We start from the raw sequence: 141,088 nt of genomic DNA, 5'->3' as shown, positions 1-141,088 counted from the left end.
CTCACCCTGGGAAAAAACATGTCAAACCTAGATCCTCCAGGTAACATACATCTGAAGACCTCATCGAGGTCAACAAGCTTTCCCCTCAAAACTGTTGAACTCTATTCCACGTCATTACTAAAGTTTAAAACACTCACACAAAAATCTATTCTCAACTGTCAGCAATGTCTCTTTTTCAGAGAATTTAACCACATACCTCATTATTTATTTAGGGACCAGGGCTGATACAGAGTCTTTAAAGATGAGCTTATTTTGCTATCTATTCTAATGTTGCTTTTGTGTTTTTGAAAGAAAATATATTGAGCTGTAAATACAAGGCTGGCCCCAATAAAAATTGATGATATGGCAGTATGGTAAACAGCTATGCAAAAAGGGATATTCATTATTAAAAGACCTGGTGTTTTTTTTCTCAACTACATTGGTTCATAAAACCTGAAAAACAGTATATAAAAAAGTTGTATTTTACAATCAGCAAACAACCACTTCTTTATATTTATTGTTGTTTTGCTTTAGAACTATTCTTTCATTTCAGATCTAAGTGAATTTAATCCTGTCATATTTCCAGATCTTATTTATTCATCAAAGTTGACCCAAGTTAGGGCGACGTCTAAAGGTTTGTCATAAACTGTAAGATAAACAATATAGTTGTGCCTCTTTGTAGGTTTCGAGGCCGGCTATATTAAATGCAGGGACCGCTGTCCCACTGACTGTCTGGTATAAGAAAAGTGTCAGTCTCAGAACAAGACTTGAAATGGCTGCATACACTAAACACCTCCTACAGAATGAAAACGGGGCTTTTCCTTCTACAAACACGTCCTAGCCGTTTGCCCCGATACTGGCCTCTAAGACAGAGCATAGAGGAGGGCATGCGAGATGTACTCATTCCCCTGGACTTAGCCTAACATGGGCCCTCCCTCTTGTTCTCCCTTTCCACATTCTCTCCTGGCGATGGAAAAATGCCCAGAATATTGCAGAGGAGGGAGCGAGGGGAGAGAAAAGTGGCAAAGTGGACGTAGAGAAAAAGAGAGCGAAAGGATTTAGCAAAATTTTGTCAGCAGAGAATGAAAGACAGACGTGTGGACGAGAGGATTTTTATGGATAAAGGATTGTGGGTCAGGTGGTGGGGACTGGGGACACTTTAGTCACAGCAACGTGTCCACAGAGGGGAGGGGACGCCTAGGGTGTTGCTGTGTTTGTAACATTTTATGTCCTCTGGTGACATTTTAACTGCGAGCAGATGTGACTCTGCCCAGACCATGATGTATTTCCTCCCTTTCTTTACACTCTCTTACTTTCTCTTTGTTTTTTCCTCTTGTTTTTTCCTCTCCCTTCCTTTCCTTTCCGTCAAACTTATTTTTCTATGTTTTATCCTCTTCTGAATTTCCTCAGTGTTTAGTTTTTATCTCAGCTCTTAAAAACCAACACAGCTTGTGGATGTAAAAGAAGAGGCAGCAGACGAGGGTGACATCATCCGGTCCGTTGGTACATTCCTTTCGCGCTGAATAAGAAGCAGGGATTGAAAAAGCAGCATAAACTGGTTGAGTGCTAGGGTCCCTTTGTTTCTCCAAGTTAAAACTTAAACATGTCCACCCCCCCCACACCCCCCAGGAGATTGTTTGAGACCACCCATCCACCCATAGAGGCCGTTCAAAGAGCTCATATCTTTAGCACTGGCTCAAATTAGTCTTACTTTGGCCTCATTATTCCAAGGACACATCCTGCCGACTCAACTATCAGCTCATTCGCGCAGAAATCCATGAAAAACTTAGCAGGCATCTCAATAGGAAGCATGTCAATAGATGGTGTCATTCTGAGGTTGAATATGTGTTTCACAGGCTTTTTGCCTGTCTGATCTCAAGAGGCTGTCAGGCTAAGAAGAAATGAGTCTGAACCTGATTTGATGAGTATGCACATTGAGTTGAACAGATTCTGAAAGCAGGAAAATGTGTAAATTATTGAGGGCAAATGCTACAGCTTTCTGTAATGATTCATAAAAGAAAGTCTGTTATGTTCCTCCCATGTGAACAGTTCCTTAAAGACGGAAACTAGTTCATCGTTTGCGTAGAGTCGAATAAGAGTGTTTCTTGTTCGTCTTTGGCTGTGCTCCACTTCTTCACGTCTCGCAAGGCCTGCTCAGAGCACGAGAGCAGCGAGAAGGAGATCTTTATGACTGAGGAGACAAGCTGTTCAGTTGGAGCCTTCTTCGGCGTCTCTTTTTTTCCGCGGCTGGCATGAGCTTACAACTCGAGAAACTTGGTGTTGGACAATCCAGAGCTGGAGAGACAACACAGGAAAGGGAAGCGGGAAGAGATGGAGAGGGGGAGAGCATGGGGCACCTCTCTGACCTAGATACAGACGAGATTTTGGCTCAAGGCGAACTTTGTCGGACCCCAGCTGAGGCACAACATAGCTCAGGAATGCACCCACCCCAACTCCTTAATTCCTTCACTTCTTTTCCTCACTTCATTATTCCATCACTATTTAATCTGAAACATGCTAGTAAATCACTGGAACACATTTTAGGGTTGATGCCTTTCTTGCTATACATGCAGTTGTCAGTTTAATACTGTGAGTTGCAATGGTGAAGTAAAAATTGAACTTAAAAACACGTCCATGTAGCCTGAGAACAAGAACAAAAGCTTTTGGCTTCAGTAAAGTGAAGTTAAACACATTTACTTACTCCAAAAATCAGAATGCAGTATGTTTTGTCCTACTTTGGACAAACTGAAGAACACTTTTAAGAGTTTTTTGAGGACTGCCTCCTAAACATTGATGTATCAATTAATCATTCATGGAGACTCTTAATCAGCTCACATGAATTAGCTCTCATGAATCAGAAATATCTGATTTCTTTTTAGCTGTGAAATAGTACCTTTTTCTGAGGTTTTAACTGTAGCTCAAGTATCCACAGAGGTCTATCTCACTCCAAAACAAACTAACCTGGTAATTGGTATAACCTGGTAAATAAAGTAGTTGAACATTAAAAAAAAACAAAAAAAAAACTCTTTATCGGGCAAGTGACTATTTTTGGTAATTTCCGTACACATTACATATGGCCACCCTTCTGCACCTCAGTAAGGTGGAGAAGCCTGTGATTCTAACTTAGCCAATCAGAAGAGATCACCCTATGTCACTGATCGTGCTATTGTGGCATTTGAACCAAATATGGTAACTTGACACAAGAATAAATAACTCTCTTATGAAACAACCAATTTTCAAATTCAAGATTCTGAGCTGTGCACATCCCTGAAATCATTCAATATGATCAGTGTATGTCACTTAATTGCAAACCCAGCTTCATTTGAACTATACGTACATGAGAGTGATGAGAACGAGTGCAACCCCAAAATGTCAAACATATGAAATAAAATATTCAGTAGAACAATTCTGCTGAAATTGGAAGTTTTTCTGATTTAATAATTCCAGTAAAAATCATCTGAGTGAGGAGACAGCCTGATGCCTGGAGGACACAGTCGGGAGCCTGAAAGCCGGCCTTGACTTTACAGCCTCATCTGTTCGTGTCAGCGTCATTGTTATAACGCTATAATGAGTTATGAAATATAATTTCTTTGATGAATAATTGTGAGTTCGGTAGGTTTAAGTTTTTCCAGTTATTCTTTTTTTTCTTTTTCTCATTTTGTTTTCCTTATATACAGTCAGTAATGTGGAATTGAAATAACTGATGCATGGAGATTGTTTGTCTTGTTGTTGTTTTTTTGTTTAGGAGAAAGCCTCTTGAGAGGCAAACACACTGACAACGCATATCAGAGTGTCCGAAATTGATTTAAACACCATTCCTTGTCCATCCTCTTGCACCCGTCTGGGACTTATTATTTTTAATAATTCAAGTTTCCATATAGCGTAATATTTAAGTTTTAGAAAACACTCGTCAGAGTTATTGTACCTCAGCGTCAGGTTTGTCTCTCTAAGGATTATCACTATACCACAACTTTAAACTTTGATAAGCTACAACTGCACAAATACATCAGCAACTTTAAGCTCACCTTAAGCCCTCTGTAATGTGTTACAACTGTATATTTCGAGACTATGACCTCAAAGAAGAGCATAGCTATGAATCAACATCTCAGTGACACAGTAAAAGAACAGCTCAATTTTAAAGGATTCAATGCTCGCTTGTTTTATTGGATTGTATACAATTAAACTGTGGGCCCAATAAACCCATTAAGCTGATTTGAATGGATCCTGATCACTACAGAAAGACGTAGCATTGCATATTTCATTCACAGGAATAAACTTGGTATTTAAGACTTTTATTTTTTTAATACCTCTGCACTGTTTATCACTGTAGGCGTATTCGTGGAAGGGGGTTTCTAATCAGTAAGTCAATGTTGTTTATGCTAATGAGGGGCAGGGTGCATTGTGGGTATGGATTCATGGTGGTCGTGAAATGACACCCAGAGGAGAGATGCATTGATTGGCCTGCTAGATCAACGGGGCATCACAGATAGACACGCACACAAACACAAATGCATGTGCACAAAGCTGGAATACATGCAGTTAAAGGTGGATATGCTCCATTAGTCATATTGCTGCGTGTATGGAGAGAAAAGGAGAGAGATGCAGATGGATTTCTAATGGGAATTTAATGCGTTAGTGTGTTCAGATTTAGCAGTGCTGCTGGTTCGCTCTATGCGTATTGTCATTGTTGGAAAATGAGAGAGGCTTTTCAATTTTTTTCTCAACTTGAGCGTGACAGCATTGGCCTTTAATTCAAGTTAGCCACAGCATGGAGTCGTTCAGCATGTGGCAGGGGAGGCCATCTACCATCTACCTGTTTCTTAATCGTCAGATTCTCTGCACAGTGTCTTTCTTTCTTTCTTTCTTTCCTTCACTCACTTTTTTTTATCTCCCATTACTTTTGTCTAGCTCTGCTAAGCTCGTCTCGGCTCACCGGCACGTCTTCCGCTGCCGTAAAAGGCCATTGCACTGGGAATAAGACAAGGCAGAGAAATTAAGTCACAAGATTGGAAGACGAAAGCATACACAGAGGGTTTTGAGAAATATGCCTTTAATCGCTCCATCTTTTTCACATAATTTGAACTCTTGACTAAATAGATTGAAGTACGAATTGGGAAAAAAGACGGTAGGAGTTGAGGAAAATGGGCTGTGAAATGTGCATAAATACAGTCAGTTTTTTGTGCTGCAGGCACATATCTGTACAACGGGCCCTGCTTAATCTGTAATGATTACCTCGTCACTTGTTACAGCTCCAGCTACTGTGAAGGGTTTAGAATGGGAAAAATGAAAATAAGGATTTGTTTGTTGCTCTGAAAAATTGATGTGATTGAAGTAGGACACCCACTGTGGATGTGTTTGAGATTGTGCATTTGTTTACAATGTCTGCTGTGACTAGTGATTCAGCTAATAGCTGTGTTTACATCAGTCAAGTATCCATTACATACTGAGGTGTTGGGAGAAACCCCATTGTGCTCAAGCATCTATTTGAACTTGGTTTGTGAAACAGGGACAACTCTCCCTCTTGAGAAAAATGAATATGTTATTTTTGTGATGTTTAAACACCTTTTTAAAGATTTGTAATCTCTTTAAGCCTCGTTTCCAGGAGTGCTGTCAACTTCAGCTGCCCACTATTGAGTTAATATGACGGTTACCCAGCAGCTAGTTAGCTTTGCATGATAACTAAGAACAGGTAGTCTGGCACTGCCCAAAGAAAACATAGCTTGTCTATAAACACCTCTAAAAACTCTTACATTTCATTTCTTTGACTTTAATGTATAGTCACCATGGCAACCAGCAGAAGCTCCAGAAAATTGCTGCTAACACCGATATATGTTGTTTGCAAGCAAATTAAATGTAATAAGCTAGCTTTAGAGATGTTAGTACACTTTTTACCACCCATTTTTTTTAACCATTCAATTGTTGCCTTTGAGCTAAGCTAACTGAAATGAAAACTAAAATGTTTTGTTTGCAACTAGCAAACTCAAGCTGGTAGGTAATAATTAATAGATAGTATTGCTCATAAATTATATTTGACAATTGTCAATTTGACACTAGCATGCATGTAACTGTACTCAGTAGTGCGCATGCAGGCATGATTCAGGACCACAAAAGGCAGTTTCCTTTCCCAGCTCCATTGTTTTCAGTCCGTGTCAATCATAAAATCTGCACCACATGCTCTGCTGTGATCCTATTATGGGTCTTGGCTCAATTTGCCTCTTTTGATTGACACCTCTGTGATCTTGTCACTACAGGAGCCTGTACATGTTCTCACCATGGCAACAATCCACTTGAATCAGCTGGTGCCAGTTTAAAAAAAAAAAAAAAAGCCTGGTGCCTGTGTATTCATTAGCTAAATGTCAGGGATCCTCTGCTGGTTGTACTTGCAGAGAGACAGCCAGAGCGAGCTCTACGTTTAGACCAGATTCATCTGAGGAGCACATCCATTATTCATGCTCTCATCGGAGGTTTCTACAGGTTTCAACAGGCTTCTAGCACATCTGTGTCTAACAAACTGAATTGTCAAAGCCACGGGGATAGCTTTGAAGATTTTTCCATGACCTCAACTTTGGAGTGCAAGCGTGTGTGCAAGTGTGTGTGCTTGAGTGTGAGTGTGTTAAAATCATGCATAGAAATGAACCTACAATCCATCTGCTCTTACCGCTTTGGGGTTAAATCTGCTATGTTTCTTCACTTGCATGTGACTGCCCCCACCCTGCGTCCATCTCGTTATATTCTGTCATAAGTGAGCTAATGAGAGTTCGGTCACAAGTAACTGCCCTTATTTTAACCTACATACCAAAAATCTGGACTCAGAAACATACTCGGCCAGCTTTAGAGCCAGCTCACGTGCAGTCACACTCAGACAAGGCCAACTTTGTGTCTCGCTCTTACAGGAAACAGCAGCTTAAAGAGAGAGGAGGAGGAGGGGAAAAGATTTCACAGAGCATGGGAATGGGCCCAAAGGAAAACACAGCCCAGACTCCAGATGTGGAAACACCCTACACACACACACACACACACACACACATATATATACAAAAACACACAGATAGTGAAAGGAGAAGGTAATAAGGGTCATAAAGCTGCTCTTGGAGTTCTGCTTGGCGTCTCGTGATTGGTCGGTTTGTTGCTCCAGTGAACTCGTTTTTTTGGAAAGTCGACTGACAATCTTCTACGATAAACAAACAATGAAGAAACACTGAGGCGAGACGTTGTCACAAGAGTAATTGGACTGAACTAGAGGACAAGTTCAACACAAACACTTGAAACAAAAGAAGGATTTTTGAGATGACTGTCCCATCTGGATGTTTTTCATTCTGTCCTTTCAAGCGTTCACATGCAAAGATAATTCTGTCGTTTGAATCACAGAGGGTTTTCACCAGCAGTATTTCCCTTGTTTTCCTCTCTGTAGACAGAAGCTCCACAATTTCAATTATTCTTCTAAGTGGAGTATAGTCAGCTGTCACTACTTGAACAAAGTCTGGCATCGTTGACATGGCAACTACAAAAAAAACACAAGTGGGGCTCAACAGACTTCAATCGAAATGTAGAAGCTAAAAACATGAACTGAGTGCCGAGAAACAGAAACTGACCTATTTAACATCTCTGTCTTGATCCGGTGCTGAATCAGAGTACACAATTTCAATTGAATCCTGTCTATTAAAAAAAGAAAGTGCAGCTATACTTTACAGGGAATATCTGAGTCATTCTTCTTCATCTTCACACAAGGACAAAAATGTGCTCAACTTGATACGAGTCTGAGTCATGAGCACAAATTAAAACCATTCCAAATTACTATGTTGAAGAAGTGGCGCCATCTAAAGGAGCAGTGCAGTCAAACTTTGCAAGACGGCTCAGAATTGAAATGCAGGTCTAAGTAAACAAACACTATGTTGAAGAAGCAGTTTAGCCATACTTTCAGTCAGATAATGTGGGTTTTTTAAACCCAATTTTTGACCCAATTTGGTCATATTTGTATAAGTTTGTTAGAGGAGCAGAAAAGAAAATGTATGTCCCAAAAAAATGGTGAAAATGTAACAAGACAATGATGTTTCAAAGTTTAGGCGTAATAGTCTCCACTCAATGTCTTTCACATCTGTTCAGTATTCCTTTGTAAAATATATTGCTGGCTTACTAAATTAAAAACGAAGTCTTAAATCCAGTTATTTAGCATGCAACAAAGACCTTGTAGTCTCAGCAGGCCTTGGACGGAGAATACTGTTTTATTAAAAAGTTACGAAAGTTGTGGTTTTGATCCCAACACATGTCGATAGCATATCACAGGATGTTTAATACCCTCGCAGTGCTTTCTAATGGATGTGTTCTTAAGACAACAGCGCCGCCATGTGTGTGAAACATTTCTTAACTGTCAACTATGTGTTTCTTTTTTTTTTTCAGGAGATGCAGAGCAAGAGCAAAGTGTGTGCCAATGTGTTTTGTGGGGCTGGCAGAGAGTGTGCTGTAAACGAGAAGGGGGAGCCCAGTTGTCTGTGTATAGAGGTGAGTGTGGAGTCACTACCGTCTGTAGTATCCCACTAGTTTTCATTGATTATAATTCTCTCTTCTTCTTTCCAGAGCTGTAAGCCCCACAAGAGATCTGTGTGTGGCAGCAATGGGAAGACGTACAGAAACCACTGTGAGCTCCACAGGGACGCTTGTCTGACCGGCCTGAAGATCCAGGTGGCTCACGATGGACACTGCCAGGGTACGAGTGGTAGCAACCTCTGAACACAGCACAACGTGACAAACACCAGAAAAAACACAATAACCTGGAGAAATTGTTTGTTAATTAAAAAAATTAAAAATTAAAAAATATATATTAATGCAATATGAGACAAAGTACTGATGTGGCACAGAAAACTCTGGCGTGATGTGACTTCATTAATGTAACTGGTACTTAACACAAACAGGAAACTGGAGTCTAAGTTGGAGGGAGTTAGTCTGAGTTGGGGGGAAATGTAAGTGGAAGTGTAGGTGTGAAACTCATGCACACGCAATAGAAAAGTTGTGCTCGTTGTTGGTTGAAAATACACATATTCAACTACACTTATTAAATATGAAATTCTCACGAAACCAGAGGTTAAAAAAAATGACACACCAGTATTGGTTTTAGTGAACAGGCAGAAAGATGATAAATGGTGCGAGTGCTGATAACGGTGTGTGTAGTAAATTAAAGCACTGTTTAATGTTTAATCTCTGGACTTGCCCATATACATATAACTGATATTTGAGGTCAACGGGTTGATAGTCTACCATACAAGGCCATCCACGTGTCACTGCATAAAAACAGTGTGCTACACTGACACTCCTAGCCTAGACTTTATCCACGAATGGATCTAATAGTTTGGTCTTATCTGGAGTCACCCTTCCATTTCTCACTTTAGGAGATGTCACACTGTCTCTTTGTTGGGCTGAACATTGATCAGAGAAATACAGTTATTTCACAATATCACTTTTACAGACCTTTGGCCAAGGGCTCAATATCAGCAAAGTTTATCTCTGTGGTTCTGAATAAAGTCAACCCTGTTTCATATATATTATTTCACCTCAAATGTTGTAGAATTTGTCTCCTTTTTTAAAGTATTTCTCTCTTTTCTTTCATCACCACCAGAGAAGAAAACAGAACAGGTTGCCGCCAGCCCAGGTGAGTTTGTGTGCACTTGCATTAGTATATTTATTTGGATTTTAAGGACTTGTTTGTTCAAAAACACAAGTGAGATTAAAAAAAAAAAAATCTTGAAAATGTTGTTTTGGTATTCAGATCAAGATTTAAAAATGGATCAAGGTTCTGTCTGCTCTGCTTTTATTACTTTGCCATTATCTTCAGCCTAGTCAAAAGGAGATAATTAACTTTTGAACACGAAAGATGAAAGATATCATCAGGTGTACTGTTTATTTAAAAAAAAAGATGACTGATGGAAATGTTCTGGTCCCTGCAGTTGTTTGCTATGCTGCTGATCGCAACGAGCTGAGGGGTCGTGTGATCCAGTGGCTGCAGACTGAGGTCGTCCCGGACGGCTGGTTTGTCAAGGGATCCAACTTCTCTGACATCCTGCTCAAATACTTCAAGGTGGGAAGACAGAAAAAAGAAAGAAAGAATGGACAGTGGTCTCTAAAAATATGTAGAAATGTTCCTTTACTATTCTTGATTCAGAACACCCCTGTTCATTCATTCATGTGGGCCTCCTCTGACCATTCTGGTGCTTAAAGACAGCTCAGATTGTGTCTCATTATTCATGTGACAGACTTTTTAAAGGCGTCAGTTGATGGCTGTAATTCAGTTTAATGAGGGTCTCTGCAGAGGAGGACCCCTGCCACGCTGACATGAATGAGATTATAGCAGAAGACAAAGTGGTTTTTTGAACAGTTGTTTTAAAACGCAGGATATATGTGTCTGGTCTTTCTCATCATATTCTGCACATTTAAAGGGCTGACTCTTAAGCAGCTACATTTCTTGCACAAACACATTTATTCAGGTCTCATTAAATGTCTTTAATTATGTGAATGGTCTTTTGCTCTATCCATCAATAAAACAAACAGCTTTGGTATTAAATAAAGAGGAGCAATGATAATGTATTCACAATAAGATGTTGACCAAAACAAAACTCACCATGAGTAGAATGTTCATGCTTTTCTACCCATTTCTACTATAGTTTAGTTAAATTTCTTTATTAACAAAAAGAATATGTGATTTTAGTAGGTCTTACTCTTTAAATGCTGTTTTGTGCAAATTGAAAACTGTTCAAATCAAAGTAATAGATACCTGTTTGTTGAAATACCAACGGCAAGATTTTAATCTAAACATGAATATTATACAAGTTCAGAAAATATACTCAACAAAAATATAAACGCAACACTTTTGTTTTTGCTCCCATTTGTCATGAGATGGACTCAAAGATCTAAAATTCATTCCAGATACACAATATTACCATTTCTCTCAAACATTGTTCATAAATCTGTCTAAATGTGTGATAGTGAGCACTTTTGCTTTGCTGAGACAATCCATCCCACCTCACAGGTGTGCCACATCAAGATGCTCATCAGACACCATGATTAGTGCATAGGTGTACCTTAGACTGTCCACAATAAAAGGCCACCCTGAAATGTGCAGTTTTTGCTTTATTGAGGGTCTGGGGACTCAGAACCAGTCAGTATCTGGTGTGACCACCATTTGCCTCATGCAGTGCAACACATCTTCTTCGCATAGAGTTTATCAGATTGTCAATTGTGGCCTGTGGAATGTTGGTCCACTCCTCTTCAATGGCTGTGCGAAGTTGCTGGATATTAGTGGGAACTGGTACGCGCTGTCGTATACGCCGGTCAAGCACATCCCAAACATGCTCAATGGGTGACATGTCCGGTGAGTATGCTGGCCATGCAAGAACTGGGACATTTTCAGCTTCCAAGAATTGTGTACAGATCCTTGCAACATGGGGCCGTGCATTATCTTGCTGAAACATGAGGTGATGTTCATGGATGTATGGCACAACAATGGGCCTCAGGATCTCATCACGGTATCTCTGTGCATTCAAAATGCCATCAATAAAATGCACCTGTGTTCTTCGTCCATAACAGATGCCTGCCCATACCATAACCCCACCACCACCATGGGCCACTCGATCCACAACATTGACATCAGCAAAGCGCTCACCCACACGACGCCACACACGCTGTCTGCCATCTGCCCTGAACAATGTAAACCGAGATTCATCCGTGAAGAGAACACCTCTCCAACGTGCCAGACGCCATCGAATGTGAGCATTTGCCCACTCAAGTCTGTTACGGCGACGATCTGGAGTCAGGTTAAGACCCCGATGAGGACGACGAGCATGCAGTTGAGCTTCCCTGAGACGGTTTCTGACAGTTTGTGCAGAAATTCTTTGGTTATGCAAACCAATTGTTTCAGCAGCTGTCTGAGTAGCTGGTCTCAGACGATCTTGGAGGTGAACCTGCTGGATGTGGAGGTCCTGGGCTGGTGTGGTTACACGTGGTCTGCGGTTGTGAGGCCGGTTGGATGTACTGCCATATTCTCTGAAACGCCTTTGGAGACGGCTTATGGTGGAGAAATGAACATTCAATGCCCGAGCAACAGATCTGGTTGACATTCCTGCTGTCAGCATGCCAATTGCACGCTCCCTCAATGCTTGCGCCATCTGTGGCATTTTGCTGTGAGACAAAACTGCACATTTCAGAGTGGCCTTTTATTGTGGGCAGTATAAGGTACACCTGTGCACTAATCATGGTGTCTGATGAGCATCTTGATGTGGCACACCTGTGAGGTGGGATGGATTGTCTCAGCAAAGCAAAAGTGCTCACTATCACACATTTAGACAGATTTATGAACAATGTTTGAGAGAAATGGTAATATTGTGTATCTGGAATGAATTTTAGATCTTTGAGTCCATCTCATGACAAATGGGAGCAAAAACAAAAGTGTTGCGTTTATATTTTTGTTGAGTGTATATTGTTACCTTTCAAATCGGATGTTTTTGTCAGGTAGCTCCCAATGATAATTGCGCCGTGTTTATAATTCACTGTTAACTGTGCCCTCCTTATGTTCTTTTTTTCAGTCTTACGATAACGGTGACTCTCAGCTGGACTCCTCAGAGCTGCTCAAGTTCATCCAGCAGAACGACTCTGTGGTGGAGATGCAGTCGTACGCAGACCAGGAGAGCAACAAGCTGCTCAGGTCAGTGTGTTTGTTTGTCTGTGGGCTTTGCAGGAGTGCATATGAGGGCAGGATTGAGGGTAGAGGGGGGGGGAAAAAGCCTTCAGTTTGCATTCTTTTTTGCTCCCTAAGCTCTGGGAACATTTTCTTCTGTGGCAACACTTGCAAGCACAGATACATATCTGTGTGCTGCCAGGCTATTTTCAGATACGCAGTACATTCAATGAACCCTATCTCGCCACTGCAAACATTACTGAAGGCCGCCTATGGGAGCCGTCTCTGGCATAAACACACATAAAACATTCTGAACCAATTATCATTTCTTCAATGTGTTAATCTTTCTCTGGAGTTGGATTGTAACTCCACTGAGCAGCCACTAGAGGACTTGTTTACATGTTTATTTGTGTCCACCAGGAGCCTGTGTGTTGATGCCCTCATCGAACTCTCTGATGAGAACGCTGACTGGAAGCTGAGCTTTGATGAGTTCCTCAACTGCCTGAAGCCTGGCTTCAATCCACCAGAGAAGAGTGAGCTTGCAGAGATAGTTAATTCAACATAACGTGACAAAGATACACATGCACAAAGACTTTATGATTGATGCTTTGAATAAAGTTAGGTACCCAGAAAACATGGAAAAGTGACTAAAAGTGTTTCCCGTATAGTTTGAGACACAGTCAGAGTTTTGTGGTGTCACTTCAGCCTGAACGCTCAACACATGTTGAAATATTTAGGATAAAGTTCACTGAAAACAGAGTGGAAAATAACTTTCAGCAGAGAGCCCTGAACTCCACAGCTGCACAACACTCAAGGACACACAAACATTCAGCTGACTCATTGTGTTTACACATGAGCACATTAGCGAGGTCAGAGTTTTGTCATCAATCTTCTGAGGCAAAGAGAAACATCTTAAATGTTTGTCAAACGTCTTGAATTTCATTTCACTTTATTTCTTATTCTGAGACGTGTTTTCGTTCCACACAGTGTTGTTGGGCAGATTTGCTCACTTGACAACTTCAACTTTGCCAAAGACGATTGAGTTGAAAACTGACCTCGTGAATGAAGTATATATAGCATTTTGAAAAGCTGACCAATTTAAATTTCTTCATGGTAATAGATTGCAGTGCTTTGCAGTTCATTTTAGTTATCTGCAGCATTTTCTTTAGTTTTGTCTAAATTATGTGTCATTCCCCAGAGTGTGCCTTGGAAGATGAGACATATGAGGATGGAGCAGAGACCCAGGTTGAGTGTAACCGCTGTGTTTGTGCTTGTGGCAACTGGGTCTGCACTGCTATGACCTGCACTGGTGAGTTATCATACACAAACTGTATTTTATGGGATTTAATGTTATTTTAAACATTTTGGGCAACTCAAACGATCAATCATCCTCCATATAGCGCCTAATCACAACTCAAAAGAAAATGTGTCTAGACCTTACACTTTTGTTATATTAATCCAAGTCAAACATTTTGGATGCTTCCTTAATCTTTGCAGACAAAACAGCAGCTGTGGATGAGGCAGTAGATGCTGGGGCAGACATGACTGAGGAGGAGTGGAACCTCAGAGTGGCTGAGCTCAACAAGCACCAGGTCTGTGTTAGCAATCTAAAGGGAGAAAAAGCAGTGAACGAAAAATGTTATGACTCATACATCAAAGTTAATAAGAATAGGAGGTTTATGGTATCATTTATGTATTGTGCACTACAAGTTGTCTGGCTGTTGTCAGAAATTCTGAAGTGTATATCAGGGCCCCATTACTACCCATTGCTCATATGATCCCACTGGGTTATAAGGTCCATGAAATATAGTTGGCATGAGCCTTGAAGTGAGCGTCTGCTTTGAGATTCCTCCAGGATGTGGCTTTTCGTTTGTGGACAAAGAGCATTTCAAATCAAACTGCTCAGCCAGCACAAAACAATCCACAGAGGAAAAGCTAGGTGTACATTTTGAGGCGTGTACCGACCAATCATAGCTCAGTGACCCAGGGCATCGGCAGCTTTCTGCGCACTGGCCGGAAAAGTGAAATAATAAATCAGATGCTGCGAAATGTAGAAATGTGTTCTAAATGAGATCAATAAAACGTTGTGATGAATCAGGGTGATCTGGTTTTATCTGTAGTTATTCCTCAGAGTGAATATCAAGCAGTGTAGCCTACTGTATGTTGCTGAAAATGAAATTCATTTTACTTTCAAAGTTTATTGCCGGGTCTTGGATCTTTCTGCATCAAGCATTTGTGTGACTCCAAAGAGATCTGAGCAGAGATTGATTAAAAAACAGTAAAAAAAAAAAAAATAATAACAAGCCTACTGTGATGTCACTCGAGTCAGCAAAAGGTCGGGCTGAGGATTCGAGTCTGAAAATGTGTAAAAGCACACAGCTGGCAGTTGATTTGCTACGAGGGGTAGCAGACAGGTTTTAAGGAAGAGAAATCGACTTCAATTAGACCTCTGGATCTGTTGCATCAAGTTGATTTATTTTCCTATTACAGGTGAAAAAAGGTAACATGATCCTTTATCGGAGAATATTACACAATAACAGAGATAATGAGAGGAAGTCTTGGGTCATTTTGCCTTAACCAGAATGTCATGCTAACTTATATTAGTATATGAGAGAACAAGGCTTAAGATAGGAGTAGGGCTCTGGCATGAGGTCATCGCTGAGTCAGCATGATCTTGCACATCGTACCCCAGAATAGTGGCTCATAACGCCAGTGTAAACACATGTGGCTCTGTGGGAACAAGTGTGGTGTGACCAGATGTATGCTGAATTCACTGAAAACATTTGGCTCCCATAGATAAAGGCTTCAAGTGATGAGTTTACTTTCAAGCATGTTGCGACGAAAATTAAAAGCTGACAGATGAGATGCCTGGACAACTTTGTACTTTCATTGTTGTTGAACAGATCTGTTAAATCCTAAATCCTTTTTTTTTGGTCTATTATGTTTGTTAAATACAGGAAACCGTTGAGAAGATGAAGAGCAGCACAAAGGAGGCCTAAACAAGGATGCAATGAAGGAGAGGATGCACATCATCACCCTTTCTCCATACTTGATTTAACTTGCGGTCATGTGTTGTTTTTAAACAGACGTTGACGTGTTTCTCTGCTATGTTAATTATTACACGTTTTTTTTATTATGTTTTTGTGTTTGTGTTGTTGTTTGTTAGATTCAGGAGCAATCGAAGAGTATTATAGGATTCGCTCGTGTTCAGTACTGTCATATTTGATTGTATTACTGCGCCTCTACACTAGCCTTGGGGCTATTTTTACTACAATATTTTTACAGTTATTATAAAAAAAAAAGGCATTTTGCTGTTGTTTTGGGGGATTAGAAAGTCATTATTTGAGAGGGTTGTTTGGTAAGGAGAGTGGAGAAAACAACTGTATAAAATAAGGTGGCTGTAGGAGAACTACTTGACACCTGGAGCAGCGTGTCCACACGCTCATCGGTTTCACAGTCAACAGGTTGGTTAAGGACGCTTAGATGAGAGAGTAAGGCTACTACAGAGTTTGTTTTGCTGCCGTTCAGAACTGCCACAGTAGGCCACTACTTGATTACTGCACTTCTCTGCCTTCTCGCTTGCTTTCTTTTTTTAAATGTATCATAAGCCTGATTTTTTTTTTTTTTTGGAGTATTCATTTTGCTTTAAGAAATGTTTGCTTCTATGTACAGTACGTTATTGGCTTGAGTTGCAACTCATCTTGTTCACATGTTATGCTCAGGCAAGTCTCTGTGGTGCTTTTGAACATTTCTCTGTCGGTGTCTGACATTTTCTCAGACGGAGACATAGTGGTCCATGTTTCAGTGCAGAGCCGCACTGCTGCACCTAGGAGAGACCTGATCTGAATATAGCATGGTGAAAACTGAAACCAAAGTCTTATTGAAGTGTTTGAATGTTGTACTTAATTCTCCAGGTAAAACATTACTCTGGACCCAGCAACAACACTATACCTGTGCTTTCAAAATCATTCTAACAGAAGGACTAGCCTCACTGTCAGCTATAGTAGCTTAGACGCATCAATAACTGGGTGCATTTAAATCGTGTGCATGCGAGTGTGAACGCGTTTGTTTGTATGTGTGTGTGTGTGTGTGTGTGTGTGGTATTGATGCAAAGAGTAGTTGGGTTTGTTAAATGTGTTTATTTGATAAAAGCCTGTTCCTGAATTGGGAGGTTTGACAATACAAATTAGTGCCTTAGACCTGCAAACCGTGTGTCTCTACCTTTGCCTGCACCAATGCTATAATGCCCGAGTGCCAGAGCAAGAATGAGTGTGCTTTGCTGAAGTTTAGCAGTAAACCAGTGCTTTGTGACTCCATCCCTGATACATGTCTGTGTGAAAGTTGCATTACCAGGTTCAGGCTAAATCTTTATATTCCACTAAATGTGCAGAGACTGTAAGGAATACATGTGTATGCCAATAAAGCCCATAAACCACCACATTGCTTTGTTTTGTGCACGTGTCTTTTATCTACGAAATATCAGCTTCAAATATTGTAAGTGAAAGAAGATTTAATTCCCGTCCGACTTTGAAACTTGCCGGGGATAGAAAATATTACATCAAGTGCCGGATTCCGGTGGGATTTTCTCCTTTGGCTGGGAGCCTATAGGATTTTATTGAAATATTTACCATACTTACACTTTGAAGGCTCTGAGCCCCCTTTTTTTTTTACATATTTGCTATGCACGTCGTAACTTTTGGTTGCCCAGATCAGGTTATCAAAGTCTGCAGGATACTCCCAAACTCTGGTTGACAATTGCAGCTTGTTTTCTGCCATTGACCAGAAACTAAAGGACTATTGGTCAAGCTAATGAATAACTCATGTGCCATCTTTAATACAACATATCTGTAGTTGATTTGTAGTAGTTTATCATTTTGTAACCCAAAGTATTTTGGATGCTCTTTTATGCATCCCAGTTTCATGTGTTAAATTCCCTCAATTGTGATAACACACTTACCGGTAATACTCTTTTTTTAAATTATTATTCTATTAAAGCAATGTTGGTGTGAAGGCCATTGCCATATTGCATATACAGGCTTGATGATTCAGGAGGCACAAACTATTTCCTTATTCTGTTAAGTTGTTCAATCAGTTGAAGTCTGATTCTTTGACTGCACCTTATTCAGAAAACCTGTAGTGTTTAATTCTAAAATCTTTGTTTTAACTTTAGTTTGAACCTTGGCCTTAACGACTGATCATAAAGACTTTGGTAAATCGCATATCCCACATTTGGAACATGCTCGAGTTCCTCATAAAGTGATATGAATGTGAACCCAATTACCCCGTTCCTATTTCTCATTCTATGCACGGTTTAGTCAGCAGAGCATTGCATAATGTAACAAAAGAAGGGTGTTGCATAATAGCAGTGGCCGGACTGGACATATGACATGATGGAAACCCGACTGATTGTGTGTCGTTGATGCTACTTACACCACTTCTACACATAGCAATGCAACAACTCAGTCTAAAGATATAATGTTAATATCTCGTGCAAATAAAAAGCTCCAAACAAATCTCTCGTTCTTGTGTGAAATGATTGAAAAGAAAAGTAACCAATCAACGCTTACATGGGCGGAGCTTTTAGGGAGCAATAAACCAATCTCTGGACTTGGTTGAAAATGTTCCTCTGAAAAAAAGAACTGCTTTGTAGTACAGATACATTGAACCCACTCTCGTCACATTTAGCTACGATAACCAGCTGCCAGCTCTCAATTAGTGGCCTAGATTTTCATCAGAGATATGGTTAGCTGTTTCGGAAGGGAGTGTAGAAAGCTTTCAGTTCTCCAGGTCAAACCCAGACGTACAGTCCTGGAGTTAACTCGCTGTGGTCTACGGGGGCGTTCAGCCTACAGCACAACTTCAGCGAGGACTTTTTCCAGAGTTTAAATCCAACATATAATTGCTAAAATGGAGACTAACGAAGGGGCAGCGGCAGCAGGAGACAACGTGCTCGACTTTTCTCGTTTGAGCCTGGACTCTTTTAACGTGGACACACTCAGTGACGAGAGGAAAAGAGACACTAAACAGCTTTACCTGAACTACAACCGGCTCACCTCGCTGCCCTCGTCCTTTAGCCTTTTCTACAACCTGGAGTTTTTGGACATCAGCAACAACGGACTGTCGACCATCTGTGAGGGCATAACGCAGCTGACCAGCCTGAAGATACTGATAGCCAAGAACAACCGCCTGGACGAGTTCTCGCTGCCGAAAGACTTCGGCTCTCTGCAGCTTGAAGTGTTGAACTTTAGTGGGAACCGCTTTGAGGAGATCCCTCTGCAGTGTATGAAACTGCTGCGTCTGCAGTCGCTTTCAGTCGGCGGTAACAGACTGAAAAGTATACCTGCAGAGATAGAAAATCTAACCAGGTAGGTTATGAGCGCAAACAGTAACTCGCTTACCTCGCTCTACATGATAGTAAAAAGTTCAGTAGTAGCGTAATAAGTCCAGCTAGCTTTCTGAGCCAACGTCAGTTAGCGGTATGTGAAACTTTACTCTCCTTTTAGCTAAAGTTAGCTGACTCTTAAAACGACAATATTGATATCGCGACATGACGAAGACAAACTGTTTTCGTTTAAGCCCCCTCAAAGTATATTGAACTAGTTTGTAAGAAAGTTAGTTGCTTTTTACCTTGGTATAGTCCGTTTAGCCTGCTGTGGGGGTGATGTTAGTTAACTGGTACATGACATGGATTTCAAGGTACCGTTGCCATGGTTACCGGTTGTTTTATGACATGATTTTAACCCGTTGACTGGACTGAAACTTGTACGATAGACTTTTGTGTAAAACACACATTAAAGTAATAATAATAATAATAAACACGCTCACGTAAATTCTCATAAATTAATAATAAAGCTCGTGAAATTGTGGCTTTTTATTACCGTCATTACTACTGCTTCCTGCTTTAAAAATAGAGAAAAGTTAGATAAATGGATATGGATCATCATTTGCTCTTACAAAACCATTTAATAACTTGAGAGCTCTTTTTCCCCATTTTAGAGCAAAATTAGACATCAGCTCATTCACATTTTTTGAGTATTTGCTATTATTTATGTCTATATAAACTTAAATTGTATATTTGGGTTTCATTGACAACTTAAGCACTTTGGAGACATGGTTTTTGATTTTGTGGCTCTGTGATCACAGGTTAAAAAAAAGGATTGAGGATATAATGAACAGCTTGATAGCAGTATCACAACAAGTATGTCAATGACAAATTGTACATAATGACGTACAAAATGCCTTTTATAATCAATAACCAAAATCAATCATTAATTCCTCAACTATGTCAGCCAGTATAGCCATTTTTAATTTTTACTTTCAGAAATTAGTTTAAAGGCTTTGTGGCAATTGAAATGGCTTCTCCTGTCTTTGCTTGCATTTGAAGAACTCAGCTCTTATCCCTTTTGATCTGTATTTCACATGTGCTCCATTTGGGAATATTGCCCTTTTATCAGTTGTATTTTGATCTGTTGTCTCGTGAGTCAGAGTTGACCTACCTATCCAGCCTGGAGATCGTAAAGAATTAGAAAACTATTGTAAATCTTATAATGCTATTCAGATGTGCTAAGTAGTTCTCTCTCTGCTTTCGTTTTCTTCTGAGGTTTAATTGTATTTACCACTTTACCACTATGTTGACTGTTTTTAGTCATGCTCATTTCCAGTCAGTTTAGCCTGTAAACAACCTGCTTCATGCTGTGTGTGGGATAATTACAGACTGGAGCTGTTGAAATGACTTCCCTGGAATGTTTTCCGGGTTAGAACAGTTAATAAAAGATACAGATTAATCTACTGTAATGTTTTTAAATAAAGCTGACCTACATTTAGGATTTAAACTTAAGGTTTATTCAAAGTGATAAAACAGTACAGCACATAAATTATAAGGCAGTGCTATAATGTTGCAACAGAAAACATATAATAGTCTTTGTATATAAACAAATTTTTGTTATGAAAGAATTTTACAGTAAGTAAACAGACAACAAATGTTTTATTATAACCATTTAATGATGATGTGAATTGGACAGCAGTCAGCTTTAAACTTCCAAATATTTATGTCTGTAAGTGACCAAAAAGGAGGACAGCCAGGAGAACATTCTTATCATTTTATGAGTTAAATGTCACGATGACTCCTTTCATCAGATGCACGGGAGAGGAATACATTGGGCAATGTGCTTATCATGACACGTTGCCAGACCTAATTTTTTTTATGTTGACTCCCTACGTAGCTTGTTTGTTTTTTTCCACTTACTGGAACTGAACTGCTGTGCCCAAGTTTTTTATAACCTGCCCCTGCCTTTAACAGCAAGTATTTTTTTTTTTTTTTAAAGATTCATACAGGACATTTCAATTATTAATATAATCTACTCAGTGACAGATTTGAGTTTCCTGTAAAGTATTTTCTCCTTCAGTTCACGTTATAGAAAATAAATTCAAATAGCCTTAAGATTTGTTTTCTTGCCAAAAGGGACTGACAAATGATCAAGTGATGCTTTCTTGGATAGGACCGCGGAAGAGAGAGAGAGGGAATGCTGGGATGTGAGAGACGTGGGCTTTGATGTGCAGCAGTGGGTCCAGTTCTGATTTGAACCCACAGCTGCTGGGGCGAGGGCTATAACCTCCTCAGGGCTATAACATTTTTAAATTCTCTTGAGGTTTTTATTCAAATGGACACATATGGAGTCTTTTCTATTCTGATTGGACTTTTGTACTTCTTGAGTTTTCCCTTTGTGCTATTTAATCAGAAAACAATAAAAGAAACAATCTAAACTTTACAGAAGCTTTTATAACTGTGTAGAATCTGTATATTTTACAGGTGTCAAGATGAAACTCAACCTCGCATATTTTTCATAGGACAGTCCAGTAAAAAGGCTGAAATGTTGCCAACTCTTGAACATTTTGAGTGTTTTTTTTTTTTTTTTACTGTAGCTGATACAGGTCATAACTAACGGTTGTCTCCCTGTTGGGTGATCTGTGTCATTGTGTCAGCGAGGGCAGCTAGCAGACCCCGAATGTCTCAGTTCCTTTCACAGAGGGGGCTTGCTCAGTGCTCAGCCACCAAGGACAGTATAATGGCTTCCTGTCTCTCAGTCGCTGTGTCATCAGTTCCAGCAGGCAGATGGCCTGACAGCTTACTCTGCTGACCAGCCATCCATTGCTCTCTCCTCGTCTCTCTGTTTTACTCCCAATTACCCGCTCTCTCTAGTCCATACATCCATTACCCTACCAAGGTCCTTTGTTGTCTTCATACAGCAAAGTGTTGGTATCCATTTTGTTGTCTATTAAACTTTGGGACAGTGGTTATTGTGGTTTGTGCACATGAAGTAAATCTTTTAGAAAATTGATCTAAATGAATACCATGTTTTATCTTCACACACTGACACTTTGTCTGTGGCTGGACTGTGCATGAGACAGTTTCTGGTGCCTTTTCTTTTTTCTACTTGATTTGTAAGCAGGTCACACATACAAATTTAGACTCAGAAACACCGGCCATGAACTTCACGCCTGAACGTGAAACCATACGTCTTTAGCTCCCTCTTGTGGAATCATGTTTTCATGATGTCAGGTGACTTCACTTTGTAGGCCAAATAATTGTACCTTTTTTTTTTTTATAACATTTTTTCACTTCAAATATAACAGGGATTTATCATATTTGACAGTACTTTGAAAAGGTACATGCATGACAAAAATAGTAAAAAAAACAACAACTACGGGACATGAAGTCTTTCGATTTTGGAGATCTTTAGTTAGAATGTCTAGAAAAACCCAACTTTAAATATTTTGTAAATATTTGTTTTTGTTGCTTTCCTTTACTTTGTTACATTATCGGTGTATAATTTAAACAAAAAAAAAAGATTTTCTTTCCTTTTTTTTTTTCAGTCTGGAGCTGCTGTATCTGGGTGGAAACCTCATCACAGCTATTCCCCCAGAAGTGGCTAACCTGCCCTACCTCACCTACCTGGTCCTGTGTGACAATCGCATCCAAAGTGTACCTCCGCAACTTACCAGGTAACAGCAATTTTCACTTCCCTACTTACAACATCAACTTCGTCAACGGCAATGGCGGAGAAGACACTAGTCTGACTCTTCTTTTCGGGAGTACAATTTCCAGGTTTCATGACTCCTCTACATTGTTTTCTTATGGAAAGTTCATTGAGTTAAAGCAAATACTAATCACACTGTGCTATTTAAAACACCCTTACGGACAATACTGATGGAAGCACAAGTTAACATTTGTAACTTAGTAACAACGACCACTGGTGAGAAGCGTTCTGAAACGGAAGTTGTGACTTAGAGCACATTAAGCGCTGTCTGTAGACTCAAGCCCTTAAGGCTAGAAGTGTGCAATTCCCCTGCCTGGATCTTATAATCCCTTATTCCCATGGTGATCTTTTGTAGAAGACAACACATCAAAATAACTCTCTGTCTCATTCCAGGCTCCACTCGCTGAGATCTTTAAGCCTCCATAACAACCTGCTAACTTACCTGCCGAGGGAGATTCTCAGTCTGGTACATCTGCAAGAGCTCAGTCTCCGTGGCAACCCACTCGTGGTGCGCTTTGTCAAAGAGATGACCTACGACCCTCCGTCATTGCTGGAGCTGTCAGGACGCACCATAAAGAGTCGCAATATCCCTTACTACCCCCGCGACCTGCCTTCAAACCTGCTGCACTACCTGGACCTGGCTAGCAAGTGTCCAAACCCTAAGTGTGCAGGTAATAAAAGTGTTAGTGTTTAACATGCACACAACTTTTTTTTAAAATTTTTTATTTTATATCTTATGCTGGTTTTATCCTACAACATTTCACAATCTTTATTTAAACATTCAGTACTGTCATTTTTTCCCAGAAGGTGATAACTCATGGCATTTTGACCTTTTGGGGTTTTGGCTCCTTAATATTGGATTAGCCATATCCATCCCCTGGTCAGTGTTGTACTGTACATGTTTAACAGTTAGGACTAAAGTCAAATTTAAAACTTTTTGGCAAACAGAAGCAAAAGATGGCAAACAAGAGAGTCTTGGGTTCCCGAGGGAGAAAGTCAGACATGTCTTTTGTATTTTTTTTTTCCCTTTCCTGCTTTAATTAGAGCTGTGCCCATGTGTTGATTTGAATGTCTGATTATTGTTGTGGTGATAAATACATCATCACGCTGTAACGGTACTTGAACTAAACTCTCACATTGGCTTTCTTTCTCCTGTTTCACTTCTCTATCTCCAGGCGTCTACTTTGATTCCTGCGTGCGCCATATCAAATTTGTGGACTTCTGTGGGAAGTACCGGCTGCCCCTCATGCACTACCTGTGCTCCCCAGAATGCACCTCTCCCTGCAGCTCAAACCCGCAGAGCGATGCCGATTCGGAGGACGAGAGCAGTGTGCCAGCTTACCGCCTGCAGAGGGTTCTTTTGGGATAATGTCACGCAGAGGAGCCAGTGGCCATTCTAGCCTCGTCAGTTGGACACTAAGTAACATTTATACAAAGATGAACTTGGCTGAGTTACCTTTTCATGAAAAAACACAATCAATCGTACAAACGCTTTGACTGTTTTACAGACATCCTAAGTGGCAGTATCCAATGTACAAAATGTGAGACAGCTGTTCTTACTACTCCATTATTAGCACATTTTATAAGGAGTATGTTCAGTCTATCATCAAAACTCAATCTACGGACATGAAGTTAAAATGTTATTTTTTTCATGTGGATATGCAAATCAACGGTCTTTATTTGTGGCCTCTATGTGCAGGTTTCTCAGTCGAGTGATTCAGGACAGTTAAACTCAGTTAAGACTGACGGAGCCGCTTGATTCTTTTCCATTTCAGGGCAGAAAATGTTATCTTTCAAAAAAAAAAAAAGGTGCTTCTTAGTAGCTGCAGAACATAATTGTGCATTTTCTGGGACATATGATAGAGGAAAAAAAAAACGTTTTTTATCCAACTGCTGATGTCACACAGACTATTATAATAATATTTTTCTTAGTATCAAAGCTGCAATACAAACTGATAAGAAATGATGGATTTTTTGTCTGCAAAAGCTACAACATGACACAAGATTTACACTACAGTATTTTTAAAGGTCACATCTTCACAGTCTCGGAGCTCCCAAAAAACTGTCTCTAAAGTGTCTGGCTCAAAATTCACTCTGTTCCTTTTTTTTTATTATTATTTTAATCATACCTAAAACCTCTCTAGTCCAGGCCTGCTCAGATCAGCCTTTTTCTGTCTGTAGCTTTAAATGCAAATGAGCTTTGTCTGACCAAGCCTCAAGAACAACTTGGGTAGCTCTGGCTTTTTAGCACCATAGCCTGATGCTTAAGGTGAGGAGGCAGACTAAGAGGCCAGAACAAACGCCTAGCTGTGGGAGGGGTTACTGACCTTTGTGATGTCATGAAGGAAAAATCTCCAAATGGCCTGTTTGAGCACACATTTCCTTAAAAGTGGAGCAGACAAAAGATGGAGAGGATGGACTTTACTCATAATTGGTGGCCACATGGCCACAGAGGTAGTCTTCGTGTTCATGGTAAGGGCTGTTGATTTTCTCTGTGCAGAATAATTTAGATGTGTGAATTGAGCCCCCAGAACAGAAAACTTGATGTGTCTTCTGTCACATGGCTGCTCTGTCTCTTTGCTTATTTGAAAAGCAGGAGGGATTTTACAGCCTCCTGGATAGTTTGTCTTCATTGAGGAATGATAAATCCACTTAATTTTCTACTAATGTTATATGTAAAAAAAAAAGAATGCTCTATGTTACATTTACATCTTTATAATAACGTTTGCCTTACTAATGGTGACCTCTAACATAGTGAGGTGGATAATCTCTAAATGTGATAAACCCACCCTATAATGTGAGAAGAATAACACAATGAATGATAAAGCCTTGTTCGAGTGACTTTGTACTCTTCAGATAATGGTAAAAAACAAACAAGATAAGCTGCTTTTATAAAGATATTTAAAGTAATAAACATGCTTCATATTCTAATGACTTGCAGAATAGATGGCACTTAGACAGAAAAATGTAACAAGATATATTAATTTTATTTAATTATACTCTGATGTTAACTGTACAGTTTAAAATTACAATAAAGAGTCTGACTATAATATCTTTGAATGTTGGTTGTATTGTGGCTTTATTACAATGTACAACAATCTTCACTCAACACCTCCCTCTGACTTCATATGAAAATTTGACTTGAATGCTGATCTGGAACATTCCGGGTAAAGTCAGTAAAAAAAAAAAAGGGTGTTTGTGAATACACCATTTGAGAATTTTTTGTGACATTTTTAGTGTGCATGTGTTTATGTATTAATCCAATAATTTTCTTGCAAGTCCAGGTTTCATTTGCATTTTGAGGTGAGTTTTGTCTCTCTGTCTAATTACAGAAGAGACTGTTTCTGTTACTCAGAACCGAGAGATGCCAGTGTGAGTGTATTCTGCCTCTCACAACTGAAAATCCTTAAGCCTCCACAGCCAACAGCCGGTAACTACTTTCTTTCCTCTTCTTCCCTATCTTTTCACATTTTCTGCTTCTATAGCAGCTTCTCAATTAATTTCTTTTCGCCTCACTGTTTCCTTTAGCTGGGCTGGTGAGAATGATGCCTTAAGTTGCACATAGTTTGACGGTCTTTGACCAACTCACAGCTGGGTTCCAGTGTTGTTGCAGTGTTTCCTTTCTCCATCTTTTACAATGTCTTTCAAACACAAATACCCATAGGACCATGGATGGATAACGGCCCAGGGGCCCGAGGAGTCATGGGACTCTTATGCCAGATCTGCTTCTGCACACACAACACTTAATCTTTTCTTGTTGGTAAGTCAATGAAGTAACACAAATTCCCCACAGAGCAACACAATTCAGCAACAAAGAGATAAAAAAACAAAAATATTCACAAACACAAGGACACAAAGTAACTGCAAAGTGCAAAGAAGCTCCACTTAAGAGACGTCAAATGAATACAAAGACAGGAATTTATATATATATATATATATATATATAAAAAAAACTACTTAGAAATTAAAAACAGCATCTAAGAGACCCAAAAAAGCTGTGAAACATTTCAGCTACAAATGAGTTAGACTAAATTTAGTTACTAAACAACAACAGACGGGAGTTATCTAAACAACAAATAAAAGATGTAAAACCATTGTTAATAGACAAACCAATTTTAAAAGAAACACAACTTATACTAAGAGATGAAAAACAAACAGACAAAAAAACAAACAAAAAACATTAGAAACAAAATACATACAAAGAGAAAGAAAGCAACTTCAAAGAGATACAAATTAAGTTCAAAATGACAACTGCAAAAAGAAACAGACTTCAAGGTGATTCAAAACAATCATAAAGATATACATACTGAAACAACTACAAAGAGATGAGACCAAAATCACTAAGTCACATAATGACAACAAAGAGATGCAAAACGGCTGTTTAGAGCAACAAAAACATATCAAAGGGCTGCAAAACAACTACACAAAAAAAAAAAAAAAAAAAAAAAAAAAAAAAAATCATCATAGTGGTGCAAAAAAGACCACAAAGATGGAGGAGGTCTTGGGTGGCCTTTTACATGTCTGTGCCAAGGGTACCATTGTCAATAGTCCACCCCTGCACATGACCCATCTACCAACAGCAGGCACCTACAGGAAACGTTTTAGCACATTTTGTGGAGTTATATTTCACCCATGGCTTGTGTACATGTCATGCACTAACACTTAGCCTGCTCTGTATGTGAGACAAGAGGATGCTGTCACAAATGAAACCTGAGACCTAACTCTGACAGAGAGGAGTTGTGACTGGCACATGAGGAGAAGAGTCATCACCAACTCCGAGGTGTTAATTCGCTAAGGTCGACGTTGTGCTCAAAGTCGAGGAAAAAGTTCTTGAATATTGTCCTTGGAAAATAGGATCTAAAGGGAGCTGCGTCTTTGCAAGGTAAAGATCAGATTTTTTTGTTCAGAGATTTTTTGTTTCATTTGAATAATAAATGTGTGATACTCTAAGCCTCTTATGGCTCTCAGTCTGAGTCACATCAGCTCACAGTATACTCAATGCAGTTACATGCATGCCAGACCTCACACATGACATGTTTAAAGTGTACATTTAGCTAAGTCTTTGCACACGACTGCCACACACCCTCACAACAATAAATCGTGGTCTCCAGACTGCTAATCCTACAGGGAGAAAGTGTGGTGGGTGCCCATATAGTAGCAAGGAGGAGGAGATGGAGTAAAGAAAGAAAAGGAAACATGGAACATTAATTATCTGCAACCTGTCTGATTTGAATGAGGGAAAACTTAAAAGTTGCCCACTGCCTGTTGTTTTCCTCCTTTCTTCAAGACGTCAGTTACTCTTAATCCAATACTGTTACTTCAATTCATGCTGTTAGAGGAGGAAGATTCAGACTAGCTGGGCCTGAATCACATTTTAATGGCCACCGTCTGTTGTCTATGTTAAAGGCAATAGTTATCTGAGAAGCAGAACAACAAGTTACATTGGAATATTTTAAGTCTTAATGTCTCATTTTTGTGTCTTCAACTTGCAGTTCTGCCCTCTCGATGCCTAAAAGTTAATGCAATTAATGCATGTTTGAGTAAATTACTGGTATTAATAAATGTGTAAAATGCTAAACTCCATATCAGCATGTTTCTTCTATAATAGCACTGAATCTATTTTTAATGCATTCACACCTTTATATTTCTAATCCGGAAGTTATTGCATTATCACTTGCAATGCTGCTGTTCCACCACTTTCACTGGAAAATATTTGTGAAAGTCAAGTTGGTAGATGGATACTTTCTCCTCCACTTAACATAATCACTGCCTTTAGTAGAAACTTCATGACTACTGCCTGTTGGGTTACTTTGATCCAGCACTCCTAATCCGGATCCATAGCAACACGACAGGCGGAGCTGCAGCCGTTCCAGAGAGGGATTTGTCTCTGTGTCTGTTAGTGGGCAAACCTGGGCATGTAGCTGAGGAGCGTCCAGGCTCTGGCAGGACCAGTGTAAGCCTGGAAAAGGGTTTGGCAAAGCCTTACACCACAGAACAATACATGTCCACCCACATGGTCTTAAATGCTACAGAATAGTGGGACTCACTGGCACTGTGGTCACATGTTAAATCACAGCTACAGATGCTTCCATGTCAGGAAACACTGGTGCTGCCTGTTAGGAGGGGTCCAACAGGAAACAGTGTATCGAACTGAAAAGCTGTGCTTGTTATTTGTTTTGGTTGGTTGACGTCCAGTTTATACACAGTATGCTAGTCCACAAAAAGATGTTTCCTATTTGCAACACTTGTATTTGTTAATTAGAACATTTGAATGTCACGCTTGATCCCTGGTAACCTAAGTACAACGACGTGTCCCGTTTCATCCAGTTCATCGCAGCCTCTCCCCTTTGACTCCTGCTTTTTGAGCAACAGCCTTGTGTCCACAGATAAATTATTCAAGCTCTGGGTAATCTGAGCATCAGTGTTATCCACCTGTTATTGCTACAGTCCATCTTGAACCTGATCTCGAGGGGAAACCTGAGAGTGATTGCCACGCTTTGGGTGTAACGTAGCTGTGCAACTGTTACAATGCTCCAGTAGGGCGCAAATGTGGGGTCATTTGATCGGAACACACCTATGAACATGTCAAGTTTGAAGGCTGTTTTTTGCAATCAGCTGATAAGCTCAGTATTTTGTGTGTTGGTGGCAAGTCTCCACGATGCAGTACAGATTAAAAGTGTCAGTAACCTGAAAGTTTAGGTTTTCGTTTGACCCTATGGCAAGCTTTTTTATGCATTTCTTTCTAGCTTCTTACATGCTTCTAAGCATAAAATGCCAAACTGTTTTTTAGAGATCAATCTTTTGTGAAGCTGTGTTGTTTGATTCACATTTCTTTAAATCAAAGTGGGTTATATTTTTACATCTTCCTCGAGTTTTGCAACCACCATGACGTCTTTTATTACCAAAAACAAGATTTTTTAAGAAATCAATTTACCTTTTTTTTTTGTGGACTCAATTACAACATTATAGTTACACAACAATGTGAGCATGCATTGGAAAATATGAGTGTTTTAATGCATGGAGGTTTAAAGTGTTTCGGGTTATGTTCTAAAATTCAATTCACTCAAGACCTAAAAGAGGGGAAAGTGAAGTGAAGTAATGTATACATTTCAAACTTTAACAGAAAGTGTGTGTGACTGAATAGGAAGGTTCCTAGATGTGTGAGTGTTACATAACATATCTTCATCTTTGATGAGCTCTCTTTGTGTGTGTGTGTGAGTGTGTGTGCTCCCCACTTACAGCCGTCAGTAGTGGTGACACTCCCTCATCAGGAATGACCCTGAGTGTAGTCTCACATAAATCTTTGTGAAGTCTTAATAACGCCTCTGTGCCTTTTTTGGCTGGTGGAACAAATACAGAAATATTTCTGCTGGCTCACTGCACTCAGACAGATGCTCCTCTTTCTTTTTCGATGGAACAGTTTTTCCAATTCCTCTGCCATCATCACCATCGGACGCTTACTTTTTCAGACGATATGTTTGTCTTTCCACTCAAACAACTGCTGTTATTCAGTATATTTATTTGCATTTGACACCCTGTCACCTCTGCCACCCTTCCCCTGAGAGATCCGGCAACATGCTGCACCCACACTGTCACAACTCACCTGCATCACAGGGGGTCACATCATCACACTGGCTCAGCTCTCTCTCTCTCTCTCTCTCTCTCTCTCTCTCACACACACACACACACACACACACACTCACTCACACACACTCTCACTCACACACACACACACACACACACACACACACACACACACACACACACACACACACACACACACGAACAAACACACCTCCAGCCCCTGACACACGCGCCTCCCTCTCGTACTCAAAAGAGAACTCCGACAGTCTGCTGAACTTTTCCTGACTGACAGGATCCTCTCCGGTTGTGGACTGTCATTTTGACGGACAGATGATCACGGGGAATATATTACAGGTCTGCAGCTATGTAAACTTTTAAAATATGCTAGATTACAACGATTATACATTTTTACCTTTACGTTTCGAGTCTTGAGCGATGGAGTACGGAGCGGGGCGAGGCGATGGGATCCTCCATGCGTTTTTGGAGAACAAGGTTTGCTCCTTTGAATATACTTTATCTGTGGTTAATTTTCTTTCCCTCCTTTACTGGGAAATGTCACTGGTTCTGAAGCCTGAATGGCTGCAGAGTTTACCCTGCAAGGGCACAAATGCAGCCATGGTTACGCACGTTTTACGCATCTCTTCGTTGATGCGTTTGTGGATGTCACAGATTTATATAGATGAGATAACGTACAATTAAATGCTTTGTGACACTCAATATCTAAAATAATCGACATTGGGATCTTTTCTTAAAGAGAGTTTTGTTTCATTGTGTTATTCCCCGAAAAACTACATGATAGGCAAACTCATTAATATTGAAGTTGTACCCTTAACGTGATGCATTTAATGTCAGCTGTCGGGCTTAGATGTTTGGTCTAATCAATGCATTTGGGGGTGGGTGAGGGACTCATTTTGCCTTAAAATCTGGCTGTAAAATGCACCATGTGCCAAGAATCGTTTTGCGCCTGCTTTGAGTCGGGATCTCGTTGCCAGTAGTTGCATTCTGACTCAGCTTAAAGAATAAACGTATAAACGGATTATTTTCTGTGGAGGAATGTTTCAATATTGCCCCCTGAACCAGGCTTTATATGTGCCTGTGGTTACACAGATCTAATCTTGAAAGAGTATCAGAAAGATTGACAGCTGAATGGATGGGCTTTTCTTGAGGCGGCTCCATGTTTTATTAAAGGTCTGTGATAAAGAGTTCAGATGTGTGTCTATAAACTCAGAGGGTAGTAAGAATTGATTTAAATATTCCTGCTAGCTTAATAAATGAAATAAAAGTGTCATAAAGCAAGGTTCAGGAGCATTTAAAGCATTGAAAGCTCAGCTGGAAACATGTTATGGTCGCCCTACATTTAAGTAAGACATCATAAGTCGCAGGTAACTCAGCCTTGCGGTTTAGCCTGCAGGACTTCAAAAGACACTCCTCATGACTATTCTGAACTGTCAAAACATGTCCATAAAACCTCACTCAGTGAAGGAGGGACAGGATCTAACTGCTTTCACAGTGACCTCTATGGTTTCCTGGATGTTGGCTGACCTTTGTTGAGCCTGCAGGGTGCGGGGTTTTTTCTTCCAAACTGAAACCTACAGAAGCAGGATTTTGAAAAACTGGCGGAAATACCTTTCTCTGTCGGTGTTTCCTGCTGGAAACAGCAAAACTGTGATCTAAACTTGGAAAGTGACGAAACATCATGAACAGGAACTCCAGACATTTCCCAGATATGCTGCCTGGTGTGCTTCATTGTTCTGTTGACAACATTCATTTCTGGAATTAGGGCACTGTGGTCTCATTTAATAATTCACACTCTATCTCTATTTCCTTTTGGGTAGACTAGCAACTAAATTGATCTCCAATATATGTTAGATATATATGCAATAATATGTAATATTTTCCCTCAAATATCCCACAATCCAAATATCCCCACACTCTCGGGTATCGCTTTCATTCCGCAGACAATGACGAGACGTGTGTTGACTAATAACAGGCTACTCATGTAAACACTCACCTGTCTGCCCGTTTGTATCGATACAAGTGGTCTAACATGGTCCCGGCTACATGTTGCTGACTCACTGCAGCATTTATGGAGATCAGACTGTCAGTCTGTGCCGGTTACAGCTCAGAGCATCAGGTGATACCATGCTGCATAATTAAACCTGCAACATGTTGGTGCAGCCCAGGTAGCCTCATAAAAATGCCTGTGGCAAGGTTGACAAACAGTTGTTTGTTGACTCTTCACAAAGTTTATGTCCTCAATCACAGATTTTGTAAATAAACAGGTAGCTCGTATTACCTTCACTTTCACAGTAAATCATAGATTTAGACTTTGGGATATCTTTTCTTTTCAGTCACGTAGAGCTTTGTCTTCTGCACAGATGTGTATGGCGGTCGGACTCTGATTCCGTATTTTACGGTTCACCTCAGTGATGACGTAGTGACAGTGGAAACTGAGGATAAGCAGAAACAAACAGGCTTCCTGTCACCCAGTCCTTTCCTCTTAGTTTGTTTTTGTTGGTGGTCAAGAAATGTACGCTTTCATCGAATCATTAGTATGTCTTGAGGTTATTATTGCTGATGTAATGATCCAAACCTTCTTTTTTTGTTGTTGAATGCAATAGTGAGTAGAGTGCAAGAAATGCATCCATACTCCCATCACTCCTTCTCTCACAGGTTTATTTCAGAGCACCACACTTTGGTGGCTAAAAGCCTGACACATTTATTTTAAATTATAGTTCTGGAAGTAGAAGCAGATATACAAAAATGTGTTTCTGTGGCCTCCAGTGCCTGCTGTTTTAGAGCTAAGGGGTTGGCTCAAACCTTTTAGATGTATCGAAGTGCAGCAAAATTGTTTTCACCAACACCAGAGACAAACTTGTATTTTAGTTGCTGTATGTCACTGTTAAAATAACGAATGCGTGTTTTTTTCATGTCACATTTTCTATCATGTCCATGATCCTCAGGATGTGTGTCTGAAAGTGGACTGACTGGGGCCAGTCATGGAGCCTGAGCTGAACTGCAGCTCCCAGTGTGATTCCCCGCTCTGCTTCATCCACGCAGGAGTCAGTAGGAAGGAGGGCCTCGACGTCCTGCAGAGACTATGTGGTCTCAGCACGGTACCCATACACAAACACACATTCATACACATGCACTTCAACACAAACACCTCAATTTTGTAAATAAAATAATAGCAAGTAGACTGAAAAAGTCTGCATATCTTAAGTAAGTAACTAAGTAAGTAAGTAAGAGTGTTAATAGTACTATCACATTTACAAGGAGACATGCTTGCACAAGTGCACATAATGCATACATGCACAAACACCAGTGGCATCATTACATCAGGCTGACACAGACATTTGGAGACTAACAAAAAGCTTAATTAAATTCAACATTGCTGACAGGAAGGTTAAAGGCTAAGGTATATCATTTATAATCTACATCCATATTAATTAAATATGTTGTCCTATTTTGGAAGTGCTTCTAACAAACCAAACATTAATGACACAATACTGATCAGTCACTTCAACCATGCATAAAATGTAAAGAAGTGAGTGTAAAGAAGCAAACTGGAATATGTTATTTTGCCATATTTTACCATGTGACTATTTGTTAAGATGGAAGCTCAAATGCTTTTATCATGTTTTACAGCTGTGTTCCTGGTTGGGAATTGCATAAATTGAAAATTCCTTCATCATTTTATTACTTCTTGCTTTATTAAAGGAAATGAAATGGAAATTTAGAAGTAAAAAGATTGCCTTATGTTGAAGAAAAATAATACTAACACATCCATTTGTTTGCAAATATTACAGTAAGATAGGAAATGGCAGTAAGCTAACATTAACATTTGTTCGTGATGAACAAATTAATAACTCGACTACATTGCACCGTAGGGAGGGGGGAAACGTAATTTCGATTTCACTGTATGTCTCACATATTTTGGAATTGAAAATAAAGAAAACTTTGAACCTTTAACCTAATAAGAAATGTATGACTACCTAGCTACTGCTATGCTAGCTAGGACTTCACTTCCAAGCCAATATGATGTTAGCTAGAAAGTGGTTGTATCCTAGCAACCATCAAAGATTTCAGAAAGAATAGTTTTGGGAAATGTTATTTTTATGGAGTTGTGTCTAGATGTCAGTGACTGGTCCTTTAAAGGGATACTTCACCCATTTGCATGAAGCCTTGTATCATTAGAAACATGGTAGTAGTGTTGAATGGTCATGAATCCAACCCTCATTTTCAACACTACTACCATGTTTCTAATGATACAAAGCTTCATGCAAATGGGTGAAGTATCCCTTTAAGAAAAGAGTGAGTGGTGCCCAGCAACATGACACGGACACTGGGAAGTCTAATGCGACTTTCAAAATAGAAACAACAGTGGTCGAGAAACTGTGTCAGGGAGCACGATCTCTTACAGACTCCTTCCCTCTTCATGCCACAACACAGATAAGTGAGGTGAGTAATCTCTGAGTTCTTTCATGTTGGTGACGTTAGTTTATAGGCATATTAGTTCAAATATCATCTTTACCCTTAGAGAAGAGGAACAGTTAGCACCACCATGTGTGTCTTTGTTATGGTTATGGTTATTTAAAAGTAATTTCCAGTTTTTCTTATATTGTTTTTTTAAGTTTAGAAAAGTATCCAATCTATTCCTTTGTAAACGTGTCTGTTAAAGTTATTTGACATGAAAAATGTTCGGGTATACAGAAATATCCTTTGATGAAATGTAACACCAGGCATTTGATCCTATTTGTGGACATAGCTCAAGAGGCACAACTGTTTCCAAACAGATATCGTTTAGCGGAAGTATACAAAAGAAAATGCACTTGTGCTAACTTACCGAATCAAAACTCCTACCTGCTTTTCTTTCTGGATTTGTTTTCAGGTATGGCTTCTGCTGGCAGTGTGCTGTCTGAAGAGCAGCTTCTTTGCCCCATCTGTCTGGATTTGTTAAACTTACCCGTTTCCACTCCTTGCGGGCATAACTTCTGTGGGGACTGCATACGAGGATACTGGCAGAGTGTAAATCTGTCACAGTGCCCTGTGTGCAAGCAGACGTTCTACAGAAGGCCTGAGCTCAAAGTCAACACCTTCATTTCTGAGATTGCTTCACAGTTCAAGAAGTCACTGGAACAGACAGACAAAAATAATGCTGGAACAATTGACCAATATTTAGGACATGAAGGGGGCGTGTCATGTGATGTGTGTGTTGGGAAAAGGGTAAAGGCACTTAAATCCTGCATTGATTGTTTGGCCTCCTTCTGTGAGACTCACCTGGAGCCACATCATGTTCTGAGCAACTTCAAGAAACACCATCTGATCAACCCTGTGATCAAAATGCAAGACAGGGTGTGTAAAAACCACGAAAAACTCTTGGGACTGTTCTGTCACACTGACCAGACTTATGTGTGTGACATGTGCATGAAGAAAGACCACAAAGCTCACCACACTGTACCTATAGAGCAGGAGAGCAGAGAAAGGAGAGCTCAGATTTCGGGGTTGAATGCTGAAGTAGAAAAAATGATCGACGACAGACTTGAGAAAATCTGCGACATTAATCAAACTGTTCAGCTTAGCACAAAAAACACAGAAAATGAGCTTGAGGAGAGTTTGAAGGTCTTCAACAAACTTCTTCACCTTGTTCAAAAAGGCCAAGCTGAGGTGGTGGAAGTGATTGATTTAAAGCGAAGGCAAGTTAAAAGCAAAGCTGGCCAACTTACTGCCGAGCTGAAGCAGGAGATTGACGAGTTGAGGCGGAGAAATACTGAGCTGGAGAAGCTCTCAAACACCGAAGATGACCTATTTTTTCTGAAGAGCTTTCCACCTTTCACAACGCAGCTGGCTGCCAAAGACTGGTCCAGCACATGCATAGAGAGTGCTGTTTATGTAGGCACGCTGAGAAGAGCAGTCAGGAGAGTGGCATGTCAGCTGGAGGAGACTGTAAAAGCTGAGGTGAAGAGGCTATGTGAGGCCGAATTCCAGAGGGCCAAGCAGTGTGCCGTAGACGTGACTCTGGATCCTGATACAGCTCATCCCAAACTGTTGCTGAATGAAAACAGAAAACAGGTTTATCATGGTGATGTAGCACTAAACCTCCCAGACAACCCTAAGCGATTTTACCCTGGTGTGAGCATCTTGGGGATGGAAGGTTTCTCCTCTGGTAGGTTCTACTATGAGGTTCAGGTTAAAGGGAAGACGGAGTGGGACATTGGGGTCGCACTGGAAGCTGTGAGTAGAAAAGGCGGAAATACACTAAACCCTGAAAGCGGCTACTGGGCCTTCGGGATGAGACAGAACGAAAGTTACTGGGCCCTCTGCAGTACTCCTATCCAATTGCCGCTGGTCGAAAAGCTCCACAGAGTTGGGGTGTACGTGGATCTGGAGGTGGGACAGGTTTCTTTTTACAATGTGGACTCTGCTTCTCACATCTACTCATTCACTGGATACTCATTCAATGAAAGACTTCTCCCCTACTTTAACCCTCGCCGTAATCATGGTGGGATCAACTCTGCTCCCCTGATCATCTTGCCAGTCAATATGTAAAATCCATCAACATTTAAAGGCACTGGAAAGCTATATACAAGTGTGTGCGTTGTCTTTTGTGTCAAAATCACTTTTAATCTATCTTCAAAATCATATCGTTTCAATTTCTGAAATTTGGTTAGAATTTGGCATGCCTGTGAGGATATTTATGAAATTTGAAAGTCTGCAATCAAATCATGTCAGAAGTTACGCAGCAGCTATTTGGCTGTTTAAACCCATTATGAGTGTCGACTCTTGGGGATTATGTATAGTTGCTTTCGTCTATTGTCAGCTGCAGGAGTTAAGTGACGGTGGATTATCAGGTGATAACTATAACAGTAAATATCTAGCTATGATAAGGGGTTTCCATTTAGTGTGGCAGCCATTTTTTTTTATCATCCAAAGCTTTGAGAACAAATAGATACCTCATCTGAGGATGCATGTTTAGGCTTACTATGATGAATCAAAAAGTAACCATCGAAAATGTTCCATTCATTGGAAGGGTTTCTGCTCTCTCCTCCCTGATTTCATTCAAGTGACTAACACATATTTTTTTTTACTTTCATGTTTTTTCACTAGTTTGACACAAATATTGCCTAAATTCTTAAAATGTCGTTTTTTTTTAATCATTTATCAAAGTTGAAAAAGCAAAAAATAAGTGTGACGTTTCTTGCTCCTTTTTCACAAATAAAGAGAAATACTTGTCTCACTCATGTGTTTTTTGTTTTCCTTGCAAGTTTCTACTTTTAAAGAAATATGATTTAGAACTTATCAAACTATGTGCATACTGTATGTAAGCTGTACTGATCAAACGGATGTCATGATTTTAAGGAGTTTGCATATGCTTGTGTGTAGGTCGCAGTGGAACTCCCGAGGCGGTCTCTCTCCCCGGTGTTATGTGCTGTGATGTGGACACTGCTCTCCTGTGGCATCCTGCTTGCTTTTCTCTTCCTCCTCTTCACACTGCGCTTCAAAAACAACAGGTTAGACGTTTAAAGTGAAATTAGTACATAATGAAACAAAAAGAGGCTACTACAGAATTAATCAATCAGCTGTGCTTTTGTGTGTTGTTGCCAAATTATTAGGATAGTGAAGATGTCCAGTCCCAACCTAAATGTCCTGACCCTCATTGGAAGTATCCTCACCTACATCAGTGGCTTTTTGTTTGCTGCTGACCAACAAACACACTCACAAGGTGCAGCATCTCCAGCTTTGCTACAAGTAAGCCCTCACAGTCTCTTTTCTCATTCCTTCATACTTGTGGATAAATCAGCGTTGGGTAAATAACATGCAGATCCCTCTCTTTCAGGCTCGAATGTGGACCCTTTGTGTGGGCAGCACTCTGGTGTTTGGCCCTATTCTGGGGAAGACATGGAGACTGTACAGAGTGTTCACACAGAGAGTGCCTGACAAGAGAGTGGTAAGCACGCTCTCCTCTGGCCCCCTGGTGGTCATGTTAGTTTTCAACATTAAGGAGCTGGTGTAAAATTATCTACCATCTCATGAATGAAAAATATCATATCTGAGTTTTTTTTAAGGAAACAAGGGAGTTGAACATGGAGTATGGTTTATTAGATCTGTTTTCAGATAGGTAAGATTTGAATAAAACAGCAAAAAGATGAAGTAGAACAGGATGCAGCCAAACATAACTGCTGATTTTCACAACATCCTTCGTCAGCAAGTGCTGTATGTGTACTACCTGTAAAATAATCAATCTTGCCTTTCACTTACTATCCTTTATTTTTTGTCTTCCTTATTTGTGTGTTATCATCTTTAGTAGTATAACTGATATTTACAAATCATTTAAAAATATTTCAGTGGCATTTTGGCCATTTGCTACTTCTGTGGCCTTTGAAAAAAAAGAAGTCTAGCTGAAGTGTCACACTGTTTAAAGTATTTGGATACAGATACAACACTTGAGACACAAATAGAATGTCTCAGTCGGAAATTTGAGATTTAATGAGTCTAGACATGCACAATGTTTACATAAATCACTTCTACAAGAGACTTGCTGTGTTCCCCAGATGGCAACATTTATATTGAAAATGCTGCTGCAGTCTTTGGAATCTTGAAATACACCAACCTTATATGACATTGTTTAGATTGTTGACTCTCATTTCTGTCTCAGATTATCCGGGACATCCAGCTGATGGGGATGGTGGCTCTGTTGATGCTGGTGGACTTTCTGGTTCTGACTGCCTGGAACCTCACAGACCCTGTCAGGTGTTCACGATCTGTCAGCGCTGTTGTAAAGGTAGAATCTGATAGTGGTTCTTATCAGTGTAGAGTGCAGATTATAAGCAATACTTGCCTAAAACTGCAAGAAATTATTGTTTTTTAGAATGCACATTGCTCATATTCTTGCTGTGATAAATTAGCTTGATGTTGAAGATGTAATCTCACTGTTTTGTTTTGTTTCCTGGTCTAGGTAGTGGAGAGAGACATTTCCTACTCTTTATCTCAGCTAGACACCTGTTCTTCTCTATACTCGGATCTGTGGATTGTCCTCATTGCTGTTCAGAAGGTAACAAATCTAAAATTTAGTGTTCTAGTTCTTCACTATTTTGGCTCATTTTATTGAAGTTGATGCTTCTGATTTTATCATTTAAAAATCTTCATCTCATGACAGAGCTGTTGGGATGTCGTTTATGGTTCATATTGTATTTCTTAAACATAACCTTTATGCTTACTTATAGTTGGTGAAGCCTTCTGTCAGACTTGACCTGTAAAATCTCCAAGACTCCATCTGTCTTTCAGCATGTCTGGACATGTTCGGTCTCAACTTTCAGTCTAAGACTTTCTATTTGTGTATCACAGTTTGCATCAAAATGCAACACATGAAAAAGAGACACATGAATTTATGATTGAGTTCGTCTTACTACGGGCCGACTGTGGTTCAGTGGTAGAGTCGGCTATCTCTCAACCAGTAAGTTGGGAGTTTGATTCCCAGCTCCTGCAGCCACATGTCAATGTGTCTTTGGGCAAGGCACTTAACCCCAAGTTACTCCTGTATGGAGACTTTACATTGCAACCTCTGCCATCAGTGTGTGAATGGGGTGACCTGCTGTGTAATCGTCTTTGAGCAGTGAGAAGTTGAGAAAAGTGCAATCCAAGCTAATTTCCTCTCTGCATTTACTATTGACTGTTTGATGTCCTGAATCAGTGTAAGTGTGCCACTGTGTACAGCTGTGAACTTCAGCACTTTTTAGGGTGCATACTCATGCTGCGGCTGATAGGAAGTCACGGCTGGCTGTGTTTTCTGCACGTTTGTGAGGCTAATGTTATTGTGGTTTTGTACAGTGTGTATTTCACTGTGGTAAAAGTTGCTCTTGTGACTTTTAATACTGGTGATGAATAAGATTGACCTATTTATTTTTTATGCTGACTCAGCACATTATTCTACAATCTGTATGTAGTAGAAGTTGCTAAGATCAGCAGTCAACGATCACTGTTGTTTTATCCATGGCTGCTATATTTAGTTCCTCTAACCTTTAACCTCATTAGCTTTTCAAAATATGTTTTTTATTTTTTCCTTATAATGACTTGCTGCAAAACTAATTTCCTTTCGGGGACAAATATAATTAAAGTTTTTCTTTAAGCACTGTCATTACTTTTCTTCATCCTCAGGGTTGTCTTCTTCTCTATGGAACATTTCTAGCCGGGCTGACCATCACAGTCAGCCATCCTCCGGTCAACCAATCCCCAACTATCATAACAGCCGCCACTCTGGTCACCCTCTCGTCGGCTGTAGCTGTTCCTGTCTCCATTTTTCTCCAAGGTTATCCTAACCTGGTCTACAGCACTGTGGCTGGAGCCATTTTCATCTGTACTATGGCCACCAACTGCATGCTGTTTGTACCTCAGGTAAAGAAAAAAAAAACGTTTTGACTCCGATAAATGATTGATGAATAAAGTTAACGGAAGAGCAGGATTTCCTCCTCTTTGATGGAAGAACACGCCTGACTGATCCTTTTTTTGTGAAATGACGACACTAGCCATTTTTAGTAAGTTCGTGTCATATGATGTCACGTGTGGAATCCAACCAATAAAACAGTCGGACAATCAGATTTGTTGATACAGATATGCAGACACATGACAGATTGAAAGATGTTTGTCTGACTGTCTCTTTTTATTTTGACAAAGTGGTAAAATCAATGACTGTTTCTGGTTCCCACATCTTTCTAAGCCGTATGCGTGCCAGTGTGCCATGTCTGTCAGAGGAGAGTGACTCACACAGAAGGTGTTTATGAGTCAAATCTACGTAGGCTGCTGCAAACAGGTTTATGACTCTTTGAGTGTCTGGCAGTGGGCTTATGTGATGATGAAAGAATGCCTCTCCAGCGGAAAGGAAGGAAATATTTGAGCAGTGAGCAACAGGCTCAAACACACCTGGTCAAAAGGTCCTGTGTTGAATGATCCTGGAAACATTTACTGCTAATGTGGGTAATCTATCTTTCCTTTTGAAGTTTGCGTAACAAGATTATTTTTTTTAAAACTCTATATATCTCACCACCATGCAGCTGGCACAGTGGAGACAGTTTGAGGAGGATCAGAACAACCCGAGTCAGATGGCAAAGTATTTCAGCAGCCCCAGTAAGAGCCAGCCGTCAGTGTACAGCCAAGACGAGATCTACTACCTGCTGGGGGAGAACAACTCCATGAAAAAACTACTGAATGAGGTAATGCACTGTTTTTATCGAGTCTACTACATAATGACAATCTAAGAGAAGACAAGCAGTTTTTTTGTGGGCAATGCTCTTACAGTTTCTGTTAAAGCTCCTTTTAGAAACGTATTGCCGTTTCTTTTCATGCTAATTTTGCATGCTAATTTGTGAATTATAGTTTAAGCTGTTGTCAATAATCCAAGATTACTCTCTACTCTCAACAAAACTAACCTTTCTCAGCTCATGTTCCAATATTTGGTGCTTGGTGAATTCTGCTTCAAGCATGCTTAAACCACTTGTGCAAATTTTGCAATTACATTAGGAAACCTCCCTCAATAACCTGCTAAATGTTGCTTGCATTATTGCTGGAAAATTATAATGAATGCTGGTTGCAGGGGCCCCCAATGAATGTTTGCCAAGGGCCCCAACAGACCCGAGGAGCACACTGTAACTTTTCCAACTGGTGTCTTCTTTAATAAGAATGCTCATATTCTGCTGACGTGGCATTTGAATGGAGTCCAATGATTACTCACATTCATACAAACTGTTCAATACTTTTGCTATATTATTCACAGAGATTATATGTATGAGTGTTTAAGCTTTTTTTACGTTTGTTGCAATCTCCAGAAGAACGCTGTGATCGACAGTCTGCAGGAGCAGGTGAACAACGCCAAGGACAAACTCCTGCGACTCGTGTCATCCAGTCAGCCACCTGACGACCAGGACATGGACTCCTCGAACACCAACCTCAACTCTTCCTCCACTCAGACCACAGAGCTTCAGTCTGACAGGATCGCTTCCTCATCTCTACCTCAGAGGGACACCAAATCCCCACTTTCACTTCCTCCTCTCACTGTGATTGTTCCATTAACTGATACAACACCCCCCTTGGCTCCAAAATCTTCAAACCTTATCTCCGCCTCCTTTCCTCTCTCTGATATTTATGAGGATGAAAATAAGACAAGTGCCTCTGAAATTGGTGCTACTGGTGGAGGCATAGAGTCCAGAACAGACGATCCTAAAGAGCCTGTGTCCCTCAAGTCCGGTGGATTACTTAGAACAGCAGAGGAAACAGTTCAGTTTGTTACTTCCCTACAATCCCACAGAGGATTAAACCCCTCTCAGGTTAAAACTCTCAACAATCAAAGTGGCTCAAAACTCAATCTGGGACGAAATACCAGACCGGCTGGTTTTGTCAGCAGCGAGCAGTTGCAGGAGATCCTCCAGGAGCTGAATGTGGATGCCATTATGGAAACTGCGCTTCGATCTCCCGGTCAGATGTCCAGAACACCGTCTCAGCTGAAATATCCAGACGTGTCTGCACTCTCCCCACTATCCCTGCGGAGTCCACGCTCCCCTCATCCACCTCTTGTCTTCCGCTTCCCCAGCATCTCTCCATACGCGATGAGGAAACGACGGCCACCATTCCGCTCCTCCAGAAGAGGTTTGGCCCCTCATTGCTTCTACACAGGCTCAGAGGCTGCTGCTTGTGGAAAGAGAAGGGTCAACTCTGGACTTCACGATGCAGGAAAGCACTCTGATGCAGCCACGGTGGGAGGTAACCTCATTCAGGTTGAAGACTCCGACTTGGAGAGAGAAGAAGATGGGGAGGAAGACGCAGAAGGGAACGAAGCGATTAGAAAATGTAGGAAGTGTGTTTCAAGGTCACACAGATTTCACACAGCGCCATCGCATGTGGAATCAGGTGGTGAAAACAGTCAGAACAGGCGCATCAGAGACTCCTGTGGGTACTGGGACTCTGACTCAAGCAGCTCAGCAGACTACTGTTACTACCACCGTCCATTCTGTGACTCCTGCCTGAAGCGAGGCTCACTCCTGTCCTCTGACACCTCCTCAGACTCGTCTGACAGCGAGTATGACAGTTACACCGGCCTGTACCGCTCCCCACACCCTGTGGTGTTCAAAGAAGACCTCAAACCCACTTTTGTATAAGCACAGGGTTATTGCACTTTACGCAGTTCTCCGTTTCTACTCTCACTGTCAGTATAAAGCACAGAGCTAAGTGCATCATTTTACTGAAAAACAGAATTGTGTCTTGGAATCTCTATGAAAGGAACACTTGCATTCTTGAATCCTGCATCCTTGGTCAAAATTATTCTTTAATTTATAAGGATGAAAGAATTGTGAACCATTATGTAGCTGTTTTTTTTTAATCTTACATATTTGTATATTTCTTCTGTCAAAGAAAAGACCTCACATTCCAAAAATGTTTAGTTGAGACATTGACAGCAAAATGAAAGGGTTTCTCAGAACAGTTGAGATGTGCACTGTATTAGCAATTATGCAGCGCTGTATTTATTTGAATATTTATTAGTAGGCGTTTACCGAATAACTTTCTGTGTATTGTTGTTTAATATGGTCAAACTCATTCCTTTAAAGTTGATATGCAATCTTATTATATGGTCTGCATTTTTTCTGAATGCTTCTCTACTTTTTAAATATTTACTCATCTTCGGGACAATACTCTGCATTTTATCCTCACATCTTTTGATGTCTTTAGATACAGCACAATCAGAGAAATTAGCCAAAAGAAGTCACTGTCTGCGATCACCTTCTACTTGATTATTTGTCATAGTTTGCTGGTCCTTATATTGTAAGTCATGTATATTTTCAGGTTATAGAAAGATAAGTGGCTTGATGCCATTTGTTTTTTAACCACTTTCACTTTTTTCCCCTTAAAGAAATTTGACTACACTTTCTGTTTACTCTGCACTGTGTCCTGCGACATCAACTTCCAAGCAGAAATTGTATAAACCAACCGGTTAAATATAGGACCTGATTAAACTCCTAGGGTGCCAAAGCTCAAGAATTGGCTCATATACCCCCTTCCCCATTCATGTTACCTTCTTTTAACATACAGAACAAAACAAGAATTATATTTGCTTTTTAACAGTAAAAGTTAAAATTCCCCAATATAAGCATGCACATTTGTAATATGTCTTCAATCATGACTAAGATAGTTTAGCAACTCGAGCAGATCCTGGCATTTTCAAGATATTCCTGCAACATTGACAAAAATAGAGCATTTATCTCTCCCACTCATTTTAGTGTTTCTTTTTCCAGTCTCTTCCTCCCTCCCTCTCTCACTCCCTCCCACTATCTCCATCTCCCTATATACTTTTCCTTTCTTCTTCTGATGGGAATATGAGTTTGCCGGGGGAGGTGTTTCTATATGAAGAGAGAACAGTGTCTTACATTAATTCTGCTCGGCTGCCTGTTTTTGAGTCTCTACAGCTCTCTATTCTGCATACGAACCATTGAAGGGCAGCCTGGGAGAAACTCCCTTTGATACAGAGCATAAGAGAGTATAAATAAACCACACAAAGAACTGACTGCCAGCATCACTGTGCAGCAGGAGTAAAGACTTTCCTGCAAAACTAAGATTAGTGCTCTGCAATTTCTAATGCTGACACTTAAAGCAATAGAATAAAAAAAGTTGTCAATCACATAAGCCTAAAAGATTTTTATACACTGACGTATAATAAACATATCTGTCATGTAAGTGCTATAGAGTTAAGCTGTTAACATTATATAATACAGGTCTTCCCTGTAACATCATTTTGTAGACGCTTGCATGCTAAAACGTAAGAAGCGGAAAATACAAGATCAAAGAAAATTAGAAATAAAAGTATACAACAAAACAATATAAGCAAAGCAACACTTAAGTTATACAGTAATGCTAAATTAACCATCTGATTTATAATGTACAACATCACTGCAACTCATAATACTTCTGTGATGTTCATATGATGTTATGTAGCCTTAGTATGATTGAGGGTGAGGCAAATGTCACACAAGCTTAACATACATAATATAAAAATGACAGTTTTTCAATTCATCATTTTCAATGGTCTCTTTATAAATATAAATATAAATAATTATAAATTTATGTACACACAAAAACACACACACACACACACACACAAGATGTAGTGGTAAAATTAGCATGACTTAAGTTTTGTAGTGATAAGGCAGCCCTGCACATATGCACACACTCATTACAACAATTACTGAGCTTTATGACACTAATTAAATGGATGTGCCACAGGGGTACGTGAATTGAAAAGAGAAGTAGGATGGGCTTTTGAATTTAACATAGCAACAGTGCTGCATGACCACCGGTGCTCTGTGACAGCTGGGCCCATTTGTACTGATAGTACTAGTGATTTTGGAGCCCCATTGGCTGACGTAGTCATCAATCCTGTGAGCAGAACCGCCCATTGTCCCCGTCGCGGCATGGAGAAAAAGCCTTTGAAGTCGTGAGGGCGGTGCCACGCAAACTGTTCCATGTGGTGCCCGAAAGTGGCGTTCTTATTGGATCACATAAACCACGGTTAACGCCCATTCCTGAAGGATACCCTCTCTGATTGGTCCAATCCGCCACCCCAGATCACTGTTTGCGCGTGCACAGTTTCTCTATTCTCCGTTGAGAATTGCGTCAGTAGCGTAAACGTCCTTCTATGAAAGCGGAACAAGCCCTATATCCCCCTAACGGATATTACGTAGCTAACGTGCGCAGCGACAAAGACAGCGAGCCCGAGACCTATGGGGAAGGAATAAAAAAAAGAAATCCAGTATCGTCGCCCTCTGTGCTTAAAAGACCAGCATTATCTGAAGAGGTCGCTACACCAAGGCTTCGGAAAAAAGACACCGACATTTGTGGGGCGACAAGGGCGGGTTTTGACTCAACGCTGAGGTGCTGAAGTCGTTTCCAAAGACCGTAGCAACGGGCAGATTTTTCCGTTGGACGGTAGGCTAGCGTATAGCGAGGGAGCCGCCATGGCAGTCGGATCATTGAGCCTCCACATCGGGATATGAAGAGGAACCGCATGTGTCCCCCGTATCGTCAAGAAGAAAAACACATTTTTTTCCCATTCATCTGTGATTCACACGGGATCAGTGATCTTGAGAGCTTTTTTCCCCTCATATTTGTGAAATTTATTCCACGTTGAAGTAGACCTCTCAGGTTGGTTTTAATCGAGGAGGAGGGGGGCCACAGGGAGAGGCCAGATTCATGACTATTTTAGTCGGAGACGTGTCTTCAAAGGCCCGCTGAGAGAGAGAGAGAAAAAACCTGGATCATAGGGGAGAAATGATGCTCTGATTTGACCAGAAAGGAGACTTTTATAAGGTGTTTCTGACAAAAGCGAAAGGATCTTGGACTCGCTTTCTCTCTGCCTTCTCTTTTTAATTGTGCTGCTGTTCATTTTCTGCCATCCTTTTTTTGGATGAGAAGGTTCGGCGGATCGATCTGCCCTGCCGTTTAGCGAGTCCCCCCCCAAGTCTCCGAGTCCAGAGAGTGAGAGAATCAAAGGGGATTTGGATCATGTCGGGTCGGCCCAGGACCACATCCTTCGCAGAGAGCTGCAAACCAGTGCCGCAGCCCTCTGCATTTGGCAGCATGAAAGTCAGCAGTGAGTACCCCCCTCATGTATTTCCAGAGTAGCCCACCTTCTTTTGCATGCACCAGGCCCGGAGAGGGCTGCACACACTCAGACAGGAAATGTGTATAATGAGCCTGGCGTTAGCTTAGCCCTGTCATGAATCTGTGTCACTGACTGAGATCGGCACACACACGGCAGCTCTCCTCGGTGTTAGCACCAACACCGCTGCATTCTGACGCCGGTCAGCCTGACCTGGGTTAGCAGGCCGGACCAGGGCCAGGCAGTGCAGGGGAAGCTAGTGTTGGCATCAGTCCAGCCGAGAAACCTAGCCAACTCCTTTTGACTGCAGATCCGCTCTCATTAAAGCCCAGTTGAATGTAGATTAGATCTCATAGCTAGCATTGCTACATACCGGTATGCGTAATAGCGTTAAAGCGATAGGGCCGGTCTATTACGCAACTGTCAAATCAGAAGGTGCGCCCACAGTTTGACTGACGTGCTCCCGGAGAAGGCTGCTTCACTGATATTATTTGTTCCATGTCAGGCGTCGCGACGACCGGAGGGGGAATGTGACACAGAGGATCCTGCTCATGAAGCCACAGTGGCACCGTGCCCGAGGCTGCTTGTAGACTGGCTGCAGAGAGCCATGCGACTGACTAGGCCCAAAGTTACCTGCAGAACAAGGGAGCCTGACATTCTTCCTCTAAACTCAGTCATCGTTTAAATTTTTTTTTTGGTTTATGGTATCTGTGTGTTTGTATTCAGGAGCACGCACCTTTCCACTGCAAGTTTTGTCAAAATCTCTCTTGACAAAATCAATTCTTAAAACATTTCAGCACAGTGTGAATTTGGGCCACAGATTGCAGACACTATATGTTCTTATAGTCATGTGATGATAACATCGTGATGATTAATCAGTGGCTCTCCCTGCTGGAGACATCTAATTGACCTAGCTACCACCCTTTTTTATCTGATGCATAGGAAGAAACGACTCTTTTAAGGAATGTGTTGGTGGTGGTTTGAGGCTGTGATGTGGTCATGATGTGTGTTAGTGGGGTGAGGCCTGGGGCTCTCCTCTGGGCCTTGGCAGAGGAAACCACCCAGTGGACTAGGGCACACACACTCACACACGCTAAAAAGGAGAAGCACTTGCACCCACATTGGGCTGCTCCTCTTGCCCCAGATAATGCTGTTAAAGAATGGTTGTGCTGCAGACAGTGTGTTATAATCTTGGATTTTTAGCTTTAAAAAGAGAAAAGGCCATCCAGGGTGGAAATTCAGTGTTTGTGAAGGATGTGTTTCACTTATTGTTTTTAAGTCATAAAATACAGAATTTAGCACCATAAAAGCAGATTGACTGTAGGACTTGACTTTACATGACTGTTACACCAGTCTCTCTCCTTAAATGTTTTGTAAAAAGTCTCATCTGGTTAGTCAGGATTTCATTATCAACCCTAAAAGGTTGCACTGATGGTAGTCATCCAATTAACTAGGTGTTAAAGCATTGGATTTCTATTAGCCCCTTAGAGGAAGATAAGCAGAAGCAGTGAACACATCAGGCATTTATATAAAGATTTTAGCAAAGAGCAACAAAATGAAAATCAGAACAATTAAAAAGAAGAATTGGTGTCTTTTAATAATGGATCTACTTTTTTCATCGTCACGACTATGTTGGAGAAGTTGATGCCTTTCTTTAATGTTATGTCATTTACAAGAGGTTTAACAGTTCATCAGGTTTAATACTTTAGCTTGCCCTTCATTTTGTAAACTGTACAAAAATTAAATGACAGCCTAAGAGTGTTCAAACACTAAAACTTAAATGATAGAAATGTGACTTGACATTTGGAGCGCTGATTTGGTCTTAGTTTTGGAAACTTACGGCTCGAATACCACACATCTTTATTTGATCTTCACAATGTGACTCAGTTGGTGAACTTTTGTGATCTCAAGAGTCTTTATTTTAAATTGTATTATTAAGGGTTAAACGTTTCACAATGAAGAGTCTGCCCTGCTGGGTAGCCACAAGTCTTTTGGTTTAGTAGTATTGCAGCCATACTTGAACTTCTTGGTTCTCTAATAAGCAAAGTCTTTTTTTTCTCTATAGGAAATCATATCCATATGTTTTAATGGGGAACTATACACAACCAAGCCTTAGTTTAGTATCAACGCAGCAGAATAACACCAACAGTCCTACCCACATTTGTCAAAGAGTCACTGTTGCATTATATTTGTAAAATTCTGTGTGACCAAGGGGCTCTGAAGACCCCCATATGTCTCTTCATATCCACTTTTCTTGACCTTGTTTAACAACGTCACAGGGTCAAGGAGAGGAGTGAATAAGAGGGTAGGAAATGAGAATGGAAGTGATAAGGGAATGAATCTGTGCCGCCAAAAAACGTGAAAAACTCTGGATTAAATACGACCTCATTAAGAGGTTTAAAGGTTACGAACCTGAAGAGGCGAGCCGCTTTGTCGGCCAGCCTGCAGGTTTCAGATCTCTTTTATATCTGTACGTATTTGATGTTCAGAAGGCTTTGTCTGTATGCCTTATTTAAATTTCATTTGTTTCTGAGCTGTTGGGACTATAGTCGACTCTGGTTCTGACTTCATATCGTCACTCTACCATCACAAATGAACATTTTCTTCATTGTTTATCTTAATTATGATGAAATAAACAATGATGTCGTTTCAATGGTTAAACTTTAACCAGTGTATTCTGAAGGTTTTGAAGCTGGTTCAGTTGAGTTATTGATTGATTGATAAATGGCAGATCGGGATTAGAGGACTATTAATAAGCAAAGGACAAGATGAGGCGACGTGATTGTCACACCTCAGAATTGTGGGTCAAATTTTCTTGTCCTCTTTCATAAAGGATAGTCGGTGTGCTCGGCGAAAGGAAGTAATATGAAAGTAAAATAAAAAGCTTCTACCTCTGCTAACCAGAACTACCAGACTATTTGAACAGACTCCAGATTTTGTCCTCAGGAAAAAGTCTTCTTTAACCTTTGACCTGCAAGTCTCATTTTTAGCATTTTTGTTTTGGAATAATCAAAACTAGTTTTGTGCATAAATTATAAATTGAAAATAGCCTTTCATTAACTGTAAATGCTAAAGTGTATTCTTTTTGGCCCCAAAGATTTCATGTTCATTTGCATTATCAAATGTTGTCAAAGAAATAGTGAATGGAGTGTTTTTTTTTATTTAGCTCCACGCTAATGAGGTTTGAGAACTGGACATGTAGAAATAATGTTTTTCTTATCAACAAGTGACGGTGACAAAAATAGGGACTGTTAAACCTCCAATTGGATTCATCATCAAGAGATCCACATATTGCAAAGTCATGATTGCACTTTGGACACACACGCGCACACACTTGTGCTCCATTTATGTATGAGGATAACTTGACTATCTCAAGCAGCTGCTGTGAAGAGTGTGTATGATCCTGCAGAGTATGCACTTAACACACACACATAAAAGCATACACGCATGCATACATTTCCTCGTCCACATGAGCACTCTTTGGTTCTGTTTTTGGGGTGAGGCAGCTGGCAAAGAACAACGAGCAGCCTGTTTAGCATTTCAAAGCTGCATCTCTCTTTTTCCCTATTTACTCCTCATCTTCCTTTCTGTCCACCCTCTTTTCTGAATTTTGCAGATTTCGATGGGAACAAAATGAGCTAATTATAGTCTTTTATTCCAAATGAAACAGTGGGGAGACGAGAACCATGCGCGGGATTTAAACGAGACAAAGCAGAGATTTTGGCAGATAGAGACGCTGTAGAGAATGATCCTCATCAGGTGTTTACTGTGAGGTTATTAAACATCTTCTTCATGGCGGCCATTGTCCTCTGATGTCACACTCAGGTTGGGAAGCTCTGATGCACTAATAATGTTAGGTTTGATATTTTATTAATAACTATATCCTCAAACAGTTGTTCTCATTTCACTTCTTTTTCTCAGTTGATCAGTAACTAAACGGCAATGAATGGAAAACCCTGCATTTGTGTGTTATTACTTCAGCTCATTATTTACTTGTTTCCGCTAACCGATTAGCTACAGCTAACAGCAGCTAATGCCTTTTTATCAATTCCTAACACAATGACCACCTAATAACAATAACAAAAGGTATATATTATATTCCTAGCTAACGTTTTCCTCGGAACTTCTTCCTTTACGTTTGTCCGGTTTTTTTTAAGCTTTGTGCAGAATTCATTGTTAGCATTCCTTGTTTTCAGGTTGAAATGCTAACCCGCAGGGCTAATATGAATTTATATGATTTGTTTATGGCTTTTCCCATCATATCATGTAACACAATCAATCTTTAATTTTAGCTACGAAGTCGTTGAAAGTTAAGTGTAACTGTTGCCCAGAAGACGCTAGTGAGTTTAAAAAAACGATGTGGGTTAACACGTTGGAAGATGTAGCATGTTAGCATTTGTCCAAATGTCCTTTTATCTTTTCAATTAACAAACTGGAATACATCAGTATGTTACACTGACGTTAAAGCTTCCCTGCGTCTCTGTGAAACCAGAAGAAAATGGCCTCTGTGTGGATATGGACGGCTCTGCAGCCTGTATACAACTGCTCTATCGTCAACATCTTTGCGCCACTATCTCCTCTGCTCCCTGATACCTTGATGTCGTGAGTGTTGCACAGCCAAAACGTCGCTGAGATTCCTATGACGGCATTTTCCAGTACTGTCTAGAACTATTTCATCATGATTGCAACAGTGATGGATCACGTTGCACTGTGCATGATTCTCAGTAACTGATCGCTAATGCCTTTAGCTTGTGGTCTTAAGCTATCCAGGAGTTGAGCAAATCTCTGCATAAATTCCTCACAGATGTCCCTTTCCCTGCAGCCCAGTACTGATACAACAGCACGTCACTACATTGTTTGTTAAGATTGACATTAATCTTCGAGTACTCTGCCTTAATTCTTTCAATTCAGAGTGATTCTAATTGCAGTATTCACTCAGTAAATATGTGCTGTGTACATCCACAGATTTCAGACTGGTTTATAAACATGGACAGTTTTGCAGGATTAGGCTCTGTGGCAGTGATTCATAAAGAACGGCGTGATGATTACCCCTCAAACTGCAGTCAATGCACAAATAGTTACGTTACCGCGGCGACCTCGTAGTGTCTCGTGGTTAAACGCTGCAGTCATATCCTCAGGTTACCTCCAAAGTAGATGACCCAGCTCAAAAGAAACTCCGGAGTTTTTCGGTTTTAAAAAGATATTCATTAATGATTATTTGTCTTTCCTAACACGTAGGGAAAATAAACCGGTGGTAAAAATTCCCGTTTGTAAACCTGAAGGATATATTTTCTTTTTCTGAACACATCAGTTTTCCTGCAGGATGAACTGATCAAGATTTACCCAGAAAAAATAATGATGTGCATGACACAATAAAAGATTGATTTCTGCACTCCCCATATGTATTAAAAAAAAAAGACCAACCTTAAAAATGTGCCGATGCTCTAATGAAGCCCATAAAAAGCCTCATAAAAGCTCTGCACCTGTCATTTGTGGACCGTCAGAAGTGTATGCCTGCTGCAAACCCATTAACATCATCAGTGCGTTTAATGACAGCCAGGAGAGTGTATACACATTAGCCTATTGTGAATTTTGGGTGAATAGTTTGGCAGTTCGAGGTTGTGCGTACTTACAGGTGAACCGCGTTGCTTGATTTAATGCTTCATTCTATTCATTTGAAACGAGGCTGTCTGCGTTTTAACAGTCAGAGATGCATCATAGTTTCGTGGTAGCCATGGCAAAATCAGATACATCGTTCGATCAATCCTGCATGTGTCCTGTATATAACAGAAGAGTGATGGTGTCTGTGCCCCATTAATACACGTTACGTTCGCTGTATTCTGCTCTGGCCCGAAACTACTCCGCTGACCTGAATTGACTATTGACGCTTGTGGCTGAAAGTTGCAGCAGTTGTCTCTCCTCTGGTCACTTTGATGCAGCCTTTAACATGAAATCAGGCTGTGTGATTGGTCACACACGCCACATGTACGTTATTGGAAGGATGATTCAGAAAGTAACCATGGCACTGCCGCATGCACATGTTGCACTTTGTTTGTGCGACCTCTGATTTCCCTGTAGAGGCTGTGATTTCAGCTGATATTGTTTACTAGTAAGAGTCGATGGGAGATTTACACATTGGATTTTCTGTTGGTTCAGCTGCTAATAATTTATCGAAATGAAAAGGTTCTTCCAACTCTAAAAAGAGTCAAATTCGGTCACAAGTGCCAATAACAAATCCTCCACCTCTGAGTGGTTGTGACTGTTTCTTAAAGCTTCTTAAACAGAAGCAAATGTGCATGAAGTCCGATCATTTCTTTTAACACATTTTTAGCCTACAGCTGACATGTGTGTAAAAGGCCATCCTCAGTACTGACTTCCAACAGCGACGTAAAATGCAAATAAAGCCGTTTAATTGCAACCCGATTGCTTGGTCATCTCTGATTCTGCTGTTGTCTGACCTCACTGTGGTTGTACAGTACGAGTGGTTGCTGCGTGAGCGTGCGCAGACTTTTCTCACGGTTTTGAGGAAGTGCAGAGGCGTTGTAGAAGTGGCCCTGCTGGAATATGGAGGCAGAGTCGTATCTCGCTCTCACTCTCGCTCTCACTCGCTCTCTCGACTCAGGCAGAGTGAAATTTCTCATCCCTCCTCTCTTTCTTCTTCTGATCCCAATCACATCTTCAGTAATTGGACCGCTCACTGGTCACACAGTAGCAAGAAAAACATGTATGATTGTTTTGTGTCAGGGTTGGACTGTTTCTTGGTCACGTTTCAGTGCGTGTGCTTATGCAGGCACTATTCGTGTCAAAATCAATGGCACAGCTGGAAAATGAGCCGAGCGAGCCGATGAAAGTGGATAACGGCGAGTAAACCTTCGCACTCTGTGTTAATGTCTTGGTCAAAACGTCCACTTTTTTTTTTTTTTTTTGCTGGTTGGCCGCTCGGGGTTAATCACCGAATCATTTAGTGAATTTAAAAGTCGCATACAGATGAATCACACGCTGATCTTTTGCAAGAAGCCTGCAGTCCACGGTCACTCCCTCCTCGTATGGATCGGACTCTGTGGCCTGTCGGTGTCCTCCACATGATGGAGGTGGTCTGCTGCTCCCAGCATGCTGCGGGGAAGTTTCTATTAAATGACACCATAATCAGACACAGGCACGGGTATTAAGCATCACTTAATCCACTCAACATGATTTGCACCCACTGAGAGCTGGGGACAGATTTGAGCGTGGTTGACTGTCTCAGCGAACTTGTCGAAGAATTAGTGGGAATTTAACCAAGATGTAAAAATTGATTTAGCAATGTGTCTTTTTTTATTTTTTTTATTTTTTTTAAACAACTTCCACTTTGGGCTGCAGTTTGTGGGACAACACAGCAACTATTAAACAATTACAAGGATACTGGTGGGGATTTAAATTGTACAGATTTTATTGGGGAAATTGTGATAAGAATGAGGAAGCAGGCCACACATTTGTGGCATGTGACACACACGCATCCACAGCCACGCATACACACAATCGCCTGGATGTCCTATTACAGCCAGCTGGTGTGAATTTTGCCCCTTGACACTGTGGAGAGGAGGAGGAGGGAGGGAGGAGGATACACACTTAAACAGGAAAGAGCCTCCATGTTGGGATCTCGGGGGAGCAGAGTTAGCTCCTCGCAGACTGGAGAGGAGGGCGGGGCAGATACTGATCTATAGTGCATTAGCATCAGATACAGTCTTATGACTTTTCACTGATCATAATCTTGGCTATTACAGTAGGCGGTCTGCTCACCATGTTTGGTGAGTCTGTCTGAGGTAATGAGTAAGGAGAGTCTCAGAAAGCTCCTCTGATAATCATTATTTGATGGATGATGTGGATAAAAGCACCTTCTATGTGATACAACACAAAGATCAATAGCAAATGAGTGTGTTTCAGTCTATAGCTGTTCATACTTTTATAAGTGTTTTTTTTTTTTTTTCAACATCGTGACATTTATTTTTTGAGTGCCCTATCTATTAAAACAACTCAAACCCACCCGTCCTACCTGTCGTTGTTTTCATGTAAAGTTTTTCTGATCAGCAAATCCACAGCTGTCGACCAGCAGGAAGCGCAGCTGGAACAAATGGGGGGTTCAAACGGCTGGAGGAAGCCTCCCAGTACAGAGTGAAAGCTGCGGCCTGTCAATCAAAAATCAGCATGTCCACGAAGAAGGCGTGCACGCCCCCTCACATGTTCCACTGTGACGCTTAAAGACTCTCCGGAGAAGTTTCAGAAGGAGACGCGTGGCTCTAGATTATAGGAAGAATAAAATGTTGTTTCTCACTGCCACTGTCGCATTGCTTACTGGGAAATGGAACAAAACCAGTGATAAATGGCGAGTTTCACATTTAAAGTAAGAGAATTGCTTTAAGTGTTTAATCAGGCAAACATGGGAGGTATGAATGGAATCTGTGGTAGGGAATTTCCCTTAAATTCATAATGCTTGACATAACCTTTGTTCCTCTCTAACCCTGCTTGCCAAAAAGAAGGCAGGTTCTCCAGCACAACTTAGCAGCTGCTAGCATCGCTACAGTTAGCCGTCAGCCATTACTATGTGCCTTTTGTCTTCGGACCTTGAGCTTCATCAACCTCAAATGAAATCAGCAATTCATCAGGGGTTCGGTCAGTGAAGAATTTTTGCCGGAGAAAAGTTAGTTCCAAGCCTTTGTATTGATCTCCTCTCTGTGTTGTGTTTTTTTTCTCTTCAGGGGATAAAGATGGCAGCAAGGTAACAACAGTCGTGGCCACTCCGGGCCAAGGCCCCGACCGGCCACAGGAGGTGAGCTACACGGACACGAAGGTCATCGGGAACGGCTCGTTTGGCGTCGTCTACCAGGCTAAACTGTGCGACTCTGGAGAGATGGTGGCAATCAAGAAGGTTCTGCAAGACAAGAGATTTAAGGTAAATCAGGAGCACTCGACCTTCAGACGTTTGCTGCACACCTTCAAGGTGACTTGTGTCTCTCGCCTGTCAACCAAAAGACAGAACAAAAAGTAGTTGTACGAGTGCTGATGATGGGCAAAAACTTGTTCCAATGTCTTTTTTTTTTTTTTTTTTTCCAACTTTGTAACCACAGGAGGGACTTGTTGCTTTCATGAATGTGACTGAGTTACTGTGAAAGAGAATTGAATGGAGTGATCTTTCACAAGAACAATGAGATCAGTGATACTACAGAAACAAAGAAAACAAAGGCAGAAATCCGTGTTTTTGCTTCTGACACATCAGTCGAAAACATCCTCGCTTTATTCTCGTGGATTTCCTCGCAGGAAGTGTGTTGTGCGCGTGTGTGTTTTAGAGGGAAGCTCTTCTCCTGCACAAACAAAGCTGAACCCATTAATACCCAGTCGTCTGTCAAGGGAAGTTCAGCCACCGCCATGCCAACGTCGCCTTAACTTCCAGGCAAATCTGTGCTGGAAACCTACTCCCGCGCTTTGAATAGATTTGACTGATGGCTTGTTGTTTCTTGGCTGGGCCGACATTGTTTGAGCTCCCTTTGCTTTACTCCTAATTGTGGGGAAGGGGGTTAAAGCGCCCCTGGTGCCAGCTCACATAAAAGACCAGAGACTGCCAAGCCTGCAGGACAGCTGTTTAGATTCTCATTACGTTTATAGTCTTCAGAGGTTAGAGTTATGGCTGCACTGTGTACTGGACATGTTATTGGTCTAATACAGAAACAAGTGCTAAAGACGTTTTCGAACTACAGCAGTTTGAATGAAACAACCACTACGCTGTTTTAATAAAAAGTACAGACAACTATTCGAGGTTAATTCTGTAATATCTCTTTTAATTCAACTTTAAATGCACAGTTCAGATTTGGCCTCTCAAGCAAAACAAAAACAAGATGACGTCTAGGCTGGCGGGGAATCATGGGAGTGATTCTTTTCTACTGGTCCGTCCCCGAGGGAAACGACGTCCAGGTTGACCGTAGTCAAGACGAACGTGAGAAACAAACCAGAGGAAGAGACAAGCTAATGTGTCCAAGTTAAATTTACCTGACCTTTTTATCCCAGCAGCACAAACGGTTACAGTACGGCAGCTTTCAGTAGCAGCTACGCTTCTTTATGCAGCGGTCCTTGACGCAACACTCTGTGTTTCCACGGCAGCGATTAACGTGTTGTGCCTTCGTGACAGCCGCCATGACAAAACGCGTCACAACTATTTCTGTGGCTTGATGACTGTCTGAATTGAGATATTTTAATGTACAAATTCGACATATTGTACGTTTAAATCTTGGTGGCAAATAATGAGAATACATTTCTTCTGTTTCGACAGTTTTAATTCAGTGACAGTGTGAAGTACGACCTGTAACAGAAACAAAACCAAGTAAGCAGATTCTCTCACTCACTATCTCTTCTATGCAACAGAACTTGTTTTTTTTAAACAGTAGAGCTCCAACCCCGGCGTTCAAAACAACGGTCACAGTATATTTACAGCCAAAGGGCACACTCAAGATGATGCAATACAGTGTGTGGCTGTAATGGTTGCCACATGTGCTCCGCAAAACCCACACACCATGACTGTGCTCTTCCAAACAGGATTTCAGCTCATTGGAACATCTTAAAGTTGTAAAAAAAAAAAAAAAAAAAGAGGGCCCCTTCAAGGAAATTTTTCTGAAGTAGACTTCATCCCTTTTTTTTTTACTGAGAGTTTGAAGTTTAATAAAACTCGTCTTCAAAGCTGTCTAATGAACATGCTGTATCCCATTTGTTTGACCGTACCAGAAAATGAAGGGCGATACCTTAATGTTACTGATAGACAGACGGATACACTGTCCCAACAGTCACAGAAATGCTCCTTTTTAAAAGGCTCAATCCGTAAATAAGACTTAGGTGAATTTAAACTCAAAGGATGGACTGGTAAAAACAACAGTCTGTTTAAAGCCCTCAGTGTTTCCATTAGTCAGGGTCACTGCGTGGTGTTAAGTTCGCACCACAGCTGGGAAAGGAGAGAAAAGCTCTCGTGGTGAAAATGAACAGAACCTTTCCTCTTCGGTCTGATGTCATACTCAGTGGAGACGAGCGTGAAAAACGCAGGAAGTATCTAATGCACATCCTTCGAAAAGTCGAATGGTCATTTTAATATTGTGAATGAGTTCCCACATCCTGATGGTGCAAGCCAGCAGATTTTAAGTTTTCTTTGTTTGGCTAAGCTAAACTAGCCCAGCCGCTGGTGATCACTTGATATTTAACAAACGGACATAAAGCCTAATCTATGCTTCCGTGTCATGGACCCTATGCCGTAGTCCTCCGTGCACCTCCCAAAAATCCTGACTACACGTCACGTCGACGCGAACCACAAGGATCGTGATCGGTCCGCTCAGAACGTCATTTCCGGCAGTTGCTTTCTGGTCACAACGATCACAAACACGACACAACAACAAGAGTGGCATCAATCCTCCTCGTGGGTCAGCTGTGGAATATTCATTACAGGAATAAGGAAACTAATAGATTTTGATGGTACAAACTCTCTCTCTCAATGGATTTAATTTTGGGTTAGGACAGAACCACGAGCTATCGACTCGTTTCAGGGAAGTTCTCGACTGTTGCTCGGTACTAAATGTCGACTTTGTCCCCCTCAGGAGAGACGAGGTGTGTCCTGTTGTCTCCTCGACTGTAAACCTCCAGCTCTGTCCTCTGTGACTCAAGTTTAGTAAAGGTTCAGTCAGGTGGGTTTGCCTGTAGTCTTTATTTTTTTTTGCCCTGGATCTGTTAAGCTTAGCGAACCGGTTCAGCTAAATGCTTCAGCAGCTCTGTGCCCCATATTTCACCTTTTAGCAGTTTCTCAGCACCTGCTGGTAATCCATACCTAAAAAAAAAAACAAAAAACAGACAGCATGAATGATGTCACACTAGGATGTGGGGTCATCTGCCCCAAAACTCACCCGATGTTTGTAACAAACAAGCTTTGTGACTCTGCATGCATGCTGGCCTCGATGAGGTCATGTCCTGCTCTTCCTGGTTAGCCTGTTCTTGGTTAGCCTGTGGTTAGCATGACACACTAGCAGGTAGCATCCTTGAAACAGTGGCCAGCTGAAGCTCACAAACATTTTCCTCCTTGTTTGTCGTTAAGCTCTCTTTCTCGTGTCGCCTTTAGCTGACGTCTCCTCCTCTGTCTTAACTGCCTCTACTCCTTCCTTGTGAGCAGCTTGTTACGAAAACCGAAGCAAATGAGCGCTAAGACTCCTCACATGACTGCCAAGCTAGCTCGTTGTACCACAACCCTCCCTCCACAGATAAACACACAAACATATCCCCAACACCTGCCTTCTATTTCCACCTAAGCTCTCTCCTTCTCCACCAAAGCCTTTTCTTTACACTTAGATTTTTTTCTTATGTCTCATTTGGTGTTGAGTGGTGGAGGGGGCCTGGGTGAACAGAACGATGCTGGTCAGACACACACACACACACACACACACACACACACACACACGCGAGTCAGAACAGGACAATCATTTGAATAGGCTCTGTGTTGGAGAGCAGCTGATGAATGTGCAGGGAAAATCCTTGGTGGGTTTACAATCAGCGCGTGGTGCATTATGGGATAGGTCCTCCTCCACTCCCATCAGAGGGATCACATATCAGCCTATTGGAAAATGGATGCTCTCGTTAGAACCGACAATCACTCAAAGAGACAGACGGAGGGTGAGAGCTCGTCTGGTAATGGCCCTTATACAACACTTCCACAGTAACACTGTTCCAGGATACGTTTGGGATGTCGAGCTATTGTTATTTTTCTTTTTTACAACAAATTCTCTGACTAATAAGAGTTGTGTGTTTAGTTAGAGCCTGATGACGCTTGTCGCTGTGTCTGTCTATCTCGATAAACACATCTCCAAACCACACCAGTTCTGTGCTTGATACAGTTTGGACATGAAACGTTTTGTAAAATGGTAAATCCCACTCTCTGCTGCCAGAGAGCCACATGTGTGTCACTCAAAAACTGGACCTAGTTACCTATATATGCACCATTTACACTTTTGATTAAAGAGTTTTGATTCCATGGAGCTTAGATTCATTATCTGTCCTTTAAGTACAAGTAAGCATATCATCTCTTCTGTTATGAGAATGCAACTTTTGTATTCTTGCTTTTTTTTTTAATTTTTTTTTTTTATAAATGTTTAGTCAGTAGGTTTGAATTGTTTTCACACTTGTTGGTCAAAGTGTTAAGAGTGAGACTAAAGGACGGCGTTAAACTGGCATTAAGAGAATGAAGTGAAATATTCTACTTAGAGAGAAAATGATCTTTCTTATCAAGTCCCACATTCAGTATCATCCATAAGCTGTTATCTTTAAGCAGAAGAGTAAGACACTGGAAGTCTTTGTGTGTGGGTGGTGGATAAGATGGCTCTTTTTTTTTTTTCTTTTATAAATCCTTTTGGAAAGCGGATGTGTTTTTGTCTGACTCTGCACATCAGCATCACGAAGGTGTAGCACTTGTCGAAGCCTGCTGTCGAGGTGCTCTCTCTCTTCTCTGCTGGCTCGGCTGCTGACACACGGGAGGATGACAGGTCAGCAGGAATGACTGCAGTATCACTGGAGCTGGGCAGGGCTTCACTGAACAGCCTGTCTGCTCCTCCTCCATATGGTACCATCTTTCTCACATACAACAAGGCACACACACACACGCACGCACACACACTCTCACACACACACACACACACACAAGCTCAAGCAGGCCGACTAAGCCACTGCAAGAAGACACAAGGGCGTTGCCTGCAGTGCACGATAATTCAGTGGCTGGTCGGTGACCCACGCGCTATGATGTCACTTTATGTTATGGTGGTTGTGTGTGTTGTGTATAAGTGCTGGTGTAGGGGGTTAAAATGCAAAGGTGGGGGGGGGGGGGGGGAGGAGGAGTATGTGGGAACCTTTTGTGTCTGCCTGTAAGTGAATTAAGAGCGGAGAAATGTCCATATCAGGCGACTGCTGCTGAGACGACTGTGTCTCGTTTAGCGGACACACCGCTCACTCTGCTCCCTTAAAAAATGAATGAGAGTGGATTAAATCCACATAAAGAGGCGGAGAAGTGTGGAAGGACGACAGCATATCTCCCTGCGCCAGACAGCATGGTTCTGACCCACATAGCAGGGGAGCTCATTAGTCACCCTATCAGTCGGGCAGCTCGCACAGTTTCTTCACTATTATGTCAAACAGTCGTCAGACAGCCAACCACCTGCTCACACAGTCCGTTTGTCAGGCTGCTTTTCAAACCGTTTCATAGATGTGAAGCAGGAGCAGCTACATGATTGATCTGTCTTTTTAACTGTAAATACTTCCTGCTTTCTTTGATAGATATTTTTGGCTTTTAAATGTCATGTTTCTACACATGATGGCCCCTTTCTAGAAGTGTTGGCCTTTACCGTGACATTCAGGTGCGCTCTACTTATCTCATCATTTTAAATAATGTGGAGGCGGCTGCTAGTTGGGGTTTTTTTCTTTGAGAATGACTTTAATAATAAATCATTATCAGAAAAGTAGCTAACAGATTTTCTACAGATAAACTTTTAATTTCACTTCCGAATGATAAATAGACCAATCAAGTTCATGCAAATGATCTAGTCTTTGTAGCAGCATTAAAAAAAAAACCAAGAAGAAGAAGTAATGTTCCTTTTTGTGTGCTACCCTCATTTCTGGTCAGACGCTCGATCGGGCCGCTGTCTGCTCAGCGTTCATCCAGAAAATCAAACCTGTGCCCATCAAGCCTTTTTTTTTTTTTTTTTTCTTTTTATACCCAGCCAGAATCTCAAACACCTCCTGACGTCGTGTTGATGGTGGAGACAAGGCAGCAACAGTTAGTCAGATAGATTGAGAGTCAGCTTGTCAATCATACGTCAACCTGTCTGTTTTTTATTTGTATTATATTGTCAGCCGTTCTCCTCGGTGTTCAGTCTGTCAGTGTGGAGATAAATCAGTGGGAGAGTCACTGATTTATCATCTGGCCCGTTAAAAAGCACAACAGAAATGTGTCTGTAAATTTCGACTTCGAATTCATTATTTTCATCACTGCACTCAACTGACTCTAAAACTGTTCTTTTTTCTTTCTTTTTTTTTTTTTCCAAGAAACGGATCATACGAATTCCAGAAATGTGAGCTTGCACGTGTGAGGACAAAAACAAGTGAAATAATAATAGTGCAGAACCTGTCTCCTATGAATCAAGCTGCTAATCAACTTTGGAAATAAAGAACAGATTATCATGTGGTTACTCAACTTCTCGATCGCTGTTTTCTGCTCTCCGTTTGTTTTTTTTTCTTCCTTTCCACACTCGTGAAATGTTACACAAGCACTTTGAATCATCTTGAAGCACGGCGAGGAAGAAGAATGGACAAAGTATAAATAATAATGGATCTGTTTGCGGAGAAGAGCTTTCTGTAAAGGTTGAATCCCGTGCCTGCCAACAGAACATTAAAGTCCATGTGCACAGCCTCTCTCTTTGTGGACTCTGGATGTGAATGTAAATGGATGGAGCGCCGTCGATCTGTTCTTGTGGCCTCGGAGAAAATCCTGTTGCTTGTCCCATTATTAACACAGTTGACTTTTCTTAAGTGTTCCTATTACGGGGTTGTTTTTCGTACTTTTTGTGCTTTCCACTGCCCTTTTGTTGTAATTGTTGCTCTGATGGGGGAACAGGCATCTTGCCACGAAGTGCATTACTCTGTCATCATGTTTTAAACTCCTGGGATGTAACCGTCCCTGAAGGAATGTTTGTCCGTTTTTTTTCCCTCCATCGTCTTTCTCTCTGCACCCTCATCTCACTTTGTCTTCTCGATTTTTATTTATTTAAACTTTTTTTTTTTTTTGGGGGAATAAACTATCACATTGAGCTCGTGACGACGCTGTAGCTGACAACAAGGTGATTGTTTTCTGAGAGGATTAGTGACACAAGTGTTTTCCGTCACAAGACGCAGAAAGAGCGTCAGCCATTGCTTCCGACCCAGACGTGTCACATTTTCAGTAAAGAAGACCTCGGCTGAATCTTTTCACAGTTGTACCCTGAGTCTCATGAAAAGCCTTCAAAGTCACCTGAAGGTTCTCTTCATTTTCGAAACGTGTTCATGAGTCATGATTGTTTTTTTTGTGTTTGTGTTTTACAGAACCGCGAGCTGCAGATCATGAGGAAGTTGGACCACTGCAACATAGTGCGCCTGCGCTACTTCTTCTACTCCAGTGGAGACAAGGTCAGTTGTGATGAGCGATGCTTCTCGTGATGCGAAGCAGCTAGGCAACGACGTGATCAAAGGGAATGCTCTTCCCCCATTGGCCACAATATTTGTGAAGAAAATTGAGCTCGACAGATCTCTCCCGTCACCCAATGTTTTGTGGCCAATTTTTGCTTTTCACACAAACTTCATAAATGGAGTGGATGAAAGTCAGCGATACGGAAAACCTTCCTTACAGAACATATGAGGCAGAGGGGTGATTTAAGAAAAGTTTTTAGCATGTAGTTTCTCTAAAAACGCCTACTCCACAGTATACAATAACTTCACCACGGTCTAGAAAAGGTCAGAAGTTTTCTGTTGGACCTTTTATGGTAGTCTTAAGGGACTTTTTTTTTTCCTCTCCAAAAATAAACTCGAGTATCGTTCTCAAAGTCTGGGTTTTAATTTTGGACTGAAATGACTTCTATATGTTCAATTTCTTTGTCTATCTGTTACCTTTCTTTGTATTTCATGTCAAATCTGAACGTTCAGTCTCTTCTTTACAGTTGATAAGGTGGAAAGAGTTTTGTAGTTTGCAGGAACGGTAGATTCCCTCCTCCCTCCACATAAAACTTCTTCAGTGTGTGTCATGTTTAGCCTCTTCCTCTTCAAGTGCACCCTGGGATTACAGTGTTTAAAAGGATCGAGCAGCTGGCTTTAATCACACCCGTAACATAATATCGCTCCCCCCACGTCTAAGACTTTGTGTAATCACTATTAATACGCACAATATCTAAACTTTCCTGCCTTTTTTTTTTTTTTTGAAAGAGTTTTACGTAACCCGTCTGCTCCTGCGGCCTAATTCCTCACCCTCCCTCTTTGCCTGTTTAGCCTTTCATATATTCACGAGTGCGTACAGTATAGTACAACAGGACAGGGAAGTCCCTCTCTCTGGCTGTGGCCCAGCCTGGCTGTCTGTCTGGAGGTCGGCTGGAGACTACAAGGCGAGGATATGTCATCCAGCTATCTGACGAACAGGCAGCGCTCCATGTGTCAAATATAGCCGCACATGAACCTTGCACACACCTCGCATGCGGAGGGGACTTTAACCATGACTCTGCAGTTTGGAATGCTCCCATGTCGCACACCTCTTGAGTCTAAAGGAGAGACGGGGAAGAGGGCCGCAGTGACCCGACCACTGGGTATCGGTTAATTTTAGACTCGCACAAGGCACTCCCCTTTAGGGCTGTAAGCCCCGCCCACTCCCCCCCCCCGCCCCTTGCCTAGTGCCATGTGCTCTCTGATCTCTGGGAATCAGAGCGGATTCTTTGTATACTCACATTCTTGACCCTACTCAATTCCAACTTTAATATAGTTCACTAACAGGATTGAGTTTTTTTTTTTGTTTATCCACAATATTCAGTTGTATCTTCTCTAATCTTTGTCATGTTTGCACCAGTTAAATGCCCCTATATTCCCTGTCATGTGTCCATTTTCTTATCCCTCCCCCTCACGATCACTCAATGCTAATTACGGAGACTGGCACGGTGTTGTTGGTGTGGGGATTTACCACCTACAGAGCCCAGTGTGAGAGAGGAAAAGGGGTTGTGTTGCTGGTGAAAAGGGCAAAGGGTAATTTCAGGGAAGTTAAGATAGATAGATACTTTATTGATCCTGAGGGAAATTCAAAGAGTTAAAGACAAGTTGATAGCTAGACGACAGATTTGTTTAAAAAACAAAAAACAAAAAAAAACCGAGGGACAGAGATGACATGGGGTCAGGTCAGAGGTGTGTGTGGGTGGGTGCCCATGTCGCTCTCCCGATGGGAAGCCTCCCACTGGGTGCAGCTGTAAGCAGGTTAGGACCACAGCTGCTGGTGTAGCCGTCAACATGTGCACAGGTAGGCTTATGTAACTGCTGGCATGTGGCGCCCTCGAAACACACAGCGTGCTGCAGCTTTTACCCTTTAACCACTTGTATAATGCGTTTTCAAACAGAGGGCCACAGGTCCAAACTGTGTGGGCAGGTCGGCAAACAGCGGTTTGACTTTAGCCTCTTCAAAGTCTGCAGTGACAAAGATGGTGTGTGACGTGTGTGTGTGTGTGTGTGTGAGACTTGGAGCTGCCCTCTGCTGTGGTGGGTGATTCTTAAAAAAATCACAACTGTGATTTAATAAATGAATAAAGCAAGTCCACATATGCTTGAATGAAGGTCGACCCAGCTTTACTTTGTGTGAGAGTATTAGAACACAATGTTATTAAAGTATCATCGAGGAGCTCTTTGCTCATATTACAGTAAGTTCTATCTTATTGACACACATAAGGCGGGTTTATTTAGTTCACATTGTTGTCACTCTTTGAGCAGAACTCATACATTTTTATGATTCCATGTTTGATCCAGTAGATGGATCTCTACAGATGATTCTTCCCCTCTCAAGCTGGATGAAACCATAAAACACTGTTTATGATGATGCATCTCTCATCACATGTTTTCATGTGAACTATGCATAATCGCCGACTTAGATACACGGCTGCACACTTACTTCTCCAGTGCATTTCATATTGCAGCGGGTCCCTGATTGCAGTTGATAGATAACTGAACCAGTTGTTCAGGTGCCTGCGGTTTGTTCAGCAAATTGGAGGCTGAATTATTTAACCTGGAGTGAGCGAGGAGCCAATCACATCCCCGCCTGGCTATCCATCTGGGAGAGAGAGTCAAGGAAGTGGCTTTGTAGTGAGGCAGGAAGTGAGTCATCACTGTTGCTAGGCTAAATATAGCTTTGGTGGCGCTAGCAGGAGGCAGAGCAGGCCCTCTCGTCGTCACAAATGTTATCAATGGGATTTCAGCGGATTGGAGAAAGAATGGACGCAGACACACACACACACACACACACACACACACACACACTCACAGCTACAGGAGGAAAGTACACTGAGGACAGAATGTGAGGGGGAAGGGAGCGAGTGACCCATGGGCGCATAAATCGATGTTGAAAAGCTGTTTTGGAAACGCCTCTGGTCACCCACGATCACCTGTTTGTCTCTCTGTGTATCGATGAGCCATAGTGAGATGAACACTCAGTTCGGAGGGAGAGAATAATTTAGTTAATTGAAGTTGGAGGCCCCGGGGCTTTATGTATCACACTGCACGTTTAGTGGATGGACTGTTCGCGGACACTGTTCCACAAAGTGTTGGTGTTTCAGTATTATGTTAATTTCCCTACTCGTGGAACTGATTCCATTGTATTAACTCTCGGCGGTTGAGTTTGAATAAGCAGTAACAAACATGGAACTGTCCATAAACCTGTTGATGCTTGAACACGTTCCACCCCTTCAGCAAGGCCAGGAGCTTCTCCACTCAAACCTTTTAAGGGACGAGAACAACGAGCTAAAACTGTGATCTGCACTTATGCATTTAAAGGCCTCAAACAAAAGTTCCGTGGAAGAGACACCTCACGACTCAGCGGCTGCTAACCGTGCTCAGAATCAAAGCGAAGAGGAAGTCCTAGAATAATTGGGTGGAGGAGCCTGGACACGGCGTCCTCCTCGGGGTCGGCGCTCTCCGGGGGACAGCGTGCACAGACCCGCCCTTCAATCAACGCCCCGTCCACCCACGGAACGAGGAAATGATATCATTGTCTGCGGCCACTGTTGGAGTACACGCTGTAATGATGCATGCTAGGATGTGTTTCCTGTCCTCAAGGGAAGAGTCCTTTTACAATGGACCGCCAGTTAGACTTTTGAAGGAAAAAAAAACAACTGTTGGTTACATCAGCTTACAAACGGCTTCTTTCATCAGGGGAAGTGAAGGAGAGACGGAGAGAAGGAGGAGGAGGGTTTGATAGGAAGTTATTTCCTGACCTACTTGGCAGCTGGAAGGAGTCATTTGAATGTGATTTTTGGTCATTTATTTTGTAAGGGCTTGTATTGTTAGCATTTGCAGGGATTTTCTACTTGCACACAATGGTTTGGACTATATTTCTTTCTCCTCTGTTTGTGCATGTTTGACCTCCTTCGTGACTCGTTTTTTTTTTTTTTTTTCTTCCTCTCTCCAACAGAAAGATGAAGTGTATCTAAACCTGGTTCTGGATTATGTTCCTGAGACCGTCTACAGAGTGGCCAGACACTACAGCCGAGCCAAACAGACTCTGCCCATGGTTTATGTCAAGGTACAGTTTGTGTGTAACGTGTCCTCATGAACAAGGCCAGGTGAAATGTTAAATCACGTCCTCACACAGTGTGCACTCGGTGTCTTATCGCAGCGTCACTCCTTTATTGACGCTCTGTGTGAGCTCCTCGAGTTCTGTTTAAATGATAGATAGATAGATAGATAGATACTTTATTGATCCCGAGGGAAATTCAAATGTTCAGTCGATTGAACGTTTTTGGTTGAGAATTTTCCAACGATTTATTCTCAACAACAGCATAAACACGAACAAATTAATTCTATAAACGTTTATGTACTTGATAAAGATATAATGTAGTCATTTCAGGTTTTCATTCAAATATTTGATGCCTTTTTTTTCTTTTGAGATATAAAAGTCAGAAATCAGGGAGCGTGGAGTGACCCACGGGAAAAGGGGCCCACAGGTCTGATTTGAACACACTTACTGCTAGACTTCCAGCGGCCGCATGTTGGACGTTTTCTCGAATCTTTCACATAAAATCATACGTTTTAGTGAACTTCTTACTCTTCAAACGCTTTCCTGAAACAGTCTTCCTGAACTCTTGACGGCGTGCAGCTTCCTCAGGCCAGCTGTCCATAGCGACCACGATCTATTAGTCATGAATAGTATGATAATAATGATCATAAAATAGGCTTCATATCTCTGATAGTGTTCTATTAAGCTTGATAGAGATGTGTGGAAGGAAAAGTAGACGATATATAAAGATTATTTGCAGCTGTGTGTGGGTTTAAAAGAGTGGAAAAGAATCCGTGTGACTGAGGTGGCACATTTCTGATTTCTGAGTTTATAAAGTCGAGGAGTTTGAAGAAGCCTTGTGGGGACGCTGTCGTCCAAACACTGCTGATGAATTGTTCTGTGCTTTAGTTGGGCTGATTTGAAGTCTTTAGTGGTTGTTTCTATCCGTTTATCCTGTCGTGAAAAACTGACGGCTGTTTGTTTAGTGCTAACCTCTGTGTGTGTGTGTGTGTGTGTGTGTGTGTGTGTGTGTGTGTGTGTGTGTGTGTGTGTGTGTGTGTGTGTGTGTGTGTGTGTGTGTGTGTGTGTGTGTGTGTGTGTGTGTGTGTGTGTGTGTGTGTGTGTGTGTGTGTGTGTGTGTGTGTGTGTGTGTGTGTGTGTGTGTGTGTGTGTGTGTGTGTGTGTTTTATGTGTGTGTGTTTTATGTGTGTAGCTGTACATGTACCAGCTGTTCAGGAGCCTGGCATACATCCACTCGTTTGGAATCTGTCATCGGGACATCAAGCCTCAGAATCTGCTGCTGGATCCAGAGACCGCTGTGCTCAAGCTCTGTGACTTTGGCAGGTGAGACGCAGTCACCGTGTTTCCACAGATCCTGAAATTCTTCCAGCATGTAAAAGGACAGTTTGATATTCTGTTCACCAAACCTGCTGGGGACATAACACTTGTGCCAGCAGCTAGTAAGCTAACTGTCTGAAGACAAAACAGCTGCAGTGGATATCGTGGATGGTTGTTTTGTATTTTTATTCAGAAAATAAATACATGTGAGAAACCTTCTCCAGATGGGTTTATTTCTTCTTCTTTGGGTGAAAAAGCAGCAGAGTGAAGGGGTGATGATGTGTGCTTTGACTTTGTGTGCAGTGCTAAGCAGCTGGTCCGTGGAGAGCCCAACGTGTCGTACATCTGCTCTCGCTACTATCGAGCTCCGGAGCTCATCTTTGGGGCGACTGACTACACCTCCAGCATAGGTACGCCCACTCCAGCTGTAACATTTCACTCTGGATCCACTCACTTAAGCTGCATCACAACTCTGTTTCATGTTTGATCATCAAAAGATTGTCACACGTTACGTTTTATTCGATGCATGTCCCGGCTGTGAATTTGTTCCTAAAAGACCATTTCATTATCTGTCTTTTTCCTTAGATGTGTGGTCAGCTGGCTGTGTGCTGGCAGAGCTGTTGCTAGGACAACCAATCTTCCCCGGTGACAGCGGCGTGGATCAGTTGGTTGAAATTATCAAGGTGATCACAGAGAGGGCGGTGGGAGAGATGGAGGAAAAAAAACGTCTTAAACTTTTTTTTTTTTTTTTTACATTGAACAAGTAAATGTAGAAAGAAGCCAACGACCTAAATTTCGGTCTCGTCTGTCCTGTTCTCCTGCAGGTCCTTGGCACCCCGACTCGAGAGCAAATCAGGGAGATGAACCCCAACTACACCGAGTTCAAATTCCCCCAGATTAAGGCACATCCTTGGACTAAGGTGAGTCAACAGGTACAAAAAGCCCCTTTTTTCTTTTCTAAGATCCACAGCATCTCTTGTCTCCATGCTTGTGTTTTTGTCATACTGTTGTCACGTGCCGCTTCACCGCCATTGAACCTCATCTCCATCTGTCAGAGCTACAGAGGACCCCAGCAGCCCGACGTCATGGCACACACTGATCTGTGTCTTTTAGATCAGCCTGGTGAACCAAGGAGAGCTGCCGTTAGACGCTCACATTGGTGTTAATGGAGCAGGTTTTTCAGACACTTTGGAGATGAAGTTATAAAAGAATTTCGTCGTCCAATTTGGAAATGTCTTAAAAGCTCAAAAACGTGTTCTGACTTTACCTCCTGACTTTACAGCTGGTGATTTGACGTTAATATTCGGCCGATTATTTGTTACAGGCTGTGAAACGCGCTGTATGGGTTTGTTGAACCCGTGTCATCTCGTTTCAAGAACAACAAACTGACCAAACTATCCCATCAGTCTTCAGGATCAGCGTCTTTAATGAGCACTAAATGGATTTCAAACAGGTGCAGAAAACTAGTGTCCTCCCATTGGTCCCCCCCCTCTGTGCTTTCATTGGATAACAGATGCACCCAATCAGCAGTCAGCAGCAGCTTTTTCTTGTTGGCGTCTCAAGCGCCCTGCTGTGGTCGCTCTCTGCAACTGCGTGCAGTCTATATTACTTTGGACTGTTGCAGCAGTCAAAAACCTTCCTTCACTGGTTGAAATCCCTGCGTGCAAACGAAAACACTTAGTCCAGAGGGTTTGATAAAGTTCACTGAGTGTAAGTGAGAGGGCACACGTTCATTTTTGTGTGTTTGTTTGTTCAGCAACATTGAATTGTCTCCTTTTTGTTTCAAATCCTCCTGTAATCACTCCCCGTGGTCTCGTCTTTCGTCTTAACTTGTGTTTCAGGTGTTCAGGCCGCGTACGCCTCCGGAGGCCATCGCCCTGTGCTCCCGCCTCCTGGAGTACACGCCCACGGCTCGCCTCACTCCTCTCGAGGCCTGCGCACACTCCTTCTTTGACGAGCTACGTGACCCCAACGTCAAACTGCCCAACGGGAGAGAGAAGCCCTCGCTTTTCAATTTCACCACCCAGGGTACGCACACAGGAGTCGCTCACAGAAAAAAAACAAAGTGAAGTTTAACTTGCAGATATATTTTACCAACATATTTACCATCCTTAAATGGAAAACACACATTTGTCATATCATAGAGAGGATTCCCACCCCTTCCCTGACTATATCGAACCCAAATAGGCTGGACCATTAGAGTCTAAAGCTCCAGAGGCAAACCTCAAATCATCGTGTCATATCTAAATGATAATTTGACAAAAAGGCAAATCTAAAAATCATATCCAGCGATCCATCCAAGAATTGCAGTGAACAAATAAACACTTTTTTTTTTTTTTTTTTTTTGTTACTTTTTGTCATTCAGAGTTATCCAGTAATCCCTCTCTGGCCTCCATACTCATCCCTGCCCACGCCCGCAGTCAGGCCGCAGCCTCCACCCCAACCAACGCATCTGCCACCACAGGTTAGAGGCACGCTTCGATATCTGTTCATCCCATCAGCGCTCTTCTTGTGACTTTATTGTTGCTGCTTAGTGTCTCATTTAAGGGACACAACAGATGAGATGTTTCTTATGTGAACGGGTTCTCAGCAGGTTGAACGTGCGTTCGGAGATTTGCCTGTTTTGCGTTTCGAGTTTTCGGACAAAGTTATTGGCGGGGACGCCCCCGTCTCCTGCAGCGTCTCTGTTCTGCAGGGAAACGTTTCCCTCTTGATTTACAACACAGCTCGCCGTCACGCTGACGCTCTGCAGTTACACACGACAAATTCACCAATTGAACCATGCTCATCATGGAAACATATCAGACTTTGCAAAGAGCCAGCGGTGCTACAAAACTGAACAGAGGCAGTGGCCTTGTAATTTCATGAGTTTATGGATTATTATTATATTTGCAATGTATCGTCCTGTGTACATGGAAGGTGACTTTAATCCTTGATAGAATTTCATTCGTAAGAGATTTAGGATGTGTGCGTCACAACATCTCTGAAGTTAAAGTTAGAGCTAATACATAGAACCCCTCAAATAAGAAGCAAAGTGAGCAATAAAGCTGCTGTTTGCACAAGATGGCATCATACCTGCTGCTCATTTGCTTGCATTTACGCCTGGAAGCTTCCAAGTACATCTGGAAGCTTCCAGGTCGGTCACCAAGCAGCTTCAGAATGCTGTTGGAGGTCTTGATTCATTGTAGAAGCTGAGCTGGATCCATTCATGATGTTTTGGCAGTCGTCAGTAAGGATGCTCTGGAGAGAGTTCCCTCTCACTGTCCCACTACCTCTTTATCTCTTCTTTGTGTCTGCATATCTCATTTAACAATGTCATCTTTCTTTATCTTCCTGTCCATAGATGGCAGCAGCACAGAGCGAGGTCCCAGCACCACCACCGCCTCTGCCTCAGCCTCCAACTCCACCTCTTGAGTCCGCAGACCACCCACACACCCGCCCCGGTCTCAGCCCCAGCCCAAGGCCTCTCCATTGCCCCGGCCAGGGGCTGAGCTCCGCTCCGCTCAGCGCTGCTCTGCTCAGCGCTGCTCTGCTCCCTGACAGCAGCGGAGCGATGCTGATGCAGTCGGGGTTCAACAGCTAGCCAACAGCCCCACGCCACAACCATAAACCAAGCACCCCTGATCTGTCCCCCTTTCTCATCCAGCTGTTTGAACTCTACTCCATCTCTCTGCGCCCTCTCAACGGGGGGAAAGTGAAGCGCAGGGCCAGAGGTGTCTTCGACTGTACTCTTGATAAAAGTACACTGTACATGTATACACAATGCTAGCCTGCTAATGTTTGTAAGAGGACAATCTGTAGAAAAAGTCCTAAGCTGTGCCCCCTCCCAGCCCTCTCTTTCTCTGTCCTCTTCCATTTTTCTGCAAACTCATCCTTTGATCTCAGACCCCCCCCCCCCCCCCCCCCCCCGTGTTCGCTGGCCAACCCCCTCCCACTCTTCACCTCGCTCCTTCAGGGCTTCCTCCTGTAGTGCATGGCCTGAGTATGATTAGGATCACCCGGGGGTCTCCTGCCCTCTCAAATCCACTTCCACAGACAAGGCATGAGGCTCACGCACGGGTATACACACATACACGCTCATAAACACACACACACACACACACACACACACACACACACACACACACACACACACACACACACACACACACGGATGCATGATGACCCTGATGTATGTGGGAAAAGAAGAAGTAGTCCCACCGAAGAAGGGGGGGGTGGGTGGTAAAGTTGGGACAGGTTATTTTTTCTTTGCCGGGGGTTGTTTGTTTCTGGGGTTGTTTTTAAATGGTTAGCTGCTGTTTTACTCGACCTTATCTTAAAGTTTAGTTTTTTACTCCCGGGCAGATTTTTTTTTTTTTTCTTTTTTCTTTTCTTTTCTTGGATTGCCATGTTCGATGGATGTGTCATGTATCTGGTCCTGTGTGCTTGTATAATATATACATACAATACAAAACAAACCATGCATTCATACACAGTTTATATATTACTTTTCCTTATGTATAAAAAGTATATATAGATATATGTATATTAACTACAATGGTTCAGAAATCATTTATGGTGAGCTCATATCTGGCAGAGCAGCGGCAATATTTGCTGCTGCCTAAAGACAATAGATTTATTGAAGGTGGTGTTTTGTTTTGCTGGAGTGTGTTTCGATTCCAGCACTCTCTTCCCTGTTCTCCTGCGTTGTCTGTAATATGGCTGTAGATGGATTTAGGGCATTGCTCTATTCTCTGTCTTTGTACCAACTCTGTCTGTAGCAGTGTTTCTGTGACAGTGCAGCGTCTAGACAAACATCTATTTCTCTCTCTCTCTCTCTCTTTCTGTCTCTGTGAAGATTTTTTTCTTTCACTTTTTTTTCTTTCCTCGACTTCCCTGAGTCGTCTCGACGGTGATCTTTCATTTGTCGTCGCCTCTCTCTCACTTTCTCTCTCTCTCGTGCTATTGTGACCACTGACTACAGTGTTAGGTTAGTCTCCTTCCCACCTCCACCTGCCGCACATAGAGCCACTTGGTACAGTCTGTCGAAGGGTCTTATTTACACAGAATACTCACGTCTAGAAAAAGAAACAAAAAGGAAAAAAAGCTGAATTTGTATATACAGTATAAATGCTCCTCACCAAAATTCTGACTTCTATGTTTTTTTTTCATGTTTTTTGTTTCTTTTTTTCCATGTTGTGTTCAAGGTATGTATATATGCAGACCCATGTACTGTTTATGAGCAAAAACAAAGACAAGGAAAGTGTCGGGGAAAAAGTAAAACAATAAAAAAAAAAAGAGAGAAAAGACAGAATCAGGGCAAAACTGATGTTGTTCATGGATATTGTAGATGATGATGAGCTTTATCCAGCCATATGTTCAATCTTACCTGTACAGTACAGTAGATGACAGCTGTATTATTGTAACGAGAACTAGTCATGTATAGTGTAACTATAGTTTGGAGTGCCTTTGCTTTCATACACCTTCGCCTTGTTTCCCTCCCTCACTTGCCCCCCCCCCCCACCCACCAAGCTGTGACTCTCCCTTTGGTGCTGTTGAATGTCCTGCTTTCTCGAGACACGCTCTTCCACCTGATTTTCAGCTGCCACCTTTCTTTTTTTCTTTGCACACTTAATGTAGAACTACAGATGTTAATTGTAAGGATATTCTCCTTAACTGAAGTGTTTATTTAAGATGTTTTATCTTAGACACAAGTGCGCGTACAAACACAAACTGTCCTGGCACAGACTTCGGGGCATGAAGTTGGTAGGGTAGTGGGAGATGTTTTAGATGGCAGCAGGGTTTTTCTAAAGGCATCATATACTGTGTGTGTGTTATATATTTATATATATATTATATATATAAATATATATATATATGCATATATACACACAGTATGGATTCTGTATTACTCGGTGTTGGTTCTGTTACCAAAGCCAAACTAAGATATAGTCATGATGAACCATCCTCAGAGGCAGCTCCTTGTCTCTCTGTTGTCCTCCCCCCCCCGTCTGTGTACTCAGGGGAACTTCAGTAGCACCTAAGGGGGTCCAGTCATGTAGCCTCTGTCCCGTTTCCGGCTTGCTGTAATTTTTGCATTCATGAACGTGTTGCTACCACCAGACAGTTAAACCACCTCACCTCACTCTACCCCAAAATTCCAGTTCAATAAAAACACAAAGTTACCAAAAAAAAGAAGGCAAACAAGTATATATGCTAGTGTGACATTTAACACTAGCATATATATGCTAACTGGGGTGAAATAAAAAGAAAAATCACAGACAATACTACGAAAAACATCCTGTGTAACAGTACTACTACTTGAATGCCTCTGTTTGTGACTGAATTTATTTTTCTTTTTTGTTTGTTTTTGTTTGTTTTCTTCTGTGAAGGTATGCTAAATGTGCACCTCTGTAAATATTCCCTCTGCGTGCTCTGAGGAATAGTTCCCTGGTACTGTAATTTGCATTAAATAAAGAGTAGGATAGCCTGGAAATGATCAAGCTCTTTGTTTGTTACATCTTTTTTTAGTGTGCTGCCATCTCTTAACATTGATTTTAAAAAAAAACCCCATCTGAAATGTCGGACAAATAGACTTTAATTAGACGACGGGACAGTAATTAAGACATCAGCCTGTATCTTAGACACTTAGTATATTTGTAGTTTCTCTTCACTCAGTCAGACTATGCTCTTGTTTTTCTTTTTGGCCCTGTTCTGTTTCCACTTGGTGGATCACCTCCTCCAAGATCTGATTGGAGGCTCTTTCAGATGGACAGGTGAGCTGTGAGGCCGCTTGAACACTAGGAAGGAATCCAGAGTGAGCAGCAGTCCCTTGAATGAGACTCCGAGCTGCCTGCAAGTGTCTGAGCTGCTTCTCTTGCACTAGGAGAGAAAGCAATCAGTTAGGTCAGTGAGCAAGGTCTCTTCAATGTAAATTGTCTATTTTTATTTTTTTTGGTCTATTTTGTGAGGGCGCTTAATTTCACAAACCTCTTCTTCTGACGGTGATCTTCTCAACCTCGGGAATAAGGAAACTGTACACCAATTCTGACACAATCTCCTCAGACTGAAGATTGTTCAAGCTACTCACAAACACAAGATATTTGTTATGCTTAGACTTAAATTTCTATTCAATTCAACAACCATGAATGATGAGGTATCCATTACCTTTCCTCCATGGCATAAGCAATATCATTGACCTCCTTCGCTCTCCTGCGGATCTCCTCTCTGGCCTGCTGGTCAGCTGTCTGCTCCACGCTCTCTAAGATGATGTCCTCCAAATACAGATCCAAAGTTTCCTGGTGGACCTGCACCACCTTGGACAAACACACCCAAGCTACACTTGAAATGATTCACCACAAACACCTATTGTCTTAGAGCTGCTTCCTTTGCATTTTTACAACCAAAAACCGGTACATGTACACACTTGTCTGAAGATCTCGTATTCTTCTATGCGCCTACGCTCCTCCAACTGTCTCCTCCCGCTCTCCTCAGCCTCTCTCAGGCGACGATCTCTCTCAGCCAACAGTGTGAAGGCATGGATCCTGCGCTCCTCTTGGAGACGAATCAGATCCTTGGACAAGTAGTTGAACAGGTGTTCAAGCTCTGCACCTACCGCTCCAGCCTGAGACGCCAACTCCCGAGCTGTCTGCGATGAGAGAAAGAGAGGGGAAATAAGATTTTGTTGTACTTCATAAAAATGTGCAAGTATTTGACTGTGTTTCACCTTATGTCTGAGTTTGTCTCGCAGTTTTTTCTGGGTCAGTGTTAGTTCTTTGTCAGCCCTCTGTAACTCCTGCTCCTCTGCCTGCAGTGCATTGACTGTTCTCAGTACCTGGATGAGCTCAAGATGGTTCTCTTTGCCCGAAAACATCTGCACCACAACAAGCAGACATTAATACAGACTAACTTCCTACTAGAAACTGTAGGCATACATGGAGAACACACACGCCCGTTCCGACCTCAAACTGGACACTTCTCCCTCTCAACAGTCTCTGCAAATGGATTACTGCAAGCTCTGTCTCCTCCTCTCCCTAATAAGAAAATATAGATCATTTAACAAAGAGCTTCTCAAATAAGCGTAGGCTGAACAAGTTCAAGTGTCAGTTTGTCCCACACATATTAGCTGACCTCTTTGGGTTTCATCACTTTGGGAGTGACAGGACGAGGTATAGGTTTCTCCTTCAGCAGCAGAAAGTGCAGGTACTCCTCTTGCTTTTTCTCCTCCCTCAGTGCCTACGAAGTCAGAAGTGATGACACACACTGTATGTACAGGATGTCGAACTTGAGTCATTCTGGAGAAACATATTTTGTTCTGCTTTACCTTGTATTTCTCCATTAGTTTAACTGCTTTAGTCACTGGGGGCTTGATCACTGCCTTGGTGGTTTTGACTTTTGGTTTTGGTCTCATCACTTTTGGCTTGAGAGCTGAAGCATAAAGTCCTGCTTCTAGCTCTTGCAAGCCTATGAACCACAAAATGAAACATTTCAAACAAAACATGCTGTTAGGAAATAACAAGCTGTGAATGTTATTGTTTTTTAAATCCAGACCTTCATATGTGTCCAAGTAGAAGCTTTTTAACTCTTTGCTGAAGGCATCCGTGGAGGCTCGAGGAGCAAACGTCTGAGAATCTGAAAAGCTTTTGACAGTTGCGCGTTGCTCTTTCCTCTCTTTCAGATTTCTCCTCTTGGCTTCCAGTTTTCTCAATGCTACAGACAGAAAAATAGTGATACTTTTATAATAGGAGGAAACAAAGCCTTCATTAATTAATACATTCAGGATCTCATATATATTGTATAAGAGAAGAGGCAGCGGATTTCTTACACCTGAGGTAGTCCTTGTGTATCTTGTTCAGCTTGGCCTCCTTTTCTTTTAGCTGCTTTGAATATATCTGGTTCAGTCTGTCACTTGTGACCTCTTTCTGTGTCTCATCTCTCTGCTTCAACAGGTCCTCCAGAAGAGCAAGACGAGCCTCCTGCAACCTGGCCAAACACCACAGAAACCACCAAAAAACCCACCGAAAGAGAGCATTGCAGATGGGCAGGTTTTGGATTGTACTGACAGCAGTAATATTAAAGTTAGAGGTTATTCAGGGTTGCTTTATAAGGTCAGAAATAAAGATGAACATATCAGAAAAAAAAATTAAATAAATAAATCATCCAAAGTGTATGTTTAAAAAAAAAAGAAAATTCTCGTATGTGCCAGCATTTACCCACTCTGTCCACTTGGGGGCAGCAAAAACGAGCTTTGACCCCAACACGTAGTCATAGGAACATTCTATACAGATGTATTACCATTGACCAATTTCACATTTTCTATAATAATGTGATCTTTCTGAAGTAAAAACAATATACATTATTTTAAAGCTGCAATATGTTAAATGTGAATGTTTCCAGAACACAATACACGCAGCTGCACAAGTTCTGGGACTTTATTGTAAGCTTTGGGGCAGTTTTTTTTTATCACGGGAGGGTTAAGCTGTAATGAATCTTGGACAATAGGAACTTGCAGGAGTCTTAAACGACAGCACTAACAAGTTTTAGGTAAGTATTTGGTTAAGTTTTAGATTTATGTACTGTCCAGTTAGACCAAAAAGATGAATAATAGAGGATGAGGTACAGAACTACGAACTTTTCGATTTCTCCTTCTCTGAATGCCCACTCTTCGGCCTCCATCTCTTCCATCATGCGTCTTCTTTTGTCAAGCTGACTGATGTCATCCAATGGAGGGAGCGAGGCCTCCCAAACTCGTCTGGCACGGGCCCGCTGTATCATCTCCACTTCTGCCAGCCCTACAGGCAGACCTCGACCTGAAGAGAAATGTCATTCAACAGAGAAGTTTATAATGTGATTATTAGAAGTTGATAACTGCAGAGGAGTGTAAGACTTGTTCAGGTACCCCAGGTCAAAGCTGCCAGTTGCAGAAGCTCTGAGGGAGTTGTCCCAGGTCGTACCACATACTCTGGGCTGTATGGGTCTGTCTGTGTTTCACTTTCCCTGTAGTCAGTCTGAACCCCCACAGTGCGGTGAGTCGGCTGTTGCTCAGCATACTTCAAACCAGTGGATTCAAAATTCTCTCTGAGAAGATGAAAAAAAAGAAAAGAAGAAATAATCCCATTGGGCAGCAAAGTGGAAAAGTTAACATTGAAGGGGAAAAGCTAGGAAATGGTCGAACTTACTTTGGTAAAGTGAAAATGTCATTTGGGGGGACTTGCCGTAAGGAGTGGATCAAGGGGCTAATAGGAACACAGTAGAAGAACAAATCAGTACATAATGGAGACAGCAGGACACTCTGGTAAACTGTCATTATGTCAGCTAGGGTGAAAGGCCTCACAAAGTTTGTCAGATTGTTTTTCCAACATATTCACAATGTTACAACTGCAGGCTGGCGAAACAAACCGTTTCAAATACTTCCAGTGGTCTGCTCCGGTTACATGGCAAGCCTCCCTCTTCAGCCATAAAGTGTCATTTGGGATAACCCTGAGAAGAGGGCAATCAAGAATCACAGCTACATGCTCATATGTTCATAAGGGACACAGTTTACATTTGTCACAAGTAATAGACTGAACCATGACTTAAAACACTCAGTAAGCACTGCTGATTATGAACATGGTGTGTTTGTGTTACCCAGCCAGCTGCTGCAGTGCTTCTCTGCGCTGTTCTGCGTGGCCTCGCCAGCAACGATTAATAAAAGAAGGTACAGGGTCTGCGGAGTCCAGTTGAACAGTATAGCGTGGGTGGTGAGACAGGTTACTGAACATGGACCCAAATTTAGGCACTCTTTTCTGATGAAGGCAGAGAGGAAGACTTGTAAACAACTTTTTTACACAGACAAAAGCCTATAGGGCTGAAACGTATTCTGTAAACTTTATTATGAAAAGTGTAATATGTTATTGAGTTGCTGACATGTTTTGCTACATATCCTCACATTAACAACTGAGAAAATATGGTTTGGCAGTAACTTGTTGATAGTGGATGAGAGGTAAACGTGTGCAATCGTTATGACTATTACAATAGTTCAAGTGAACACTTCAGCTATAAAATGGGGGTTATATCTCGATATGGTGTTACTCTTTTGTGAAGCACTTTGGGCTGCATGTTTTATGCATGAAATGTGAAATAAAGCTGAGTTGAGTACTAAGGATAAAATAACAATCAAGGAGTTATATTTTATTCGAAACAAATACTATGTATTCTTACTGGCTACGAAATAAAGAAATAAAAAAACAACAACATATTACAAAAAAAAAACAGTCCAAGCTAATCAAGTGTGTAATCGTGACTGTTGTTGATAAAGGATCGAGCCTATCAGTATGTGGTTTGTTATGACGTAACTTACAACTCGGTATTGTGAGGCGTAGGCCTTGAGGCTGGACCTTGCATGGTCTACCTCAGATGACACTGTGTAAACTGGATCTGTGGCAAAAACAAAAACAAACAAAGTCAACCAAATGAGCTAATGTTATAAGTGACTCAGCAAAGGTTCAAATGCGAACTCACGTCAAGTCCCGTTTGGTCACGTGTAGGCTACTTACCATACAGGTAGTCATAAACCCGTTGCCGCGTGACGACTTTACTGGCTTCATTTTTCTTAGGAACTGTGCGAGTAATAGATACGCTCATTTTCTTAATTTAAGTAACATGTAAAGTGTCTTTTAGCCGCCCTACAAGACCCTGACAAGCAGCGCTATCGTCAGAGCGCTCAGTTAACAGCGTTACCATGGTGACGGTAAACGGACCGTTTTTAAGGTGGGAGGGGCGATTCCGGGTGCACTTCCTCGTTTCCTGCACAGAAAGGTAGGCCTGTGTTGTTGTTTGGCATGAATCTCCACAAATGAGAGGCAAATTACAAAGTGTTTATTTGATGAAAAAGTCTGAGGTCCAAATCGGTGTTTCTGGTCGGAGACAGGGGAGAAGTCGATACCACTCTGATTCTGATTCACCATAAAGGAATATTTCCATAAAACCAAGAAAATCACGTTTAATCTCAAGCCGATTTGCTTGAAGTGACTGTCCGCTGTTGTACCTTTGGCTGAGGCTCATGGGTATTGCAGTTTTACAAGACTCCGGGTGCATCCGAGTTGCAGAGAGCCAAGTCATTCAGACTATCCGTGCTGTATACTTTTAGTACCTACTGTTTAGTAGGCAGACAATTGTTTCTTACTTCGTTTAATTCATTCAGTATGGAAACAGTCAGGTAAACAAAACAGTATCACAATGTAAAACAAGTAAAAACAGATGAAATATAAAAATAAAGTAGGCTTACAGTTCGTACATGAAAGTAGCCTACAAATGAAAGACAGCAATATACACTATAAACCAAGAAAGACATACAGGCTACATAAATATGAAAATCATTACTTAAATACAGGGGAAACGGTTTTATGATAATGCATACATTCGTTAAGTTTCAGCAGGGACTTTAATTCTAGATTAGAAATTGATTCAATGAATTCATGCTCGTTTGTTTTGATTTGGAGGTGCACCTGAAGTGACGTTTTACGTTTAATTAGGCACAGCATTGTGGATGGCAAAATACAATTCATTTTTCTGAAAGGATTCAATAAAAAAAAACTGTATTTGTCCCCAGGCTCAATTCAAAGAAACATAGAACAATAAATGAATGACAGTGTAGGTATACTAAAATTTCACCAGAGATTAAATGTCAAACTGTAAGTACAATGCATCTGATCCATACAACCCAGAAGTTATCCATACTGAAATATTCAGTCTACTGAGGTGGACCAAAAAAAATGCCCACTGAATGACTATGAAGGATTAGTCTACTGAAATCCCCACTGAAAAGTATGCACTGCATACTGAACCGAGGCTATTCAGAATGGGCCACTATCTTTCAAAAGTCAAATGTTTAACTGGTGAATTTATTTGAGCCTTAATTGAGCCCAATACTCCATACATAGCCTACTAGGCTATGCGATATGTTACATTTGCTGAGATCGGGAGGGTGAAGAATGTTATACCTTGGGTCAAATGAAAGGATTGTTGTATTGAAGTTGAAAAATGAGGTCTCTTTGTTTTTTTTGTATCATCAACTGTCACTCCTGGTCTGATATGAACAATACATGAAGTCATTTGCTATGTCTTGTAGAACTGATCTGTATTTTTCTAGTTTCTTCTTATTCAAAATTGATATAACATGTTTTGTTTCACTTTATACTTTTTTTTTTTTTTAATCTGAACCCTTCAGGGTTTATTTTCTACCAAAAAGGTTTATGCTGACATCAACAGGAAGTTTGTGTTATCAAAGGGAAACAGTGTACACACAGGCCTTCGCACAAAATGTGCCCCCTTTTCAGTCAACTTTTACATATTTGTCTGAGCCTTTTCAATTTGAGGAACACTGCTGAGGAACCTTACTTCACATGTGGCAGATTTCACAACTCTGTGGAAAAGATGGTTTAAAGTGCTAATCGTGCCAGCTCACAGTCAGCTGAACTTCTCCTGCCTAAATGTGAAATAAACAATGTCTAATATTAGATCTCAGGAAAAAGGAGAACTGTCTTGTGACTAGTTAGAACCTGGATTACTGCGAAAACTGTTTTCAAAACCAACCTGCAGATTCTTCTTTCAACCAGAAGATTTTGTCTTGACAGTTTCTCTGCAGCATGCAGGCAGAGTGAGCGCACACAAAACAACAGGAAAAGCTGAGTTATTATCAGGCGGTTTAACGATAATATATATAAGACCTATATTATCAGGATGTCTCGGTTCAAGCCTAGCCCACTTAGAAACCACAAACTCCACAGCGAGCTTACACATCAAAATCACGTATCTACAATAACTCTGAAATGAGTTGTCAGCTAATCTGTGGCATTCAAATTGTACTGGAGTCAGTGATAATGCCTGCACCCACACAAGTGCAAGTCAGAGATTCTTTACGATTCAGGCAAACAAGCTCCTTTGTCAAATAAAATTTATCAGCATGAAATATGTCCCCTGAAATCTAAACTCAAACACAGTGACACTTATGAAAGCTCTATTGCTTTGATAAAGTTGGTTTAGCATGCTGCTGCTTCAACTAAATGGTTTGATTGTAGTTGCCTTTATTTGAGTCATAGTAAGAGAGATTTGGGTATAAACGAAACTACAGCCTCCAAAGTTTCCAAACATAATTCAAACGTTCTTCTTAGTTGAAAAGAAAATAGAGCATATAAGATCTTAAAGAAGATAAAGCATTAGTTGTGTGTACCCCACAGAGCTCCACATTCATACACTGTAGAGCAAGGCTACTTGACATACTGTGTATCATGTCTATTTTGTTTGTTGTCTAGCTTTTAGTGTTGCCTTTGTGAAAGGGTGATCATGTGACAAACAAAAGGAAACTGGTGTGTTGACTTATCAGACGTCATCCTGTGTGGTAGACGGAGGCAGATGTTTAAGTGGAACGTAGTTTGGGGATGGGGGAAGAAAAAGAAGAAGGGAGGGATTAGTTAGTCAGATGTTTTTGAGTGTATTCATCATAAAGGCTGCCAAAGCATTTTCAGTTTAGTCTGTATGTGGTGGAGAGGCCGTTCTTGACTCTGAACTTACACGGCATAAAAAGTAGAACAAGGAGAATTATCAACCAAACTAAATGACATGGTATCTCCTGCAAAACCAGCTTGATGTTAGTGTTCAGGACTGAAGATAAAGTTAAGGACTTCCTGCTTTTCCCACTGGAGTAAGAGGACTATTTTGGCCAGTTTGCTGAGGAGCCATCACACAACAAGAGATGACGTACTCGCTTTGGATATATGGCGTGGTTACACTCATATTGACTGAAGCATGGGGAGAAGATCCAGGTTTGAACTTTTAAAAAATCATGAGCGGATTATCTAAGGCCTAGGTTATTGCCTCAGTGAGATGCTAAGCTCTACAATGAAGTCTTCATGACTGAATTACTGAGCTACTGTTGATAGTCTACCATTTGTGGTATTATATACTCTGTTTCGACCTGGTGGCACTGGATTGCCATGCTTGTGACTTTCAGAAACTAGGTTAGGTTAGGGAAATAGGTTCATAATAATAAATGTCAAAATAGTTAATATTTAGAGTAGTTGTAAACTGTCAATGTGACTTAAGTGTTCGTCTCTGTCTCACGGTGTAGACAGTCAGTGGAAAGAGGTGTGCTGAGAGAGGCTGAACTGCGGGGAAAATCTGAAATCATGAGAAAGTTACCCGAGAGTTTCTGAATGAGCAAAGCGGCACTTTGCTTCAGTGGAAATCATGTTTTTAGGCAAGAGAAACATGATGATGCAGCGTTTCTCCACTGTGGGGTGTCAGAAAAGTGGGTTTGAGGTCTGTGGTTTTTGTTGTAGCCCGCTTCATGTACGGGGTTTTGTTTACACCTTTAAGAGTAAACAAATTTTAGACCCCCACAAACATTCAGCGGTAATTCATACAACGCAGAATTTTCTGAAACTTTTTCAGAAAATGGTTTCTGTCAGAACTGTAAACTGTGTGATGTCCTGCTGCTGTAAACCATGTCATATCAATTGTACTTAAAGAGTTTAACACCTGAGCTATTTTATAAGAAACCAACTAAAGACAAATAACAGATTAACCACATTAATTTTTGCTGATTCAAGTAAACATTTTAACCACTACCTGCTGCTTTCCGACTGAATAACCCCTCGCTGTTTTACTAACTTTCCTTGCACCCACCTCCGTCTTCTTCAGGATCTAATCAAAGCACCATTGTGATCCCCAGCACTTCTCCTGATGGTAAACTTAACTTCCCTTCTTTTAGTCAATTTACATGTATCTCCCTGTGCCTGTGTTCACCCTCTGTCGGTGCGCTGCCCTTAAAACTGTACACTGTGGAAAAGAATTTCCCCTCGGGGACAATAAAATAAAAAGTCTAAAGTCTAATCATTGTTCCCTTTTTTTAAAGGCTTTTAATGCCACCAGACTATTTCTAGGTTTCAGTTTTCTTGTTAATCAGATGTCCGAGTTTTTGACCTAAATTCAAAGGAATCAGCAAATTTGCTTTGAAGCATGTTTGTCTTTGAGAAGAAAAGTTTAGTCTTACTTTTTAGTTATCTGTTAGTTGTAAAACTTCCTTTTTAAAATGACAAGTTTTCCTCATCGGACGAATCTTAACACACGTTTTTATTGTTTTAATCCTGTTATGAAAGGCATGTAACATAAATAGAACGTCAGGTATATTGTGTTTCATTCATTGCATTTCAATTTGTTTAAACGTATCTTATCTTCTTCTTCACAGTTGTCAGAAATGAATCGTTCAACCAGGGAAAGGATGTAAACCTGACATGCAGCGAGAAGACGTGGAATGAGACCATTTATATAATCTGGGATATAACGCTGAAAGACAAACCCTGTAAAGTATCCTTAAGCGGTACTGGACTCAGCTTAGACACCTGCAAAGATGGGAAGTCTCTTCGAAACACATCCAGCTCTCAGTCGTACCTGCACATCCCAAACTTCTCAAGTAACGACGTGGGTATCTACAAATGCCAGTTGTCTTACAAAGGAGGATTAGTGAATGTTGTCATCAATGTGGCTACGACAGGTAAGATCATTTTAACCAGAAAAAAAAAAGAATCAACATTGCATCATCTTCTCTGATTGACTTTTGGCATTACTTTTGCCCATTGAAAGCATTCATTTAACCAACAGTACCATATCCTCATAAAGATAGAGCTGCTATGTTCATTTTCCTAAATTTGTTAAAGCATCTGTGGGGATCTTTCATTGTGTGTTCATTTTGGCACCTATGAACAAAGTTGTCTTTGCTTTCATCATCATTTCTCAGCCTTCTTAAAACAATTTTGCTTTAACTGCCATCAAGCTGCTGCTTTCATTTTCTTTTCTCACTGTCCCCCGGCTTTTCTTTTCTCACTGTCCCCCGGCTTTTCTTTTCTCAGACCCTGAACCCGCTCATCTGCAAACATCCTCTTCCCATTAGTGCTGGAACTTACTGATGTTACATTTTTTTAAAATTCTATATAATCTAAAAGATCCTGAAATTATATAAAAGACAATTTAAGCCATTTTGTGTACTTGGTTTAATATTTTTGATGTGATTAAGTTGTGCTTACCTTAATACAAAGTTCTGAGTCTCATATCTGCTGATATATCTCTCTTTACTCAGTTCCTCCCGTTGTGTCAGTGTGGTTTGAACGTGTGTACAACAAGACGGTGGTAATATGCAAGGCTGAAAAAGGAACTCCTGCGGCCAACATCAGCTGGAACGTTCCTGGGAATTCGTCTGTGAAACCTGTTCTCACAGACCATGGACTTATTACAGTCGAAAGTCATCTGTTACTTCCTGAGGGAACAGACCCAGAAAACATTAGCTGTATCGTCAGGCATCCATGCTGGGAAAGGGAACAGCTTTTCTGGGTGAACCCAAGAAAAGGTCAGAGTTTTTTTGTTTTTTTTTTCATCTAAAAGAAACACCTTCAGTGTTTCATACAATGGGTTTACTTCAAATTTCAAAAACAGATGTGTGTTGTTTAGGTGTGTAAAAACTATTAACATCCACAATCTTTCCTTTCTCACTGTAGTTATTGTTCCTTGGCTGCTCGTTCTCATTGTTGTGATAATCACCGTGTTGGTAGCAGGATTTTTATTTATTGCACAAAAGAAACTAAGAATTTTGAGGTAAGAATTATTAACTGAGAAATGAATGAATTAAAAAAGGTGCTTTCTACCATTTCCGTTTGTTTACTTAGATGTGCACTTTTTTTTCAGGCAACGGCAGCAGTGTGACGACTCCTCATCCAAATCTCCACCAGTAGGTTATCTTTCTGTAACTATACAGTTTATTTTTTTGTTTTCATTCAACACATTATTCAACTGTGTTCATTATACCTCTGTTTTTTTTGTTTTTTTGTTTTTTTTTCAGATAGAGGATGTGGAGGAAGTGGAGCCGTATGCCAGTTATGTTCAAAGAGTGAACTCTATCTATAACTCATCTGCCGATTTGTTCACATAAAATTTCACACAATCACACTCTGTGAGAAACGGATGGCTTTTGTAAAACTGAGATATGGCCAAATAGTAAAGAGAGATGTGAAGATGATAAACTTTGATACAGCCTAAATAGGGGATGTACCCAATGCCTCAAACTGGCTCCAAAGCACAGTACGGGTGTGGGTGTCATGAAGAACATTAATACTAATGTTGTGAACAGAAAGTTGGGGGATGACATACAGCAAAGAGCAGAAGTCGGATTTTAAACTAAGGCTGCTGTGTCCGGAACTTAAACTTTTGTTCATTGGGGAACACGACTTAATCACTAGGCCACTAGCGGCCCTTCTATCACATATTTAAGCACGGTCTGTAAAGTGTTGTTCATCTTTTGTATGTTATATTGCTGAAGTCAACTATTAAAAGACTTAAGAAATGAAAAAAGCTGTTATTTAATGATTCAAGATAATGTGTGTATTATTTTAATTGTATTGTATCTGTCTATCTCTCTCTCGATAGATAGATAGATAGATAGATAGATAGATAGATAGATAATAGTTAATTTGAACAAAGTTACAGACATACGACAAATAAAAACATAACTGCAGGCTCCTGTAAGCCTACAGTTACCTATAAGGTTGACAAGGTGCCCTTGCCAAAGTACCAGTCATAAGCAGTTGCCTAATTTAGCTGACCTGTATGTGTAAGCATGCAGAGCTTCAATCTAGAACTTAAGTTACTGAACATGTGTCATCCAAACCTTAACAGCTGGTTACATTTCTGTAAGGCTGCACTTTATATGCTTTTCACTGCACATAAACACACTTTGTCAAATAGACCAGATAGGATCCAATCTGAAGGAACTCTTCTGCCATCTACTGTTGGTCATCAGAACATCATGATCATGAGCTGTTAAAGTCCACAATTCTCATCATATTCACTCTTCGTAGATAGTCATTTGCCTAATTTACATTTGAGCTGTTTTGTTTTCTGTAATAATACCTTCTCTTCAAGCTCTGCATTGATTGAGGCCTTCCTTACATTTTTGTCAAATCAGCAGCCCCCTTACACCAGCAGGGGTCTAACACTTTATGTTTGATCTCTGTTATTATTATTATTTATTTTTTTACATATATTTTATTTAGTTTTTCAAAAACCACAGAACAGAAAAATCCCAACATTGCAGGATAAGACACAAAGACAGAAACACTTGCAGCAAGACAAAACACAGTAAAGCAAGACAAAAAACAAAACCGAAAAGAAAAAAAAAAATCTGATCTCTGCTATTGAGTTATTGGCCATGTCAGCTGTTCCATCCTCACCATCACATTGATTATTAAGTTGAAAAGAAAAGAGGAAACCGTTTTCCTTCAGATGCATTTCTGTCCACAAAAACATGACACCTTTGTATTCTCTTGCTTTTTTTTCATTTCCTATTTTAAAGGGGGCAAACAACTAAGTGAAAGTTTTAACTTACTTCAAAATGACTTCAAAACCCAAATTTCATGAAAAGTTGTTGATGCAGTTTGTTGATACAAAACAAAAATAGAACAAGTATATAATATTTTTTTCTGTAAAGTTGTCTTTTAAAAGTGAATAACAGTATGCTGCTGTTTCATATGAGTCCATTTCAACATAAATAGATAGATACAGGCACACAAAACATTGAAAATGTTATTGTCACATCATAAATACATCTTTGTTGTATATTTAGGTTGTGACTTTGAAAGTAGGTGAAGGACATTATTTCATCAGAGACCTAACATGTAGCCCCTTTATAAAATACATTTTACAAAACTGATGTACAACAACCTCTTGCATTTCCAAAAGTCCTCAACTAACACCAGGTGTTGTCCCCTTCGATTTTCTCATTTCTGACAATGTGCTTATCAAAGGACAGAATCCAGGCACATCATACCATAACGAATAGATCAAATTTTTTTTAGAAAAAATGCAATGCAAGTTTGTCTGTCATGTGCAAGAACGCCACAGTTGAGACGAGGCTAGAGCCACAGTTTCTTCAGTTATGACATGGTTGACAGCTCTACTGCTTTGCAGCTGAAATGCAAATGAGTTCTTGGAAGCTGTCTAAAGAGTCTTACGTTCAGCCCATCAATACATAATCATCTTCACAATCGTCTTTAATGGAGCCTTGAGACGGATGATGGTGTTGGAGCGCTGCAGGTACGTAAACTGTTGCATAGTCACAATCATCCACAATGGAAGCTCTATTTCTTCTTGTTGATTTAGCGTTGCTGTGGTCAATAGAGGCATACGTTACATCCTCGTTTGGCTGTTATGAAAAAACACACAGTGAGAAGACAATTACTTGGTTCTTAACTTGAATTTCCCCCGGGATCAATAAAGTATCTATCTATCTATCTATTGATAGATAGACTTTATTTGGCATGGACATTACAGATACTATGGATGAACCAATCCAATGCAATGTTGAAGTTTTTTCAACAGCAGTCCACATATGGTTGACATCATTTATTAGGCTGTTAAACAGTGCAACTAGAATTTGTTCAGATGTGGTTAGTGGCTATGACTTCCTGGGGATGAAACATACACCACTACAGTTTCTTTACAACAGAGGCCTAACACTAATGTTTATCATATATGCAAATCTAACATGGTAGCAATTATGGCAAGCCTGTATCATAAAAGCACACAGGCATACAGTGCTTAACTGGAACCAACAAAAAAGACTCAATATTGATGTTGGAAAGCCTACCTGTGTGTTTGTGCTGTTTTTGTCATTGGTTGTGGAGTCCCCTGAAATAGAAAACAGTGAATGGAACTTTGTTGAGGCTTCATATATTGCACAGTATTGTAACAACACTATCATTTGTGTAGTTACCTTTCCTTTTCTTCTTGGTCCTGAGAGTAAGACAAGTGAAATGATCAGATCAGTAAGAAAAGTGTCATGGATAACACAACATTAACCACTTTTTTAAATAGATCAGTAAAACGCACAAGGCTGGAATTGATTTGAAATACTTAACATGTGGATAATAGTTTCTGATTTGGATTAAAGTGTTTTTAAAAAATCCTAGAAATCCCAAAGCGTTGTCATGAAATTATATCTGCAACTGCTATTTCGAGGTGTTAACCTCCTGCAGTTTCCTTGACTGCTCATCAGATTACAATGCCTGATGCAACAGGAAACACTTTGTCTTTCAACTCGCTTCTGTCAATTTCAGTCTGTATTTTACAGTGTTGTTGTATCGTGTGTATGTTATTTCCCCAAAGCTTAACCAGGGACAAGGACTGAAAATTAGCCATGGCTAGAGGTCCTACATACTGTAGGTCGCATCAGTTGCATTTGTATGAGATGTAACTGTACATGTCCTGTCCCTGACAAATAAACAAACAAAAAATAAATAAATAGATATGTCAGTGACTGAAAGCACAGCGACATGTGTTTAAACAAACAAGTATCACAGCAGAGATTACAGTGATCTACTGTTATCCATTAATGGCAGTGAAACTGGCTTAACCCAAATGTATTTTAAGACGGTTATCACAATTTCCTGGAAGAAAAAAATGCAGAAGCTGCACGCCACATGCTCAAATACAGCAATGTCTCATTAAAACAAGTGCACCAAAGCTTTTGTACATATGTTTAACTTAATTGATTTCACTTGTTTTGAACATGTTTTTGCAAATGGAACAGTTTAAAATAAGCAAAAGAATGTACTGAATACTTGCTGGATAATAAATTGTGGCATCTAAAATTGCTCTTTACTTAGTGCATCGAATGACTACTTACCCTGAAGTGCAGTTTCCCATGTTGTGGCCTCACAATCGGATGTTCACTCTGTATTTGACAGCAGGTGGCTGGTACCAGTGTTTGATCTGTAAGGAACAACTTCACAGCTTGATGCTGTGGTAGACACTGACCTCACTGATCTCTCTGCTGTTGTATCTGAACGTGCACACACGCACACACACACACACACACACACACACACACCACAGTGGAGAGAGAGAGAGAGAGAGAGAGAGATACGGGTGGAGGGACAGTGGCCTTTTTGTTTTATTCTGATTACCTGTGTCACATTACACACACTTACAGATCGATGCTCGCTAGTAAACAGACCTAAATTTGTGTGCTGTGTAGCGTTTCTAACAAGCAATACTCTTAGTTACAGTATAAAGAATTAATGCATGAGTTGCTTGGTTCAGTCTTCAACAAAATGTTCAGGATTAGTGCATGTTGTTCTGCCTGCTTATTGCATTATAAACAAGAAAATCAGTAATGTGATGAATAATTCACCTACATATCGGCATACATTACAGTCTTTTTCTTCAAAATGACTATGACTCCATTGCACTTAAAAAAAGACAAGAAAAATATCCTCAAGTCTAAATGCAATATATAATATTATAATCCAACTTTTCGAAGAAGTGCACATTTCCTTTGTGATGGCTGAGATCTTTATTTTCAAATGAACAGTTCTAGCTTCTTCTATGAGTCCTATTGCAAAACAGTACTGTCACTGTTGTGTGTCTCATTTATTTGAATAATTTTGCAACTGTTGTCGATACAAAACATCGAAAGTCACTCACCTTCTGTCTAGCTCAGTGGAAAGTCCAATTTATGTTACAAAGGAGTCTTTGTTAGAGTATGAATAGATCTTTATGGATGTAAAGTTTAGAGACACATCCTTATCATATGCAAAATTGTTGTAGGTACTGTCAGTTTTAGTACTCTAAAAATAGCAAATCAGAGAAGCAGTCTTTATTTCAATAATATTCATTCATGTAGACACAACTATATTCATCAGTTAGTCAAACAGCTATTCAGCCTTTGTCATAGTCTTTACAAATATTTCTAAATATGTAACATATAAATGTATATGAATAAAGACTCAATGGCCTCTAACCTTGCATTGGATAGTACAACATCAAGCACCAGAGGGCGTTGTACAGCAACTGTAGATTTTTACATACTGATCAGGATCATTCACTTATTCTGATAAAGAATGATAACTGTTGTATGACACCCTCTATTCGTTAAACTGAAAGAAGAAAATATTAACAGACTACATCCCTATTACACCCATATTCAGTTGTTTCTGAAACGTTGAAGCGTTGTGTTGAGTCTAGTTAATTCCAACAGCGTGCAACTCTGACAGACTTTTATTTTTATCTGCTGAGCTGCAGAAATGGGCACTGATTAGATACACAACGTAAGCAGGCATGTTATTAAATCACGAAGATGATGAGAACAGTCAGCACTAACTTTACACAGATTAAAACTGGTTACAAATGGGCAGCCTGTTGAATGCGGTGTTGTGAATGTGCTAGTTACTTGGAAAACTTCACCCTGTAAGTTTGTATCTCAGTTTTTGTGTAGAGAATGAACTTGTGTATAAAAGTGTTTCTGGAGGATCCTATGAGTAAAGCAACAAGTGTATTGCACAAATTGACATTTCCAGTTCTGTACACATTTTAAGTTGTGTATGTCATGATAAACTGAAAAACACACTTGTGCCGGATGGTCTTTCAAAAATATGTAGGCGGTCAGGAAGTGGTGAGCATTGTGACAGGTGAGATAGGCCCATGCAGCGGCCACATTATCTTTAAGATCTCAACTCATAGCAATACAGTATCTTCATATATTGAGCCAAATGGAAAGACCAATGTGCACATATCTGCTGATTTTAAGCAGTTTTCCATTTGTCTATGTCAATGGAGGACGTACAGGTAAGTCCCAACTCTCTTATATCTCCTAAGATCATTTTTAGGAATGATGAGGGTGCATTTTGAATAGATATGAGCTAGCTGATGTCAGAAAGGCTCTAGATGTATGACCTTAATATATATGGAATAGTGGAAACTATGAGATGAAACAAGAAGTAAGGTTATTACAAATAAGGTATCCTAAAAATCTTTTATCAAAATCCTTAAAGTGTTGGTGGAAACCAGAAAGGCCATATGGAATTAAATAACTAATTGATTTGAAGTCAATTTAAGGAAAGTAACTTTATAGTTAAAAGATAGTCTTTCTATTCTTTGTTTTGGGGAAACAATGTGTGATCCATTGGACAATCATCATCTGATAATATATTCTAAAGGAGCTGAAAACACATACTTTAAAAATAAACAAGCTTCTTTTTTGGTTTATTTGTCATAGTGTAAGCAGTATGTTATCAAACACAAAGCATATTGACTTATATTGGCATGCAGCAGGAATGTGGGGAATGGGAGAAAGGAAACTTCATGTACGATAACACAACATGCATGCATCAATTGGTAGTGTTAACCTATTTGTACATAGTGCTAAATTCCAAAACATTGTAAAATGACTTTTAAGACAACACCTCAGAGAATATTGAAGTTTACATGTATTAAAAATATTGAGAGGCGTTTTCATTCGTTCTGGAAATTAACATTGACTTTTTTTTGTTTACCTAATATAAGTGATTCAAGACAAGGAAGTTTGGAGGTAACTTTTTGTTATTGATATTTTACAGATTCCTCTCCTTCCTGTGAGGTTTCGGTGTTGGTCAAGAGGGCCATCATATTGAGAACTGCCCCAGAACAACGTCTAATCGTCACATGTCCGGTTAAACACTGTGGAGAATCACTGAATGTAACCTGGTGTAAACTCCTCGATACAGACGCATGTGTACAACTAAATTACACCGAAAATGTGGCAGTAAAACAGAACATTGCAGATCCCAAGAATGAACTAATCTCATATTTGACTTTCAAATGGATTTCCATTCATGATGACGGCCTGTACAGGTGTGGTGTAAAAGGATACAAATACAAGCCGATCAGTCACATAATCAACATCTCAGTTTCAGGTTGGCAGATTTCTCTCCTTGTGTGCTGAAATAAAGATATAAGATGTAATTTTTCAATTGTTAATTTTGCTTATGCTATCTTAATCTATAGACCTATACCAGGGGTTTCAAAACGAGCATTATAAAGCAGGTAAGAACTTTATCTGATAACTTATGGACATATATTTTGAAGGAATCAGAGTACTCCTTCTGATATGTTTTCTTGTTTTGTAGATGCTGTATCAAGTGTTGCACACGCTGAGGAAGCGTCCTGGCAGCCCTACGCCTTCATCTGTGTTACCATAGGTTTTCTGGCTGCCACATTTACAGTATTAATCTTCCTCAGATTTCATGGCTGGAAACGTAAGATCAACGTGTATTCAGAGTTTGAAATGTTTGTAATTGTTACCAAGAAACATTCATTTACTTATCGTATATCTTCTTTATAGGAATACTGACTGTGAACCAGACCAGGGCACAGGTAAGATGATACAGGGTCCCCAATTTAAAGGGACAGTCTTGAATAACAAAGACAAACAGTAGCTAAAGGAAACAAAAACAGGTGTCAGGCCGAACCTTTCCATGCTGAGAGCCTAAAACTAGAGACCTATATAAAGGCTTGAGTAGTTTGAGTTGAGTGCCACAGCTGGTGACTGTGTGAAGCTAATCGTTGTTGTATGCTTCTTGCTAGATTGAATGAACAAACACAAAAGTGGTACCAATATTCATCCTAAAAAAGAAACAAAAGAAAATTGGCAAAAATTCAACAATCAATTAACCCAAATTCATAATACAAGTCACATTATGTAAAGTGAGCATATTTTAATCCTGTTATGGTGTGTTGGTGTTCTAGGAAATTTCCTGTCTCAAGATGACCGACCTTCCCATGAGTAGAGCGCCCTCCATTTGTGTTCAGCCGGCCAACCTCTATAGTCTGAATGAAAACTACTCTCACACTGGACTAAGACCAACATCACAACCTCCCCTCGCAACCTATAGGAACCAGCCTGCTGCAGCAAATCCAGCAGATCAAAGTCAAGGGTCGCACCATGCAGTGTATGCTGTCATCAGCCGGCAAGCTGTGATACCTGCCAGAGAGCAACTTGACCAAACTACAGGAAATAAAAACACAGAATATGCTGCCATCAAAGTTTCATAACTCATCATGCACACGTGCAGATGAAAACAGGCTTATAAGAAGTGAAAAGGGTGTGACGGTGTCATGGAGCAGATTGAGTTCACAACTTGACTGAAGAAGAGGTGGACAGTGGAGGCTTGCAGTCACAAAGCGAACGGTTCTTTTACTGTAAATTACCTCCGCTGGCCCACATGCAGCATTGAGGGTTTTTTTTATATTTCAACCTCATGTTGGTTCCAGGAAATACTGCTTATAGTGTTCTATCAATGTTTTTGTTTTACCCAATTTTACCCCTTGTTATGTGGCAGCTTTTGTAAAAAAAAAAAAAATCATAGCCAACTTTAAATGCCTGCTCAATCCTGTGAAGGTTTTTTGTGTGCAAAATATTATTTGGAAGCTGTTTAAGGAATCAGTTTGTAATTCAAATGTATTTTTTTGTGTGAGGCTATTGGAAAAATGTTTGCCCATAGTAAATATTTGTCATTGATGAAATAATGAGCAAACATATCCTCTGTGTTTTATCTTTCCATGCAGACCGCTCTGTTTTTTCTACCAGAGGAAACTCTCGAGTCTCTTGTTTGTAATATGTGTACAGGAAGGCGACAGTGACATACTGTGTGGTATTAGAGGCCCCGCCTCTGCTCAATGTTTCCATACTCACACCCCACAGTTGAGATAGTATATTATGGCTGTCATTTCTGTGCCTTATTGAAAAGATAAAAAGCTTTTCATGGGCAGGTCTCCAGCAAAATAAAAACGTTATCTCACTCTAGCACAAGAAATTCTTAAGATGCTGCCTGCTGGAGGGCTTAAAGTCACACAATTCAATCAAATTCTCACAAAGGTCCTTACATCAAGAAACATGAGTGCTGTGGCCTTCCTGGCGCTAATGTTCTTAGCATTTGTTTGCCGAAATGTGAAAAGGTGAACGCTGTGTATAGTCTCTAAAGTTGTGGTAAATTCAAAAGTTAATTTCCGTTTTTGGGTGGAAATTCCCCCCCCTCAACAAAAGTCTCAAACCCACACAAGATTTCAGCTCTCAAAGTGTAACCCTCCGTCTCTATCTATCTATCTATCTATCTATCTATCTATCTATCTATCTATCTATCTATCTATCTATCTATCTATCTATCTATCTATCTATCTATCTATCTATCTATCTATCTATCTATCTATCTATCTATCTATCTATCTATCTATCTATCTATCTATCTATCTATCTATCTATCTATCTATCTATCTATCTATCTATCTATCTATCTATCTATCTATCTATCTATCTATCTATCTATCTATCTATCTATCTATCTATCTATCTATCTATCTATCTATCTATCTCTATCTCTCTCTCTATATATATATATCTCTATCTCTATCTCTCTCTATATATATCTCTATCTCTATCTCTATCTCTATCTCTATCTCTATCTCTATCTCTATCTCTCTCTCTCTCTCTCTCTCTCTCTCTCTCTCTCTCTCTCTCTCTCTCTCTCTCTCTCTCTCTCTCTCTCTCTCTCTCTCTCTCTCTCTCTCTCTCTCTCTCTCTCTCTCTCTCTCTCTCTCTAGCAGTAATTGTGTTGTTTTTGTGGTTGACAAAGCCCTGGTTCAGAACACAGCGTGATGAAGAGCTTGAAGGCTTGCGCGCAGGCGGCATGTGAGACAGGCCTGATTAGATCAAGGCAGAGAGTGTGAGGACTTTGAGGCACCGCAAATAAATAAACCAACTGACAAGTTGTGGGCTTACGAAGCACTATATGCTGGTTTTTTTTAACAAACAAAACTCCCCTTAAAATACAGATACTGTCTGGAGGATTCTTAGGCATTTATAAATCTAATTCATGTCATTTAATAGTTTAAATCATATTCAGTACTTAAGTGACCAGTTAGAGAGGAAGATCATTTTAATAGCTATAGTCCTACCAAGTAAACTGAAGTGAAATTACATTTTTACATGTTATTTTATGCATATTTTAGTTCAAGAGCAAGAAAGAAATTGTGATACCAGGACTTCAAAATGGTTTTGTTAATGGACACTTTAAACATTTATAAACTCACTTGAGAAAATAATTTTAAACTTTCTCACTTTGTAACACGCATGCATGCACGCGCGCACGCACACACACACACACACGCACACAATAAATGTTTAAAACCTTAAAATATGCTGGAGAACTTTGATCTTTCATCATGTCTGCAGCTCAGCCTGCAGCCTACAAACCCTTTGACACAGAAAGATTGCTAAATGATTAAGCTCCACAAATTAAAAACACAACTTATAATAGCTCTTTTTTTGTTTTAGTTATTTTTGGATATTGATGAGGGATTGAGTTGTAATGCCCAGTTTGAATCAACATTGAACTGTCTGATATTCAATTTGAATTGAACAGGATTTTTACTTATGTGATGGTATGTATCTGTCAGTGTTTGTATCTTATGAAAAGTAAGTAAACATTTATATTACCAAACCAAAACATATTAAATGTTAAACAGGCTTATGAGAACAGACAGTACTTCAGGTTCTGTTTCTGAGTGTGCACAACATATGTGTGCACATCATACGCTTGGCTTTCTGTATAAAAAGCCACAAAAAAAGGAGCATCTGGAGACCAGGTCTGGTACATCAGAGAGTAATTTCATATTTTTCTGAAAGATACAAAGCAGAGTTGAAAAAGACACTGACAAATTTAACACTTTTATTGTTCAGTTTAATGTACGTTTGTTCGACTTTGCATATTTGGTCATGATGCATTGATTCAAATTTGTGACTGCAGTTATTCTACGAAAAACTAGTAGTGTTTCATTTCCATTTATTGAAAACATGTTCTGAAACTATATTTCTGCTCTGAAATATCTACTGCTCTGAGCTCATACTGGGTGGTATATACTGTACATGTGTAGTGAAACTATGCAGACAGAGGAAAGCTGTCTTGAGTCTTCGAAGTGTTATGTTCCTGACTGAGCGCTGATCTTGAACTCTGATGGCCTTCACGTGTAACATAAAGGCTATCAGATAACACGTAATTCAAATTATTATCCTTTTATATTAAAGATTTAACGTTTCTGTACGCAGCAAAACACTCAAAGCATCACAAGGTCACTCAAAGCATCACGAGGCATTTAAGTGCCACTTTGATCCAGAGACATTTACCAAAGCAAACACAGGTTTAAAAAAGAAAAAAAAATCCCCTTGAATGACATTTTGGGTCTTTTGGGAATTAAACTGTTATTTCTTCACACACATCAATCTTCCAGACTCTGTGATGCACACAGTCAACCAGACATGCATTCCTTTCAGGGGCACCAAAAAGGTTTCAACATGGCTACCTCAGGGAATTGATTCAAGCTCTGACTGTGGAATTTTACCTCGAAAAATGTGCTGCTACACACACACACACACACACACATTCGCTGTCTCTCGCTCACAACATACATAAACCCACCATGAAACATGTAGAAAATTTGCACAAAGTATGCAGCCCTCTCAATTGAACATGGTCGAGCTCAGTTCAGCTTTAACAACTCACAGAAGTGATGGAGGCCTTCAGTTGAGGTACAAAAAAGAAAAGCCTTCATGGTGAGCTAATTGTGCCAATAAACTGTATTATATACTTGATAAAGTTTGCAATATTACATATTTTTCAATTGTCAATAAAGAAAAGCATTTGTCCCTCTATGGTTTGGTTGTGGAACAAGTCTGTATAAAGCACTCACAATTCAAGACTATTGAGTTAAAATGAAGGCTCAACAATAATTTTAAACATTTAGACACTACAGTTTTTCTTGTTGTCAAACAAGGGTAAAGACGTTGAGAACTATATTCAACTGCAGATTAACCTATGTTTGGTGCTCTATACTCGAGCACATTGTTGTATACTGAATTGACTTGAAAAAAGTACATTGCTTATGTTCATGTCAGCGCTGCATGTGGCTTGTTAATGTTGTTCTCGAAAGTTTGTACAACAATTCACAGGTATATGGAACAGAAGGAAAATACTACTATATAGACAGGACAACATGTATTTTAAGATGTGCAATATGCTGCAGCAGCAAAATCACTCTAATTTCATTTGGCATACAGTGAATTTGCTGCATGTTGAGGAATGTGTGACCAACAACTGAATCAATTACAAAAGCCAGAGAGAAAAAAACATCCATTCAGTAACTCCTCATTGACTTCATATAAGGACAGCTTGGAGATTATGAAAGAGTCAGATTAGGGAACCCAGAGATGAATGTCATGGTACAGTTGTTGCTCATAAACAGGATTGTATATGACATCCTATAGAGACGTGTCAGAACATCTTCCCTTTGTATCCAATGATGATGATGATGCTGATGAAGATGATAATGCAGAGAATCTCTCATGTTGGCTGTGCCTCTTCTTTTTGTCTCTGGTCTCATCTGAAATATTATTCAGCTGAAAAGAAGCATAAGAAAGTTATCAATGTAGTGGTGAGAGTGAGAGAGTAGGGAGGATTAAGGTCAGTGCTTCTATTGGCCCTCTTAAGCAGTACTGACATTTCTCTCTTATTCAATAGGCAGGTCTTTCATTGCTGGCAGCCAATGTATTCATGCCTTTAGAAAATATTTATAATGAAATCAACTGAAACAAGCATAGAACACTTCCAAGATACACCAGATACAGCATTAAGAGGTTTTCTTTACGGCTCCATTTTTCAAAATTCATTTCATGCTGTTTGTCTAAATGTTTATGCTGCGTCTTCTCCAACTTTGTCTATACTAAATATTTTGATTGGACAAGAGGCATTAGACGAGTGCTGATGTAGAGTACAACATCACTCCGACAAGTATCACTTCGCCACTGGAAATTTCAAATGTCCGTGAAAAAACAAGCAAACAAACATATTTTAGGCAAGACACACACTGACCTTCTTTGTGCAGGAAACACTTCCAAAGGCAGAAGCAGAGGGACATGACCAGCAGAGCTGCCACTGTAGTGACTGAGATCAGGATGGTGAGAGCAGTCCCAACTAGAAAAAACCCACATTTTACTGATCTTGCAAAATAATACTTGAAGAAGAAGAAGAATATTAATTTCATGAGGAGCAAAATATTGTAATATTCAGTATGCTACGAAGCCTTTCTAATCTTACTTTAGTATTCTTTGGGAAAATAAGACACAATTCAAATAAAGATTTCTGAGGTAGCGGCTCTGCACAGACCCTAACTTACTTTTTGTGTTCATAGATACAGCAATCGGTGACTCGAGCCCTTTGTGGTGCACCAAGCATTTGACTGACACATCTTTCAGCAGGCCTGATTGGACTGTCAGCGTGCTGATGACCAGAGTGGTCCCGTCTCCCTGTGGAAGCAGGGTGGTTACAGGGGGGCCCATGGTGCGGTTATCTCTCTCCACGTTCCACACGATCTCGGCTGGGGGGCGTGACACTGATGTGCAATTAGCTTCAATCACACCTGGAGTGGTAGTCTTGTAGCTCACCTGAGGTTTGGGCAGCACTGGGTGAAAAAAAAGGTAGACTGATATCAAAACTCACGAGCAAACTATATACTGTATGTAAAACTATGCATGCTGTGTATAAATTGTATGTTAAATATTCCAGGTTTACATGTAAAAATGGTACTCTTTTGCTGTGTGCTAGCTAGGCATTAGCCCAAAACACAACACCTGGGAACAGGGAGGCCTTTGGATGAACCCAGGTTTATTAAATCCTGTTCACTTCAGAACCATAAATGAATCTCTGTCTGTTTTAAATCCTCAGCTCTCTGAGCTGAATGAGGAATGTGATACATTGGAGCTGAAAACATTTTCATTGGCAAGATTATCGTTAGCCACAGATATTTTGCCCCCGTGTTCTCAGAGTTCTGGGTGGGGAATGTCAGCAGCCATCAGTGTGGATCGTTATCAGATTTTAGGGTGGACCAAAACCACAAGAAACATCTTTTGACAATCCAAACCAAATTGCCTCTGTGAATTAGGAAAACGCTGGTGTATTTAAAGTTAAATTATTTATTTTTTTAAACTTTCCTGTATCACTATAGCACATTCGTGCCACAGTTGATCTGACTTTTATAATGTCAGTGAGATGTAAATTAAACTCCATCTTCACCAGGTACTACCATAAAAAAATAATTGTATATTTGTGTCATAGAACTGTAAAAAGGTAGAACGTTGAACGCCCTTCACTTTTCGTAAAATTTAGAATAACAGGTCAAATAAAGAATCATTTCACTCTGAATTATATTTAGCAATAAATTACATATTCTTTCATACTTTCTAGGTCTACTTCCTGGAAAGAAAACATTGTACTTTCTTCTCTGGACTTATTATTGGACATCTCATGATCCAGAATTATATCAAACCAACAATAATATCAACCACAAGTACTTTTTTATATAACGATATAATGCCATATAAATTAATTCAGCTAGACGATAACAATTATAGCACTGCAGAACTGCCAACATACTCTAAATCAACTAGTAAAAATGATCGTGGGCCATTGTTATACTTTACTGTGAATAAAGTTTTGTTATAAACTTTAAGTCAAACAGATAGGCATGAATTTTAGTCAGGATGTTATTCTAATTCCCTCTCTCTTTTAGCTTTAGCCTTAGAGAGCAATGGAGTGAACCAATAGAGGAAATCATGTTGTGGTTGGGAACATGTGTGAGGAAGGGGCCCCACAACACTAGAGCGAGATGTGGATGGGATGCTGCATTAAACATTAGAATGAATGCTAATCACGCAGAAACACCTACTGTACTGTACAGTCTGATTTCAAACAAAAGCACATCTGTTTGTTGAGCTAACTGTGAGTGAAATGGAACAGGAGAGAAGTGGGAAAGCCAAAGAAAGCGACTGAGACAAAGCACAGAGGGAATCAGTGTCTGCTGCAAACACTGACACAGTCATGCATCAGAACCTCACTCCCTGCCTCCATCATTCTTTCCAATAGTCCATTCTTCACATGGACAAACTGTTCTGTGTTTGTGAAAAATTCAGCCAACAGCCTAGCCTAGCTGTATCATGAAAACATTAAACAGCCACAAATGGGAAGAAAAGCTCAACATTCCTGCTTAAATCCCAGATGTACCTGAGTTTCCAACAAAGACTCAAAGCTGTGTCTCAAGGCGCTCACACACACACACACACACACACACACACACACACACACACACCCTTTGTTTTTCACACTAGATCTGATACCAGCTTGTTCATATACCATAAGACTGATTTTTTTTTTTTAAACAAGTTCATCTTTAAAAGACTATTCCTGAAAGATAGGATAGTACATCAGTCGAAAAAGAAACGTTGGTAAGGGACACATTGAGTTTAAGCCATTTAGGAACTTGACCCTAGATGAAGGTTCATGAGTAAAATGTGCCAATTTGATGGATCAACTTGAAATCATTTAGTTAACATGGTGCATATATTCATGCAGTTAACATAATTGATTCCTGGACAGTTCAGAGAACTACCATCAACGTAATGTTTCCAAAATACCCAATGCAACTCATACTGATAGGATTTTCCCCCCTGGGAAGCTAATGTAGGGATCCAGTTGTCTGATTTAACCAAATCAAGAGGCTGTCTTGCTTAGTAGGTGATTTTTTTTTGTAAAATGCCCTTTGCTTTCAAAAGTCAGAGTGTCTGTTGAGCAGTTGCAGATGAAAATGTCCTGGAACACACATGTACCATGGCTAAGCACCAGCAAGACAGAAACCACATGAATGTAGGAATCTTGATTTGGCTAAGAATTTGTTCCACACTTTAGGATTGTTTACTATAAGCTTTTTTACTGTGATGCAGCATCATTTCATTGTTTAGACATGATGCATGATTTCCACTCTATTGTACATATTCTTGTTTGATCCAGGTGGAGTTTTTTTTCCCCTTATCCATTTTGTTTTTTCAAAAGGTCATTCATTTATGTAAGGTAGTCATCAGCAGTAGTAGCTAACTTGAAAAGTTTGTTTACCATAGACGGCAAGGCAAACCGTGGAGCTCTTCAGCCCATTAGGATTTGAGCTGTACATGCAGGAGTAGCAGCCCTCGTCCTGGATGGTGACAGGTTGGATGATGAGCTGACTGTCGGACAGAGAGGAACTCAGCCAGACTCTCCCCTGGTACGGGGGCTCTATCATGGGGTCACTGCGCTTTGCAAAGGAGGCTACCTCCGCAGGGTCTCCTTGTGCAGGGGTGTGTCTCCATGTGATCTGCTGCACCTTTTCAGGCAAACCATATGAGCACGAGAGCGAGGCCTTCTTGCCGCTAACTGCTGTCTTGTTGCTATCGACAGCGATTTGTGCTGAGGCCACCATCCAGTGAAAGAGTAATGGAGAAAAAGGGGAGAAAAGAACAGAGAGGGTGAAAAAACTATTATTCAGAAATATAAGGCATGAAAACAGGAACCCGTCGCTGGAATCTGCAGCATCTGTTTCTGGTTAGAAAAATGAACCCTCCTTCTCCCTCAGCTCCACAGCGCTTTATTAACCTGACTGGTGGAGCCTCAAAGAGCTCATCAACTTGTGTTTGTAGGTCATGGGTGGTTAAGGACATCTATATTGAAATATTTTCTCAGTAAATTCCCAAAGCAGATTTATAATCAGGTTGTTCAGAGAAGTAACTGTTGTTTTAGTGTGCTGGGAATTGATTTAGTTTCAATTTCAGTGGATAGTTCACAGAGCAGGCATGCAAAATCAGTTGTGTTCAAGTCAAATAGTTTCCATCATGATTATGAGCAGCAGGGTGAGAAAAAACTGCTCAAACAGAAGGATGTATCCAATGTGCTCAAAAGATCGAATGCTGCAAAACTTTGTGTGTGGACAAAATGGTTGCAAGTGCTGAACAAGCGCAGGCTTGTGTGAAAGTTAAATATTAACACTGATACAGAAGAAACAAGTGCATGAAAGCTAACTTTAAAGGTTTAGTGGAAAGTGTTTCAATCTACTCTCATCCAACAGTATCTTGATATCTGAGAGCCTCAGTTTGTTTCAACGGGTGAGTTGTGTGTGTCTCTGTAACACCTTTAACATGAGTCAACCTGGGCTAAAGAGGAAGACTCTCCCACCATGTGAATGACTTCACAAATTCACAATAACAGGGCCAATTCCTGGTTCATGTTATAGGCGGAGAAACTAATGTTTCATCTGAATTGCTGCTGCCAAGGCTTAAGATTTGTCAAACTGTATTTGTTTTGGCTTTAACCTTGTATTTCTATCTTCCTCACAGGCCAGCATTTAATTTCAGCTCTTGGCTTCGATTTGTGGAGCCTTGTTCTGGGCTATTGGCCACATGTAATGCCAAAGATCCAGGAACTGAAGCTTATATACTGTACATAAAGACACAAACTACATACAGTACCTAAGATGTTTTTTCCTTTCTCAAAGTCAACATTAAAGATGACACAGAAATACTGGGTCTCTGTCTTTATAAATTGGATATTTTCTTAAATCAACTACATGAAAGTGAATTTCGCTTCCTATGATCCCACATGTGAACCCTCAGTGAACCGCTTTTTTTTTTAAAGTGGTAACAAATTGGCATTTTTGTCATTATTGAATTTACTTACAGGTAACAGTGAGGCAAGTTGTTCCTTGCTTTGAACCAGAAGGATGCATGTCAAAGATGCAAGTATAGCAGCCCTCATCACGGAAGCCCACCCTGCGAATGGTGATAGCTGAAGTGTCCCTTGGTGAGGAGGCAAGCTCCACATGCTGCTGTCCACTCACGCTGTCCTTGAGGCCTGGTTGGTAGCTCAGCAGGGTCTGGTTCTGGACATCAAGCCACCGCACCTGACTCAGAGACTCACCTCGATCCCTCGAAACAGAGCAAGTCAGGGTGAAGGGCTTCTCCACGGGAGCTTCATAATGCTCTTGTACTGTAACCCGGCCTGAAATATCCATTCAATTTGAAACGATTTATATTGAACAATTTCAGTCCCCCCCCCCATTTCTTCTAGGTACAGCATACTCACCGTGACTTCCTCCAGCCATCAGTAGGATTAAACACACATGCAGACCTTTCCAAGGGGCCTGGAACGTCATCTTCATCATTGCTCATTTAACTGGAAGGAGGAAGAGTACAACCGAGATGTGGATAAATGCCAAGTGTTTTCAGTCAGCAAAATATGAACCCAAAAGCTCTTATTAATAATACATCAATAGCCCAAAAAGAGTTAAGGGATTTTGATATCATAATCTTTTTTTTTTTTCTGTCTCATGACCATTTGTACTTTTTTCACTCAATGCAATCTAGCCCTCCTTAACTGGGATACTCTTGGGAACAGCAATGAGCTTCCTTTTGCTTAAGGTGAATTGAAATGAATTCAACTTTTCCAAGTGCCAGAAGAGTTATCAACGGGTTTTAATGCGAGCTTTAGACATGCGTGATTTAAACATGCCTTTTTAACATGTATAAGGCTTCACTCTTTCACATCATTATCTCGAGAAATTTCAAGTCAAAAACCACTTTTTACAATAAACTTAATGGAATAATAGGCCCACAAGAACGTCATGAAAACTTTAGGCTGAAAGAGCTCAAACAACTTGTCTTAAAATGAAAAAAGAAAATGTGTTGATCATCAAGAAAACAGAGGACAACTTAAGAAAACAATGTTTTTTAAACGTTTTATACTGAATTGAATGATACAATCACGTCACTTACCTCCACTCGTCCCTCTGCAAAAAGATAAAAGTCAAAAGTTGAAGATGATCTACCTCTGCAACATCTCGCCCATCCAACAATCTTATGAAACATCACTCCAGAGGGAGCGAGCAACTATTTTCTTGTCATGCGAGTGTTTTCTGTTTAGCGCACCACCACCACCACAATGAACACCAGCCGGTAACAAGCTCTCCACCGCAATATGAGCTGCGACTGAGAACTCTCAGTACAGTCAGAGACAGCTCTTTGTTCATGACAAACAGCGCCCTCTGGCGTCGAGGTGCGTGTCATTTCTTAAGACGGGAATTTTCATTGTAAATTAATTATATTACATTAAATTATTTGGAAAGCCAATTTGTTTTTATTCTTCTTCTTTTTTTTCTTTTTTTCAAATAAAGGACTACATTTCTCCACGGTCTATAAAGGCTAGGAATTAATTTACGGGGTTTGTTTTTCATCTTGGGGATAAATTGAAGCTGTTAAAAACAGGTGTCTGTCGTTTTGTCGCCGTCTTTAACATTAAAGCAAATTAATAGTAAAAATGTTTGAAGCAAAAACATAAAACAAGAACAAATTTCTGTTATTATGACGTCACTGGTTTGAGACGGAAGTGTTATTGTCGGGCTCATTCTGATGACGAACCTGAAGGGAGTACGATTGAAACTTCACAGCAAAAAGAAAGATCTCTTAAAATATGATCTCAAACACTTAAACCTCATTAAGTTTTAATTGTTTGCTTTTATTTTAATATGAATTAGAGCGGCATTCATACCAGTTTTTCACGGACATAAAGCTGGTAAAGAGCTTTACCAGCTATCATGTCGTTTCTGGTGGACTCAGTCATCATGTTCACCTCACAGGTTAGTTTGTAAAGCTTTGTTTCCTCTCTCACTTTAATTAAAAACTATAATATCCAGCTCATGTTAAAAGATTACATTTTGTGCATTTTTATAATTAGCTGTGGGTATTATTAAACATCAACGTTATGTTTTTTATAAAGTAAACTTTAGTAAAAATTATCATCTGTTCAAGTGGAAAGAATTTAAGATGTATGTTAAAAAAAAATCATCATCACATCGACTGTTTTAAAACTCTTTATATATCTAGAATAGCAGCAGCCTGTCTGGATCAAATTAGTAACCAGTTTTCTTTAGTATTGAGTATCAGTCATTTAGAGATCACCTTTAAACATTCATGACTTGTTTTGTTACTCAGAATAATGAATCTATTGTATCTGTATTTATAATCTATAAAAATCTTTACTGCGATCATGTCAACGTTAGTCTTCTTGCTTTTATCCCCCTTTTTATGAAAAAGTATCAAAAGGAAACAGCAGCAAAAAGCTCCATGTGTTAAATAATAGCCATTGTTCCACAGATAACAGATTTGAGTTGGTCGACTGTGTTCTGGCTGAAACCTTTATTTTTTATAATCAGGGTGTTGCATGTAGTCTTTTAGATGTGAGAATAACAGACAGAGCTATGAGTTGTAGAAAAAAAAAAAGACCTTTTTCTCTCCGACACAGGTGCTGTTCTTTGGTTTCGGCTGGTTGTTCTTTATGCGGCAGCTGTTTAAAGATTATGAGGTACAGTGTTGGGCCAAATATTTCTTTACAAATAACCGTCAGGAAATGTGTTGACTGCTGGCTCAGGTGTCATAATGTTTCCATTAAGCTTATAAAACTTTGGCTCTACTCTTTCATCAAACACTGAGGTGCTTTGCGTTTGTTTACAGGTGCGACAATATGTCGTCCAGGTGGTTTTCTCAATCACGTTCGCGTTTTCATGTACCATGTTTGAGCTCATCATTTTTGAGATCCTTGGTGCCTTAAGTAGTAGGTATGTATATTTAATGTTACAATTAAAACATTGTTTTTCTGTAAGTTCCTTGCTTATTGTTTGATGTCTTTACTGCAGTTCTAGGTATTTCCACTGGAAGCTGAATCTGTATGTGATTCTGCTGGTTCTAATCTTTGTCGTGCCTTTCTACATTGGTTACTTCGTTGTCAGCAACATCCGCCTGCGTGAGTAACACTGACGCAGCTTATGATGTCAAAATGAATTAAGTAACCCAAAGTAAATTATTCTATTATAAAATAAACATGTATAAACAAGAAATCACTGAACGCTGTTTGCTTGTGTCTGTGTAGTGCAGAGACAGAGGCTTCTATTCTCTTGTATGGTTTGGTTTACATTCATGTATTTCTTCTGGAAGTTGGGAGACCCATTCCCCATCCTGAGTCCAAAACATGGTGAGTGTGCACACATCTCTGGCCTAGTTTATTACTGTGGAAGCCTTTATTGTTCATCATTTAATGCAACATGTTTTGACTGTAAGTAAAACAGAAAGTGTCCCTGTTGTCTCTGGTTTAGGCATTCTGTCCATCGAGCAGCTGATCAGTCGTGTCGGTGTTATCGGAGTCACACTCATGGCCCTGTTGTCTGGCTTTGGTGCAGTCAACTGTCCCTACACGTACATGTCTTATTTCCTCAGGTGAGCTCAGCAGACGGTTTTCTTAGCAATTAATCTGACTTGTGTAAGATATGCTGCTTTGATACTTTCTGCTTTTTCATTTGGACAGAAATGTGACTGACAGCGACATCCTTGCTCTGGAGAGACGGCTGCTCCAGACTATGGACATGATCGTCAGCAAAAAGAAACGGTGAGCAGAAACGAAAAAATCCAATCAATCCAATGAATGTAACAAATGATTGAGGCTATACATCTTCTTTTATGTGTGTGTAGAATTGCAATGACACGGAGGCAGATGTACCAGCGTGGAGAAGACCAGAACAAACAGACAGGATTCTGGGGCATGATCAAGAGCGTTACCTCCACACAAACAGGCAGTGAAAGTATCCTTGAATAAATCTAATAGCCTCAAAATGCTGAGTTGTTTTCGTATAACCACGCAGTAATGTCTACACTGCAGTTATGAAGGGAGATGTCAGCCTTAACCTCTTCCCTTCAGACCTCTCACTGATCCAGCAGGAGGTTGATGCACTCGAGGAGCTGAGTCGACAACTCTTTCTGGAAACTGTGGACCTACAAGCTACCAAGGTAACGTACTGTATGTGTATGCCTTTAAACACACAGGAAGAAATGTAGAAAAACAAAATCTGTTTGATCCATTTCACAATGTCAGCTTAAAAGACCATGTGGCTGCCCTCCAGTGGCCGGATGAAATCTGATGTTAAAAGTTTACTGTACGTACTGTGTTGTGTGGGTGATCTGAGATGCACAGTTGAAAGCTTCGTCTGTTTTAAGACTCCTGAAAAGGCTCAGATTACAAAACCAAATATATCAGATACTCAGTAGAACTGCAGACGCCACATGCTGTAATAGTTTCACGTTATAAAACTGTGTTCAACTCCGAGTCAACAGCAGTGAAATGATTAACGCTACCTCATCAACAGGCAAACCTCAAAATCAAACAAGCTGAAAATCCAATATCTGCAATATGACACAAAGACGTTTCTTTTAATTAGACAGAAAATGCCCTTCTGCTCTGAAGGTTGTAAAGAAAGAAAATATTTTTTTTTGTTTACTTTGGCTGCATCCTGTCTTGTAAACACAGGTCAGATTCTAAAGTCCTTTGTATCTACCATCCTTTATGTCATCTGTTGTCATACTGATTTTTTACTGCCACCATGATACTTCAACAAGGTGCCAGGACAGATACGTTCATTTATTTATCTCCCCATTTAAATGATCCCCTTTTTGCCCGTGTGTGACACATGATTTGCTGAGTCTTAGTCATCACCTTTCCCTTTCTTTAGGAGCGAATTGAGTACTCAAAGACATTCCAGGGGAAATACTTCAACTTCCTCGGCTACTTCTTCTCTATCTACTGTGTTTGGAAGATCTTCATGGTGAGAATATTCACATTCACATTTGGTGGCTTTCCCTCCCACTCTCCCAGTTACATAATCAGATGAGTAAAAGATGTTTGACTTATCTTCAAAACATTTCTTGTGTCTATTAAAGGCCACTATAAACATTGTGTTTGATCGAGTTGGAAAGACTGATCCAGTGACGAGGGGGATTGAAATTACAGTGAACTACTTGGGCATCCAGTTTGATGTAAGACACACACACACACACACACACACACACACACACACACAAACACACACACCTGCAGAAAAAAAGTCACGTCACACTGCGCGGCCTCCTGTAAAGATAATTATCTGCACCATTATCGTCTCCCTGTGCTGCTTTCTCTGCAGTGAACCTGATAATGATCACTTTAAATCTTTTTTTCCATGTAGACAATTATATGAGTGAGTTTTCACAGCTCACACTCAGATCTCGGCGTTGCGTTTGAATTTTAAACGACTAAATGAGGCATGTTGCTTGAATGTAGATCTCCTTTCTTTGAGTGTGTCTAGTGTTAGACCGCCTTATATTTCTTCTTCCTCTCAGGTTAAATTTTGGTCTCAACACATCTCTTTCATCTTGGTGGGAATAATAATCGTTACATCCATTCGTGGCTTACTCATCACCCTCACTAAGGTAAAGCTGTGACATAACAAATCCTTAAACGACTTCAGACATGCAGGTTAATTCATTCATGGCATGTTGGTTTAAACACGTCTTTTTTTTTTATGTAGTTCTTCTATGCAATATCAAGCAGCAAGTCGTCCAATGTCATTGTGCTTGTCCTGGCTCAGATCATGGTAAGTGTGTGATGCTTTATCAGAGACAGAGCCTACTAAAGACAGATTGAGCTCAACTCTTCTTCTCTGTATTTCAGGGGATGTATTTTGTGTCATCTGTGTTGCTGATGCGTATGAGCATGCCGCTGGAGTATCGCTCCATCGTGACAGAGGTTCTCGGAGAGCTGCAGTTTAACTTCTACCACCGATGGTTCGACGTCATTTTCCTGGTCAGCGCCCTGTCCAGCATCCTCTTTCTTTATCTCGCCCACAAGCAGGCACCCGAGAAACACATGGTGCTCTGATCCCAATACATCTCACCTCACCTGGATGAGACCGCTGACTCCTGGAGGGGCTTTAAATCTGGTATTTTGCTGTATCCAGAAATAACTTCTTCTTTTTTTAAATGTTGGATATAATTATCTGGACTGCATGTTCCTGAATCAGGAACAGCTGATTGTTAGATTTAGAGAGACGGGAACTATTGGAGCAAATGAAAAACCTTCAAAGGCAAGCTCCTTAAATTCAAATGTACAGGGGGAAAAAAAACAGGATCACAAATACACTGTACCAAGAAATGGCAAAAAATGTTGTTCGTTGTGCTCTTAAAATGTTTTGCCGTCAAGGCCTGAAAGACTTTTCACTTTTTTCACGTCTTAACACAATGGAGCTGAACTGTTTGCAGCACTTTCCCACTTCTGTTCTGCTAAGGTTTAAATAGACTACATGAAGGAAAGCTCAAGACATTATGATCTTCATACTGAAGACTGTGTTTCAACAAATGAGTCATATAATTTGGAAACAAATAAGACAAAGTACGCTGAATTCATATGTTTATTTGTGTTCATTAAGGTTGATATTCATTTCAGAAAAAAATAATTCAAATTTATAGAACGTTAAATAAAGGCAGCAAATCGTGCATAGTGAAATACATAATCAAATACATTAAAGAGCATACAGGAGTATTTACTTGCAGCATGTTAATTCAGCTTCTGCAGGACGTCGTGTATCACAGTAAAGAAGGTCTCAGGTTTAAGAAAGACTTTTCTGCGACTATTGCACAGGTAACTCGATCAAGTGTTTGCACCCAGAAAAGACAATCATTCAGGATTCAGGATCATGCTTTGTTTTCATTCCTTTTATCCATGAAATTATTCCACGTCGATTGAGGTATTGACACTGAGCTTTACTTGGCTGCGTGGAGAGCTGATTGTCAAGAAACAACAGCAATGGATCAACATTAAGAACGACGAAGACGAAACCAGGGATTGGGGTCATTTGATGGCTTCTTAAAATCTTTCGTCCAAATTATCCTCACTGACTTGTGAGGAAGATGAGGATGTAGATGAGGTCTGGAAAAGAGGAAAAATAAATCCAAATATTTTTGGACACTCAGCATTGTTTCATGTCAGCTATTAGGTGAAAACAGTGAACGACAAATGTTCAAAGGCTGCTGCACATACTGTAGTTTTAACTTAAAGCCATCCCAGCTTCTGCACATGCTAAAGGTTGATTAGATATCAACATGCATTCAGTATCAGGTAAGATGTTTTCAACGGTAATATTCTTTTTTTATAGCATTATGTTTATATCGTAATGCTTTGCTAACTGAATGTCTTTGGTTTTTCAGACATGTTGTCATGAACCAAAGTACACGACTGCATGTCATTTTCTAAGATCAACTACACGACAAGACACTCTACCACAAAATAATCATCGACCTGGTGGCAAATAAAAATCTTAATTTACTGTTTCTGGAAAAAAAACACATTGGCAAACAATCCATCACAGACACATTATTGAAGAGTATTTATTGTTATCCATTGTGAATTTTTTTATGTGGTCTCTGTCTACTTAGCTCAGTTTCACTTCTGCTACATGGGATGACCATCAGCACTGGAAACTACCTGATAACATATTGTCTAAATATGCCCAATTATTGCTTTCTGCATCATAGATAATATAAACGTTGTTCAATGGATAACCTATCAGGTAAGGTATGCACAGATTGAGATACATCTTTCTCAAGGCCCACATCAGTGTCATATTATCTAAAGGACTTATCAGCTGGTGAATCAGCAGTCAAACTCACATCCTTCGAGCCACACAGCCAATTACTGTTTCCTCTGAAAGATAAAAGAATCAGCACTCACCCTCTCCCGAGCTACTTCAGTTGGGGTTTCAGGTCTGGCCTCTTCCTCATGTCTCTCTTCTTTGCTGACCTCTGGAGTGTCTGCTTTGTGGACCTGAGCGTAAGACGTTTCCCCGAGCAGCAGGCGAGAGATGGTCACTCCTTTAGCTTTGAGTTGGTCGTAGACGCTCTTTTTGGCAACCAACATCTCCAGGGAGTTTCCACTGCTGCGGATCATTTGCACCACCTCGTCGTGGTTGCTCTGCTCCACATTTACTCCGTCCACTTCCACTACAACGTCGTCATCCTCCAAACCAGCCCTGTCTGCAGCTCCACCTTTCACCACCTTACAGACAAACACACTGTGTCTCTTAAAACTTTGATTCAAAAGGCTGTTCTTTCAATACTGCAAATTCTTGGTAATGCTTACGTCCTTGATGTGCTGTCCACACACGCCCTGAATACCGTTTAGGTGAAAGCCATAGCCGGCAGCGGTCTTCTCCATCTTGCACAGTTTAGGCTTAAGCTCCTCCCTCCTGTCCTGAACAAATATGGATGGATGGGCCGGAGCAGGTAACTTAATGGCCTCTGTGTAACTGGGTGGCAAGTTGGAATCATGCAAATCCTCCAAGAAAAGCATTGGACTTGCATTCCCCTGTGAGAAGCATGAGAATGACAAAATATAGCTTTTCTGCTTTTCATATCAAGGTTTTGATGATTGCTCATCGACTCACCAGTTTGCACATTTGGTCCGTTTCTTTGTCCACCACCAGCAGGCAGCATGTAGTCCCACTCTGGTTGATCTTGTCCACCACCTGCTCATGGCTGCAGGATTCCACTTCCTTGCTGTCAACGGCCACAAGTCTGTCCATTTCCTTCAGTCCTGCTGCTGATGCTGGGCTGTGTCTTTCTATGTCCTTGATGAAGTGCCCTGCATCGAGTAAATAAGCACATTTCAGAAAACAAGTCTAACCTTGAAGCAGTTAAAATGGTGGTGATGGAATATTGATAATGGTCTTGCCGGCTTGGTTGGGCTCCTTTCTGAGCTGGAAGCCATAGCCATCAGATCCTTTGGTTATGACAACTTTGCGTGGCTTGTGAGGGAGATATTCGGTTGTGGCTAACCACACTCCCATCTTCATTAGCTTGCTCTGGTAGTACTTGTCTGTTTCGTGGTCAACCAGCAGGAACATGACACAGTTGCCAGCAAGCTTGATCATGTCCACAACATTTTCGTGTGTCAGGCTTTCGACATTTTTCCCGTTGACCTCCAGCAGGCGGTCATTGCTTCTGACACCGGCCTTGTAAGCCATGTTTCCTGAGATCACCTCTGTCATAAACAAACCCTTCTCACCTAGAAAGGGTTGAATGAAAGATATGCAATTATTAAGAAGAGATGTTTTGGCTGAGAGTGGACAGACAGTTCTCTTCAGACTGACTGAAATAGTTTTAGGGTTAGAGATAAAAAAAAAAAAACAACAACAGTCATAATAATTCTATTAATAATGATGATCATATCATTTTGCTGATTGGTCTTTTGTCTTCTTACAATGACAAAAAGTTGCATACTTGGGCTCATTCTGGCTGCTCCGGTTTCCTCCCAGAGTCTAAAGACATGCTTGTTAGATTAATACGTCACTCTAAATTGCCCGTTGAGCGTGAATTTTTGTCTGTCTCTGTGTCAACCCTGTGATTGACTGGCGATCAGTCCATCTAAAGCCTGACACAGTAATCCTACTTATCTCGTCAGAAAAAAATGATAAAAAGCCATTGTCGTTGGATCCAGAGGAAGATGCATGAAGTGAACACTTCTCAAAGAAAAGTTCAATCTCAGAACCCATCAGTTATTGTCTGAAGATCTAAGGATAACTGATAACAGATATCAAGATCAACACTAACACAGTTGATGCTGGTCATTGTTAAATGTCAAACTATGGCGGTTTTTCTGTGTTGTGAACCAACCAACAGTGAATTGTATCCAAACCATGTCATGTTAAAAAGGTAGCACCTCTGAATCTGTTCAAATACATGTTGTTTTTTACTGTCCGTGTCTTTAGTAATAAATGCTGTCATATAACTAGGAACGTTATCTCAAATTATCCATCACCTCAGCAGTTATAAATGTAAGTAATCAAAGAGTAACTTGACGTGGCTGTAAAGCAGTGTTTCACTACTCTCCCTTGTTAAAGGGTTGAAGTCTGTCCCACCCTGTGTGGTGTGGTCAGGTGTAATCAGATGTGCTTTCATTGCACCTCTAAACACACCCAATACTGATGACATGAGGTCGTTCGCCTTGTGGTTCTTCAGTCCAGTAAGGTTATAAATTAAATCTCTAAACATCAACAAAATTAGACGTAAAAAAACAGAATGTCGACTCACTTTTTACTGAGCGGATAGAAAATCCGAAGCTAGCTGAGCTGGACTTAACCAGGTAGCAGAGTTTGGGTTTTTTAGCTTTCTTGGAGACACCGTTGGCAACTGGTGTGCCCTGAGGTTCGGAAGAGTTCGCTCCCTTTGCTTTGGCTTTCTTGTAAGAGATTTCATCCAGGATGTGAAGCGCCACTGTTGGTCCACTTCTTTTCACCATGTCCACCACCTGTCCCAAGGAGAACAGACACATAGCAGAACGGTAAAAAAAAAAGAAAAAGATTCCTGTCAGTGTCAAGGAATATTTCCATTATTATACATCCCTGAAATATTGGAAACTGACTAAATGTAACAAAAAAAAAAAAGAAGCAAAAAATATAATGTAGCTGATGAAAGCCCTTGACTTGAGTTTCTGTCAGACTTATCTGGTTGGAGAGCAAGTTAAAAACAAAGCTGGCTCGTGTTACTAAGACGTTAAAGGACACCATGCCTCTATATTTACTGCATTGTTTTTTTCAAGGGTATATAGTCGTGATCAAGTAGATGTTTTATAGATATGTATTATTTTATGCTCTTTCCATTTTAAATTTTGGCTCATTATGCCAACTAAATTGGTCTAAATTAAGGGCAGAAAGCTAATAATTTTGCTTGCCAAAATCCAAACTTCCATCAATTTATGACAGGACCAGAAAGAATAAAGGAATAAGAAAGCTTTTTTTATAATCAAATGAAACCTGATTATTGGTGGTAAAGGACAAATAAAAAAGCTTTTTGCATTTTTATCACACGAGCATTATATTGTTTGCTGTTTTCCAATGATATTTTATTTATGTTTTTATTTGTATTTTTGACTTGTCTAATAACTTCTTGATATATGTTGTCATTTTCTGGTCTCCATATCTATCCATAGTTATTGAATATGTGCACTGAGATAAATCCAACTCATTTTACCTCAGAATGGGACAGTCCATCCACATATATCCCCCCGACCCTCAAGATACGGTCTCCATCTTTCATGCCAGCCATTTCAGCTGGACCTCCCATTTCCAGGCAGCGTATGAGATGACCCTCCTCCCCATGCTCCACTCTTAGGTAGAAGCCAAATGTTTGACCTGGCCTCTTGGTTAGAGAAATCACCCTGGGCTTGTATCCTTCCATGTCCTAACATGAACAAATGGGTAAGGTTGTTTGCTTTAAATCAAGAAAGATGAAATGATGCATAAATGATGTTGACATTTGTCTTCTCCATCGACCCACCTTCCTCCTGTTACTACACTCAACCTATAAACATTTAATAGCAGATTACCGAGGACCTTAAGAGGCCATAAAAGGGCTGATAGGTTCAGATGAAAAGTTAATATTTCATACCAGAGCTCTGGAATCAGTTAATGGTTACTGAGGCACAGCAGCTGACTGAGATGAATTTGTTCCCTTAAATGAAAACATGGACTTTAAATCTCGTCACAACGTCTTTGACTGATCCTCTTATGACACTGTTACTTCCAGACATTGGGATATGTTTTGGAAACCTTTGTTCCTTTTGAACTTCTGCTGCTGGTTTACTACAGCCCTCAACCTCTATGTGATGTATTTTTTTTTAAAATGTATACAAGAGAGGATGTGCCATTTTTTTCTCAAAAATTGATTTATTTTCCTTTCTACTTCTCTTGAAGGTGTTATTTCTATACCAAAAAACTCCCTGTGACAGATTTATCTCTATATGTACTTTATAACTCAGCACTAAGACGTATTGATTCTTACTTTGTATGCAATACTCAAACCAACACTTTATATGAAAAAAAGAGTTTACACATATCTCCCAAACTTCACCCGATATAGCTGGATTTGTATTAACTTCAGAAACTCCTCTTGAACTTATGAGTTTAAACATGACTTGACAGCAAAATGCAGTTTGTAGACATGCACAGTATAAGAGGGCAATAAGAGGGATATTACAATAAAGTTACATAATAAAAACATAACCAAAAGCCACTTCAAGTTAACTGTTTCTCCCCCCGTTAAAGTAAATAAATAACTATGATGACAAACTCAAAACAATTGAAATCATTGTCTGTGTTCAGGAAGTGGAATACTCTCTTTATGTTAAATGTTCAAAACATTTCTGACTTTTGTCAACCCTTAAACCAAACCTACAATATGTGATGGACAACCTTACCACTATAAGTGATCATTTAGACAAAAACACAGGCAACAATATGGCAATATGTACATAAATTAGAAAACTTGAGAAAAAGATACATATTTATTATCTTTTCTAAATTCTAAACCATCACAACTGTCTGAAATTGTCCTTTGCATAAATGTTGCTATGTATTTAGATAGTCATCTGATATTGATTAAAACAAATCCATAGTCAAAAAAGCTATACAAACTCACCAGCTCTTCACTGCTCAGTTTCCCAGACCAAAGGAAGAGCTCACCTGTCACAGCCTGTTATCTATCGTATCCTTAACCAGCTCGCCTCCTCCTCCTGCCCCCTCTTTCTCTCTGTAGCAGGGACTTTGACAGGCTAAAGGTGAGCTTAAAGGCTGAGTTATTTAACTTGTGTCTCGTGTCAGGAATGTTTCAGGAGGCCATGGCTCTTTGCTGCCTGTCGTCAGAGGGAGGGGACGAAAAAACCATGAAGCAGTCATCTCCTCGGAGGTCAAAGGTACAAGAAGCAAGTGGAGATATTGTAGTAGGTAAGCACTGCATCAGAAGAGACGGTTCTATTGCACATATCCCTCTGATATGAATGTGAGTGGACTTTATTGGTTTAAAAAAACATGATTATATTGCCCACTGAGAAGCATTTTGTTACCTCTATGAAAAGTGACATAAATAAATTATTAATAAAATGATAATGAAAAGTAAAACCTCCTGCATAGTCTGACAGTTTAAGCTTTAGATAAAATAAAAAACAACCTTTACATGATGCCTCGTTTTTGGTTTCTGCTCCCAATTTCTGAACAGTCAAACTAATAAAAAAACTACTTTTGTTTTAAATTAAATTAAAAAATAAAATGTATGTAGAGACGAACTAACAGTGAGACAAAAAGAGTGGTGCTCACAGATTTGACTGAAAATTGGGCATCAGGCCCATTTCGCTTTGCACAACTTCCATCGTCATTAAAGTTAGTCAAAACATGCTCATAAGCATTCAGAAACACTTTACAATTTTGTGTACTTTGTTTTAAAATTCTAACCCATTTAGAAGCAGCTCTAAGAGTAGTACCTTTATGTCATCACAGGTTAAAGTTTTACAACAGTATCTTTTCACAGCGCTCTTAAAAATATAAATATTTAAAAAATCTACTTTAGAAAACTCTTGAAGTTTGGAAATAAAGTGCTATTTCTAGAATAATATGTATTAGCTTCGCAAAGTTCTGTATGATCTTGGGTATAGTCTACGTTTAAAAGTTTATTGTTGCTATGGTTACTAACTTTGGGAGAGTCCTCTATAAATGGCTCATCATGACAGATCTGTCCTTAGTATGGGCCAAAAGAGGGGGAAAAAATCACCAAGGGAGACAAACATAACCTGCTCCAAACAAATTAGATTCTGTGTTCAAAGATGTCAACAGAAACAAGGTTTATCTTTTCTAACAGCCTTCCAGGACTGTTATTTTCCAGTTAGGGTAAACCAATTACTGGACTAAAGAGACATAACCAAACATTAATGTAAAACAAAAGCCATGACAATCAGTTGCAGGGAGACTCGGCTGCTTTTCTAAACATGCTGCTGCCATCTACTGTTCTCATGGACTTTTTTCACTTTATTTGCTCTTAAAAATGACATTGTGGGAGGAATGGTATATTGTCTTTGTAATTTATTTAGTTTTTAAGCACATCTAATATTAAAATTTGTGTTGTGTGAGGTGACAGACAGGTAGTTTATGTAATGCAAAGTTTTACTTTAAAACTACCCTTTAAACCAAGTTTTAGGTTTAAAAACAGGATTTTATTTACATTTTTGTTTCTCAAAAAAATGTGTTTTGAGATTATTTCTGACCTAACAAACAATGCCCTAATCACAAGGCTTTCACGGATCCTTTAAGCAAGTTATCACTATGAAACCTGCACCAATCTTTCTTCCTCCTGTCTTTGGTATGCTGCTACCTTAGGACTCATTATCACTGAAAAGAATAACAAATATCCACGATTATTTCTCTACTGGCTGCAGCTATATGGATCAAGCTGCCCATGCTCCTGCAGTAGAGTGCATAATAATAAAACCAATATGGAAACCTCTCAGTGAACATTAATCTACAACACTCCAACTTCAACCTTTTTATTTTCCTTGCTACTTAGGGTAAATGCGTAACACTGACATATAGCCTTTAAATTGAAGTTGACAGCTGTTAACAGCTGCTTAAGGTTTAACAGCAACTTTACCACTCACATGGAGTCATATTTTGATTCCTCCCTCTTTGGATGTGTCAGTCTTAAGAAGCCACACCTTAAAAGGTTTTCATGCGTTATCTTCACTCTAATCTACATGAGACCAATCCTTCCAGAAGAAATATAGCCTACAAATGTGATAACACCTTAAAAGACTGTATCATTTATAAAATAAAGTTCATCCAGATAAGAAATCCTTTACTCAGTCATCCGATCCCATTCAGTTTAATACAATTTAACTTATTTTGAGTTGCCCCTGGCTGATCTTTATAGAGTTTGCGGCTTTTAGCACTTCAATATCCTTATTCGCAGTTGTTGGCAGATCTGGGCAAACATCAATTAACCATTAATTATCAATGTTCTTTTTTTGTATTAATTTTTAACATAGACGTTACTTTGACAAATTATTAATGTAACATTTAACTTAAGTAAATTATCACAAAAATCCTCACCCTGGAAAACAAGCTGTTGTGAAAATTATTCATGAACCTGGAAAAGACCCTCACAACCACACAAGATACCGCCCTATCAGCCTCCTCACACATTGGAATACTTGTTAAACCAATACTTACCACCCGTCTCACCAACCATATTCAACCATTCGGACCCCTCACCAGACACCAAGCCAGTTTTAGGCAAAGCAGAAGCATCACAGTGAAAATCCTAAGACTATTAGAAGAGTTTTAAACAAAACAGATTATAATCACAATATTCTTCAACACTGAAAAAGATTGACCTTTGATACTGACCCACATCCAAATAGACATAACTTAATACTTCGAAACTTCCACAATGCATCACAGAAATAGAAGACTGGTCAAATCTCTGGATAATCAAACTCAGCACATTTTCACCAAAACCAGCACCTGCAGTTTAATAACATCAACCTTAATTTACACAACCAGAAAAATCTATATCAGCAAACAAGCAACATTTCTTGTTATAAGATTGGCCTAGTACCTGGAAAAGTAACAGTAATTAAAGTCTACCTATCATACATCTGTCCACTGTTTGAATACTCTGTCTCCAACCAATCAAAATCATTGCCTGCAGCTCCAAAAAAAAGTACTGAAACTGGCCCATAAACTTCCAACCTACATCAGTAACCAGTACACCATTTCCATATCTGGTATCCAAACCATTAAACAAGACACTAAACATGAACCCTGAAGTACCTATCATGTACCAGAAACAACCCTGCCCTCCAGAAATCCATCATGGACGTTTTATTTTGTTTATTTTATTTTCTATCTGTGCCTTGGTCCACATGTGTCCTGTAACCTCTGAGTCCTCCACCTCCTTCCACCCCAGCAGCACCACTGAAACCCCTTACCTTTTGGTAGAAAAGGGCTCAAGCCCTGAGCTATCCCACTACTCTCATGATCTTTTTAAACTTAGACTAACTACTTTTGACTGATGGTGGTTTGACACACCTCCTACACTTTAGCCACACACCTGCTGTCGGCCTGGAGCTATGTTCAAACATTCAATCCCAGGGGTCTATAGGCCAGGAGTAGAGGAGAGATGAAGTAAGTGGAATGAGACTGGAATTCTCTTCAGCTTGTTGTAGCACTGATGCAGTCACTATCACCTTGTGTTTGCCAGAGAGGAAAAAAAGTGAATTTATGCGATGCTGACTGACTGGATTGATGAATCCTCCAAGCCAGCAGTTATTTATTTGTTCTGCAACGTAACCTTGTTGGTGTTTAAAGTAATGGCACAAAGCATGCATATACTGAGGCACCAGAAGACAGAGACATGAGCTGTAAAGCACTACCAGGAGTGATTATCTCCAACCAGTCTTCATCAGCAGTAGGGCGTATGCAATCAACATGTCATGCCAGTTTGTGATTACCCCACTCAACTGGGAGCCATAGTCTCTCTCTTCATCTTGATTGGCATCCTCACTTGGCTTGTTTATCTAGGCTAAGTGTCTCTGCACATGACCTGCCCACTCCAGCTAATTAGACCAGGGGGAAAATTAAAGATGGGCAACATAAAATGATACCCCTCCCTTGTCCCCCTTGTTTTTGTCATATGAGCATTCAGAGGCAAGACAGATGGTCCCTGCTCTCCACAGCAGAAACACGCTTCACAAATAAGTGACATGTTGACTTCCCAAATGTACAGGTGGCACTGAGGAGACAGGTTCTCTATATATTATATTATATTATATTATATTATATTATATTATATTATATTATATTATATTATAATATATTATATATTTTAGTAGTAGTAGTAGGACATTAATTATCATTAAATGTATCCACAATAATATTCTTGGTGTTCACAATTATATTTTCCAATATCCACAACCTCATCTTAGGACAAAACTGAGCATTTTTAAGATAGGCCTATATCTATAACATCATTCTGCTGATCCAGAATGAACATTCAAGATAGTATGCCAGTATGTAGAGGAATTTTTTCGTTGGAAGAACTCAGTTGCAGATATGTTTGCTTATGTATGCTTTATGAGGTAGTTAGGAACTGAAGTAACATTGTGGATACATAAAATGTCATTGTAGATATCTAAAATGCTCACTTTGATGAGGAAGAATTGTACTGCAGACATCTCTAATTTCCATGAGATTTTTCTTTAATGTTAAAAATGTTGTCATGTGCTTTGTTTCCAAGACCATTGTCAGCTTATTCGGAGACAGTGCACAATCAGTTTGTGACAATCTCAAGGAGAATTTGCATTTCCTGAAGAAAGCTGGTTTGTTATGGAAATATATCCATGCTGCTTTTTTGTGGATCACTAAAGCTGGACTTAACGTCTTAATTATTTCATTCAAAGATAGAATTGTCAGATAGCTTTTGCAGTACTATATTAGAGGGCACAGAAAGCAGCAGGCAGGTTGCTTTGTTCACGACGAGGAGGCAGGTGGCTGTATTTAACAACTAGTAGTTGATTGTTCATAGAGCGGGCAAGGACAGGAAGTTCACTCACTAGCCACACGAGGGCGCTGGTGTGCATGTAAAACCAAAGCCCACTTCAGGGGCATGTAATGATCTATTAGCTTTACATCTGGTTTTAAAGGTCGCCAGAGCCAGTCCCATCTAAATGAGAGGGAGGAGGGATACGCCATGCATGGGTTGCGAGGCGGATTCATTGAGACAACTATACACGCTCAATTAAGAGTTGCATTTAGAGAACAGTGACTGGAGATAGTTTTACTCTCCGTACTCAAATTGTGTCTCTAAATTCTCCCCTTAATAATATGTTTGATTGCGGTGAATTGCGGGGTTTTTTTGTTGTTGTTGGGTTTTTTTAACATATTTTAATTAGATGTTAGTCCTGAAGCCATAAGATAGTGTAGGGCGTTGCAAGCATTGGGTTGTCAATCAAAAATACAAAACAAAAAACAAGATATGGATATAAGGTTAATGCACAGGCGTCTTCAAGCTATTCGTTACATGCTTTTAAACTCCACTGAGCCATAGATTGTATTTGTTAGAATTTAGTGAAGATGCCCAAAACTGGAGTCCACAAACAGACTGAAGAGCGTGTTTTGGCTGTCCCTATCTCACACACAGAAACAGTCTGACACACCTCCCACCCGATATTAGTCTATATCTTCCCTCTGCGCTCAGTCGTTCCCTGCACACGCTTCACTTGAGAAAGCAGCAGTCTGCCGCGCGGCTCTCTCCTCGTGCGCACTCATCCCTGATTTACGCTTGTGACGCCAACTGGGGCACATCTGCTTTAAAAGCGGAAAATCACAGACTAAGAAGCCAATCCAGTTTTGTTTTTTGGTTTTTTTTCACGCATGGGTTTAGAAGTTGGGAAGCAATAACTTCCGTCTCAAATGTGCACAAGAATGGACGCGAATTTCAGTTATTTTACCACTTTAAAATATCTGACAAAAGCTGAAAACAGATCTGAGACGAACTCACTGTAAGGCTAGACATAATCTTTAATCCAAAACATGGATCTTTGTGCGCAAAATGAGACCTCCGCGTCCCCGGCGTGCGTCGGAGCGCAGACTGATGCACTGCAAACTGGAGCCGGTAACGGTAGCCTGGAGACCGCAAACAGCACTTGCTGCAACGTTTCCTCCATCCTCACACCTCAGACAAGGCAGAAAGGTGAGTGGGCACACATAAGTCATTTATCACCTGAATGTTAATTTAAAGGTCAAACTTGGCTTTGTTTATTTTAATATATTTCTTTATGATTTTTTTTGTAAGGTAACTGCTGTAATAAACAAATTGCTGTAAAAATATCGGCAGTCTGGGTTTATTAAGAGATGTTTTTTTTGTGGTTTATTGGATACAGGGACAGATACAATATACAAACTGAAAACTGAAATCCAATGCAAGTATTAAAGGATTTATAATGGATGCGAATTTGCAACACCTGACCCTAATAATATTAATACAATTTTATTTATAACAAACTTTACAATTGAAGCAAATCTGCATATAAAGAAATATTATAGATTGTCAGATAGATCTCTTCACTTTAAACTGCTGCACATTAAACAAGGATTTGTGTAACTGTTTGAAAAAGTCAGAGTACAAACCTTTTAATGAAGCTTATACAACCACTTAAAAAAAGCCTAAAAAATATCTTTGGCACCTTGGCAATGTGAACAATGCAGAATAGGCTCTATTAATTCACTGTGTGTAAGGGAACTCTGGAGAAGAAGTGAATGAGGGATCAGAGAACAGACAGAGCGAGTGCGTGTGTCACAATCAGGAATCAAGTATCGGCCATGCTGGGGGATTTACTCATAAAAAGGTCAAATGGCTTCAGTGCCACATGTTCATGTTTTTGCTTCCTGCCCCTTTTTGATATTTCATATGCATGTCTATTTTTGCCAGTCATTTCCATGCATGCGCTCTCTCAAAATTGACTAAAGATGTGCCTGCATGTCACAATAAATGACGCAGCCTGTCAAACGTTATGATGCAAATGAAAGATCCTGATGTCATGTAAATGACACTAACTTAACTTGAGCTTGCGAAAAGAAAGAACATTAAAGTGCGTCATCAGTCTTACACTTTCCACTTCCATCTCTGCCTGTACTTTACCAATCAACACATGCTATTTTCATCCATCTCAATCCCATGACGGCTTCTTCTCTGGGTTGATGAGGTGTGTAAGTGTGCGTGTGTGTATGTGTGGGTGGACTTCTTGTATAAAAACACTGCAGAGATTGAGTACCTTTCCTGTAATGTTGAGTGTTGACAGGTTGAAATAAGTGAGAATTATTTTCTTTTGAACTGTGGATACATATTGCATCTAGACACTTTCCTCTCTGCTGTTCTTCGTATCTAACTCTGTGATTGGATTCTAACCTGTACTAACACCCTGACACTTATTCTTCTTTTACACTTTATTCTTGTTGATTGGTTAAATGTTTTTGTATAGTTGCGCTGTCGTTATTTGCTGCTCTGTGTGCCCTGAATTGCCCCCCGGGGACAAATAAAGTTTTTTGAATTGAATTGAATTTACACCTTTGCACAAATGCTGCACACTCCTACAGGTTTTCACTTCTTTATATTTTGTTGTTTTTATCAGTCTTCCAAAAAGTGAGAGAATGTTTGATGCTATACAGCTGCCGTTATACCATCACCACTCTCTCCGTCACTCAGGACTTTGATTACTTCTTTGTTTCTCCCCATCATCTTTAAATTTTGATAAACTCTGATTTAAATGTTTCTGGAGATTGTGTCATGTCACCTTCAGATTCCTGAAATGTTGCTGCACGTTTCTACTTAAAAATGGTATTAAAGCATGTGCCACTCTCTACAGATTTTCACAACTTAGTCCATCTTGGTAACTTTGTGAATGTATCATTTAATCTACCATCTTAAAGTAACTACTTTGAGTAGCTGTAACCATATAGGTAAAATATCTTAGTTATATATGGATTGGAAAAGCTTTGCTCAGAATGAAGTTATGTCTGACATTTTTGAGTCATGGTGGTGTCTAATCTCTCTAGCCTTAGATTTACCCAAATAGTAAAGCATTTGTAGATTGTACCATCTAGCAGAATATAAACAAGTTTGTTAACAAATAAACATTGTCAGTGAGCACTTGTCAATCAATGTGTTGATTGACTAGGTATTGACCTAGTCTATTGCAGTGTTGTCTGACCTCGACCGAAATAAATGCTAAAATGATGATCTGTTTCACGATTTTATCATAAGACTGCAGAAACAATCCCCATCCAACAGCCACAGACCCCTTACAGCACAGACTTAATGAAATCAACTAGTCCACTAAACTGAATAACAAAATGTGTTATCCCTGAGTGCTTTTTCTAATGACTTACAGGCAAGCAGTAATCTGCAGTTTTGAAAAATTAAGCCATGTGAAAGTGCAAAACCTGCTATTCACTGAGTGTCTGCTAGAGGCTGGCCGCAAATTCACCGGAATATACTGTGTACACACCAAATACAAAAAGCAGAAGTTAGCATGTTAAAAGCCTGGTACAAAAAGTTAAATTGGTCTGAGTAGCACATGTCTCGATCGGCACAGGCTGTACAGAGGATGACATTTTTGATAACTCACCTGTAATGATTAATGAAGGATAAGCATTATTCACAATATGGCTCACGGCTGACCTGATTGACTGGTCAGAATGGTGTGTCAAGAGGCTTAAAACCCACCTTAGCTTCAGCTCTTAGCTTGTTGTTAGGTTGACTGAAAGATTGGGTAAGACAGGATTTATGGGGATACCTTCCAAACCAGTCACAGATGGAGGACATCAGTCAGACTTTGATAATTACAGTCGATGTTTATGTTTGCCCTTTGACCTGACCCCCCATCTTTCTTCTCTCAAAATGGATGCTAAAATCAGGAATAATGAGAATTTTATGGCCTTTTGGAGCCTCAAGTGGCCACTAGAGAAACTGCAGCTTTCTACACTTACTTGTTGCCATTATTTTTCAGCTCTGGTGGTTTTACCTTGGTGACAAACAGGGAAATATATAGCTGCCTTGTACAGACTAGGTTATTTAAAAAAAAACTGTTGGAAAAAAAAAAACGTTTTGGTTTGAAATAAGACTTTGGTTAGGTTTGACAAGCTTTGTTGTGATGTTAACAATATTAATCACATGGTAAAAGGAACATTTGTGGTCGTGCTGTCAGCAGCAGGAGCTAAACAAGTTAAACACTGGTAAATGTCCTTTAAATTCTATCTGTAGCAAGTCCCCCTTTTTTGGGCAATGTATAGCTTTAGACCACTGGATAGCTATTTTTTATCAGATTTTTTATTTTTTTTAATTTGAACTCTTTGAAATCATTCTACCATAATCCTTCTTAATGGTTTCACTGCAGTGAGGTGTTGTGATTTGGTTTAAAAACCTGTGGACGTCATAACAACCCCAGGCATATTCTTGATAACAGTTACAGTGGCTTTAAAGGAAACTTGTCTTGTTTACTGCAAAAGACAGGTGATAGACTATATTTATAGAGTCAATGAAATAGTTTGAGGATCCTGGCTTATTGCAGTACAAATCAACAAATGGCAGTAGAAAGTGATCATTTTGGAAAAGCTGATGACGACAAGAACTTCTACTTTTGGCGCTTTTCATTACCTCCATTGCTCACATCCTCTCATCTCACATCCTGTCAGAGTTGATTTATTTAAAACATACCTGCTGCAACATGATGTTTGAACCCGACCACAGTGGAGGACTTCATGGCTTGTATATCGTAGTGCTTTCTTCCAATAGCTGTTGCGAAGTGCAGTTGTATTAGTGACATGGTTTGTATGACATTTACAATGCTGGATAAGCCACTGACAATGACATTTACAGACACCACGTTTATATAGAAGCAGAGCTGGCTTTTTCGAGATAGGTGCCGCGATACCAAAGTGACACTCATTGCATATGCATTAGACAGAGAGGGGCTCACAGGCAATATAATGTCTTCTTTACTGACTGAGAGGAAAATGATTAAATATTCATGGTTGAATTATGAATTTTATTATAAAATGATCTATCTTGTCACTGCGTGCCTAAAAAATAAATTTTCAATGAACTTTACTGTTAAGCTTTCATTATTGTAAGCAGAGAAGTTGCAGCCTTTCACCTCAACCACCTTAATTGCTATTCAAATAATAATGATCCATTCCGATGGATGTTACTCAAGTGATGGAAAAGGAGTTTTCATTTGAACAGTTGAGCTTAAAACAGTACACTGTGCAGAATGCAGAGTCACAAAGCAGACATCCTGACGATGTGACGTAACCAAAAGTGATTCAACACATGAATGTAATGTACTCAGAATGTAACCACATGTATGAAAAGTTTAGAAAAAAACCCTCTGAAGTTGCACTCCCTTTTTTTTCATATTCCGCTCACTTTTTCACACTGCTTTACCCTGTAAACCAAGAGCAGACTGTGAGCCAGAGCCAACGGGCAGTAATGGCTGAGGCACACACACATAAAACTGTCTCACCACACATCCAGTGCTGCAGGCTACCCTTCTGTCGTTGCCTTTTTAAGATGAAAATATAGTACACAAATGAAATCAGTGGGGCAAAGTGTGAACTGAACAAAGCTAAACAGACTCACTAGGCTCAGTGATGGCTTCATTGAACTTGTAAGGAATTGTAGAGTGGTTTCAGTGTTTGATTATTATATGATATTTTCACTTCATGAGTCTTGCAGCAATGTGGGTAGAATCAGGTGGTAATGATTCTGAAATTGAGGGGTAGAAATAAAAAGGAGCTGTGTGGGTTTGCCCTGTACCCGAACTAATCATTCTTTAAAGGCATGATAAGTCAGAGTTCCCCAAAAAATCAGAAACAACATACTGACTCAAACAAAACAATCCCTCTCTATCATCACTCATGATTCTCTACAAGTGTTTGTCACTGTCCATCTCTGCAGATACAGTAGCTGTGTCCTAGTATGACTCTATTCCACACACCCAAGTCATTGTAATTTCAACTATTTATTTCATCATTTGCTTCATTTCCAAATCCATTTTTCCAAACGAACCATTTACTACCTCAGAACCTGTGTAGGATGAATGTGTGGCAGAGTGTTTAATGCACTGTTATTATTTTTCTAGCATGTAAAGTTGACAAAGGAATGTAGAGGAATACAAAGTAAAAGTCTTTCCTTAGTGAGTGCACTGTAGTAGAAAAATTAAGCTTACCTCATGCTTGGCAATAAGTGCAGGTAGAGCACCGGTGAGATAATTGATTAAATGAATGCCTCTGCCTAACACACATGAAGAAGGACCACTACTTAAAATTCTGGCCTGCAGGAAGCGTTAAATGTGCAGAGCGTGTTATCAGTGTGTCCTGCTCAGCCGGCGACCGCACATAAGAGCTAATTGGCTTCGATTAGTTAGGAGCCAGAATAACATATTTCATTAGGCGAGAAAGAGAGAGAGAGAGAGAGACAGAGTAAGTAATAAAGAAGGGAGTGATGGTACTTCTCTCTTTCCAATCATTTGTCTTCACATTTTTATTATGCAGATGTATGTGCACTCACATGCATGCACAGACACTAAATTAAACACTTGCTGCTGCCATTTGCAAGCCCGTTCTCGTGAAGAAGAAGGTTACTGCCGTATATGTGCATAGGAGTGTGAGACAGATGGTGACACCTCATGTCAATAGATGGAAGACTGTGCCAGTGTATGTGCTTCTGAAAGAGAGAGAGAACGCTGACTTTTGCTGACCAAGCTGAGCCTTAATCCATCGCTTAGGCTTCAAATTAGACAAAAACATTTCAGAGTGGAGATAAGAGCATTAAATCAATTAAGGGACATGTTATCCTGCTGCTTTCATACACAAAGCACATATCCGCCTGTATGGATTTGATGAAGCTAAGTCCCATCTTTTATGTCCCTAACCTTTTCACGCATATTGGTCACAGTGGACAGTTTTTGATGGAATGGTTTCACATCAGCCACTCCAGTGGACTCTAGCAAGTCAGCTCATATACTGTCATCCATTAGCTCTTTAAATTGAGAACAAAAGGACAGGGAAGGGACAGAAATCATTTTAATTTCAAAGGACATGGAAAGGGTTGAAGCTCAAGCATATGTGCTTGAAAGATGGAGAGAAACTGTGAATATCAATCAATCAACCAATCAATCAATAAATCAAACACTAAGTCCATCAATCACTCAAGCGACCAATCTACTGCATCCAAAACAAACATTATCAAGACAATTTACCAAAAAGCAGCTCCAGACTGTACAGTTCCATGGGGAATTGGTTGTTTGGTTTCTTTATGTGTCAACGAAGTTTGGGCATGTGGGTGAGGTGATGTGTGTCGTACGGATGTGCCACACATGGCTACCTTTAATCCCAAGGAGACATACACACCAGGTAACCTGTTAAAAACGGTTGTGTCTAAAGCAGGGGGTGAGAGAGAGATAAGAGAGAGTGTTGATAACACTGACTTCACAGGATATGATCTAGTGAAGCTGCAAAATGCAGACAGAGAGACAGGTTGTGGGCGGCAGGCTGCAGTACTGTGGACTTTTGTGCTGGAGAGGCTAGGCTCAGTTTTGAATGTGGAAATTAATCATGCTGGTACACAACAGAACAGCGGGAGAACCTTCGACAAAAGATAAAGACTTTGAGCTAATTAGGTGAAGCAAATTAAGTTGCAATGTTTTTATTTAAAGCCATGGTGAAACAAAAAACACAAAAAAAGTATTAATCCTGTTCTCTGTTCAAAATACTTCTGAACAAAAAGACCTTGGTTAATCCATTATAAATGTTACGTTTTTCTAGTTGCCAGAGGCCAATAATCAGTGTTTATTTTATCTTATGCAACACTGAATTCAGTAGTCCTGGCTTGGGTGCTTGGCAAATTCTAATTATTGTAACTCAAACTTTAATATGGGCTTAATACATCAATAAAGAAACTGTGTTTGTATTCATTTTTTGTAAACTAATAGATCAGCTACAGGCTCAGATGTGATCCGACTTGTTTTCTGCTCTCCTCTGTTTTCTGTTTGTAGATGGGGACCACACACTTCGGATCATGCTCTACTCGCTCATCTTCTTCCTAAGTGTTGTTGGAAACCTGCTGATCATTGTGGTGCTGACGGTCAATAAGCGCATGCGCACTGTCACCAACACCTTCTTGCTGTCGCTCGCTGTCAGCGACCTGATGATGGCCATCTTCTGTATGCCCTTCACCCTTATCCCCAGCATCCTCAAGGACTTCATCTTTGGAGCCACTATGTGCAAAATAGTGTCCTACTTCATGGGTAAGAAAAAGAGTGAGGGTGTGGGAAAAAACTAAGTAAATCTATTGATGAAACTAGAATTAAAACAAATATGTCTCTTTCCTTATAGTGGCCCAATGGAACCATGTTTTAGAAGGAAAACAAAGAGAGACTAATAGTATTTAAACAGTTTAAATGTGTCAAACGAACAGAAAGAGTTAGCATGTTTAAAAACAAGTTCAATAATTGCAAAGTGTGAAGCCACTCAGTAGACCACAGCTCTTAGGCACTAAATACATCACCAACACCAATCCGGCTGTTAACTTGGCACATTGCTCGATTACATGAGGTGAGAATCACTGCAAGTCTGGACATGTTAAGAGCTGCTGCTTTTGGTAAAAGGAGAGTCTGTTGATTTCTGCAAAAAAAAGAAAAAAAGCTTGCATAAAAGAGTAGCTCTGCAAGATTTTTTGCTTGTTGAGGTTTATAAATATTTTCTGTCTGGATGTCCAATATTGTTTTAAACAGTCAAACACCAGCTTCATAGTCCATTGCACAATTCAGGTAGGATCAAAAAAGGAAGATAGGTACAGTAAAATAGGTACAAAAAAGTGAGGGATTCATTTTGCACATGTTTATTCACTGGAACGTTGTTTTCTCAAACAAACTGCAATTTCAGAAAAAAAAAAGTACTGTATGAAACACAATAGTGGCATTTCAGTGCCTAGATACATGTTAATATGTTACTTACATGTTGGTGATGCAGTAATAAACAAAGAATGTAGTCCTTGTTATGAAAAGCAGCCTTAGAGAACAAGGGAACACTCCCTTACAAAAAGATATTTCTACAGACTGCGTTCTTTACCTTGCAGGTTAGCAAAGCTCTTTGTAAAGAATTGATGCAACACTATACATCTCATCATATAAAATCTCAGATAATGACATTCATTGTAAACATGCCAAATGCTGACATTAAAATCCTTTGTCATGGAGCACATCTGAACAATATTTCCTATGATTGAATAATATTTTCCATGTGACCTTTGATCTCTGGAATAACACTTTTAGTGGTGATTTGTATTGAAATAGCATTTATCTCTAACTCAAGTGGATTTTAATCAGCCAAGCCTTTTTTTCCATACTTTGGAGAGATTGCTTTTGGCGTGAAGTCACCTTTCCACAGAGACCATAGGTACTTCTTACAAAGGGAATTTCAGTCAGCAGATGGTTTGGAGTAATTTCAGTGTGCAATGCAAATGAAATCCTGAAAAAATCCTGATTTAAATCATTAAAAAAGGTGAATGTAATCAGTGATATCCCTGTTTGATATCATGTATAAATTATCTACATGTATTTTATGGACTAACAACCAAGTAAGCACAAATGTTTTCTTTGCAAATATGTAATTAAATAATAACAACTTTTTGAGATGCGCTGTATATGCAACAGAAAATGATGAATGGGCAACATCATGACAGGGAAAACTCTGCCTTTGATTTCACTTAAAACAAACTCCACTCCAGATACAGGTCCTGTATTGATTTGTTTACCTCATGAACCGGAAGTGCAACAAGTGTTTAAACAAGATTCCTGTCAGGAAGTGAACAAAGTCTCTGACCTCCAGAAGGCCACTACAGTTATAGATTACCATTAAACAGTTGTCTCTACTCTAATCCCCTCTAATCTAAATGTTATTCTGTGCTCAAGCTTTGTCATGAAGGTTTGAAGTGGCCACTGCTAATTAGCATTTGTTATGAACACAATGGCTGAATCTCGATGTCCTCCCTGAGCTCTGAGCCCTGACGGACTTAATTGACGTCATCTGGAAAGTAATTGAGTGCATGACAGCTATAGCTCCAATGGTTTAATACAAATGGGATAGCACTTTGCTACTTCTTTGTAACCATGACTGCATGATGTCATGATGCATTAGGTATTTTTATTTTACATTTTTTACTTTAGTCAATCACAGCTCTGGTGCTTTTAAAAAGTTCTTACTTACAGTATATATGTACATTTCTCCTTTGTGTGATACATAAAGGCTTATCTTATCTCACAATGGGACTAACATGCTCTTTGTTTTTTGTTAAAGACTTGCAGTAGAGTTCCTAGCTGTAGTTTCCAATATATATATATTTTATCAAATCAAACATGGTTTCACCTTCCTGCTTATTTACAGTCTCCCCATTTTTATTCTCCATTTTATGATATTTGATTACCTTTCCATTATTGCGAGCTTCCCCTGGGATTTACGTTTCACGCCACAGTGCTATGAACTATGGGTAATTCCCTGACCCTTAGTCTGCAGATATGCCCACTTAAGGACAGAGTGCATAAAGGGCTTGAAAAGTCTGTGAGGGATCCCTTATGTGCTTGATGATTTGACAGTGGGACAGCCCTACGCCCTCTCAGACTCAGCAGGAACATGCATCAAAGTCAGTGAGTGTGTGAGGGCGGACATTGAGATTTGGCCTAAGAGCAGTGCATCTGGGACTTATGCATGGTTAAATGTTACAGCACCAATGTTACTGTATGTTCATGTCAAATAAACAAATAATGAAGTAGCCTATAAGCTATCAAAAGAAAACGTCACTTTCTGATGATGTAAAACAGTGCTTTAAGAGTCTTAAATCTTTCATACAGTTGCTTATTATATTTTAATGGAATATTTAAAGCCATGCAAAGAGCATTCAAATCTAAACCTTATGGCTTGTCAGAATCACATTTTATATTTTGGAGTTCTATCATAATCAAATATACACCACTAAAGAAGAGCAAAAGCACAATATCCCTGCTAAAGAGGAAGTGAATGATGAGAACTGTACAGTAAGTGTGATGAGTCATAAGAAATAGTTCTGAAAACACTTGAGTCAATGAGTCACCTCCACCAGTGACTTTGGCAGCACAAAAAGAAAATAAAGAGAGAGAGTTGCAAGATTTAAATCTGATTAAGTTGTCAAAGACTGAATCGAAGGGTTCAAAATAAACTGAGATCTCTGGAAGTAATACAGGTAATGTAATATGTTCATGCCCTCCTGCACTCTGAAATGAAATTCCACAGAGGACTGAAAGCATATACGAAAATGAAGAGTGGACAGAAATTTAGCCTTCCGAAGACTGAGGAGTAAACCTAAAAAAGGAATCAATGAAGATTTTAACAGAGGGAATATTAAAAACAAAAAAAGGTTAGCAATGAACAAAAAGAAATTAACAACAACAGGAACATTCTAATGTGTCTGATAGTAAATCCATCCGAGAAACAAATAGAAAAGGTTGATTAAATAAAGCGCATGGCCTTTAAAAGACGGATACACTGAGGAACAGGGCATACACCCAGGGGAGAGACTGAAGGCTGATTGCTCTTTACTTCAGCTGAATCTGCTCTCTCTCAGGTACAGATGACATCCTGGGTTCTTCCTCCCTTGCTTTTACTCCCTCCCTCCCTCCGTCCCTCTCTCTCTCTCTCTCTCTCTCTCTCTCTCTCTCTCTCTCTCTCTCTCTCTCTCTCTCTCTCTCTCTCTCTCACTCTTACACACACACACACACACACACACACACACACACACACACACACACACACACACACACAGACATGCACACAGAGTTTTTGTTGGTGCTGAGGACATGAGAGAGGTAAAGAGTAATTTCCCGTCTTGCCCTGTCAGGAGGGAGATGACAGATCACATCAGCCGTCTAGACCAACATGATTTCTTCTACCAAGACTGAGCCTGAGATAAGAATCCCCTCCACCCTGCTTTGTAATATATTCGTTTGCAAGCTCATCTTTTCAGAGCTCCACATATTGTTCTCTGTAACGATTGCAGATATTACGTGCACGTCCACAAACATGTTTGTCACTTTTAATACAGCTCCAAACTCTATTCTGAGCTGTAATAACTTTTCATTCATCAAGAAAGAGATATCAGCCCACAGCCAGCAGCACATTTGTTTACATTTCTCACTTAATCTGTTTTTGTTTTTCTACAGGTATATCTGTGAGCATCTCTACCTTTAGCCTGGTTGCCATAGCCTTAGAGCGCTACAGTGCTATCTGTAATCCCCTGAAGTCACGTGTGTGGCAGACACGTTCCCACGCCTATAAGGTGATTGCTGTTACTTGGGTGCTGGCCTTCATCATCATGATCCCATATCCTATCATCAGTCACTTGGAGTCTTTTCAGCGTCCAGACAACACCACAGCCCATCAGTGTCGCCACATGTGGCCCATTGCAAAGGCAGAGCAGACCTGGTGAGTAATTGTTTCCATGTGTCTTTTCTTATAACCCGGTGATGAAAGGAATGACAGTGTTTATAAAAACACTGAATCATTTTGGGGGTTTTTTAAACACATTGATTCAGGGTAAATTTACACCTAAGAAGTTTGTTCAGTTTGTGACGACCTGTGGTATGCTTTGTTGCTTTGTCCGTTTGTCCGCTTAAAAATCGGGACTCGGTTTGCTTCCAAGTACGCCAGTCCAGAGTCCCATTTGCCAGGCATTCCTAAATGAAAGACCAAACAAGAGAAGTGAACAAAAAAGCAATGCATTGTGGGTTGAATTTGGCCGTCTGTAAACAATGTCAATCAGGTTTGCCAAGCATGGCTAACATTAGGATTTCTAACAACACCAGCCTATAGCCCTACTTGCAGGTTAACGTCCACATGCCTGTGCTAAATACGTTTACACGTTTCTGGATGATATGCCAGTTTAACCTGATACAGCAGACATATAGCTTTATCTCAATTTAAAAGCACAAAATACGGCCAAACGGCGCAATGGGATGCCATTCTTCCACTGTCATGTTGTTTACTTTTGGGTCATTGTGCTTCTGACTGCAGTGACAGAAAAAGACCCAAATAAAACATAACAATAACCAAGCCTGGCACTAATAGAACTTAAACAATGGCTATTGTGTTGATTATAATTTTAACTATTGTCTGCAACCCAGGATGGTCCCAAAAAGTCATTTGTTTCTTAGTCCATTTTATTGAGGGATAAAATCAACAACTCGATTAAAGGATACATTTTACACTATGCTCCAACACCCCCCCCACACACACACACACACACACACGCACAGACAGTTTCTTCTTGTGTTCTTCTTTACATACACGTTTAATGTCATAATGACATAACAAACCATTGATCAATAGTCAAAGGAGGATTTTCCTTTGTTACCTGTATAAATAATTACATTCCTACAGATTCACTTAATCGTTGGACACTTGGTACCGTTTCTCTTCTCTTTGATGGAACACTAGGTGAATTTCCAGAGCAACCAAACATACAACAGCAAATAAAACACAATTTAGCACACACAGTCAGATCATTTATCTTTCTTGTAGGGCTTGCTGTCGGCACAATGAGCTGTTTTGTGTCAAATAAACTTTAGCCTGACCTTTGTGTGCACGAACTTCGGTAAGGCTACACTTGAGCACCTCATTTATTTCCATGTTTGGACCTGTAGTCTGTTTCATATAGTATATCTGATGGGGGGGTTGTAGAAACATTATTAGAGGAAGAGACGTTTGAAGAGATGTTTTGTTTCAGAATTAACAGAGAACATTCTGTATGTGTGGTCATCTAAGCATTCGATTATATCTTTATCTAATCATAGGTTTGCTAACTGATGTAGCATGCCTCCCCAGTTGAGTCACAGAACAAGTATAGGCTTTATCAACATTTGATGACAACTAACATTAACTACCGAGCAAGTAAATAACTAAGCAGTATCACACGGGAGGGAGATATGTTGTACTGAATATCAGCACAGCTGTGATTTGGCTGTAGGCACGAGGCCACAGGGAGAAAATAGAGGTAAAAAGAAAATCGACAACAGATTTAACAACTTCAACTTAACTAGTTTCAGAATAACTGCAACTAGACCGCCGCCAAGCAACCTCAACATTCTGTTCCACTGCACACTTGCTACTCTCTTTGTGTCCATGGTTACCACAGGTTAGTTTGTAGTATGAACCTCTGATTGTTTCTTAGAGATCGAAGAATAACGAAAAAACATTGATAGTTGATAATAAATCAGTAGAGTATGGGTTGCTTTTTTTCCCTTCAACAATTTAAGCAAGGACTACATCTTGTGTTTTGCAACACTTGAAACAGGTAAGATGTGGTATTGTAATTTTCTACGAAACTTTTGCTCAATTAAATTATGACTTGAGATATTACTGCTTTTTTAATGAAATACTATGTACTGTATTGACTTTTAACAAAAGAAATTAGAAAATGTGTACACATAAAGACAGGAAAGACAAACTGGAACTAGACGACTGCCATCACCTTTGTTCTTATGCATGGACATTAAATTTATTATCTCTCTCTCTCTCTCTCTCTCTCTCTCTCTCTCTCTCTCTCTCTCTCTCTCTCTCTCTCTCTCTCTCTCTCTCTCTCTCGCGTCTTTAAGGTACATTCTGCTACTGCTCGTGCTGTTTGCAATCCCAGGGGTTGTGATGATTGTGGCCTATGGACTCATCTCCAGAGAACTCTACAGAGGCATCCAGTTTGAGATGGGGCACAAAAAAGACTCGACTGGTGAGGCCTTGTGCAGTGCATGTGGAAAACACTCTGACCTTATTGTTGGTCCAAGGAAGATAATCATCTAATGCTAATTATATTCACCAGATCAGAGTTTACTTGCCCTTGCATGGACAAAACACAAACAAAACTTACATAACATGAAGGACAATCTTCAAAAGGACAGCCCACATATGAACCACATACTGACACAACCAAAGTGGTCACTTATTCACAAACTTGCTCTAAGAAAACAATGATGCTCAAAGCTCAATACACATTATCCTGCTTAGTACTGCGTCTATAGCCTCAGTGAACTCTGTAGCCTTCATAATGGTAGCTGAATAAGCTTTCATCACTTACATTAAAGTGAACATTTCTGCATATGATGGAGTCTGTTGGCCAACGTCTTCAAAACACCGTTGTTTTGTGTTTGTGTTTAATTCAAGTGCCATATTCCCATATGTAGATTTCTCTGTGACAGCACGCTGCTTTTATATATTTTAACCTCTTTTACAAAGCTTTAATAGTCTGTTTTCTTTTCCCCCCACAGTAAAGAGACCAACTTTAAATTGACGTCTTTCCACAGATATAATTACAGTTTGTCCTTTAGAGCAGCGTCCCTAGCAACCTTCTTTTCTTAGTAACGGTTTGTTTTTCTAACAGCGGGGATCTTTCAAGGGATATAGCCCCATTGGTGTGCGTAATTGGCTAATTAGAGTCAAATATGTCACACTGCCGTGTAATAAATTGTGTAAGGCCCACCTGGAATTTTTCCAGGCAAAAAAAACTGCTGGCTGTGTGATCGGGGGTGCTTAAATAAAGTGTTTTTGTGCAGAGAATAAAAGCACTGCATCTTGTCCTTATGACACAGTCTGTTGACAACTACTTCTGTATGATTGCCACTGCTCTGATGGTTTTTACTGAATGTTTTTGTATTTCATATAGCTTTTTTCCCTTTACTATGACCATCGAAGGGAGGATGCTTGCCCTTCTAATTTGTCTGAATGATCTAAATAATAATGACAGCCAATGCTCTGATACGACAAGGAGCAACGACCAACAGTATATGACCGGCTATGATTGGCTGTTTGAAAAGAGCAGCGCCCTTCCAAAAAGTTTAAAGGTTATCAAGTCACACAAATGAAGTGGAGGCACCAAAAAGGTGAAGAAAAAAAAAGCGATACTGGGCGCTGCACTTTTTCTCTGGGCAGCCGGCTGCTGCTGCAAATGCTCTCTCATCATTGGGAACAATTAGAAAAGAAGGACACAAGCCATAAAAAGGACTACATTTATATTTGGAGTTATAAAAAGATCACATGGCAAATATACTAAGATTGACATGTATTTACACAAGTATCTCATATTTGCATCAGTGCCTGGTTATTCAATACATTTTAAAGACAAACAAACAAAGGGACAATCGTCAAACTGGATGTAGGATTTCAGCTCTTCTGAAGCTTCTGTTATATTTACATATTCACGCCGTCATAAGCGATGCTGTCCAAAATTCTTAATATTCTTCCAATCATTCATAAAACTGAACTTACAAAAATGAAACAAGCCAGACTGTACTTTTTTCTTAATTTTGTCATTGACATTTGTGGTTTGTTATTTTGATTGTGTGGAAATTACATAAGCAGAAACAACATTCTGATCAGGCAGAAGTCAATGTTTGACTTTGTTTGATGACAATGCCATTAAATTGTGAGCCAAAATGTAATTCTCTATAAAAGTCATACACTGTTCCACACCTACAGGTGAGGCTCTATAATGGTTTTTGAATGAATTATGCAAATGAAGAAGACTTTTAATAAAAAGAGGACATTTTCATTAATTAATTACAATTGTAATCATTGTAATGTGTGTAATGTTAATTGAAACGTAACCTTTTGTGACCATATGAGAGTGTCGAGGATGACAGCAGTACATAGTGTGTTTGTTGATGCTCCTTTAGAGGACAGGATTGGCTGGCAGTTGCAGGCCTGGGCAACACCATCTGTTTGCTCTCAGAGAGAAAAGCTTGTCTAAAAAAGGGATTAAGTAGAGCATGGGGTAAATTAAGACAGATAAAAAGTAAACTCTTTGATAACCATGTGCACATTTCTTTTATTTCCATATCTTTCCTCAATAGATGCTGTATTTGGTTGCCTTATGGCTCTTTCTACTGATTATTTTATTTTGTGGAAGAAAAGTGGACTGAAGCTGATTTTCCGAAAATAACCTTTTCATTTATCTCAATACCTTAAGATAACACAGCTTGCTGTCTTTGGATCAAGCTTCAAACTTGTTGTCTTGTCACAACTGGATCATTTTCTGCCAATTTAGAAAACTAAGCAAAGGGGGGTTCACCAAAATATGCCAAGCTGCCATTGCCCACACTAATGAGATCATTCTGTTTCATGTTATTTGTGCTTTGTGCTTTTACAACTCTGGGAACATGAGATAAACAAGATGTGATCCCCAGGAAACAACCAGAAATCACTTCTTATCCCAGGAAACAGGAGACATGAAGGAAACATGCTTTATGCGTGTTGGCGAAGGCCTTCACAGTTTTGTGTACGAAATCTCAAAATAAAAACGGTATCATAATATTTGTAATAAATCAATTGAGTATAAATAATGTACTGTATATGGCCCTTAACATTGTCTGCAAAGTACAATGAAAGCATAATGGGTTACAAAGTTAAAACATTATTCCCAACTACAGTAGTTACAGGCATTAACAAACAATGTATGGAAACACTATGTTTGCTTATGGTCTGGTTGGCTTTTGTAGGTCCCACAGGTTAAACATCAATTCCTGTCTTTTATAACCAGCTAAATATTCCTCACAGGAGATTTATAAAGTATGATAAAAACATTGTTGCACTCATGTACTGAAACTTTCCTCTCTTTTACTTTGCTCTTTTCTTCTACCTTACAGATGTAAAAAATGGCCTGACCTCTGCCGTGTCTACTGGAAGTGATGATGGAGATGGTTGCTACGTTAATGTCGTCCACTCGCCGCACTCCATGGAGATGTCCAGAATGGCGACATCAGGCAGGGCAAAGAAGGCTGAGAGACCACGTAGCAACACATCTGAAGCCAAGCTGGAGGCCAAGAAGCGCGTCATTCGCATGTTGGTGGTCATTGTAGTCCTATTCTTTCTTTGCTGGATGCCTCTGTACTGTGCCAACACCTGGCGGGCTTTTGATGACCTCTCCGCCAAACATGCCCTCTCAGGGGCACCCATTGCTTTTATCCATTTGCTGTGTTACACCTCCGCTTGCGTCAACCCCATTATATACTGTTTCATGAACACACGTTTCCGCAAAGCTCTGCTCGCTACCTTCTCCTGCTGCTCTGCGCCCTGCCATCATCGCCGCCGACGCGTGTTACGGGACAACGAAGAGGAAGTAATAGCAACGGGAGCGTCCATATCCAAGTTCAGTTACACAACAGTCAGCACCATGGGAACCTGCTGAGGCCAATGGATGCTGACACAAACTGTAGAGGCAGTTACTACAGCAACAAGGCTCGCGGCATCCTTCATCTTTAGGCTGACTCAAAAAGAACAGTATGGTGGAGTGGAACAACAGGCCGTATATTGTAGCAGCATAGAAGCTTCAACCTTAACTGTAAGTCAATTAGGTTGAGCTGTTTTATAGAAACCTATCTTACAGTGTAAATACCTCCATAGCTTTAAAAAAAACATTAAAAAACACTGATATTGTTCTCATAGATGTAAACCGTTGGGGAATGTGGGTGTGTGTGTGTGTGTGTGTGTGTGTGTGTGTGTGTGTGTGTGTGTGTGTGTGTGTGTGTGTGTGTGTGTGTGTGTGTGTGTGTGTGTGTGTGTGTGTGTGTGTGTGTGTGTGTGTGTGTGTGTGTGTGTGTGTGTGTGTGCGCGTGTTCTTGTGTGTGTGCCTGTGTGTTTGTGTACATTGAGGATGTGTGTAATGGTGGGCTGAGTGATATGCAAAGGAGGAAGTCTAACAACTGTCATCATCATGCAGCTTAAAAAAAGGAACACTTGCATAATTTGAAATTGTGTTTCATACAGTATTTTGCTGTGAGTTGTTAATCTGTGTTAATTATAGTTATGCAACTGCCTTTTGTACTAAGTGCCTGGTTCTAAATACAATATATGCTTCTGCTGCATAGCCTCATTCATCACATTCATCTGTCTATCATATGACAGAGAAATAGTTACAGGAGGAGTTTAGAAGTGGATTTTAAAGATCTTCTTAACAAATCTTCCTCAGAAATGGGGATTTCCATTTGAAATTAAGTGATAAAAATGTGAGTTGCTTCTTGTGCATGAAATATAGTTTGAATTAAAAAAATAAAAAATAAAAACTTATTTGGCATGAACAGCAGGAAGCAATGAAGCCTTGTGTGGCTGTTGTAAACAGAATGTTAGCCATATTTGTGATTTAGAGTCTTTAGAATTCACTGTATTCTGAACTATTGTTGAAGCAGAGTGGGATTTTCTGGCACAACTTCACTAACTACCAAGGTGCTTCAAGAGGTAAAAAAGCTTATATAAAGATCAGCTTTATTAAAAAATTAGGTGGCCCTGATGAAGACTGCAAACCATGTTTATAAAGTTGCTCTTCATACTACAAGTCTTGCTACACTATTCTAGGTAAAAGCAGCAGCTTATGTAGACATCTAGATAGGAATTTGTGTGTTATTTTGGAGACTACCAGTTTCTATATGTTATCATAATCCCAGAACACGTTGGCCATTGTCCAACACAAGTTGACTGCATTGTTTACTTGATGTAATCAGAAACAGTCTTTTTATCCTGCA

At 40.2% G+C, this 141,088-nt stretch overlaps 12 protein-coding genes and 1 long non-coding RNA gene across 16 annotated transcripts in view; 8 read left to right on the top strand and 5 right to left on the bottom strand.

Moving 5' to 3' along the window:
* LOC306832298 (follistatin-related protein 1-like) overlaps positions 1–17,078 on the top strand; it is a 22,087-nt gene extending 5,009 nt beyond the window's left edge. Inside the window, exons 3-11 of the mRNA XM_079356863.1 lie at positions 8,377–8,478; positions 8,554–8,683; positions 9,590–9,622; positions 9,918–10,048; positions 12,549–12,667; positions 13,061–13,173; positions 13,839–13,949; positions 14,138–14,232; positions 15,598–17,078. Of these exons, the coding sequence (XP_079212989.1) occupies positions 8,377–8,478; positions 8,554–8,683; positions 9,590–9,622; positions 9,918–10,048; positions 12,549–12,667; positions 13,061–13,173; positions 13,839–13,949; positions 14,138–14,232; positions 15,598–15,639 (876 nt within the window). The 3' untranslated portion in view covers positions 15,640–17,078. The remainder of the gene's footprint in view (positions 1–8,376; positions 8,479–8,553; positions 8,684–9,589; positions 9,623–9,917; positions 10,049–12,548; positions 12,668–13,060; positions 13,174–13,838; positions 13,950–14,137; positions 14,233–15,597) is intronic.
* LOC306832299 lies at positions 9,858–18,784 on the bottom strand. Its single transcript, XR_013780208.1, has 2 exons — positions 18,694–18,784; positions 9,858–10,041 (listed from the first exon to the last, which is right to left on the bottom strand). It is a non-coding gene; the product is annotated as an uncharacterized lncRNA (long non-coding RNA).
* On the top strand, positions 17,292–25,737 carry LOC306832297 (leucine-rich repeat-containing protein 58-like). Its single transcript, XM_079356862.1, has 4 exons — positions 17,292–19,005; positions 22,514–22,642; positions 23,071–23,348; positions 23,853–25,737. The coding sequence occupies exons 1-4, from the start codon at positions 18,548–18,550 to the stop codon at positions 24,044–24,046; spliced, it is 1,059 nt and encodes a 352-aa protein (XP_079212988.1). The 5' UTR covers positions 17,292–18,547; the 3' UTR covers positions 24,047–25,737.
* A 4,779-nt stretch (positions 25,738–30,516) lies between these two features.
* gpr156 (G protein-coupled receptor 156) lies at positions 30,517–43,858 on the top strand. Of its 2 annotated transcripts, none has more exons than XM_079356935.1 (10): positions 30,517–30,753; positions 33,225–33,377; positions 37,645–37,772; positions 37,875–38,010; positions 38,099–38,209; positions 38,918–39,043; positions 39,218–39,313; positions 40,417–40,653; positions 41,310–41,468; positions 42,081–43,858. In XM_079356935.1, the coding sequence occupies exons 2-10, from the start codon at positions 33,261–33,263 to the stop codon at positions 43,404–43,406; spliced, it is 2,436 nt and encodes an 811-aa protein (XP_079213061.1). In that variant the 5' UTR covers positions 30,517–30,753; positions 33,225–33,260; the 3' UTR covers positions 43,407–43,858. The 2 variants fall into 2 exon arrangements, with proteins under 2 accessions (XP_079213061.1, XP_079213060.1); XM_079356934.1 differs by lacking the exons at positions 30,517–30,753; positions 33,225–33,377 and adding exons at positions 34,635–34,722; positions 35,153–36,651.
* Positions 43,859–45,872: 2,014 nt separating this feature from the next.
* gsk3ba (glycogen synthase kinase 3 beta-a) lies at positions 45,873–75,022 on the top strand. Of its 3 annotated transcripts, none has more exons than XM_079358304.1 (11): positions 45,874–46,888; positions 55,633–55,826; positions 63,017–63,100; positions 67,119–67,229; positions 68,416–68,546; positions 68,844–68,950; positions 69,126–69,223; positions 69,365–69,472; positions 70,382–70,568; positions 70,906–71,004; positions 71,884–75,022. In XM_079358304.1, the coding sequence occupies exons 1-11, from the start codon at positions 46,801–46,803 to the stop codon at positions 71,952–71,954; spliced, it is 1,278 nt and encodes a 425-aa protein (XP_079214430.1). In that variant the 5' UTR covers positions 45,874–46,800; the 3' UTR covers positions 71,955–75,022. The 3 variants fall into 3 exon arrangements, with proteins under 3 accessions (XP_079214432.1, XP_079214430.1, XP_079214431.1); XM_079358305.1 differs by having other exon boundaries at positions 45,875–46,888; positions 69,365–69,460; XM_079358306.1 differs by lacking the exon at positions 70,906–71,004 and having other exon boundaries at positions 45,873–46,888.
* Positions 75,023–75,157: 135 nt separating this feature from the next.
* On the bottom strand, positions 75,158–80,265 carry cfap91 (cilia and flagella associated protein 91). The gene is made up of 17 exons (XM_079356936.1): positions 80,054–80,265; positions 79,858–79,934; positions 79,146–79,303; positions 78,918–78,998; positions 78,698–78,754; positions 78,418–78,596; positions 78,151–78,328; positions 77,344–77,501; positions 77,070–77,228; positions 76,843–76,982; positions 76,650–76,754; positions 76,481–76,552; positions 76,246–76,392; positions 75,946–76,167; positions 75,687–75,835; positions 75,510–75,601; positions 75,158–75,401 (listed from the first exon to the last, which is right to left on the bottom strand). The coding sequence occupies exons 1-17, from the start codon at positions 80,139–80,141 to the stop codon at positions 75,190–75,192; spliced, it is 2,274 nt and encodes a 757-aa protein (XP_079213062.1). The 5' UTR covers positions 80,142–80,265; the 3' UTR covers positions 75,158–75,189.
* Positions 80,266–80,275: 10 nt separating this feature from the next.
* Positions 80,276–86,897, top strand: LOC306832948 (cell surface glycoprotein CD200 receptor 1-A; the record flags this gene model as incomplete). The annotated part of the gene is made up of 7 exons (XM_079357970.1): positions 80,276–80,315; positions 84,198–84,242; positions 84,745–85,050; positions 85,633–85,899; positions 86,048–86,144; positions 86,235–86,277; positions 86,389–86,897. Coding segments are annotated over 7 exons (888 nt in total), but the record flags the coding sequence as incomplete, so codon positions are not given.
* Positions 86,898–88,045: 1,148 nt separating this feature from the next.
* LOC306833057 (uncharacterized protein) lies at positions 88,046–90,398 on the bottom strand. The gene is made up of 4 exons (XM_079358113.1): positions 90,229–90,398; positions 89,317–89,336; positions 89,191–89,231; positions 88,046–88,746 (listed from the first exon to the last, which is right to left on the bottom strand). The coding sequence occupies exons 1-4, from the start codon at positions 90,246–90,248 to the stop codon at positions 88,558–88,560; spliced, it is 270 nt and encodes an 89-aa protein (XP_079214239.1). The 5' UTR covers positions 90,249–90,398; the 3' UTR covers positions 88,046–88,557.
* A 1,686-nt stretch (positions 90,399–92,084) lies between these two features.
* On the top strand, positions 92,085–95,438 carry LOC306832886 (uncharacterized protein). The gene is made up of 6 exons (XM_079357906.1): positions 92,085–92,168; positions 92,939–93,274; positions 93,366–93,404; positions 93,488–93,616; positions 93,703–93,734; positions 94,107–95,438. The coding sequence occupies exons 1-6, from the start codon at positions 92,093–92,095 to the stop codon at positions 94,410–94,412; spliced, it is 918 nt and encodes a 305-aa protein (XP_079214032.1). The 5' UTR covers positions 92,085–92,092; the 3' UTR covers positions 94,413–95,438.
* A 2,536-nt stretch (positions 95,439–97,974) lies between these two features.
* LOC306833030 (OX-2 membrane glycoprotein) lies at positions 97,975–105,276 on the bottom strand. Its single transcript, XM_079358071.1, has 7 exons — positions 105,040–105,276; positions 104,351–104,440; positions 103,946–104,266; positions 102,353–102,682; positions 99,585–99,869; positions 99,281–99,382; positions 97,975–98,808 (listed from the first exon to the last, which is right to left on the bottom strand). Exons 2-7 carry the CDS (start codon positions 104,427–104,429, stop codon positions 98,801–98,803), a joined length of 1,125 nt encoding a protein of 374 aa, XP_079214197.1. The 5' UTR covers positions 104,430–104,440; positions 105,040–105,276; the 3' UTR covers positions 97,975–98,800.
* Positions 105,277–105,693: 417 nt separating this feature from the next.
* On the top strand, positions 105,694–111,088 carry LOC306832336 (Golgi pH regulator). The gene is made up of 14 exons (XM_079356938.1): positions 105,694–105,899; positions 106,565–106,624; positions 106,774–106,877; positions 106,956–107,062; positions 107,189–107,290; positions 107,412–107,532; positions 107,621–107,701; positions 107,785–107,894; positions 108,011–108,099; positions 108,819–108,911; positions 109,027–109,122; positions 109,465–109,554; positions 109,653–109,718; positions 109,796–111,088. Exons 1-14 carry the CDS (start codon positions 105,858–105,860, stop codon positions 110,000–110,002), a joined length of 1,368 nt encoding a protein of 455 aa, XP_079213064.1. The 5' UTR covers positions 105,694–105,857; the 3' UTR covers positions 110,003–111,088.
* Positions 110,905–116,617, bottom strand: pdzk1 (PDZ domain containing 1). The gene is made up of 8 exons (XM_079356937.1): positions 116,593–116,617; positions 115,147–115,356; positions 114,208–114,424; positions 112,850–113,182; positions 112,563–112,759; positions 112,259–112,483; positions 111,851–112,174; positions 110,905–111,049 (listed from the first exon to the last, which is right to left on the bottom strand). Exons 2-8 carry the CDS (start codon positions 115,351–115,353, stop codon positions 110,987–110,989), a joined length of 1,566 nt encoding a protein of 521 aa, XP_079213063.1. The 5' UTR covers positions 115,354–115,356; positions 116,593–116,617; the 3' UTR covers positions 110,905–110,986.
* A 5,601-nt stretch (positions 116,618–122,218) lies between these two features.
* On the top strand, positions 122,219–140,432 carry cckbrb (cholecystokinin B receptor b). Its single transcript, XM_079356939.1, has 5 exons — positions 122,219–122,691; positions 129,554–129,805; positions 133,751–134,012; positions 136,181–136,308; positions 139,217–140,432. Exons 1-5 carry the CDS (start codon positions 122,532–122,534, stop codon positions 139,756–139,758), a joined length of 1,344 nt encoding a protein of 447 aa, XP_079213065.1. The 5' UTR covers positions 122,219–122,531; the 3' UTR covers positions 139,759–140,432.
* The last annotated feature ends 656 nt before the right edge of the window (positions 140,433–141,088 follow it).

Source organism: Symphodus melops (assembly GCF_947650265.1).
Source record: "Symphodus melops genome assembly, chromosome: 12".
Classification (NCBI taxonomy): domain Eukaryota; kingdom Metazoa; phylum Chordata; class Actinopteri; order Labriformes; family Labridae; genus Symphodus; species Symphodus melops.
The sequence above is the reverse complement of the archived record's forward strand: the minus strand, read 5'-3'. Positions and strand labels throughout refer to the sequence as shown.

Coding starts and splice junctions, on each gene's coding strand:
- LOC306832297 (XM_079356862.1), top strand. CDS start 18,548: ATGGAGACTAACGAAGGGGCAGCGGCAGCAGGAGACAACGTGCTCGAC. Junction 22,643..23,070: donor GTACCTCCGCAACTTACCAG/GTAACAGCAATT, acceptor GTCTCATTCCAG/GCTCCACTCGCTGAGATCTT. Junction 23,349..23,852: donor TCCAAACCCTAAGTGTGCAG/GTAATAAAAGTG, acceptor CTCTATCTCCAG/GCGTCTACTTTGATTCCTGC.
- gpr156 (XM_079356934.1), top strand. CDS start 35,155: ATGGCTTCTGCTGGCAGTGTGCTGTCTGAAGAGCAGCTTCTTTGCCCC. Junction 39,314..40,416: donor TCCTCATTGCTGTTCAGAAG/GTAACAAATCTA, acceptor CTTCATCCTCAG/GGTTGTCTTCTTCTCTATGG. Junction 40,654..41,309: donor GCATGCTGTTTGTACCTCAG/GTAAAGAAAAAA, acceptor ACCACCATGCAG/CTGGCACAGTGGAGACAGTT.
- gsk3ba (XM_079358304.1), top strand. CDS start 46,801: ATGTCGGGTCGGCCCAGGACCACATCCTTCGCAGAGAGCTGCAAACCA. Junction 67,230..68,415: donor TGCCCATGGTTTATGTCAAG/GTACAGTTTGTG, acceptor TTATGTGTGTAG/CTGTACATGTACCAGCTGTT. Junction 68,951..69,125: donor TGACTACACCTCCAGCATAG/GTACGCCCACTC, acceptor CTTTTTCCTTAG/ATGTGTGGTCAGCTGGCTGT.
- cfap91 (XM_079356936.1), bottom strand. CDS start 80,141: ATGAGCGTATCTATTACTCGCACAGTTCCTAAGAAAAATGAAGCCAGT. Junction 76,755..76,842: donor AACTAATGGAGAAATACAAG/GTAAAGCAGAAC, acceptor CTGACTTCGTAG/GCACTGAGGGAGGAGAAAAA. Junction 76,168..76,245: donor GAGACAAACTCAGACATAAG/GTGAAACACAGT, acceptor CTCTCATCGCAG/ACAGCTCGGGAGTTGGCGTC.
- LOC306833057 (XM_079358113.1), bottom strand. CDS start 90,248: ATGGGAAACTGCACTTCAGG. Junction 89,337..90,228: donor ATGGGAAACTGCACTTCAGG/GTAAGTAGTCAT, acceptor TCTTACTCTCAG/GACCAAGAAGAAAAGGAAAG. Junction 88,747..89,190: donor AAAACAGCACAAACACACAG/GTAGGCTTTCCA, acceptor TTTTCATAACAG/CCAAACGAGGATGTAACGTA.
- LOC306832886 (XM_079357906.1), top strand. CDS start 92,093: ATGGAAAGACCAATGTGCACATATCTGCTGATTTTAAGCAGTTTTCCA. Junction 92,169..92,938: donor TGTCAATGGAGGACGTACAG/GTAAGTCCCAAC, acceptor GATATTTTACAG/ATTCCTCTCCTTCCTGTGAG. Junction 93,275..93,365: donor AATCAACATCTCAGTTTCAG/GTTGGCAGATTT, acceptor CTTAATCTATAG/ACCTATACCAGGGGTTTCAA.
- LOC306833030 (XM_079358071.1), bottom strand. CDS start 104,429: ATGATGAAGATGACGTTCCAGGCCCCTTGGAAAGGTCTGCATGTGTGT. Junction 102,683..103,945: donor AACTTGCCTCACTGTTACCT/GTAAGTAAATTC, acceptor TGGTGGCCTCAG/CACAAATCGCTGTCGATAGC. Junction 99,870..102,352: donor GGTTTGCCTTGCCGTCTATG/GTAAACAAACTT, acceptor TTTTTCACCCAG/TGCTGCCCAAACCTCAGGTG.
- LOC306832336 (XM_079356938.1), top strand. CDS start 105,858: ATGTCGTTTCTGGTGGACTCAGTCATCATGTTCACCTCACAG. Junction 105,900..106,564: donor TCATCATGTTCACCTCACAG/GTTAGTTTGTAA, acceptor TCTCCGACACAG/GTGCTGTTCTTTGGTTTCGG. Junction 108,912..109,026: donor GTGTTTGGAAGATCTTCATG/GTGAGAATATTC, acceptor TGTCTATTAAAG/GCCACTATAAACATTGTGTT.
- pdzk1 (XM_079356937.1), bottom strand. CDS start 115,353: ATGGAAGGATACAAGCCCAGGGTGATTTCTCTAACCAAGAGGCCAGGT. Junction 114,425..115,146: donor ATGGACTGTCCCATTCTGAG/GTAAAATGAGTT, acceptor TCCTTGGGACAG/GTGGTGGACATGGTGAAAAG. Junction 112,484..112,562: donor CGGACCAAATGTGCAAACTG/GTGAGTCGATGA, acceptor TGCTTCTCACAG/GGGAATGCAAGTCCAATGCT.
- cckbrb (XM_079356939.1), top strand. CDS start 122,532: ATGGATCTTTGTGCGCAAAATGAGACCTCCGCGTCCCCGGCGTGCGTC. Junction 129,806..133,750: donor AATAGTGTCCTACTTCATGG/GTAAGAAAAAGA, acceptor GTTTTTCTACAG/GTATATCTGTGAGCATCTCT. Junction 134,013..136,180: donor GCAAAGGCAGAGCAGACCTG/GTGAGTAATTGT, acceptor CGCGTCTTTAAG/GTACATTCTGCTACTGCTCG.